The sequence below is a fragment of the Terrapene carolina genome, unplaced genomic scaffold (assembly GCF_002925995.2).
Source record: "Terrapene carolina triunguis isolate 2854851 unplaced genomic scaffold, T_m_triunguis-2.0 Scaffold66, whole genome shotgun sequence".
NCBI classification, from domain to species: Eukaryota; Metazoa; Chordata; order Testudines; family Emydidae; genus Terrapene; species Terrapene triunguis.
The window spans coordinates 88707975-88852153 of NW_020664417.1; the positions used below are offsets into that span (position 1 = coordinate 88707975).

Genomic DNA, 144179 nt, shown 5'->3' on the forward strand with positions numbered 1-144179 from the left:
AGAATTATCAGACACATATTTTAACATGATTTGTTGGGGAAGAGTCAATATGGTTTTTGTAAAGGGAAATCATGCCTCACCAGTCTACTAGAATTCTATGATGGGGTCCACAAGCATGTGGACAAGGGTGAGCCAGTGGATATAGTGTACTTAGATTTTCAGAAAGCCTTTGACAAGGTCCCTCACCAAAGGCTCTTAAGCAAAGTAAGCTGTCATGGGATAAGAGGGAAGGTTCTCTCATGGATCAGTAACTGGTTAAAAGACAGAAAACAAAGGGTAGGAATAAAAGGTTCGTTTTCAGAATAGAGAGAGGTAAATAGCAGTATTCCCCCTGGAATCTGAACTGGGACCAATGTGGTTCAATATATTCATAAATGATCTGGAAAAAGGGCTAAATAGTGAGATGGCAAAGTTTGTAGATGATACAAAATTACTCCAGAAAATTAAGTCCAAAGCAGACTGCAAAGAGTTACAAAGGAATCTCTTAAAACTGGGTGACTGGGCAACCAAATGGCAGATGAAATTCAATGCTGAAAAATGCAAAATAATGCACATTGGAAAACATAATCCCAACTATACATACAAAATGATGAGATCTAACTTAGCTGTTACCACTCAAGAAAGATTTTGGAGTCATTGTGGATAGTTCTCTGAAAACATCCACTCAATGTGCAATAGCAGTCAAAAAAGGTAGCAGAATGTTAGGAACCATTAGGAAAGGGATAGATATTAAGACAGAAAATATAATGCCGCTATATATATCCATGGAACGCCCACACCTTGAATACCGTATGCAATTCTGGATGCCCCATCTCAGAAAAGATATATTAGAAATGGAAACGGTACAGAGAAGAGCAACAAAAATTATTAAGGATATGGAAGTGCTCTCATATGAGAAGAGATTAATAAGACTGGGAATATTCAGCTCAGAAAAGAGATGACTAAGGGAGGATATGATAGAGGCCTATAAAATCATGAATGATGTGGAGAACATGGAAATGTTATTTGCCCCCTTCACATAATACAAGAACCTGGGATCACCCAATGAAATTAATAGGCATCTGGTTTAAAACAAACAAAAGGAAGTACTTCTTCACACAACGCACAATCAATCTGTGGAACTCGTTGCCAAGGAATGTTGTGAGGGCCAAAACTATAACTGGATTAAAAAAAGTATTAGATAAGTTTATGGAGGATAGGTCTAGCAATGGCTATAAGGCAAGATGGTCAGGGATGCAACCCCATACTCTGAGTGTCCCTAGGCCTCTGGGATGCTGGGACTGGATTACGGTGGATGGATCACTTGATGATTGCCCTATTCTGTTCACTTCTTTTGAAGCATCTGGCACTGGCCACTGTCAGAAGACAGGATACCGGTCTAAATAGACCATTGGCCTGACCCAGTATGGTTGTTCTTATGTTCTTAGAACCACTGGGTCCTCCTTAGCCCCTTCCTGAGAGTTATGCCCCATGAGGGTTGATCTGCTCTCTAGTTAGATGACCAACTGGTGGCATGTAGACTGAGAAGTTGATAGGTGATAGAAACAAGGGTGTAAGTTAAATGCTGGTGAGAAGGGTAAGTTACAAGGGGAGTCTGCTTTAGCAGTCGTTTACTCCCCTGCATGGGTGTGCAGTTCAACTCTCAATCCAGCCCTTAGGTTTTTAAGGCATCTATCACCATGCTACCTAAACACTGCTGTGGCATCCCATCTTCATAGAATCATAGAAGATTAGGGTTGGAAGAGACCTCAGGAGGTCATCTAGTCCAACCCCCTGCTCAAAGCAGGACCAACCCCAACTAAGTCATCCCAGCCAGGGCTTTGTCAAGCCTGATCTTAAAAACCTCCAAGGATGGAGATTCCACCATCTCCCTAGGTAAAGCATTCCAGTGCTTCACCACCCTCCTAGTGAAATAGTGTTTCTTAATATCCAACCTAGACCTCCTGCATTGCAACTTGAGACCATTGCTCCTTGTTCTGTCGTCTGCCACTACTGAGAACAGCCTAGCTCTATCCTCTTTGGAACCCCACTTCAGGTAGTTGAAGGCTGCTATCAAATCCCCCCCCACCTTCTCTTCTGCAGGCTAAATAAGCCCAGTTCCCTCAGCCTCTCCTCATAAGTCATGTGTCCCAGCCCCCTGATCATTTTTGTTGCCCTCCGCTGGACTCTCTCCAATTTGTTCACATCCTTTCTGTAGTGGGTGGCCCAAAACTGGATGCAATACTCCAGATGTGGCCTCACCAGTGCCGAATAGAGGGGAATAATCACTTCCCTTGATCTGCTGGCAATGCTCCTACTAATGCAGCCCAATATGCTCTTAGCCTTCTTGGCAACAAAGGCACACTGTTGACTCATATCCAGCTTCTCATCCACTGTAATCCCCAGGTCTTTTTCTGCAGAACTGCCGCTTAGCCAGTCGGTCCCCAGCCTGTAGCAGTACATGGGATTCTTCTGTCCTTAGTGCAGGACTCTGCACTTGTCCTTGTTGAACCTCATCAGATTTCTTTTGGCCCAATCCTCCAATTTGTTTAGGTCACTCTGGACCCTATCCCTACCCTCCAGCATATCTGCCTCTCCCACAAGCTTAGTGTCATTCGCAAGCTTGTTGAGGGTGCAATCCATCCCATCATCCAGATCATTAATGAAGATGTTGAACAAAACCGGCCCCAGGACCGACCCCTGGGGCACTCCGCTGGATACCAGCTGCCAACTAGACATCAAGCCGTTGATCACTACCCATTGAGCCCGACGATCTAGCCAGCTTTCTATCCATCTTATAGTCCATTCATCCAATCCATCCTTCTTTAACTTGCTGGCAAGAATACTGTGGGAGACCGTATCAAAAGCTTTGCTTAAGTCAAGATATATCATAGAATATCAGGGCTGGAAGGGACCTCAGGAGGTCATCTAGTCCAAGCCCCTGCTCAGAGCAGGACCAATCCCCAGACAGATTTTTGCCCCAGATCCCTAAGTGGTCCCCTCAAGGATTGAACTCACAACCCTGGATTTAGCAGGCCAATGCTCAAACCACTGAGCTATCCACTGCTTTCCCCATATTCACAGAGCCAGTTATCTCATCATAGAAGGCAATCAGGTTGGTCAGGCATGACTTGCCCTTGGTGAATCCATGTTGACTATTCCTGATCACCTTCGTCTCCTCCAAGTGCTTCAAAATTGATTCCTTGAGGACCTGCTCCATGATCTTTCCAGGGACTGAGGTGAGGCTGACTGGCCTGTAGTTCCCCAGATTCTCCTTCTTTCCTTTTTTAAAGATGGGCACGATATTTGCCTTTTTCCAATCGTCCAGGACCTCCCCCAATCGCCATGAGTTTTCAAAGATAATGGCCAATGGCCCTGCAATCACATCAGCCAACTCCCTCAACACCCTCGGATGCATTGCATCCGGCCCCATGGCCTTGTGCATGTCCAGCTTTTCTAAATAGTCCTTAACTTGTTCTTTCACCACTGAGGGCTGCTTACCTCCTCCCCATACTGTGCTGCCCAGTGCAGCAGTCTGGGAGCTGACCTTGTCTGTGAAGACAGAGGCATAAAAAACATTGAGTACTTCAGCTTTTTCCACATCATCTGTCACTAGGTTACCTCCCCCATTCAGTATGGGTCCCACCCTTTCCCTGTCCTTCTTGTTGCTAACATACCTGTAGAAACCTTCTTATTACCCTTCACATCCCTTGCTAGCTGCAACTCCAATTGTACTTTGGCCTTCCTGATTATACCCTTGCATGCACACGCAATATTTTTATACTCCTCCCTAGTCATCTGTCCAAGTTTCCACTTCTTGTAAGCTTCCTTTTTGTGTTTAAGCTCACCGAAGATTTCTCTGTTAAGCCAAGCTGGTCACTTGCCATATTTGCTATTCTTTCTGAACATCAGGATGGTTTGTTCCTGCGCCCTCAATAAGGCTTCATTAAAATACAGCCAGCTCTCCTGGACTCCTTTCCATCTCATATTAGCCTCCCAGGGGATCAGTTCCCTGAGGCAGTCAAAGTCTGTTTTTCCGAAGTCCAGGGTCCGTATTCTGTTGCTCTCCTTTCTTCCTTGTGTCAGGATCCTGAACTCCACAATCTCATGGTCATGGCTGCCCAGGTTGCCACCCACTTCTACTTCCCCTACCAATTCTTCCTCCCCTTTGCCATTGCATAACTTATACTCTCATTTATATCACCTCCCAGTGTAGCCCTGTGAATGTGTTGGGAAGCAGTGGGTGAGCTGTGAGTGCAGTTGTGTCTAAGCTATGTTGTGTGTACAGTTGTGTTTGTATGAGGACAGACCCTGCCTGGCTACACCCTCAATCCCAGCTGGGAGAAGCTCCTTAAGTTACACCGTCTGCTACTCAACTCGTTTCAGGATGGATTCCTGAGATTCAGCACTTCTTCCTGCTATGGGGCTGATTTGACAACAATGCCAAGTGTCAGGGCCTGGTCAATAGCATGCTTATCAGCCACTTAGCATTCTATTCAATGGAAAATGTATTTCCCCCTAATAAAAGACGCTCTCCTTCTTGGTGGCTATTTATGGTAACCCACTAGTGCCCTGATGCTACATGGAGAAGTTTGGAGTATGATCCCATGTTCTTACAGAGCTCCTTGCAGGATGGGGACCCAAAGTGGCTCCCAGGGGGGAAAAATGTACTTCTAGAGATCACAACTAAGAAACGTGAGGGGTTACAGCTTCCTGATTGAAAACTACAGCTAGGACCAGATTGCTAAGACCACAACTAGCTGCAGATGTAAAAAACACTGAAATCTCTGAGTTTGCAGCCTGGGATGAATAAGGCCCTGACATCTTGGATCAGTAGTTTTAAAAAGTGCCCAGCCTGAAGGAGGATAGCTTTCAGTCGGCATCTGTGAGATGTCTAGGTTCACCTTGTTTATAGCCTTCTTGCCTGCGTGGTTTGCAGCCACTCTCAACCATTCCCATTCCCTCCACCCCCCGCTGAGTTTCTCTCTGCCTTTGAGCAAACACAAAATGCTGCTTTTCCTTGCAAACCCAGGGTTGGGGACTCAGCCTCCTTCTTAGCATCTTGTGTCAATCTATTTTGAAGTTTAGACGACACCTTAAACTGCGTGGTCATCATCCTTTGATCATGAGTTTCCAAGGTTAGAAATAGGGACCCTGGAAAGCAATCGTGCACCTCTTTCCCAAGAGAGAACTATTGAAAAATAAAGTACAGGAAAATATTTGCTTTCAGCAATTTATGCTTAATAAAAAGCTAACCTCACACCTTGACCTTTCATGTTTGCATTACATAGCCCCAGCAAACACTCACCCCAAAGACTGCTCTGGCACAGTGGGGATGAGTCCCACACATTTTCCTTTCTGTCACTCTATTTCAAACCCACAAAAGTTAACAGTGAAAATGATCAGTTTTCTAACCTCACCCTCTGCCCAGCCCTTCCTTCAGACCCCAGGCAGCAGCAGGAAACTCATGGCTGCTATCTTCGCATTCTAGAAGTCACTCCCCAGCAGCAAGTTGCATGTTCAGGTGAGAATCATCAGAGAGAAGATACAGGTGGCATCAATCCTCCTTGCATTGCAGTTAAAACAGTACAGCTGGTTAGGCGTAGCTGTTCCCTGCTCAGTGGCCACCACATCCTTCCAGGAGGGCAAAACTCTCAACCTTTATTACAGCTACTCTCCTGTTTTGGTATGGTCCAAGTGTTCATAGTTACACATTCAAGTGCACATGCATAACTTACGCTTCCAGTTACTTGCAATTGTACATACCCAGTTATGGAAACTATCAGACAGTTCTAGGGTGACCAGATGTCCTGATTTTATAGGGACAGTCCCGATTTTGGGGTCTTTTTCTTATATAGGCTCCTATTACCCCCCACTCCCATCCTGATTTTTCACATTTGCTGTCTGGTCACCCTAGACAGTTCCCTACTATGCTGTTTGCTTTTTGTTAGATTATTTGGGGTATGTGATAGGCTGGCCCTCAGTTACTGGAGTTTATTCCCTTCTTTACTGTTAACACTGAAATGTCCAGAGCATAGTCAAGGGCTTAAAAAAAATAAATAAATAAAAAGCCTGTGGAATCCTCAGTTGGAGCCCACAGCTCCCTTCTAAATTGATCAGCTTGAATGTTTTAACTATTGATAGTGGATGAACAACTAACCAACCATTTCTTTTAATCTAGCAAGGAAGATGCATGAGCAGGGATATTTGGCAGTACATACTGATTTTTAGTTATAAAACCAATGGGCCACATCACCCCTAACATAATACCACTGCCTTGAGTGGAGTTACACTGCCCATGACTGGCTCACTGTGGCCCCAGTATTGTGAAGAACTCCACTGAGCTTAAAGTTACTCACAGACATAAGTGTTTGCAGGCTCAGGGCCCTGTGTAAATATGTCCACATTTCCAGAGTAACCCCCAGGTCCATTCGGTTCCCCTCCTTTAAAGCTTTTTAAAACCTTTCTTCTAGAAGTGGGGCTAGGGAGGAATTGCAGGGATGACTGGGGAAATAAATTAAGCCTCTTGGTCAATTATTAGTTTCTCCTGATTTGCAAATTTGATTGGGGCCAGGGAGGGATATACAGGTGAGACTGTAGATGCTGCTTAGATTATAAGGGACAGGTAGAAATAAGAAGAGCTGTAAGATAGCTGACAGAAATAGAGGCTGGCTAGGGTAGAGAGATGTATACAGCACAGAGATTCTTTGAGTGTGTTCCCTTTAAGAAGCAATGGGCATATAAAACACCCAGGAAAGTTTGGCTAGAAAAGGTGGTACTATTACATAGCAATTAATGCTGGTATTTTTCAGTAACTAGGAGGGAGCCAGGGAGGAGGAGGAGGAGGATGGGGGGAAGATTCAGCAACAGGAAGTATTTGATTGAAGGGTGAATTCTTGGTGGTAAATCACTGACATTTGGGGAAAGGGAGTTGATAGCTGAGACGAGAGAGAACTGACAGGTCTGAGGAGTAGATTGGCTGCTTCTGGAAGATTCTTTCTGTTTGCTCCCCAAAAGGTCTTCTACTGAAGCAAGAGTGAGGAGAACACATAGGCAACAGCCAGAGAGAAAACTTTGGCTGATAGAATCCCTCCTTCAAAATCTATTCCTAAAACAGCCCCCAAATCCAGGAAAGGGAGATGAACAGAAGGCTTCATGAAATCTACTTGGGCCTTGGCTTGGCCAATCTAATTAGTGGGTGGCACTCTGATACTCCAATGATAGGTGCTGGTATAAAACTCTGACAGAAAGTCAGAGGGGATGGTTACAGATGCAAATAATCTTGAAATCTGATGTGTATGTGCTGGCTCCATGAATTCTCTTCATAGTAAAATAGTCTGAGGTTAGGGGATGATGGATTAACCTGGCAGGGGAGAAATGTGTTCCTAAATACACAGGTAGAATACTGTGAATGAGGGGGAAATGCATGGCAACGTTCAGAGACGTCTGGGCTGGTGCAAAGGCATTTTATAGTGGAGTGTATTTTTTAGAGCTTTCCGAAACCCCTCAGGTTCCTTTAGCTTCCAAGGCAAAATGTCAAAATAGGTCCCACATGGAAGTGGTGAAATCCAACTTCAAAATGGAGGTGGCAGTAAACATAGGAACTGCCAGACTGGGGCAGACCAATGGTCCATCTAGCCCAGTATCCTGTCTCCAACAGTGGCCAGTACTAGCACTTTAGGGGGAGTGGACAGAACAGGGCAGTTGGAGTGATCCAGCTATCTTTTCCTCCTGGCTTCTGGCAGTCAGAGGTTTAGGGTTGTCCCAAGCACAGAGTTGCATCCCTGACCATCTTGGCTACTAGCCATTGATGGATCTATCCTCCATAAACTGATGTAATTCTGTTTTGAACCATTATACTTTTGGCAATCACAGCTTCCCATGGAAAGGAGTTCCACAGGTTAATTGTATGCTGTGTGAAAAAGTACTTCCTCTTGTTTGTATTAAAATTAATAGGCAGAAGATTTATCAGGTGACTCTTTTTTCTGTATTATGGGAAAGGGTAAATAACTCTTCTTTATTCACTTTTTCCTCACCATTTATGATTTTATAGATGGCTCATATCCTCCCTTAGCCATCTTTTTTGTAAGCTGAACAGTCCTAATCTTTTTAGTCTCTCCTCGTAGGGAAGCTGTTCCATTCCGTTGATCATGTTTGTTGCCCTTCTCTGAACCTTTTCCAGTTCCACTGTATTCTTTTTGAGCTGTGGCAACCAGAACTGGACACAGTATTCATGGTGCGGGTGTACCATGGATTTACATTATGATATGTTCTGTCTTATTTTCTATCCCTTTCCTAAAAGTTCTGTTGTACTAATTTAGATGAGATAAATGGACCAAAGGTGTTAACATAACCCAATCACTGTCCAACATTAAACAGAGTTAAACAATCTCCTGGGTTGGTTATACAGAGACTTTAGTCTTAGTACCATGGCAAACACAACATTAAAAATCCCTTAAATCTTTAATAAAAGATAAAGACAAGGAAAAACACTTACAGAATTTGAAATGTAAAGTATTAAATAAGGCTTTCATTTTAACATTGTTCCTTGTTCCTTTTCCCTTTATGTGGAAAGTCTTTAGAAGGAAACACCCCCCTTGTTTGACAGTCTCTTAGATGGTTAGAACTGTCCTTTTGGAGGGAAAGATAAGTTAGCTGAGATGGGCTGGAGCTGTTGTTGTTCAAGTCCAATCCCCTTTCATCCCAGTTGGTGCTTGGGATTCAGCTAGAGCTGGTAGATGTGTGATGTCATCCAGGTCCCTCTATCTGGCCCGGTCTGGTCAGGGCATCCATCAGGACAGTGCAGGTGGCAGCTATGAGGGTGATGCTTGCTTCAGTAGCTTCCGTGTGTCCTTCCTCTCCATCTGTTCCTTCTTTAAGGACCCACAAAAGGAATCGTGGGCAAAACAGCCCATCTCATCATTATTTTCTCCACCAATTTGTTCTAATATTTAACATATCATTTTTGGTTCATTAATTTCCAGTTCCACGTCTTCTGTTTTTACCAAGCACGACTTCAACATAGTCCTGGAATTAGATCAGCGTGGCCTTTTTGTTTGGACTAATTTAGTTTCTCTTTCTGGTTCTTTTGCACCTGTTTATAACACTCATTATTGAAAGCAACTTGACTTACTTTCTATTAACATTTGTATTATAGATTATTGTAACATTTTATGAACTTTCATATGCTTTTTACAACTGATCTTAAAATTAGGGTAAATTTGTAGACCCTGTTATTACAACTGTTCCTAACATTGTTAGCCTTTTTGACTGCTGCTGTGCATTGAGCTGAAATTTTCAGAGAATAATCCACAGTGATTCTAAGATCTTTCTTGGGTGGTAACAGCTAATTTACCATTTTAACAGCTAATGTATCATTTTATATGTATAGCTGGGATACTTTTTTTCAATGCGTATTACTTTGCACTTATCAATGTTGAATGTCATCTGCCATTTTGTTGCCCAGTCACCCAGTTTTGTGAGAACCCTTTGTAACTCTTCACAGTCTGCTTTGGACTTAAATATGTTGATAATTTTGTATCATCCGCAAACTTTGCCACTTTTGTTCACTCTGTTTTCCAGCTCATTAATGAATATATTGAAGAACACGGGTCCCAGTTCAGATCCTTGCGGGACCCCACCATTTACCTCTCTCCATTGTGGAAAACTTACTAGTTATTCTATCTTTTAACCAGTTACTCAACTATGAGAGGACTGTCCCTGTTATCCCATGACTACTTAGTTTCTTTAAGAGCCTTTGGTGTGAGGGATCTTGTCGAAGTCCAAGTACACTATATCCACTGGATCACCTTTATCCACATACTTGTTGACACCCCTCAAATAATTCTAATTGACTGGTGATGAATGACTTTTCTTTACAAAACCTGAGTAGTCTCCCCCAACAAATCATGTTTATCTGTGTCTCAATTCTGTTCTTTACTATAGTTTCCACCTGTTTGCCTGGTACTGGCCTATAATTGCCAGGATTGCCTCTGAAGCCCTTTTTAAAAAATTGGCATTGCATTAGTACCTTCCAGTCATCAGGTATTGGGGCTTGTTTCAGCAATTGGTCACATACTACAGTTAATAGTTCTGCAATTTCATATTTGAGTTCCTTCAGAACTCTTGGAGCAATCAGAATGACTCATGCCCTGTCCTGTGGAATCCTGTGCAAAACTCGAGTCAGGAGTGGTAGTGGAGGGAAGGCATAGGTCAGAGGATCTAACCATGGACGGAGAGCATTGCCATGTGAGTGGTGACCCAGGACTCCTCTGGAATAGTATATGTTGCACTTCTTGTTTGTTTGGGAGACTAACAGGTCCCTGATGGGGGTCCCACATAGAGCAAAAATAGTGTTTACCACAGATTCGTGAAATTTCCACTCATGATCAGCTGCAAAGTGTCTGCTGAGAGACTCTGCTAGCACATTTTGGGTTCTTGGGAGGTAGACAGCTGACAGGTTAATCTGGTTGCCAATGCACCAGTTTCTCAGACTGACCACTTCTGCACCCAGGAGGCAGATCCCGCTCCTCCCTGTTTGTTAACGTAAAAGGTTATTATGATGTTGTCTGACATTAGGAGGGCACGGTGACCATGAATGAACAGGAGAAAGGTTTTGCAAGCTCTACAAACACTAGAACATTGATGCAGCCTAGACTCTCGAGATGTCCAAGTGCCTTGTGCTGTATAGTTGTCCAAGTGAGCTCCCCACCTGGGATGCATCAGTAATGATTGGCCTGTCTACTGCGGGGGCAAGGAAGGAAACACTGACAAAAACCTGACAGGGGTTCTTCCACCATGACAGTGACAATATCACTTTGGTGGGAACAGTCACTATGGTGCCCACGGACTGTTGGTTTGGCGAATATACAGTTTGAAGCCATATTTCTGGGAACAAAGGTATAGTCTTGCAAAAGGTGTGACGTAAGGGCACGAGGCCAGATGGCCTAAGCAAGAGAGAGCAAGAGGTCTGAGAAGCTTTCTGGGGTTGGTTATGATCTGATCTATGATAACATTCACAGTCTGAAACCAGTCTCTTGGCAAATAAGCCCTTGCTGTGATGGAATTTAAGGATGCTCTGTTGAAGTCCAAAGTCTGTGTAGGGGTGAGAACAGATGTTTTGGTGTTTACTCTGACCCTCAGAGGAGTTTAGCATTGTCAAAGTTGACACATGGGCCTCTTGGCATGACCTGGTGACAAGGATTAAATCGTCAACGTAGGGGGAAGACTGTGAAACCACAGAGTTTGATAGAAGCAGTTATGACAGAGAACACCTTGGTAAAGACCCTGGGGGTGGCAGCAATGCGGAAAGGGTGTAATGAAAGGGGTCAGAGCAGACTATAAATCTGAGACAATGTTGGAGAGTGGTGTGAATGCCCACATGAAAGTAAGCGTCCTTCATGTCGAAAGCTGTCTTTTTCCAGGGACGGAAATATAGATGTCAACATGACAATGCAAAACTTGAGTTTGCAAATAAAGCAGTTGAGATGGTAAAGGATGAGAAGGGGTCTCCAATCACCCTTCTTGGAGACTAGGTAATATGTTGAGTAAAAAAACCCTCCCTTGGGACCAAAGAGGAACCCGCTCTATCACTCCTTGATGTCAGAGAGATTCCACTTCTTGTTAGAAAATGTTTTCGTGAGAGTGGCTCCCAAGAAGGGGTGGGGAAGAGGTTTTTCTAATGTCCCTGAACATTTCACAATCACAATCACCATCTTGATCAAGTGGTTGCTGGTATATTTCTACTGCTATACTCTTCTTGTTCAAGCATGGAATTTCGATGGTACAATTTGATTCACTTAAGATTTTTACTATATTTGACTCTATGCTTTCTTTCATATAGTGCCACTCCCCCACCAGCAAGATCTACTCTGTCATTCCTATATATTTTGTACCCTAGTATTAACCATGTCCCATTGATTGTCATCATTCCACCAAGTTTCCGTGATTCCTATTATATCAATATCCTCATTTAATACCAGGCACTCAAGTTCACCCATCTTAGTATTTAGACTTCTAGCATTTGTATACAAGCACTTATACAATTTGTCCTTATTTTGCTGTCTGCCTTCATGTGATGTAATTAAATGGGACTTTTTTTTCATTTGACTGTTTCTCTTCCATTCCTTCCTGTACTTTATCAACTTCTGTCGTCCCCTCTTCACTAGGATATAGAGGATCCCTCTTAATAGAGCCTCCCCTATGGGATATGTCCGATCCAACCATGTGCTCTTCCGCACCTGTCGTCTTTCCTGCAGTGGTTAGTTTACAAACTCCTCTATGATCTTTTTAATTTTACATGTCAGCACTCTGGTTCTGTTTTGGTTTAGGTGGAGCCCATCCTTTCTGTATAGGCTCCTCCTTTCCCTAAAGGTTCCCCAGTTCCTTATAAACCTAAAACCCTCCTGCCTACGCCATTGTCTTACCCATGCATTGAGACCCTACAGTTCTGCCTGTCTAACAGGCCCTGTGTGTGGAACTGGAAGTGTTTCAGAGAATGCGACCATGGAGGTCCTGGACTTCAATCTCTTACCTAGCAGCCTAAATCTACTGATCTTCCTTCAGAAAAATCAAATGAAAAAGCAAAGCAAGGGGTTATTAAAGAAATGAAGAAAAAAAATGTATATGGTGCAGGGAGCAACTGAAGTGGGTCTAGTGTTTCCAAGGGTTTTATAGTATTAACTCAAGTCCACCGTGAAGAACAGTGCCATTGTGTCCCTCTCTTTTGTGGGGTGTGGGGAAAGAAACTGCTGTTTTGTAAGCAGGAGGCTCTCAATCTTTATGGCCACTGAAATCTTTAATATTACTACCAGAACCGATAACTGTGACTCAGTGGCATAGCCAGGATGTGACACTTGGGTGGGCAATGACAGAGGGTGACGGTAAGAGCGATTGGGGCAGCCTCTCCACTCCTCCAGCCCCTTGGGAGGGGGGTGATAGACGCTTTGACCAGGGGCCCTGGAAAAACTGGAGGGCCCTGGAAAAATGCGCATCTATGCGCTCCCACCTGCCTGGCGCTCAGGGCTTGCCCCACTCTGCGTGCACCCCGACCCCCCACCCTCCCTGGCAGGCGGAGTTGGGCAAGCGCTGGGGGCGGGAGCAGAGCCGGGAATGGGTTAGTGGGACTACCGTAGATAAGTGGGTGGGCCACAGCCCACTCAGGCCCACACTTGGCTACGCCCCTGCTGTGACTGGTGTGGACATTAGTCCAGAAGATCCTACAGCTGCATGTAATGATAATGATGCCTCTTTTTGCTTTTCAACAGTAATTCTCCATGCGTTTCACAATCTTTTAAGCATTTATCCTCACAACACCCCCTATGAGATAGAGAAGCATTACATCCCTATTTTACAGATGAACTGAGGCACAACGACTTCCCCAACATCGTGAAGGAGGGCTGTGGCAGAGCAGGGACATGAACTCCTATTTCCCAGATCCTAAGCCAGTTCCCTAACCACTACCATTCTTTCCTGCTGTATGACAATCACTGAGCATCTAATCACCTAGACAGCATTCAAACACATGACTTAGCCTTCTGAATCAACCACTTAAATGTTTCATCTGCTAGCACAGGCAAACAGCATTTTGGGCTGTATAAGTAGGAGCACTGCCAGCAGGTCGAGGGACGCAATCGTTCCCCTCTATTCGGCATTGGTGAGGCCTCATCTGGAGTACTGTGTCCAGTTTTGGGCCCCACACTACAAGAAGGATGTGGAAAAATTGGAAAGAGTCCAGCGGAGGGCAACAAAAATGATTAGGGGGCTGGAGCATATGATTTATGAGGAGAGGCTGAGGGAAAGGGATTGTTTAAGTCTGCAGAAGAGAAGAATGAGGGGGGAATTTGATAGCTGCTTTCAACTACCTGAAAGGGGGTTCCAAAGAGGATGGATCTAGACAGTTCTCAATGGTACCAGATGACAGAACAAGGAGTAATGGTCTCAAGTTGCAGTGGGGGAGGTTTAGGTTGGATATTAGGAAATACTTTTTCCACTAGGAAGGTAGTGAAGCACTGAAATGGATTACCTAGGGAAGTGGTTGAATCTCCTTCCTTAGAGGTTTTTAAGGTCAGGCTTGACAAAGCCCTGGCTGGGATGATTTAGTTGGGGATTGGGTCCTGCTTTGAGCAGGGGGTTGGACTAGATGACCTCCTGAGGTCCCTTCCAACCCTGATATTCTATGATTCAACTGATCCAATGTTGATCATAATTTGTTCTTGTCTATGCTTACAGTTAAATTGCATTCATTGCCAAGTCAGCCGGCCTGACAACATTATTTCCTAGTGTAGTCAAGGCCTTAGAAGTTCCAACTTCCCAATGAAATATCTGGAACTTTAGTTGTGATTTGAAACGACAGCTTCTAAATACTTGTACCACAGAGAAAAATAAAAGTCTCCCAAGCTGCAAACCACTGCAAGATAAATTATCAAGATTCAGTATTAACTGCTTTCCAAGCGGTGCTTGCACATGTCAAGATATGTATTTGCCACAGTTGTAAATTAGCTATTGTCAGATCTGGTCAGTAGCTAGACTGAAGATTTTTAATTTCTTTAATACTTCGAAAAGCACCTGAAACAGGCGAAAGCAGGCTAAGCGAACACCATTCAGAGCAGGAGAAACAATTCGGATTCAGTATTTTATCAAAAACTCTTATGTAGTACCCATGAAAATACAACTTTAAACGACACACCCTTCCCTCCTTCCTGACTCGCTCAGCACTTCATTGCCCGACCTTGTAGTCTTGTGTTCAATGCTGGATCAATGGTCCATTCACCCTGCTTGAGATGCAGCCATAGCAAGTAAAGCGCCCATCAGACACGTGAACTCCATTTCTATCCGACAGAAATGAAGTGGTTGGACAGACTTTGTTTAAGCACAAGCAATTCACTGCTTTCAGACTAGCCTTGCAGAATCACTTTATCAGAGGGTAGCCCAAATAAATCTGTTAGTCTTTAAGGTGCCACCAGACTCCTTGCTGTTTTTGTAGAATCACTTTAAAAACCCTCATACTTTTGCTCCACAGTAGTGCTCTTCTAAACCATTTCAACTGCAATGCATTCTGGGTACCTACCCTACAGGTTGTGGCACAACTCCCAGAAGCAGTGGGTCTGGAACATCTGAAAAGGCCACAGATGCACTGTGGGATGATAGTAGGACAACTAACTGAGCTATTTCAGCAACTCCACTGGTACTAAAACTATTCAGACTGAAGTGGTTCTTAGACCTGTTGAAAGCAAGTCTCATCCCATTGGTTTCTGAATGCATGTAGACTGTTTGGAATCCTTTTGTACGTGGGGATGGCGTTTTTACAGGCATTCTAGGGGCAGGATGGTGCTTAGAATGGTAAACTTTTCGAGTTCAGACCAGGCTCAAGAGCCATAGGTTGAGCAATACATTTTACAGTGATCGCTTGCACAAATCTAATTGCTTTGGATCCTGCCTTCAGCCAGGATTTCTCCTGTCACAGCAAACTGTAAACAGCCTCTTTTGTTGACACCGAAATGTAAAAATGATATCAGTCCACTAGGAAAGGAAAATATCTCAGCATTTTAATTAGAATAAGTACAAGCCATAAAGCTTGTTCCATTTAATGTAAATTCCAAGTAGTTATCAAATTGTTAAATGCATTCAATTATGTACAGACACATCTTTGCTAAAATTCATGTTCATTATCAAATATTAATAAGTTACCAGAAGTTGACACTAATTAAAAAATAACCCCAGTAAAAATGTAGAACACAATATTTTAGTTTGAATATAAAGGTGTATGAGAAATGTTTTGTACAGCTGCAGTCTTGTTAATTCTCCTCTTTGGTCCTCTGTTTTCTTGCAACTTAATTCAATGCATAGTTAAACTGGTTTGCAAACTTCTCATGCTTCTTCTGGTCCATTCGATTCATTGCTTTCACCACCCGTTTCATGGCCCCTCTGTAAAAAAAAAAGCAAGAGGTGGATGAAAACAAGTTAACAGCTAAGTTGATTCTATATGTAGAGTCATGGGAAATGTTTATTAATGTTAGCAAAAAAATGGAGTGAGGTATGATTAATCACTAATCAGGCCTCTGAGCACTGCATTGATGAGGCAGAACAAATCTGTCATGTTAACTAAATTAGCTGCAACAATACAAATATAGTTTAAATTCAACAGTGGCTTTTATTAATAGGAGTAAACAAATTAAAGTCTTTCAGTTTAATGGTTGTACATTCTACCCTCATTACAGCACCATCCTTGGTAGACAAACATTTGAAGTGGGATTTTTCAGAAGCATTTAAATCGCTTAGGGGCACAAGTCTCATTGGTTTTCAATCACACTTGTGCTCCAACGGCACTTCTGCAAAATCTCACCTTTGAAATCCCAGAGAGTGCTCTTAGAAAGGGGAGAGACTATGCAATGCAGAATCAAGAAGTTTTATTGCAAAGACATTTCTTAAGAGTAGTTTTTCTTATGAAAAGAACATTACAATACCAAAACTCAAAACTAGGTGAATATCTTATTTAGAGATGCCTTTTAAAGGGCTTGCTGTTCAATTAAAAAGACACACTTTATTGCAACCTTCCTTTCAAAGGTTCCCCAAATGTTTTACTACTATATAAAGGAAAGGAATCTCTTTATCCCTTCCCCATCCCACTTCTAAGATGGAATATGGCAGCTATTTAACTCATACAAACACTACAATACCTTAGAAAGAAAGTGGAGGATAATACCTTGCAAATAAACGGTTACCTATTGTGACATTATGCCCCATATTCTTCATAGAAATATTGTTATGATATGAATATGGCATAACTAAGATATGTTTTATGCAAGATGGGTCATGTGAGGTATCATTGGAAAGGTTATGATTTACTGAATGTGATTATCCAATCTGTATGCATGTATTATTTCTGGTATCTGAAGTTAGAAATATTGACTATGTAATAATTACAACTTTGTTTTCACCTGGGGAACACCCGCCAGACAGTATGCAAACAGCCTGGATGGGCCATGAGGAAGGACAATAGGACTTTGAAGATACTACTCTCCCTCCTTCCTGAGACGTTTCCTGGGCTGCTGCTTTGACACTGCAGGGTCAGGTGATCATGTCACCTGGTACTGGACATCATTTTGGACTTCTGATATTTTGCCACTGAAAGGGGGTGGGGGTCAAGCTAGGAAACAAAGCATTCCCACCATATGTAAATCCTATTTAAGGCTGGGGAGTGAGTTAATCTTGGTTCTTCTCCACTGCCTCCCTGCCCGAGAAGGAAGGAAGGAAAGGAAAACACCTGAAGAAACAAAGGAACTAAACTTGGGGGGTGGGGGCTGAGCCCGATCTGGGAACGGTGTCTGACCCATGAAGGATATACCTGGAGTTTTAAGCTGCAAGCAAGAGCTGTCTGTCCCCAAAGAAATTCTGCAACCTGCTTAAAACAACATTTAGGGTGAGAACCTATTATTTGTAGCCAGTATTCTTTAGCGTATCAAGCTTAGTTTGCATGTTTTGTTTTATTTGCTCAGTAATCTGCTTTGTTCTGTTTGCTATCCCTTATAATCACTTAAAATGTATCTTTTATAGTTAATAAACTTGTTTTTTGTTTATTCTAAAATCCAGTTTGTGCAATTCATAACGAGGCGGGGGGGGGGAGGAGCGCAAAAAGCTGTGCATATCTTCCTACACATTGAGGGAGGGAGCGAATTTCATGAGCTTACGCTGTATAGATCTCTATACTGCGCCAGACAATATAATTTTGGGTTTACACTCCAGAGGGTGTGTGCACCAGAGTGCTGGGCAATTCCCTGAGCAGAGTCCTCCTACACAGAGCTGATTGCAAACTCTGTGTGATTCTACAGCTGAGCGTGTCCCCACCTGTGTGTGTACGTGCACGCAGGACAGGGTGAGGGAACCCAGACTGGTGGAATGGGCAGGCTCAGTGGGACCCCAATACATCAGGTGGCACCCCGGAAGGGGGGTCCAGCCCATCACACCTACCTTTCTGTAACTGTTCTTCTTTGAGATGTGTTGCACGTGTCCATTTCAGAGTGTGTGTGTGCGCGCGTGCGCACACCTCGTGCACAGTTGTTGGAGAACTTTTTCCCTCAGTGGCACCAGTTGAGGCAGCTCTGTTGCCACACACCACTGTGTGCTGGTATGAGAGGACAGAGCTGCCCCGATCCCCTCAGTTCCTTCATACTGGATAAACTCCAATAGCGAGAGGAAGGAGGGTCGTGGAATGGACATGTGTAACATCTCAAAAAACAACAGTTACAGAAAGGTGGGTAACAGTTTTTTCTTCTTTGAGTGCTTGTTTGTGTCCATTCCACTATAGGTGACAAACAGGCAGATAAACATGGAGGTGGGGTCAGAGTCTACCTGAACAGCAATTGTAGGACAACCCATCCAAAACTATCCTTGCACTGATGGGAAATGGCATAATGAGAAGCAAAAGTGTGCACTGATGGCCAAATTGATGCTTTACAAATGTCTGTAATCAACACTTGCTCCAAGAAAGCTGCTGAAGTTGCCTGCGCTCTAGTGCAACGTGTCAATACCCTATCTGTTGGGGTTATATTAGCCTATTAGTAGCATAAATGAATACATGAAGAGATACAGGATGAGATTCTCTGAGTGGAAATTGGTTGGCCCTTAGCTCTGTCCACAGTTGCAACAAACAACTGCATGGAGGACCTTAAGGACTTAATGTGCTCCAGGAAGAAAGCTAAAGCCTTTCTTATATCCAACAAATGAAGTTTCTCCTTATCTCTATGAGCATGGAGTTTTGGGAAGAACATCGGCAAGTAGATTGCCTGGTTAACATAATGGAATGGCCACTGATATGGGCCTGGGGCCCATCCTTGACTGGACCATTGCCCCTTAAGGGAAGGCCAGTGTTGCAACTGTTGCGTGACCCATGGTCCCCAAGTCTCTGATGGAAGGTATGCCCTCTGTCTTGGATGGGGCACAGACGAATGCAGCTCTGAGTTTGAAAAGAAAGAATCCAAAATGTCTGACAACAGTGGGAGAGGGAGGCAGAACCAGATAGGACTTGGGGATAAATAGCCCAAACCTGGAGATGGCAGTACTGGGGATATCATTGGAGGCTTGCCTTTCGATTGCACTGGCCTTTACGGAAGCTTGGCGGATAACGGTACTGTGGGTCCCTGAAGCAGTGAGGTAGGCGTTGTAGGCATCATTACTGGTTGTAAACCTTTTTGCACTTCCAGGGATACTGATATCAAGAGGCTAAGCAGGTCCCTTGCAGATGGTTGGGAGTGGCAATGCCTGATGGCTCTGCCACAGAGACCCTCAGGGGCACCCTCAACAGACCTCATACAGGCTCCAGAGGCAGTGATCCCTTTTTAGCTGAAGAATACTCCAGCGAGTGACTCTTGCCAAAATGTCTCGTAGAAGCTCTGCCTCTATTTGGCTTTGGCACGGACACACCCAAGTAAGATACCGAGCCTAAAGAAGGGACGAAGGAGCTGCAGACATCTCCAGTGCACTCCATACCGAAACTGATGTACTTGGGGTGCTCTCCACGTGAGATGAGTCTGATGGAGGGTGAAGTGTTGCATCCATGAGTAAACATTTGAGGCTCGCTATTTTCTTTGAACGGGGCTTAAATCCCTTACAAATGTGACATTTGTCACTTATGTGGAATTCTCCCAAACATTCGTCACTGACTGGCGTAGGTTTAGCGCAAGTCCTGCAGGACTTAAAATCTGGTGAGAGTGACATTGTTCTGGTACCGATCCCAGTACCAAAAGATGAAAAACAGTTCCAAAAAAGACCGAAGACTAAAATATATTGCTAAAACTAACTTCAACTTAACTAATTCCTAACAACAACAACAAATATGTATATGTATGATAGGAGTGAGGGAAGCACTTATGACAAGTCTGAGATTGCTCCAACAACCATCAATGGAAGTAAGAAGGAACTGAGCAGGTTGGGGGCAGCTCCACCCTCTTCTACCAGCCCGCAGTGGTGTGTGGGGACAAAGGGTGCTCGGGCCACCCTGACAGGTACTTCTGAGGGAAAAGAGTTCTCTGACAACTGTGCACGTGGCATGCACACCCACCCACTGTGAATGGACATGTGCAAGCACTCAAAGAAGCGTATCTAGCAGGGTAAATTCATGTAGGCAGGATGAATAGTTGTCCACAACTCAAGCTAGCCAGGACTGTACAGCTAACACTCCTATACTTGCAAGAAGTAGAATGGGATCTTTAATGCCTGCTGGTGGCCAGGACCAATGTTTCATGCCTGGAGTGGTGCCTGCTGAGCACGAGCAGTCTCCTTCTCCCCCACTCTCTCCTGTTTCTAGTTAAATCTCTGTTCTTTTTAAAATAAACCTACTTTTATTTTATCAGATGTCCTCAAGTGCTGTGCAGTTTACAGAAGCGATGGCGTAAGGTAAAACTGGTAAACCAAGGACACTGCACCTCTGGGTACAGAGGACCTGGGATTTCTGTGAGTAGCCAGTGTCAGGGGCTGGATATCACAGGGGAATGATTCAAAGGGACTCAGGGAATGGCACACACCTATTGTTGATATGCAAGGCGAAGTTAGGGCTGGCAAAGCCCAGAGAAGAGTGCTTGAGCGAATGAAAGGCTGGTGGTATCAGGGAGCTGATACTCAGCTACAAGAAAGACTTCCTCACTCCGGAGACAGGAGGTAACAAGGTGATTTGCAGTCCTGGGTGCCTTGAGAACCATCACAGTCACATACTGCGGGCTAGGATACCTACTCTCTCCAGACTGTATTTCTATCTCAAAGCCATGACTAGGGCTCCTAGTGCTACGGTAATACAAATAATAACGACAGGTGAGGGTGGCTGCAGGATGTCTTGTAGAACCAGGGCCTGGTCTCCAAGGTGCTCATTGAACTCAATGACTAGAGGGCACCCAACATCTTGCAGGGTCACATCTTAGTGTTAGTCTGTTCTATCTGGGTTTTTATACCCAAACTATCTCCATGGTAGCTGAGCACCAGGAGACGCACTTTAATTGCCCCTGTATAACTCTAACTGCTTCACTCTGAAAACCATTTTGAAACCTCTGAAAACAGAAGAAACTTCTTAATACTGCTTTTAAATGGACAGGGTAAAGCTCTTCTCAGCAGCAGTTGTAATAGACGTCAATATTCTGAAATAAACACCTTGAAAGTAGTGTCCCTTTAACAAAAACTCTACCAGCAAAGTTAACAAGGATTGTAGCTCTGTTCTTGCCAGAATAAGAAAAATGTGATCATGGTTTTGCACTTCAAATATTATCTAATTGGTAGGAGAAAAGTGAGTCTTTAGCACTGCACAGCGGCCTTGACACTTTCATGTCATGTAGGTTTTACATTAGCACCACTGGGTTGTGCGATACTGTAAATGAAATGAGATCCCACTCTGATGATCTGTGTGCAATTTCACTTAACTTTATTGGCAGACTAGAGCCTGGGTTTATCACCTGTACATTTCAAGTAATTTGGGGTTGTTATAAAGAGCCAAGGTTATCATCTTGTTTAGTGCTGCAAACCATGAAACCTATTAAAACATGACAGGTTTGATTCCCCACGCCTCGCACACAAACACACTCAAAATCATTAGCACGAAGCACAGTAAACTAAAAACAGCTTTTTGAATTTATTTTGTAAAGGCTGATGTGAAATTCTGATTAGTAAAACTTCATGGCTTATTGACTTCTCTGACGAAGACCTGATAATATGAGAATTTCACAGAAAATGTGCCATTTTTTGACCAAAAGCCAGAAAAGCAATGTGGAATTTTTTTTTAAGTTATAATACCCACTGCATCAAACAAGGGAAAATGCAGAATTTTAAAACAAATGCTATCCCTTGGATGGTGTTTAACTAACACAGTCTGATGCTCTGGACACAATAGTCCAGCATCAGTGGTTTTTTAGTACTTTGCCTCTTGAATTGATAATTTGGTTACTCTGTTTCACTTGCGTTGGTCACACCACTCAGTGTCTGAAAGTTTCTAGGCACATCAGCTGCTACCCTGTTTGAAGCATGCTGAAGTTTCTCTATCCAAGTTCTTATATGGTACCCATCATCACAGTATGAGAGTGCCTCACAAGAGAATAATCTCTGTAAAAAGAAAAAGGTCTAATTTCCTCCTTAACAAGACTAAAACTAAGTAAACAGATCTGTAAGTCAGGATGATGGGATGCCGCCTTCCATTGGAAGTCTATGACAGCAGAGACCCTCCCTTGTCTGTGGGCATGTCTTCACTGTAGTGATGGTTCAAGTTACTGACATTCAAGTTAACTTCCCTCGAGTTAGCCTTGAGTGAGAGCAGTAGATGCAGGCAGTAAGTGAAGGTGATAATATACAAATGACCAATCTTAATCTTTAAATATATATGCGCACACATCCATGCAAACATTACTTATTTTGGGACCCCTGACTAATTTGCCCTCTTTAAAGAGAAATGTGCCCGCCCATACTCTCTTGACCAGACAGTTTCCTGTGCAGTTGGCAAAAGTGGCCCTGGCAGCACCAGAGGGCAGCAGTGACTGCCTGAATGCAGTAGGTTGGAGGAAACGGGAGGGGAATGGAAACAGTATTGTGAATCTCCACCCAGGCCTCTCTCTCAGCAGGGCATGCAAACTCTCCAACTCTCACTTCTTTGGAAGAGGTAGAGAGACACGGCAGATTCCCCTCCTAGAAGCACTAACAAAGGCCCATAGGGGGATTACAGGAATTTGGGCAGGGGACAGAGGCTCAGCTTCACTGCTTGCTGGTTGGCACTGAACTCTCCAGCTGTGTGCTACTCTCCTGCACCAGCTTTTCACCTGGTTTGCACGGCAGAGGTGCTTCTCCCCAAGTCCCTGAACAGGAGGCCGGGATGAGAACAGTAGCAGCCCAGGTCACAATGCTTCAGCTCCCTTCATGTTGCTTGTGCTGCTACTAACACAAGAAGATGGGACTTGGGCTATAAAAGTGAAGAAAGATTTTTGGGGGAGGAAGTTTGGGTGAGAATGCAGAAACTAGCTATAAGTTTCAAAAACAAACCGGCCACAGAGTAATATTTTTAAAAGGTGAAGTTTAGGGGGGAAATTCAGCCAAGTCTTAACCTGTGAAAAGTGACCCTGTAAAAGAATATCAACGGGTTCCATGTTTTGCTGGTGATTTTCAGATCCCAGCTGTCCAACTGAAAGGTTTTTGCCAGCCCTGCAAACACAACCTGTGATCTGAAAGTCAATCTGAGTACTCTCTGTGACCTGTATCAGCACCACTAATAACAATTCTATAACTGACATTCAGCCTTCGATTCTGTGGATACATGAAACAGAGTAGGCTCCAGCTCCTTCTCCCATAGCTGCAATGGCTTATTAGGGCTAACAAGAATAAACTCTAGTACATTTATTTTTGTCAGGGACGTAAGCAGCTATAACTCTGAATACATGCTAGGGGCAGATCTGTTGAGAAATGCTCTATTTTTACCAAGTACTTTTCAGACTATAATGACATTTCAATTACAATGGAGAGGTACTGAGCCTGATGAATACTAGTGCGTAAGAACTAACAGAGGCTACTTGTAGTTTTACCCTGTGTGCCTGAATGGCCAGCATGTCTCTTGTCAGCTAGTAGTTTAGGGGAGAAGATCAGTAACCGACCTTTCCTCCCAGCCTTGGCTGCTTTGGACCAAATTCTTATTTATTGTGTGACACAGGCACAGGTTTAAGTTTACTGCATAGATCTGTACAGCTTTAATTATCTTTAATTGCTTATTTTACTAACCGGTTTACTGCACATTTAGTGGACCCCAATGCCTAATTCTTTACTGAGGTAAAAAAGAGCAACAGCAAAGCAGTGTGGCAGCCTGCCATAAGAAACAAAGGAGGGAGGACAGAGTGTGACACACTTTTTTCCCCTCCTTGATAAGACTAGTAGAGAAACTGAAGACCATTTGTGACACATTTCCTTTAGTCTTTTACTTCCCTTTATACTCTATAGCTTGACTTTCTTCTCTATCACTGTTCAACTTCACCATTTACCCTAGTCTATTGACCACTTTGTGCAGCCTGGGACGGCTAATAGGTGTGCAGCTACCACCCTCCTTCTTACCACCCTGCACAACCCTTCCCAGCTGAACTACTGCTCTGAGAAGGAACGAAGTCTAGGAAAATACAAACCTGGTTGTATGCTCTAGGATCTGCTTTGTCCCAGATCACAAATGTTTAACTGGGAGGTGTTGTACCTTTGTCCAGCTAAGGTATAGCTGGGGTCAAAGTCCAACTCTAAGGTCAAGAAAGTAATGGGGATGGTAACATGGGAGGCAAGAGAGAAGACATGGCCTTCTGGAAACCTAGCAAGTGGTCAGAGGTCGGGGGAGATCAACCCAGTAACCAGCACCAAGATTCCACTGCAGGCAAAAGCAAAACAGCTCGAACATAGGCCCTTTTATTGGTCAATGCTGTTCACCCTGAGCACACCTCTAAATTGTTCGTACGAAGAGGGACATCCCTTATTTTTAGATTTACATTACATCTAAACTACTGAATTATAAAGAAATATTGGGCCACTTACTATAGAGTTACATCACAAATTCTGGATTATGAAACTGAGGCTACAGAAATGTATCCCATGTCATTTGAAACGCTCTCTCTCAAATCCTATACATCTTGCACAGACACAAGCCATTTAACAAGTACATTCTAGAGAGGAAGCAAAATGCCACACAGCAGGAGGCTCAAGGAAAGCAAGCAGAAGACTTATAAATGGCCTTTATACAGTTTTATAAATGCCAGTGGTGAAGTGTTCCCTGAGGAATAACCCTGTTCATTAGCTTATTGTTGCCCCAGGCGCCCACTCTCTGGCAGACAGAAGGCACCGCTTTTCTGCGGCGAGCTGTGAGGGCTTCTTGCTGCTTGTTCCAGTGGAAACAGCTACTAAAATCAAAATTTTAAAAAAGGCAATGAAGTGGGGGTTGGGGGTTTCAAATAAGGTAAGTATCTTACTTATTGAAGACTTTCTTCTCCAGCCGTGAACGAGACGTATTAGCCTCCTGTTTCAAGTCTGTCAGATTTGGATATTTCCTCTTCTTCCCTTTGTTCTTCCCTCCTTTTCCTTTCCCACTGTATCTAGAGGATCCAAGATCTACTCCAGTAGCTGCTTCAACCTCTCTCATGAATTCTGGGTCTTGCCACTCTGTTTAAAGAGGAAAAAAAAAACATTTTAAAGATCAGACAATCCCATCTAAAACTTGGGAATTTCCAGTGGTATTAGGGCCTGTTCACAAGGAGGGAAGAACCACGTTGCTGTAAGGATTTTAGACTGAAAACTAAGTTATATAGCCTAATGGGTGCAAGAGGACTAATCTACAGCACAGATCTCTGGGAAGAAATCCTGGCCAAGATGATTGGGCATACCTCCTAATATCAACTGCGGTAGCTAGTACAGTTCTTGATGCAAGGCGTAAGTCAACTTCTTGTAAAAGAGCAACAGCAGAATCCCAAGGAATGCACTTCACACGGGAGAAGTAGCTTAAACACTGAGGTTATTATTATTTAATCTAACAAGAAGCTGCCAGTCTGAGCTCACAAGTTTATCATGTAAAGTAAATTTTGGAAAAATGAATTAAAAAAAAATTGTGCCCAGGATATTTCATGTTTGGAGAAGAGTGGTTGCTTAGATATGCAATAGCATTTCCATAGTCAGGAATTAAGATTGCTTCAAAATGCGTAGCTAATTTCGGACAGACCAGATAGCACACTCTAAAGAAAAGGAATATGATCTTGTTCCCATCCTCTCAATATTGAATCTGGAAAAGCCTTCACTTCTGAAATATCCCACCATTTCAAATTTAAATTGTCTAAATCCAACTTTCTTCTTCCTACAACAGCACTAGAGTTAATTTAGCACTGTCAAAAACTTCTGTTGATATTTTAATTAAAGCCTTAAAATTTTCAGAACTAGAATAACCATTAACACTACTACTACTACTACTACTAAGTGCCACAATAGGAAAAGGCCTAAGTAACCTAGATTGTAAATAAACTCTTAGGGAAAGGGACTGTCATTACTTTTTGGTACAGAGTCTAGATTAATGGGGCCCCCATCCTGGACTGGGGCAATAGGTGTAATTAATAGAATAATAACGTAATATAAACAGGTAGGATTATGGTGTTGGTCAGGGCAAAAGGGACATAGTCTACATTTGAAAATAATTCAAATTCATGGGAAAATTAATCTTAAAATAGAAAAATCAAGTTATGGATTGGAAACAAACAAGTGCAAGTATAATTTTGAAAAGCAGCACACTGACTAACATGCTAGAATCCTGGAACGCCAGAGTTCTAGTTCTCACTCTGCCAATAACTTGTCAAGTAGTCTTGGGCTTGTCACCTAACCTTTCTTGATCAATATCTCCATCTGTGAATAGCAATAGCACAAGGGTGGCATTAGGTTTACTTAACATTTGTACAGAGCTTTGAAAAAAATCAAAGGTGCTAACTATTATTAATAAAGAAGCCTATAATTTCATTTGTATACCTTAAGTGGTCATGAACTATGACAAAAATATAGGTTATGCTGTTTCAGGTAGGTCAGAGGTAACATATTTCCCATAGCAGCGTTAAAATACAGCTCAGGAGTATTAACACATCTATGCAGGGAAAGGATAGATCTAACCTATCAATTTTATGCACACAAAAACAGAGCGAGATTAAAATTATGCACAAACAAAAGGATGAAGAAAGCAGAGGTAGGAACGAACTGAGAAAGGGAAGTATAAAGGCAGAAAATAGAATCCACACAGTTGATAGATCAGAAGACTTCACAGAGTTTATTTTTTGAAGTGAAGGAATACAGAGGAGCACAATTCAGATACAGGAACGATTAATCCAAGATTAAGGAAAACTGTCTAAACAGTTTATCTCCCAGTAATAAGAAGGCGTCACAGTTTAGGAACCCAGTGAATGGAGCAATTGTTTAAACACAACGAAAAAATGCCGGCATCCAGTAGAGATGAAATGAGCATTTGAGTAAAATGAAGGAGCAATTTAAAAGCCTTTGAGAAAAATCAATAGAATGCCAGGGAAGAGCAGCCTTTTTGAGCATTGATGGGCCCCTAAAGCTCTTCATACATTGTTACTGAGTTTAGCAGCAGGGAAAAGAAAATTACACAGTTTGCAAGGGTAGGCGGGAATCAATACTGTAGTTAGTAAAGAGATGCTATTTCACATCTGACTGGCCAGCGGCCTGCCTTCACCAGCTTGTCCTGATACCTGTTTGTTAACAAGTCACTAAGGGCTGAAAAACCAGATACTCTTCAGGGTTGACACAAAAAATAGGCACTTAATTTGCTCCTGTGTGCGAACTATTGGAAAAGGATGAACACTGCAGATTAGGGGGTCAGTGTAATCCCTCATGATTCATTGTTTCAGGGCCAAAGAGCTTAAAGCACCGTTTTGTGAACATATGGCTAGAATCTAATACTTTAAACTAAGTATTAATTTAATAATGTTCAAGCCTCACTTTTTTTTAAAAAGATCTCCGTAGTGACCGTACTGCCAAGACACACACTGGTCATTATCATATGAACTAATTACTTTTTCATAATTGTTTTTCCATTCAGTCACATGGGGATAAAAATTAATCTACCTTCCAGTAGAGTGAAGAACACAAGAAACCAGTGATCCGAGCTAGCCTAAAGTTTCTGATAAGCAGAGACTTCTTGGGAGTACCCATTACAAATTCATGCACTTGAAATCAGAAGCAGCAAACATTAATTAGATCTAGATACATTTAAATAAAAGGAACTAGATTAGTTCCCTCAGGAAGTCTTTACATTCTGGCATGTATTAGAAATTACTAGTAAAAGGACCAATTTTGTACTTAAGAGTAAAATAAAAACAGTTTAATTTGGCAAGGGAATGAAAGTGTTTATTACTTTAGAACAGTAATGGCACCTTTCCTTGGCCCCAAAAAACTAACATCTTATTTACTGTCATCTTTACAAACCTGCCACTCATTGCTTAAACACCCTGTTCTTTCAGCTTTACAAGCCTAGTTAGGAAATGGACAGGTTACTGGAGAAGGTGGAATAGGTGCATGCTATTCCTCTCTCCCCCACAAACTGTTGTTGTACATAACTGAAACACCCAACACTCAGCGTCTTTGTGCAGTGAATGAACTACACTCTTGACCATGATTGATCCTCATTTTGCAGTGTGTGGTCACTAATGTGTGGAATCACAGTGCCAACTGTAAGAACAAAGTATGTGTAGTAGGTGGGTTATTTTAGTCTCTAAACTACCTTGTGTTGTGAACATGTGCACAATCCTCACAGCTACACTGATCTGCTTGGTAATGCTGTTACAAGTCACTTGCAGGAAAGACATGACTTTTTAAACACTGGTTAAAACAATACATCATATCTTAATTTAAAAGTCCTTAGCTATAGACAAAAATTAATGAACCAAATACTAAGACCAATGAGCAAATATTCTCAACAACAGTTAATACACAGACATTAGGAAACTTTCTTTAAATTAAATGAATGGAAGTTTTGGCCAGGAAACTAAGTGACATAGTTTCTTTAGCTTCCCACTAGACAGGCAGAGAATGGTGGGCAGAAGGGAGCTCAGTTTGACATTTCAGCTTAAAAATGGCATTCACTAGGGCAGCAAAGTAATGTCAAAACTGGTGTGGGACTAAAGCACACATCTTTCTGGGCCAGAGGTGAGCGTGTTACCAACAGCACCACACTGACACACTAATAAAAATAAGTATTATGTCTAGCCTAGAGGAATGTCAATTTCACAGAAAAAAAAATCAATAGTTTTCAGTTTGAGTGATTTTTTTTACACCAGAGCATTAGGGCTAGTCTACACTTGAAACGCTACAGCTGTGCCACTGTAGTACTTTAGCATAGACATTACCTGTGCCAATGAGAGGGGTTCTCCCACTGGCATAGTTAATTCACCTCCCCAAGAGGCAGTATCTAAGTCGACAGAACAATTCTTCCATCGACCTACCGCTGCCTACATCGGGGTTAGGTTGGCTTAATTAAGTCGCTCAGGAGTGTGAATTTTTCAACACCCCTGAGCAATGTAGCTGGGTTGACTTAACTTTTGAGTACAGGCCTGGCCTTAGGTTCTGTTTCTAGTTTGAAACTAGCCTCTCGAGAGTAACTACTAACATAACTTCCTTTCTCGGTCTGTAGATTTTGCCAGAATTAAAATAAGAAAAGTCAAAACTTAAAAAAAAAAATAACCACGCTCTTGCTATACACAAATCCAGGCTATTGGTTTATACTTAAATGCACCTTTATGCTGGTTAGCAATTTTTGGATAGTAGGTCATGATGGCCAACTACTGTTGTTTATGCTTTGAAAAGAGATTTCCAGGGGAGGCTAGTGGCTGAACTAATAATAGCTAACAATCAAGGAATCACTGGATTCCAGACTCACTTCAAATAAGATGCCAACATATCAGGAATACATATGAACAAGGCACACAATCTTTTCCAGTTTCAGAAGTGCTATTTCTGGTACTGTACTACTAAGCAGAAACAGAAGCATAACTATACTAGAGGTGAATTCCTTGCAAACTTTCCTCCTGGGGAGGGTAAATAAAAATGTGAAGTCGGGAGGAAAATACCAAATTCCTACACTAAGGCAATGAAAACACAGAACCAGTATTTATGATACCACAGTAGTGTAGATGCTATAGAGATATCACCACCTCATCACCACGATACATACATGTAGCACCTGCTACAGATCAGTATTGCTTCCAATTGAAACGTTAGCTGGCTTTAGTCAGAAATATAGGAACAGCTGCCATCAAACATTTTCCAGGAAAATGGTGTAACTGTATTTAAAATGTGAGCTCCTCAAGAGGGTTGCACCTTATCTGTATAGAAAGTGTCTAGTCCATTGTGAGTGCTACTAGGTATAAGCAATAAACAAATATCATCACATACAGAGTGAGAAGAGGAACATTAAAAATATTTATTTTAGAGTAGGCACCATACAATAACAATACAATGAAATGAATTTATTTAGTTATGTATTTCATACAAAAAACTACATTAAAATAATATTGTGGTTGCAAAGTCAAGCACTCAATGAAATGCCAAACTGAAGTTGCCCTTGCAACAATATTTCAGCCCCCTTGCACGTGTGGCTTTCATATACACTACACGGGACTTCAGTGAAGGAGGAAGAAATAGGATCCTTCTCCCTTAGGTAAGAGCCCAGTGCCTTAAACACAAGAGAACAGCCTCTCTCCTCTTACAACTTTCTGCCTCATTCACTGTCCATTGTGTGCACTAAATGAGGCAGGGATCCGGTAGGAAAAAAGTATGTAATCATGTAATAGAAGACTCATGATGCATACGTGTAAGAGGGCTGAGTTAGGGTTCTATGGAAAACTGTAATTCTGGCATTACTTAACGTCTGAGGGCAAGTCTACATGACAGCACTATATCGGTGCAGCTGCACCAATGCAGCTGCACCGCTATTGCGTATCTGGTGAAGACGCGCTATGCTGACGGGAGAGCGCTCTCCCGTCGGCATAATTACTTCACTTCTGAGGGGGGCAGAAGCTATGTCAGCAGGAAAGCGTCTCCCGTCAACATAGCGTCGGTGTGGACAGCGCTTAAGTCGATGTAATCTGTGTCGCTCAGGGGGGCATCTTTTTCAAGCAAGTTACATCAATTTAAGCGGTAGTGTAGACCATCCCTGAATGTGACTTTGTAACCTTAAAATTCTTTCAACATAGCTTTTTGTATGTAATTTCCTAACTTTTTTTGAAGTACAAATGGAAAACCATAAATTCCATAATGTTGACCCATGGGCCAGGACCTTTAGACCCATGGTATTATCTCTTGTGCTAAAAACGAGTGGAACAAAAGTAGGCTGTTACTCTCTGTGTGGCCCTTTCATTGATTTAGGGAGGAACACATGACATGCTTTCACCAGTATTTGCTAAGCAGCAGAGAAATGTTAGGAATTGGGACTGTTGAGTTCTATTCTTGGTTTTGGAGGACAGAATGTTCTAGTGGTTACCAACAGCACAGCCATGCACACATATTTGGCACATTCACTCTGAAAGGCAGTGTGGTTTAGTGGATGAGATTCAGATTTGCCATATTAGAGACCTGGGTTCTATTCCCAGATCTGCCAGCAATGACCTTGTGCAGCCTCTCAGTTGCTGGTCCCCTGATAGAGAAGTACGAGTCCTGGCTCAATAATAAGGCTTGTGAAATGCACAAACAGAATTAACAACAATCAGTAGACAAAGCTGAGACAAGAACTCCTGATCTCCTCTTGGCTCTGAACCCAGCATACCTTCCCCAGGGACAAACGAAAAGCTGCTGCCACTGCTGTATCTCCTCCATAGATCTAGATGCCCATCTCCCATGTAGGTGGTTCATTGGGGAGTTCTGAGGGGCTGGAATATTCTTAGCAAAGATAGCATGGTCAGAGAGCTTATAAAACTCTGAGCATTTGCAAATGGTGCTGGAAGCTTATAATTCTGCTGAATCTAGGTGGATTTTTATGGGGACAGCAAAGGGCACCTTTTTGACTCCAGGACAATCCGGGTGTCAAATTTCTGCTCCAAACCCAGGTGGGAAAGCTCTCTAAAGCTCTTTAAAAGATGTGGTTGGGAAAAAAATGTTAACCTTGACAAAACTATCTATTTTTTCCATAACCTCTTTCTGGGAAATGACTGAACCACTTTTGCTGAAACTTTCCAAAAAAAGTTCAGTTTGAGACCGAACAAACAGGAAATTTCAGCCCAAATGATTAAAGTTTGGCAATGTTATAAACAACTGAAATCAGCTGGATTAAGGCAAACTAGGGCCCAAGGAACATGGTTTTAGCCTTACTTGTGATGCCTGACTACTACCCAAGAGCCATCTGCTGAGGGTGTCGGGAGTCCCTCGTCTGTCCCTTTTTAGGCAGACTTGCCCTTCCCTTCCCCCAGTTCATCCCTCTGTCTTCAGGCAGGTTGAAGTCTGACTCAAAGGATATAAGTTTCAAGATTTTCTTCATATCTATGAGGCTAGAGACTTATTTTTCTAAATGAAGGAGAGCAACCTCTAAAGAGTGCTATCTACGCCTGCTCTGGAGCAGTATTGTGGGCATTTCTTGTGCAGGTAAGTGGTGAACAAGTCTATTGTTGGTGTTCCCCATCATCGGAACATGTCGAGGAGAATCACCGAATCCATCTCCCATTCACGGTTGTGTAGAAACTTGTGGCTGAAACTGTCTGTTTTCATGTTGTGCACTCCTGGTAGGTAGGCTGCTGATATTGTAACACTGTGGGAAATGCACCCCAAGTGCCCCCACAGTTTTACGGCTTCCGCACAAAGGGAGGGTGATCTGGTGCCCCCCTGACGATTTATGCAGTACACGCACGCTATGTTGTCCATCATGACCTTCGTGTGTGTGTATCTGATCAGTGGAAGGAAGTGAGAACGTGTTCCTAACCACTGTGAATTCGAGAAGGTTGATGTGAAGACACACTTTGGAGGGTGACCATTTGTTCTGTACTGTGAGGTGTTTGAGAAGCGCACCCCACCCTATGAGGGATGCGTCAGTGGTGAGGAGAAGTGACAGAGGAAGGTGTGCAAATGGGATCCCCGTGCTGACATCGGCCAGTTCAAGGATTGGTTTATCTTGGTGGGTAGCAATAGTGGTTTGTCCAGGCTGTCTTTATTCAGTTTGTAAACCGAGGTGAACCATGACTGGAGGCATTTTATAAGAAGTCTAGCATGAGCTATCACAAATGTGCCCGTGGCCCTGTGCCCTAGAAGATGAAGACAATGTCTGAACGATATTTGAGGGCTGGTTTGCAATGTCTCCATGAGAGTGGAGAGACTGAGGAATCTGTGTTCTGTAAGGAGCTCTCGCACTCTGACAGAGTCGAGATCAGCTCCTATGAATTCTAATATCTGTCAATTTTTGTATGTTGATTTGTAGGCCCAGGCTTGTGAATAAATCCATAGTCGTACGGGTAACCCGCTGAGTTTCGTCAAGAGAGCCTGCCCTGAGAAGACAATCGTCCAAGTAAGGATAGATCATGATCTAGGTGGGCTGCCACTATAGAGAGGACTTTGAGGAATACTCTGGGAGCCGATGAGAGGCCAAAGGGGAGTACTCTGTGTGGGTAGTGGTCCTGCTTTAGGGTAAATCTGAGATATTGTCTGTGGGATGGCAGGATTAAAATATTGAAATAAGCATCCTCGAGGTTGACGGCTGAAAACTAATCTCCCTGTTCCGATGCTGGAAAAAATCATTGCTAAAGTGACCATCTTGAATTTTTGAGGCTTGAGGAATTTGTTGAGTGCTCTGCAGTCTGGTATGGGTCTCCAACCTCCCTTTTTCTTGGGTAACAGGAAGTAATGAAAGTAAAAACCGTTGCTGTGTAGATGTTGAGGTACTGGTTCTATGGCTCCTACACTGAGGAGGTGGTCTATCTCTTGTTGTAACAGGCTCTCGTGAGAAGGGTCCCTAAAGAGGGATGGGGAAGGGAGTCGGGGGAAATGAGGAGAAATCGATTGAGTACCCGTCGCGAATATTCTCTAGCACCCATTTATCAGATATTATCCATTCCCAGGTGCTGCGGAACAGAGCAAGGAGACATGCATAGGAATGCGAATGCTCAGACAGCATTAGATGGTGTTGAAGGGAGTGGTCTGATGGCACCCAGCTAAACCCATCAAAACCGATGTTTTGAGGTGGATGGTTGGGAAGTAGGTTGTGGGCCCAATGGTTTGCGCATTTTGAGAACATCGATTTCTTCCTTTGTGGCTCATAGAAGTGTTGGGTTGAGTAGTGTGCCAAGCAAGATCTGAATGAAGGCTGAGGACTGTATTTTCTCTTCTGCCCAGATGTGTAAATTCTTAGCGACCAAAGAGTAGCCCTGGAATCTTTAAGTGTATGGAAGGAAGGATCCATCTTTTCTGCGAACAATTTTGTGCCCTTGAAGGGAAAGTCCTCCATGGTTGTCTGCACTTCCTTGGGGAAGCCCGATAAGTGTAGCCAAGAGGCTCGCTGCATCACAATGGCAGTGGAGATGGAACATACCGCCGTATCAGCTATGTCGAGCACTGATTAAAGTGTCATCTTGGCTACCAGTTCTCCTTTGTTGAAGATGGCTCTCAATAGATCTCTGTGAGATTCTGGAAGCTGTTCAATAAAGGAATTGAGTTTTGAGTAGTTGATTTTTTAGTATTTTGCCATTAAGGCCTGGTAATTTGTGATGTGGAATTGAAGCGTGGCGGAAGAATAAGCTTTTCTCCCAAATAGGTTGAGGTGTTTCCAAACCCTATTATAGGGGGTGGATTTCTGATGTTGTCGACCTCTGGAGTTTACCACATCCTCAATGATCGAATTAGGGGGTGGATGGGAGAAAATAAATTCTGTGTCCTTCACTGGTACATAATATTTCTTATCGGCCTGCTTACAGGTTGGCTGGGCCAATGCAGGTGTCTGCCATATAGTTTTGGCTGGGTCCAAGAGAGCCTTGTTGATGGGAAGAGCTACTCTTGAGGAGGAAGAGAAGTGCAGAATGTCCAGCAATTTATGGTGTGATTTTGTAACCTCCTGTAGTGGTAACTGCAGTGTGTCTGCCACTCTCTGAGCTAGGTCTTGAAAAAGTTTAAAGTCATCCGCTAATGATGGTGGAGGAGACATCACTGCCTCATCTGGTGAGGAAGATGAGATGTTAGTCTGAGGCATAACCTCTTCCTCAGTGTTGACCTCCTGTTCCTCCCTCATCTCTTCAGGAGGCTCTGGATACAAAGGCAGAGAGCGGGTGCCTCATAGGTTCTTGGTGGGCCATACTAGAACTTCGGGAGGCATGATGTCTATATGCCTGCCACGGATCCCAGTAAGGCCATTGATATGGTGGGAAGGTTCCCAGTGGTTGGTACCATGCTTGACCATACCAGGGAGGCTGAGGGTCAGATTGACGGTATGGCGAGGGAGGTCCAGATTGGTAATGGGCACAATAAGGTACTGAAAGGAGCGATGGGAGACTACCTCCTCCTGCTCATTATCTGACTCCCCACTGGAGACGGGGGCTGCACAGCCTGATGCCAAAGGGGAATCTGGAGCTCAAGGCAAACTTGGTACCAGGGCTCCGGTACTGAGTAGAGGAGACTCAGGTACATGAGACGCTGTGAGGTCTCTCGAGTATCTGAAGTCTTGTGGTGCCATAGATACCGGTACCGGTGGTGGTGGTTAATGCCGGGACAACTGTATTGATGGAGTTGGTCATGTAGTTTGGTTAAACGCTCCAACCGTGTTTGACATACGTTGACAGTACTGACGTCATCGTCTGCACCGATGGAATCTTCCCCAAGGCAAGGTCTTTGCCTCACCCAGTCAGTATTGATGTTTCTTTGCCTGTGGCCATCAGGTCCTTAGGCAATCCAACGTGCTCATTGGGACGGCTTCAGTGCCATCAGTACCAATGATACTGAACAAGTTGGTGATCTTTTTAGGCTGGTTCAGGGTTCGCTCTGAGGACTCTCTTTTTAGAAGCCTTGTGTGAATGGCTGATTGTTGCCTTTTTAGGCTCACTTCCTTTGGATATAGAGGGCTGTGGTGAATCTTGATGTGGGTCTTAAGGCGGTTGGAGAGCTGCTTCCATTAGAAGGCGGTTAAAGCCTCAGCTCTCTGTCCTTTTGGGACCAAGGTTTCAACTGTGGCATAAACCACACTTCTGGGGAACATGGTTCTCCAGGAGGCAATGCTCCACACAATGCAAATGTCCGTCCATCACCAGGATGGCTTCTTTGCAGTTGAGACACCTCTCAAAGCCTGGTGAACTGGGCATACCCTGTACTGGGATGGTCCACGGACAAGGGAAAGAGGAAGAGGTGAGTAAAAATTGAAATTAAAATTAAAAACATTCTTTTAAAAAAATTTTTAAAGGAACAAAAGGAAAAACTCAAAGCAAACTAAGTAATAGTCAGAAAAGAAACTAAAAGGAATGATGAACAAGTATTTAGAGAGTTAACAATCTGATAGACAGCTAAAAGTTCTGTCTCTGGCCATGGGCAGTTGAGAAGGAACTGAAGAGGGTTTGCCCACGCAATGCTGGCTAGACTTGTGGCAGAGCACAAGGAGGGGGACAGCTCATGTGCGGGCCGAACTGGCATTGCTACCAAGTTCTCTGATCAGCAGCGCAGGGACGCAAAAACACCTACAGTGGAGCACCCATAGGGACACAACTTGAGGAAGAATTAGTTATTTTTGGGTGCCCAATTTGTGACACCCTCCAGGGACCTGATTTTCAGGTGGCAGGTGCTCAGCACTTTCTGTTTCAAGTTGGGCAGCCAAAAATCACAGTTGCTTTTGACAGTCTTGGGCCAATGTTTCTATAACCCAAAGAACTGACACACCCAAAACCTAACTTTTAACCTTGTTTTCTAGCATCAACTCATTACTTAGCTAACACGATGGCCTGATAACAGTTTTGTTGTTCAGTGAATTATGGTCACACTGATCATATCTTAATATTGCATAGTTTTCTTCCAAATCCTTGTCTGTTACAGTATCAAGTTATGACTACAAAGCAAGATTACTTCAGTGAATGGATATAGTAAAAAAGCACCCTCCGTATCTATGCTTATGTTCAGAGTGAATCTCTCAGCTCCCTCAAACACTTTATGACACCTTTCCAATTAATCTCTCACACAAACCTGGCTGTTCTGCCTGCTTCTCAAACCTCTTCTTTTCTTCTCTCATTTTGTCCTCTGGATTAACAGGATTCCCAGATTCATCCCGAGGGATTATCTTCCCATGGAAAGGGCACTGAGGGAAGAAAAAAATGACACGAGTTAGAGAATAAACATTTCCATGTAATCTCATGTTGCTAGTAGTCAATTCTTGGAATTAAATGATACACTTTGTACTGGCATATTGGACCGGATTATGAGCACCTCTTATGAGGTGCTGAGAGCCCTAAATTGCCACTGAAACCATAAACAGACTTAAGTAGGAGTTAAAGGCACTCACAGCCTCACAGGATTGAGCCCTTAATGAAATGAACTCCGAGTATAACGGCAATAAATAAAAGGCCTTTTTACAGATAGAATGCTGCCCTGTCATCTCTGGAACCAGGGTTTTCATTCTGCATTTGTATTTTTAAAGCTAAATCCCTTAACATGTAGGAATTCCATTTTAAGTATTTCAATATTCCCTTTAATAATGGCAAACACAGTAAGAACTGTAATAGTCAAGCAAAATGTTTAATGTTAAGGAAACATTGTTCAAATTTATCCAATAATTTAAGTTTTGTAAAATTATGCTTTTATAAAAAAACCTAATCTCTCATAAAAGCCCATCTCTTTGCTGTCCCCTCAACCATAAGGATTATAATGTTTTGAAAAAGCCACTAATGTCAAACACACTTCTGCACTGAATGAGGAGAAGGAAGAACCACCCAGCAAACAATTACTGGGCACTGTTTCCTTGTCAGATGCTCAGATACTACAGTAATGAGCATGGTATAAATACCTAGTTAAGTGAAATTATGATATTAAGTGCACACCTTAACCCTATCCTGTCTTTCACATAGTCTCCCGTCAGGCATCGGAGCTCGACATCTATGTTTCACCGGTTCAAACTTGCCAGAAAAAGTTATGCATCTACTTTTCAACATTTCGGCTACTTCTTTGTTTTCCACCTCTTCCTCCATTTCATTGGGTGCCCAAAATCGATGTTGAGAAGAAAATCTGGCAAAATAAAGAACACAGATATACCTTTTCGCCCATAAACGAAGTTTTGTACTTACTGTGAACGGATACAACCCCACGGGAATCAGCTGGGTAAGAACTGGGCTCAGTAGGCAGAAGAGCACTTAAAAAACACATGCATATTAGTCTTTAACAACAATTTCTCTCAGAAAAAAATTAAGCTTCTTACAAGCTGGTAGGCTGTTAAAATTTTCCCTCCTGGTAGACACAGAGATATATTAATGAATTATAATAATCTAGGGCTCTACAACTAGTGATAACTGCAATATTGTGTAGACATGCTTAAAATGTTCTGGAAGCTTGACTGACTGGTGTCCTTCATTTCCAAACAACTTGTCTTCCCCAATTTCCCATTTAATATTATCACCTTACACCCAGTGGCGGATTAGCCACTAGGCCACTGGGGCACACCCGCACCCTGACCCTGCTCCCTGGCAGGAGCGCTGGGGGGACGAGGGGGACTGCAGGCGGAAGGGGTGGGGAGGGGCCCCCTTGCTCTGGCTCACGGCCCCATAAACCCCTAATCCGCCTCTGCCCACCATTGTAATTACAGTTGCGAATTGGCTTTAGAAGTCAAAGTGGGCCAAAAACTGCTTAAAATAAATAATGCCATGGTCAACACTAACCTTATCTCGATAACCTTACTGTGTAGCAGATGAGGTAAAATAAAGTAAGACAAACAGTTAAGCTACTGTTCAGTGTATGCTCTCATGCTTGTTTGTTTTGCTCTTTATTAGCAGCAAAGGAGCAGGGGTTGGAGTGACTGCAGTATACTGTAGACTAGGGAATAGAGCCAACTATCAACTGAACTTTGTAGCAATTTTTCTTCTAGGTTCAATAGCTAACTCTTCGTTTTGACACTGCTATCAGCTAACAAGTATTTACAGGAAGTTTCTCGAGGAAATTAAAAGCAATATACTGAAAACTTATTTTAAAACTAGAGAGATCTCATGAAAAATAGTCATTGTATGAAAAGCAGAACTATTTCCAGGCCAAAAAAACCCCAACAACCCCTACCCCAAAACCCCTTTATTACCCTGGAGCAAAGGCAGTAAACATCTATTACTTAAGGAGGGGGAGGACCTACGTGTTGAATGATGTTCTATTCTCAAAAACCACAAAATATTAGAAAGTCTGGAAAAGCAGTTTTAAGGCAATGTCTTAAAAAGACAGAAATATGCAGTTCAGTTAGGGTGACCAGATAGCAATTGTGAGAAATCGGGTCAGAAGGTGGGGGGTAATAGGAGCCCATATAAAAAAAAGTCCCAAATATTGGGACTGTCCCTATAAAATCGGGACATCTGGTCACCCTAAGTTCAGTGATCCCAAAGAACCTTCACTCTGCTCACAACTCCCACATCCATCACACCTTGCATACAAGATGGAAATATTTGAATGAAGGAGGTCTTGATAAGGAATTTATGTACATATTGGGCAGCCAAGGACTTTTTACATCCACTTTATTTGTGCATTTGTAGTCACCTCCACGTGGTTCTCTCCTTCCCAATCACTCCCATAACTGGCCTCTGAGTGGCTCTGTCTCCCTCCATCCTATTCCTCCCACTCATGTGGTTCCCTGTCTGTCACTCCCCAGCAATGAAGCCCTCTTCACTTGGTAGACTCCATATAGTCTAATATATGAGGAAGTCACTTTTATTAACAACTAAGGTCTCAACTCAGAAAGACACTTATGCAAGTCCTTAAGTTTCACTGAAGTCAATGTGCTTAAGTGTTTTGAACTGGGCCCCAAATGAGTCCTCCCTAACAAACATTAGAACAAATTTGGAGGACTTGAAGTTGATCTCATACCAGCTTTCAACTTCGCTGGTTACAGTGGAGTTACTCCCTAATTACACTAGCATAAGTGAGATTAGAATTAAGCTCAGCGTTTCTAGGCTAAAAATTATTTTACAGTTGTGGTGAAACTTAATTTTTAAATCTTCCTATCTTATCAACTCCTCATAAAAGTTGCCTCATATGTTTCAGAAACATTCTATCGAGGCATATAACAATTGGATTCGTTTAATTGTGGCAATATTAGGGGGATGAATCCAAATCAGTTTTACAATGCAAGACTAGCTTCAACATTCACTGTAGTAAGACTTGGAGGAGAGGAAGGTGATCAGGAACGGTCAACATGGATTCACCAAGGGCAAGTCATGCCTGACCAACCTGATTGCCTTCTATGATGAGATAACTGGCTCTGTGGATATGGGGAAAGCGGTGGACGTGATATATCTTGACTTTAGCAAAGCTTTTGATACAGTCTCCCACAGTATTCTTGCCAGCAAGTTAAAGAAGTATGGATTGGATGAATGGACTATAAGGTGGATAGAAAGCTGGCTAGATCATCGGGCTCAACGGGTAGTGATCAACAGCTAGATGTCTAGTTGGCAGCCGGTATCAAGCGGAGTGTCCCATGGGTCGGTTCTGGGGTCGGTTTTGTTCAACATCTTCATTAATGATCTGGATGATGGGATGGATTGCACCCTCAGCAAGTTCGCAGCTGACACTAAACTGGGGGGAGAGGTAGATATGCTGGAGGGTATAGGGTCCAGGCTGATCTAGACAAATTGGAGGATTGGGCCAAAAGAAATCTGATGAGGTTTAACAAGGACAAGTGCATAGTCCTGCATTTAGGACGGAAGAATCCCATGTACTGCTACAGGCAGGGGACCGACTGGCTAAGCGGCAGTTCTACAGAAAAGGACCTGGGGATTACAGTGGACGAGAAGCTGGATATGAGTCAACAGCATGCCCTTGTTGCCAAGAAGGCTAATGGCATATTGGGCTGCATTAGTAGGAGCACTGCCAGCAGATCAAGGGAAGTGATTATTCCCTTCTATTTGGCACTGGTGAGGCCACATCTGGAGTACTGCGTCCAGTTTTGGGCTCCCCACTACAGAAAGGATGTGGACAAATTGGAGAGAGTCCAGTGGAGGGCAACAAAACTGATCAGGGGGCTGGGGCATATGACTTACAAGGAGAGGCTGAGGGAACTGGGCTTATTTAGTCTGCAGAACAGAAGGGCGGGGCGGGGGGGGATTTGATAGCAGCCTTCAACTACCTGAAGTGAGGTTCCAAAGAGGATGGAGCTAGGCTGTTCTCAGTGGTCGCAGGTGACAGAACAAGGAGCAATGGTCTCAAGATGCAGTGTGCGAGGTCTAGTTTGGATATTAGGAAACACTATTTCACTAGGAGGGTGGTGAAGCATGAATGGGTTACCTAGGGAAGTGGTGGAAGCTCCATCCTTAGAGGTTTTTAAGGCCCAGCTTGACAAAGCCCTGGCTGGGATAATTTAGTTGAGGTTGGTCCTGCTTTGAGCAGGGGGTTGGACTAGATGACCTCCTGAGCTGTCTTCGAACCCTAATCTTCTATGATTCTATGCATCTCGTAATTTACGACAAAAATGTCTTTATACTCTCACTGTTAAAAAACCATTCCAAGAAAAGACCCTTTACAATATATAAATAAATATTTTAGTGAGACTCTTGAAAAATAAAGTATTTTTTAGTTTTACAAATGATGTAGTGGGGCTGTAAAGTGATGGATAATAAAAGACAGTAAGTTTGATTCATTCTGCTGTGCTTGATTTTTTTTTTTTAAATTCCCTAAAATAGGACTGACTTCAAGCTCTGTATCAACCGTTTTATAAAGACACAATGAAGTGACAGGATCCCTAAAAAAAGCATACTAATATTTTAGATTGCTACACACAAAGTAGCCTTACATAAACTTGCAGTAAAATTCTAATGCCCCCTGGTGGTCTGATTTTTTTCTAAAATTATCAAATATTTGTATTCATGCTAGAGTGAAGAGGTAATCATGATATGCATATGGTCCAACTTTCCCTATACGAGAGACAGCCTCATTTGATATTTTAACTTGACCCCTCCAAAAACAAAATCTGTATCCAGTATTTTTCAATGTAACAAAACTGTTGTCTTCCTCTTTGTAGCTTTCCTTAAGATGCCTGGTACGTTTTAGGGAGTTGAGCTTAAATAACGGACTGACGTCTGCATAGCCATAAGCACTTCCATTTACTATGCCCTTATAAACCATTTTCCCCCTCAACTCTTTCACAACTATATTTGCAGGCAAGTGAGAAAAGAACAAAGGAATGTTGAAAACTAGGGGTATTTTGTTTAGATGCATGTTCCCTATGCAGTAAATGAAGGTGGTGGATTTCTAATTTTTTTTTTTTTTTTTTGGTTGTGTATAACTTTGTAGGATAGAAGTCCTTTAATGGACCACCTGGATGCTCAATTCCAATTGACCATCATCTCTGCAAATGCTTGGCTACATGAATAATTAATATTAGGAGAATCTTTTCCATCTTCTCTCTTTAGCAAACTCACCTCAGTGCAAAGGGGGCAGCCACCTGGCTATGTCCACTCCCATCCTATTTTGTAGTTGTGCTCTTTACTTCCCTTTTTTTTTTTTAATAGCAAATCTCTCCTCACTGCCTGCAGCCCCTTCTGCCCCCACTTCTCAAGATTACTTGGCAGTTTTGGTTCTGTCTGCCTGTGTTTCTGCTACCCTTCCAATTTTGATGTTGCCAGCAAGTTTGATCATAGTTAGATTTATATGACAAACTAAACATATTAGAAGAACTAGGCCTCAGTCTAACAAAACATTTAAGCATGTTAATAGTCCCATTGACTTCACTGGGATTGCTCATTTGCATGAAATTTAGCACACATTTACTCAAGTGCTTTTGTTGGATTGCAGCCGTCATTTCCTGTGCAACAACCCAAGCAAGCAGAGGAATCTAAAGGGAACTCTGCTTGAAAATGGATGCATGTGACTAGTGAAATTTTCTAAGGCAGTGGGGATCACCAGTGGAATGAAAGCAGCCACATGGACCACCTGTTGTTCTGTTCGTAACTGTTGTTCTTCAAGATGTGTTGTTCACATCCATTCCAATCAGGTGTGCACGTGCGCCCGTGCACGGTAGTCAGAAGATTTTTCCCCTAGCAGCATCCGTTGGATCGGCCTGGGCACCCCCTGGAGTCGCGCCTTCATGGCGCTGAATATAAAGCCCCGTCGACCCACCACCCCCTCAGTTCCTTCTTGCCAGCTACTCCGACAGAGGGGTAGGAAGGTGGGTATTGGAATGGACATGAACAACACATCTCGAAGAACAACAGTGACGAGAAGGTGAGTAACTGTTTTTTCTTCGAGTGCTTGTTCATGTCAATTCCAATCAGGTGACTTACAAGCCAAGGTTAGCTGGTGGGGTCAGAGTCTTCCACTGATTGGAGCACTGCTCGTCCGAAGGCCGCATCATCTCTGGCCTGCTAGGTAATCGCATAGTGCGTGGCAAAAGTATGGAGGACCACGTTGCTGCTCTACAGATTTCCTGAGTGGGAACCTGAGCCAGGAACACTGTTGACGAAGCCTGCGCCCTGGTGGAGTGCACAGTGATTGGAGGAGTGGGAATCCCTGCCAGGTTGTAGCACTCATGAATACAGGACGCTATCCATGATGAAATGCGTTGTGATGACACCAGCAGACCTTTCATTCTGTCCGCCACTGCTACAAATAACTGGACCGATTTTCTGAATGGTTTCATTCTCTCGATGTAAAAGGCTAGTGCCCTGCAGATATCCAGAGAGTGGAGTCTCTGTTCCCTGCTGCTGGAATGAGGCTTAGGGTAGAACACCGGGAGAAAAATGTCCTGGTTAATGTGAAACTGCGATGCAACCTTTGGGGGGAAAGCAGGAGGAGACCTGAGCTGAATCTTGTCCTTATAAAACAGGGTGTAGGGAGGCTCTGACCTTAGGGCCCTGAGCTCAGACACCCTTCTGGCCAAGGTTATCGCTACCAGGAATGCCACCTTGTAAGAGAAGTAGAGCAGGGAGCATGTCGCCAACGGTTCAAATGGTGTCCCATGAGCCTAAAGAGGACCAGGCTGAGGTTCCCAGGTGGGAATAGGCTGACAGATGTGAGGGTACAGTCTGTCGAGTCCTTTTAAAAATCGGCTGACCATAGGGTTAGCAAACACCGAGTGGACCCCCGCGCCCGGATGGAAGGTCGATATGGTGGCTAAGTGCACTCTTATTGAAGATGACGAAAGCCCCTGCTGGTTCAGATGGAGAGGTAGTCCAGAATGAGTGGCAATGAGGCTAGCGTCAGGGACGAATGGTGCTGCGCCGACCAGATTGAACATCTCTTCCACTTGGCAAGGTAGGTGGCTCTCGTAGAGGGTTTCCCGCTGCCAAGGAGGACTTGTCTAACCTGGTCTGAACCGGAAAGCTCCATCGGGTTCAACGACGGAGCTTCCACGCCGTGAGGTGAAGCAACTCAAGCTTCGGATGTTGAAGATCATCTTGATCTTGTGTCATAAGGTCCGGGAAGAGTGGAAGAGTGACCATGGCCTCCACGGACATGTCTAGGAGAGATGTGTACCAGTGCTGACGGGGTCAAGCTGGTGCTATCAATATGACCTGAGCTCGTTCCCTCCAGATCTTTCAGAGTAAGCTGTGGTATGGGTGGAAATGCGTAAAGGAGATGGCCTCCCCATGGAAGGAGGAACGCGTCTGCTCTGGAGCCTAGGCTGTGATTCTGGAAGGAGCAGAACTGCTGGCACTTCCTGTTGTGTCACACAGCGAATAGGTCTATCTGGGGAAAGCCTCACCTCTGGAAGATTGAGAATGCAACGTCCGGGCGAAGGGACCATTCATTGGCGTGAAACAACCTGCTGAGGTGGTCCCCCAGCTCTTTCTGTACCCAGGGGAGGTACGATGCTTGCAGGTGTATTGAATGTTCCACACAGAAGTCCCACAGCATGAGGGCTTTTTGGCACAGGGGAGAGGCGCATGCGCCCCCGTTTGCTGATATAGAACATTGCTGTTGTATTGTCCGTCATAACTGATACACAATGTCCCGTTAAGCGTGTATGAAAGGTCTGGCATGCTAGGCGCACAGCTCTCAGCTCTCTGATGTTGATGTGGAGAGCCAGGTCTGCCTGACACCAGAGACCTTGGGTCCTGCGGTCTCCCAGATGAGCTCCCCAGCCTAAGCCTTCTGCGCCCATCACTAGCGAGAGAGACGGCTGCGGACTGGTAAAGGGGACCCCTGAGCACACCTCCTGAGGGTCGAGCCACCAGATGAGGGAGTCGATGACCGGGCGAGGCAGGGTCACGAACCTGTCCAAGCTGTCCCGGGCTGGGCGATATACACTGACGCGAGCCACGACTGAAGAGGTTGAAGCCTGAGTCCATGTAGGTACAGGCAGCCATGTGTCCGAGAAGCTTCAGGCAGTTTCTTCCTGTGGTGGTGGGAAACTGTCTGATGCCTCGAATGATATCTGTCAGGGCCTGAAACCTTGCTTCTGGCAGGTATGCCTCGGCTTGGGTCAAGTCCAGTACTGCCCCTATAAACTTTATCCTCTGGATGGGGGACAGAGTCGATTTTGCTTCGTTTAGAAGAAAACCCAGGTTGTCGAAAATGGCTCTGATGAATCTGACCTGAGCTTCCACTTGGGTCCTGGAGCGGCCCTAGGTCAGCCAGTCGTTGAGGTACGGAAACACCTGTACCTGGTGCCTGCGCAAGAACGCGGCGATATGGGCATGACGACTGCCATGCACTTGGTGAAGACTCGAGGTGCTGCTGACAGGCCAAATGGAAGGACTTTAAGCTGGTAGTGGGTATCATTCACCACAAACCTTAGGTACTTCCTGTGGGGCTGAATGATTGCGATATGGAAATACGCGTCCTTCAAGTCGAGGGAGGCATACAGCCTGCTGGATCCAGTGATGGGATGATTGAGGCCAAAGAGACCATGCGGAACTTGAGTTTCTTCATGAACTTGTTGAGTTCTCACAGGTCCAAGATGGGCCTGAGGCCACCTTTGACTTTCAGTATAAGGAAATGCCAGGAGTAAAAGCCCTCGCCCCTGTGCTCCTGAGGAACCTCCTCCACTGCCCCTAGAGATAGGAGCGACTGCACCTCCTGGATAAGGAGCTGCTCGTGAAAAGGATCCCTGAAGAGGGATGGGGAAGGGGGATGGAAGGGCGGGAGGGCACAGAATTGGATGGAGTATCCTCTCTCTACTGTCCGGAGCACCCAACAGTCTGAGGTGATACAGGACCATGCACGGTAGAAAGGGGATAGTTGGGACGAGAAGGTACGGTGGGGTGGATCCAGCTGGGGATCTGGTGCGCTGTCCTTAAACACACCTTCAAAAGGCCTGTTTCGGCCAAAAGGGTGGTTTAGATTGGCCAGAGCCCTGGCCTGAGGATGGGCCTTCTGCTGTTCCTGTTCCTCCTCCATGAACTGTCCTGATGGTTCTGCGGCTGGTAGAACCATGGAGGAGGTTGCAGCCTAAATGTTTATGCTGTGTAGCGGGAGTGTGGAGGCCCAACAATTTGAGAGTAGCTCTCAAATCCTTTAGGCTATGCAGCCTTTTATCCATCTTTTCGGAAAATAGAGCCAAACCCTCGAAGGGGCGGTCCTGAATAGTTTGTTGGACCTCATATGGAAAGCCCAAGACTTGAAGCCAGGAGCCCCTCCTCATAGCTATGCCTGTGGCCATGACATGAGTAGCCGCATCCGCTGAATCCAGTGCGGCTTGTAGCGAAGCTCTGGAAATGAGTTTCCCTTCCTCCACAACAGCCGAAAACTCGGCGCGGGAGTCCTGCGGCAACAGCTTCACAAATTTAGCCATTGCCCCAAATGTGTTGAAGCAGTACCTGCTGACAATGGCCTTCTGATTTGAAATGCAGAGCTGTAAGCATCCAGTGGAGTAGACCTTTCTCCCATAACGGTCAAGTCTTTTCACCTCCCAATTCTTCGGGGAGAGTTCCTGGAAGCCCTGACGCTCGCATTGGTTGGCAGCATCAACCACGAGAGAGTCAGGTGTGGGATGCGTGTATAAATGCTCATAACCCTTGGACGGTACAAAGTAGCATCTTTCATTGTGCTTAGCCATGGGGGCAACAAGGCTCGGGTCTGCCACAGAGTTTGTGGTATCAGAGATGATCTTTATGAGGGGCAGGACAATACGTGCAGGACCGGAGGGGGGTGAGGATGTCCACCATTGGATCTGCATCCTCCACTACCTCCTCCACCTGAACGTCCAGGCCCTGGGCAACCCTCCGCAACAAGTGCTGCAGAACCCTGCAGGCAGGGGCTGTCCTCCAAGGCTGGGGCTGTTGCCATGCCCGCCAACGCCTCATCTGGCAAGGATGAGGAAGAGATCCCCTTGAGGGGTGGCTGGTCCCTTTCTTCCGCACCCAAGGGGTCCCGCGGCACCTGGGTTTCTTGGGCTGGTGCTGACCCAGATGGTGTCGCACCCCTCAGTGTAGGGGCTGCATACACAGACGCAGGCGCAGCCGGTGCCAAAAGTGCCATCTGCGCCAATGCCATCCTCGACGTTGGAATCAATGTTGCTGCTGCTACTGGAGTCCCCCCCCGGGCCCAGCTGCGCCAGAGGCGTTGAGATGGTAGCGCAGGGTGGTAATGGGCCTATCCCCGACCCTGTCGGTACCGGCGGTGCTAGTGGGGGTACAAACAAGGCCACAGCCACCGATGTCACCCTGGAACGAGACCCTTGGCTGTGACCTTGGCTTTGATGAAAAGCCCAGGGAGTCCAAAAGGGCCATTGCACCGTGGGCTGCCATTGGGCGGGCCACGGTGATGGGTATGGGTGCCGGTCCCAAGTTGACGTGGACCGTCTGCTCCTACTCCTCCGGGACCAATAGGAGCCCAAATCCGATTCTGAGGTGTCTGAAAACGATGACCACGGGGAAGAGGTACTTCTAGGAACCGAGCTTTCACGCCGAGGGCTTGGGGATCGGCATGGCTGCTGGGTGTACTCCAGTGCCAAGGAGTGGCACACTGGGGTCAGAGATCAGCAGGCCATCATAGCAGGCTTTCCCCTTGAAGGAGCCCAGGGAACAACCGGTGCCGGCGACCTGTCCCGTCTGGGAGGAGAGAACGGTGCCGTGAGGTGAAGCAGTTCTTGGACCGCCTCAAACACCTCTGGTGTCAAAGGGAGGTGCAGCTCACAGCTCAGCCTCGGCGAGCGTGGAGGGTCCAGACTCAACCGCCCTTCCACACAGGCAGGAGTCGGCATGACCATCACTGGTGGAGCAGCACTAGTGTGGCCCAACTCTGGTCTCACAGCGGCAGGCTCCATAGGCCTAGCAGGGGGAGAGCGACCGCTCTCCAGCCTCTTCTTTTGTGGCACCAGCGATTGTGAACGATGTCAGTGTGCGGCATGTGAGCCGCGAGTGGAGCCGGGATGGTGCAGTGAGTCCTTATCCTTACCCAACACCGGTGCTCGTGCTGATGGTGCCGGAGCACTCCGCATAGAGGAGGTGGTACTCGGTGCAGGGTCCATTGACCCAGGGTTGGACTGGGGGCGGAGCACTGCCTCCATCAACAGGACCTTCAGGCGCTGCTCTCTATCTTTTAAAGTCCTGGGCCGAAAGGTGTTACAAATGGCACAACGATCCTTCTGATGGCCCTCTCCCAAACACCTTCGACACGAGGTGTGAGGATCGCTTCTGGGCATACACTTGCCACAGGCTTCGCAGGCTTTGAAGCCCAGAGACCCCGGCATGCCCCGGTGTCAGGAAAGCGTAAAAGAGGATTCCTCCCCCCCCCCCAAAAAAGGAAACTTATCTAACACTAACAAACTAACTATTAACGAACAATGGAAAACTAATGGAGAACAATGTAAGAAACTGCTAAATGTGCTTGTCAAGACAAGAGCACAGGGAAGTTCCAGCTAACCATCACTGGCGGTAAGAAGGAACTGAGGGGGTGGCGGGTCGACAGGGCTCTATATTGAGCGCCATGAAGGTGTAACTCCGGGGGGCGCCCAGGCTGACCCGACGGATGCTGCTAGGGGAAAAATCTTCCAGCTACCGTGCATGTGCGCGCGCACACACCTGGTTGGAATCGACATGAACAAGCACTCGAAAAAGAACTCTATAGTTCACAGTTTAAGAACCAATGCACTAAGAGACAATCGGTCCTCAATCCAGGTAAATAATTGAGGTATTAATAGGAGCGCCACATACAGAGGGAGGAAAGAATATATTGAATTTAAGGGTTCTTATAACAGTTTAATGGGCTATTGTCATTGGGCTAAACATTGAGGATACTTCTTTGTAGAGTCCACTCTAGTAACCTCCTTGAGAAAAGATTAATGTACATCAGCTCCTGACTAAATTAAACACCCATTAAAAATTAGCTTCCTGATAATCACAATCTCATAGAATCATAAAATTGCAGGACTGGAAGGGACCTCGAGAGGTCTCCTAGTCCCCTGCACTCAAAGCAAGACTAAGGGTTGGTCTACACTGGGGGTGGGGGGGGAAATCGATCTAAGATATGCAACTTTAGCTACGAGAATAGCGTAGCTGAAGTCGACGTATCTTAGATCGATTTACCTCGGGTCCTCACGGCGCGGGATCTACCGCCGCGGCTCTCCCGTCGACTCCACTTCCGCCTCTCGCTCCGGTGGAGTTCCGGAGTCGACGGGAGCGCGTTCGGGGATCGATTTATCACGTCTAGACAAGACGCGATAAATCGATCCCTGATAGATCGATTACTACCCAATCCGGCGGGTAGTGAAGACGTACCCTAAGTATTATCTAGACCAGTGGTTCTCAACCTATTTACCATTGTGAGCCGCATATGAGCTCTCTGTGTGTTATGTGGGATGTATCCACACAATATATATATATATATATATATATCACACTACTTGTATGGCCCTGAGGAGGTCACATGGGCCGCAGCTACATGCTGATTGGGCCGCAAGTGGCCTGTGGGTTGAGAACCACTGAGCTAGACCATCCCTTACAGGTGTTTATTGAACCTGCTCTTAAAAAATCTCCAGTGACGGAGATTCCACAACCTCCCCAGGCAATTTATTCCAGTGCTTAACCACCGTAACAGTTAGGAAGTTTTTCCTAAAGTCCAACCTAAACCACTCTTGCTGCAATTTAAACCCATTGCTTTTTGTCCTATCCTCACTGGTTAAAGAGAACAATTTTACTCCCTCTTCCTTGTAACAACCTTTTATGTACTTGAAAACTGTTATGTCCCCTCTCAGTCTTCTCTTTTCCACACTAAACAAACCCATTTTTTTCCAATGTTCCCTCATAGGTCATGTTTTCTACACCTTTAATCATTTTTGTTGCTCTTTTCCGGAATTTCTCCAATTTGTCCACATCCTTCCTGAAATGTGGCACCCAAACTGGACACAATACTCCAGTTGAGGCTGTATCAATACAGAGTAGAGTGGACACAACACTCCTGCTAATACATCCCAGAATTATGCCTTTTTTTGCAACAATGTTACACTGTTGACTCATTTAGCCTGTGATACACTGACCCCCAGATCCCTTTCCGCAGTACTCCTTCTTAGGCAGTCACTTCCCATTCTGTACGTGTGCAATTGATTTTTCCTTCCTAAGTGGAGTACTTTATATTTGTCCTTATTGAATTTCATCCTATTTATTTCAGACCATTTCTCCAGTTTGTCCAGATCATTTTGAATTTTAATCCAACCCCTCCTAGCTTGGTATTGTCCACAAAATTTATAAGTGTACGCTCTATGCCATTGTCTAAATAACTGATGAAGATATTGAACAGAACCGGACCCAGAACTGATCTCTGAGGGACCCCACTTGATATGTCCTTCCAGCTTGACCATGAACCACTGATTATTACTCTCTGGGAACAGTTTTCCAACCAGTTATGCACCCACCTTATAGTAGCTCCATCTAGGTTGTATTTCCCTAGTTTGTTTTGAGAAGGTCATGCGAGATAGTACCAAAAGCCATACTAAAGTCAAGATATACCACCTATATCTCCCTGTAGAAACTCTCAAAATAGTGTTATTAGCAAGTTATAATGTGAAACAGCTGAAGGCTGAAGATTTTCTATCTCTGATTTAAAAAACGATAAGTCTACACAAAAGCTGCATATATCCCCTCCTTTATTTTTCAACGCATCTTGTGAGGTATTTATTTCTACCACAGATAAAGTCAAAGGATCTGGCAATGTCTATCCTAATTTTTTCAGCAAGTATATTCTACCCAGGTGTCAATGGTATAATGTGTGTGCAACTTACTTAAATTAGCTTTGGTTAGATTGGCATATCTGTAGTTATAGGCTATAAGGGTTAGAAGTGTGCCCTTTATTTTATTGGGAAGCATAAAAATAAAAACAGTACAGGCACTAGGCAGACAGGCAGTGAAATATGCTTTTGATTTCACTTCTGACTTGAATAACTCATTTCCAATGTAAAATAAAGCCTTTCCACTCTTTGGGCAGTCTCAGAGACAAATACTTCTTACGGCTTTACTGAAAACCTTTACCATTCTATAGACTTTAAAGAATTCACCTCATAGGATGGGATGGACTTGGGAGGCAGTGTGTTAAAGCATCATGCTGTGTCAAATTTCACTCCCTATAGTGACTGCTCATTGCCTCTCAATAACACAAAGTCTGTGCAGTGTTTTACATGATTTGGGGCACAGAAACACTGCCACTACTATTGCTATTTTCTGCAAATGTTACCTCTGTGAGCTAAATCAAATCGGGTGAATCGTAACAAAAGACAATAAGAAATCAATTACCACTGAGTTTCTGTCCAAGAAGGCATTAGAAATCAACGAGTTAGGGAAGAATAGCAGAACATGAAGTTTGCTGTTCTTCTGGAAAGTGCAGTATGAACGAGAAAATGTGTTAGCACCATCATCTGTAATGTAAGGCAGAACAAAAGACCCTGTGCCAGGGAAACTGATGTTCCACATTTCTGCACAAATGTGGAAAAGTTGATGATGATATTCCCCCAGGCTTCATGCTGCTGCAGCATTCATGGTTTGTTTGTACAGCATTATTACTACAGATATCCACACAAAGCTAATTGTGATTAAGCTGTTTTGCTTTGGTAAGAAAGCAAACTCAAAGTAATACCAGCGAGGCCATGAGAGTTTACCTTTTTGATTAGCAACACAAACATACTTCCAATCTTTTACTTGTTTTAACCCAGTGTGGGACTTACAGGCCCTACAGTTTTGTGGTGCTTCAGTGCCAATTTCTGCAGCAGATACTGATTCATTCTTTGGCAGGGAAATGGAAATCTCCTGCTTGTTTGGAGAGAGCAGATGTATACCCATGAGCTACAACGTGAGCAAAAAGTGGAAGAAGTCTTTGAATGCCAGGTTATTAATAAAAATGCCAGGGCTATGAATAGGCTTTAAGATTGTCAGAAACAAATCTCTGAGGTGCAGGTGTAAACTGTCCTAGTGTTGCTGGTCCTGCCACAAAGCTAGCACCACTTTGTGTACAAGAAAGCACAGCACCTTCCCAAACAAGTAAGAACAATGGTTGTATTGTTAAGGCACTCAGCTGGGGCCCAGGTGATCTGGGTGCAGTTCTCAGCTCGCAGATGTCTTGTGTGACCTTGGGCAAACGACTTGATCTCTGTGCCTCAGTTCTCCATCTATAAAAATGGGAATAATAATCCTTCCTGTCTTCTACCATTGGTCGGTCTTATTTATTTAGATTGCACACTCTTCGGGGCAGGGTCTGTCTCGTACTGTGTTTGTACAGCAGCTAGCACATGGGGCCCCTATCTCAACTGGACTAGGTGCTACCATAAATACAGATATGCTTTGAAAGACTAAAATACTTAATTCAAATCCTATCCTCTCAAAATCCATATAATTGTAAGTTAGAGTTACTAAGAATGTTTATGGATCACTTATTGTAAAGGAAAGGAGAAAAGTAATTATTACAAGAAGCAGTAGGGTTCATCCCCCTGCACAATCTTTCAGCCTAAACTAATCTTTTTGTTTCTTAAAAGAAAAATCAGACTGTATTTACTTGAGAATTTTGCCAGCAGTTGGCTGGTCCTGTCCCCAGTAGTAAAGATCTAATCCAAAGGGTATTATAGGAGCTTTAGCTCTTTCTTCTTCTAGTTTTCCTGTCTCACTGTCAAGCTCTCCTGAAGCTGCTGGCTCGGGATTTGCAGACGCACTGGAGAAAGATAATAAAAAGTCAATAGAGAACAATAATGATCACAACTATTTCCCTGCTTTTTCTAACCTTTTGCACCAACACTCACGTTATCTAAGATCCACTAGGACTTCTACTATCTACTTTACTTGGTTTGTTCTTTAGGATATAGAGTGTGATGCTGTCATACAAGCAGAGCACAATATATAGTTAAACTTATCAGAACACTCAGCTCACGCTGCTTAAAAAAATGTTTCTCCAGTCTTGTGGGAACCTAAAGGTCTATATGTGATGTAATAATGGATCATAGATGGCGTAGTACAACAGAAGCCACAGTGAGGGTGGTATTGCAAACCTAATTCAGAACCGTCTTGCTTCTGTAGATTTATGTTCATGTTTGTACTGTCATTACATAGATTGCAACATCCTTATTTTGTGTGCACAGCATTCCATCTCCCAGACTTGCACCATTGGGGTTTTCAGCGACACCACCAATTCAACCTTTCCCTTAGCAGAAGTTTTGTGTTACAGACGGACAAAAGTGTATAAAGAAAAGAGGAAGGTAAGGTTGTCAGCTGTTCTCAAACACAGTACTCCAAAGTATATTGGTATAAAGGGGTTTTTACCAGGGGCATCATTAGCAAGTAAAGGGATGGCCTTCCACTATTTGACTAAAGAATGCCACACTACTAGTTATGCAATGTTAGATAACAATTCACTAAACCCAAAATATGAAGTTGCAGAGCCTAAGCACTTCAGTAGCCCAAATTATGATGGTCTCACTAACTTATAGTATTAAAACACACAAATGTGTCTTTTTTTCAATTTAGAAATCTAAATTTTTAAGTTTAGTTTGTTATTGCCTTATTGATTAAACCCTCCAGAAAACTAATGGAGTACAGCACTTTGCCTTTGCAAGGTTGCGCTTCAGCTTCTGCTAGCTTTTTACACTGTACAAGTGTCATTTTGGGAGATGCCAGTCCATTAGCAGGTTACTCCAGTCACAGGGAATACTAGGGTCCACCCTCACAGATTTGCAAGCATGGCATATCAATCTACCACTACACTAAAACCTCAGAGTTATGAACATCACAGTTATGAATTGACTGGTCAACCACACACCTCATTTGGAACCGGAAGTACGCACTCAGGCAGCAGTAGAGACAAAAAAATAAATAAAAAAATAAAAAAGCAAATACAATACAGTACTGTGTTAAACATAAACTACTAAAAAAATAAAGGGAAAGTTTAAAAATAAAGATTTGACAAGGTAAGGAAACTGTTTCTATCTTGTTTCATTTAAATTAAGATAGTTTAAAGCAGCATTTGTCTTCTGCATAGTAAAGTTTCATAGCTGTAGCAAGTCAATGTTCAGCTGTAAACTTTTGAAAGAACAACCAAAACATTTTGTTCAGAGTTATTAACAACCTCCATTCCCAAGGTGTTTGTAACTTTGAGATTCTACTGTAATTCATAGTCAGGACTGAAATTTCAGCAAGCTCTGAATAGCATTGACAAACGATAGTTCTTTGAAATCAGTATGACAGGCCTCAAAAGCTGGCATTTATGACATAGTAAGTCACTAGGAAATCCAAGGCTTTTGAAACTATTTATTTGCTAACCTAGTATTAGGATTTGCAAACCAAAACATTCCCCCAGCAAACAGAACCATTTTTTTTGGATGGGATCCCCATGATAAGTTCTTAGTAATAGATTTTCTAAAGAATCTATAAAAAATGATTAGCAAAACCTACATTTCTAATCATGCATGTGTTAAGACTGGGTATAAAAAATATTATTTTAAATATAAATAAATAATATTTTATAGCCTAATCCAGTGGTTCTCAAACTTTTGTATGGTGACCCCTTTCATACAGCAAGCCTATGAGTATGACCCCCCCCCCTTATAAATTAAAAACATATTTTAAAATACTTAACACTATTATAAATGCTGGAGGTGAAGCAGGGTTTGGGGTGGAGGGTGACAGCTCGTGACCTCCCAAGTAATAACCTTGAGACCCCCTGAGGGGTCACAAACCCCAGTTTGAGAACCCCTGGCCTAATCTCTTCTAGCCTGCCCCGTTTCTGGGTGTATTTTCTGGGAGTGCTTTTGTAGCTAACAGAGCCAAGGAACATCATAGTGATATTTCTAGAACAAATAAAATGATCATGACCTGGTGTTTAGGGATGGTAACTTAGGTAGCTTATCTCGGATAAGCTTCAACGTTGCAGCGGCACAGGTTGGATCAAGTTCCTCTTCATTCCTTTCTGACTGGGAGCTCAGCAAAGCTGGCCTCACGACCATTCCTTTTGCTAATGCTTTCGGAGATGATTGGGGCTCCAACCCTGAAAAAACAACAACAACAAAAAAAAACCCAGCATGTTTAGAAGGGGAAAAATAATGCCTATAAAAAGAAAAGTCTTACAACTACACCACAGTGTTTGGTAAGGCTAGCAAAGCAGTGGATAGACTGTGGCTACATCACTGACTATTTTTTGTTGCAATGGCATCAACCAGCATGTTACTGATACAAGCCAGTAGATACAGTACTATTTCTACTATGGGGAAATTATTATTATTTTAGTACAAACAAGTATTATTACCCTATCAACTGTAAAACCTCATTATGACATTGTATTATTCCACCAGGAAAGAAAAGTTAAACAACAAAAAGATGTCCAAATTGCTACATTGTTTTTTGACATGACTGTTGCTGGTAATATTCTCACATCAGCCCTCTCAGGGTCCATACCATACTCACTGCTAATCCAAGGCAGAGTAGTATGTGAAAGGAACTATGAATATTATATCCATGAGTGATCCTAAAGATAAATTCCTTATCTAATACAGAAATGCAAAAAAATAAAGTTGCAGAGCAGCAGAAGAAAGAAAACAGACTTAATAGCCATAGACTCCCCTGTGCTGTGGTTGCTTTGGTGTAACATTCCCTGTGCAAAGCAGACCTAAACTTGGCACAACCAGGCACAGGGCGATAACTCTAATGTAGGGATATTCATTGGTGGTATAGAGCTGACATAGCAGGTCCAACAACAACCTCCACCTTACCACCACCACAGATAGTTAGGGAGCATGGCTAGTGAGAAAGCTGTGTGGCAAGGCTTTTCCTCCAACCTGGTGATGCCTGCAGAAGCACAGGGCATGTCCACCGAAGCAGCATCCTTATGACAATCTGACATGATTGAGGAACAAACCCACTGCAAGAGCTTCAGCATCAAAAGCTCAGCTACTGCAGTGATGGGGGCAATATAATTGTTTTACATAGGCAGACAGACAGTTAAGATTAGTGAAAGTTAGATTAGATTAGGCAAATCAAAAGCATCGACCTCTACCTGCTGAACTAAAACAGCAGCTCCATTAGCAGATAGTAGTAATAGGCTCTGATTCTCCAGGAGGGCCAGCCAGTAGAGGGAGACCTGATGACATGCACTTATCCAATAGTTTACATTTTCACTTTTCAAACAAATAAAGTAAGCATCTTTATAAGAGACACGAACCCAAGTACAAACTGTAAGACAAAACAACAAAAACTATTGTTCCATGGGAAGGAAAGTTTGAGCAAGCTATTGCAGCCTTCATCTGGAAAACAACCCAGTTTGCTTGAAGTCTTTCCTACCATCTATCCCACCCTTCATTTCTTAACTGGCAGCACTGAACATATAGCATGCTCACCTATTACTTCCATTTCTTAACTTGAGCACTGAGCAGGTGACTGTGTTTGACACACTGTCTAAAAAAATCCTATGTAAAAATTCATTCTAATTGGCTTTGATATGAGCACTGCAAAATTTATTGGAAACCAGCTAGATAAGGGAAATGATAATTACGGGTAATGGGATGAAACTGAGCAGAGGAAAATATAGGCTAAAGGTTGGAATCTTAACAGGGAGGTCTATTAGACTGTAGAACAGCCTCTCAAGGAACATTGTGGAGATCATCACTGAAGTGTTTTTAAAAAAAATGGTTACTCACCTTCTCATAACTGTTGTTCTTCGAGATGTGTTGTTCATGTCCATTCCAATCAGGTAGGTGCACGCGCACGTGCACAGTAGCTGGAAGATTTTTCCCCTAGCAGCAACCATAGGGTCGGGCTGGGCACCCCCTGGAGTCGCACCTCCATGGCACCTAATACGGAGCCCTGCCGATCCGCCACCCCATCAGTTCCTTCTTGCCCGCCACTCCAACAGAGGGGTAGGAGGGTGGATATCGGAATGGACATGAACACCACATCTCGAAGAACAACAGTTATGAGAAGTTGAGTAACCATTTTTTCTTCTTTGAGTGCTTGTTCATGTTGATTCCAATCAGGTGACTCACAAGCCCAAGTTCAGGAGGTGGGGTCGGAGTCATCCATTGATTGGAGCACTGTTCGTCTAAAGGCCGCATCGTCTCTGGACTGTTGGGTAATCACATAGTGCGCGAAGAAAGTGTGTATGGAGGACCATGTCGCTGCTCTGCAGATTTCCTGAGTAGCGATCTGCGCCAGGAATGCTGTTGATGAAGCCTGCGCCCTGGTGGAGTGCACAGTGATCAGGGGTACGGGAACTCCCGCCAGGTTGTAGCACTCATGGATGCAGAATGTGATCCATGACAAAATGCGTTGTGACAACACGGGTAGGCCTTTCATTCTGTCTGCCACAGCCAAGAATAGCTGGACTGATTTTCTGAACGGCTTCGTCCTCTCGAAGTAGAAAGCTAGCGCCCTGCGGACATCTAGTGAGTGCGGCTTAGGGTAAAACACCAGGAGAAAGATGTCATGGTTAATGTGAAACTGCGATGCAACCTTCGGGAGGAAAGCAGAATAAGGTCTGAGCTGCACTTTGTCCTTATAGAACACTATATAAGGGGTCTCTGAGGTTAGGGCCTTGAGTTCAGACACCCTCCTGGCCGAGGTTATCACCATCTGAGGGAGATTGGCCTCTCTCTGACCTCTTTTTCTTCTGAGCCGGCAATTGGGACCGGTGCCCAAGGCTGGAATGTCCCCGAGAGGCTCGATGCCGGTGCCAAGCTTCCTTGCTAGCATCTTTCTTTGGCACCGGATCCTTCAAAGACAGCGCTGGAGGGCTTCGTGGCAAAGACAAGGTGCTGAGAGCAGGGTCCCCGGGGCCTGGGTCCAACTGAGGTCAGAAAGCTGCCTCCATAAGGAGAATTTTGAGATGCTGCTCCCTCTCCTTAATGGTTCTTGGTCGGAAATCCCAACAGATCTTGCAGCAGTCTTTCTGGTGACCCTCACTCAGGCACCATAAGCAGGTGGTGTGGGGGTCACTTTTTGGCATGCACTTCACGCAAATCTGACAAGTCTCAAAGTCCGGGGATCATGGCATGCCCCGGTAACAAATGGGGTGTGTGTGAAATGGGGGGCGGGAACCACCGATAAACTTCTAAAGAACTAACTACTGGAAACTAGCTATGTACAGTGTACAGCTAAAGCACTGCTAATCCACTTGTCGAAGCAAGAGAAGAGCAAGGGGAAGTCCCAGTTACCATCACTGGCAGCAAGAAGGAACTAAGGGGGTGGTGGGTCGTCAGGGCTCTATATTGGGTGCCATGAAGGCACGACTCCAGGTGGTGCCCAGGCCAAACCAACAGTTGCTGCTTTGGGGAAAAAAATCTTCCAGCTACTGTGAATGTGCACACACCTGATTGGAACTGACATGAACAAGCACTCGAAGAAGAAAAAGCGGTTACTAACATTCCGTATCTTTTGTTCTTCGAGATATGTTGATCATGTCCATTCCAATGTAGGTTTGTGCACCACCACTGGAAAGTTTTTACGTCAGTGGTATCTGTCAGGTCGGCTCCGGTGGCCCCTGGAGTTGCGCCCTCATAGTGACAGTACATAGGGACCTGCTGCACCCTCAGTTCCTTCTTGCCTGCTAACTCTGACAGAGGAGTAGGAGTTCGGGTTGTGGAATGGACATGAACAACACATCTCGAAGAACAACAGCTATGGAAGGTTAGTAACCATTTTTTCTTCTTTGAGTGCTTGCTCATGTCCATTCCAATGTAGGTGACTCCCAAGCAGATGGAGGAGGAGGGATCAGAGTTCAATGACAAGCAGACTGTAGCACTGCTCTGCCGAATCCAGCATCGTTGCTGGCCTGCTGAGTGAGGGCATAGTGAGTTGCAAAACTGGGCTGAAGACCATGTTGCCACTCTACGGATATCCTTGATGGGAACCTGTGCCACAAATGCAGCTGAAGACACTTGTGCCCTTCTGGAATGTGCCATCAGGGCCGGAGCAGGGACTTTCGCCAGGTTGTAGCACACACGGATACAAGAAGTGATCCACGAAGAAATTTTCTGGGTTGAGATTGGGAGACCTTTCCTCCTGTCTGCCACTGCCATGAAAAGCTGAGTAGTCTTCCTAAATGATTTAGTTCTTTCTATGTAGAAGGCCAGCACCCACCTGACATCTGGTGAATGAAGTCTCTGTTACTACCTGTTGGCATGTGGTTTTGGGTAGAAAACCAGGAGGAAAATGTCCTGGTTACTGTGGAATTGCAACACCACCTTTCAGAGGAAGGCTGGGTGAGGGCACATTTGGACCTTATCCTTAAAGGAGACCGTGTATGGAGGTTCTGAAGTAAGGGCCCTAATCTTCGAGACCCTTATGGCCGAAGTGATGGCCACCAGAAAGGCTACCTTCCATGACAAGTAGAGTAGAGATCACATTGCTAAGGTCTTGAATGGGGAACCACCTATGTCAGGAAGCTCTCTGCCTGTGGGAATTCTGCATATACCACTTAATCCACCTCGCCTCCTATCTCCCTGGGGGACAGAACAAGTTAGCGGATTGCCTCCACTGGTCTTTCTCCAATCACGAATGGTCCATCCGCCCGGATATCGTAAAGAACGTTTTCCAGAGGTGGGGAACTCCCCTGATACACCGGTTTTGCAACCAGACACAACTGAAAGCGTCTTCAGTTCTGTTCCTTTCTGAATCACAGCCTGGGCTCATTCACGGATGCGTTTTTCCTTTCCTGGAGAGACCATCTTTACTACGCATTCCCCCCTTTCCTCTCATACACAAGGTCCTGCTGAAGGTCAGAGAGGAAGTCACAAACCTGATCCTGATAGCCCCGGCCTGGCCTCGCCAAGCACTGGTTTACCACCCTTCTGGATCTTTTGGTGGAAACGCCAATCAGCCTACTTCTGTTTCTGGATCTCATCTCTGAGGATCACGGATGCTTACATCATCCGAACCTCAAGTCCCTCCATCTTATGCCCTGGGAGCTCCAGGGCTGAACCCCTTGGAGTTAGCATGCTCAAGTCTGGTTCAAGAAGTTCTTTTAGAGAACAGAAAACCATCCACTAGGGCCACATACCTGGGAAAATGGAAAAGTGGATCTGGACAGCGCAGAAAGGGGTCTCGCCCACGTGATCATCAGTTCCGTGTATTCTGAACTACTTGCTACACCTGAAGCAACAAGGGCTATTGGTATCCTCAATTATAATCCACCTGGCGGTGATTTTGACTTTCCACCAGTGGGTGAACAGCAGATACATCTTTGCAAACTCGCTTTGTAGTTGCGTTCTCAAGGGGCTGTACACAAGAGTCCCGGGTAACCAAGGCATGCCCTGGTGCCAGGGAAGTGGTAACCCCAATAACAAAGGTTCTAATCTAACTACTACTAAATAACATTGAATTGTAAATTCTAACTACTATAATTAACTATATACAGGAAAAGGCAAAGTTCACCAAGGAGAGTACTTGCATGAACACAGGATGAGCAGAAGTTCCAGCGACTGTCTCAGGCAATAAGAAAGAACTAAGGGGAAGGTAGAACGGCAGGGCCCTATATACTGGCGCTATGAGGGTGCAACTCTAGTAGGCATCAGAGCCAACCTAACGTATACCACTGAGGGAAATACTTTCCAGTGGCGGTGCTCGGAGTGAGCACACACCTACACTGAAATGGACTTGAGCAAGCACTCGAAGAAGAACAGCGCTTAACATTACACTGAAAGAAACTATGCAGGAGTAGAAGGGTTTACAGAAGAGGATGGACTAGAATTTCCCATCTCTAACTTCTATCATAATCAGCTGTAGTGATTTAAGGAAGTTTGCCAACAAACAGGTGCACTGCAACAAAGCACAACCAAACCAATCCCATTATAAAAGATGGCCTGGTCTACACCTAAAATTTCTAGATACATTGCTCAGGGATGTGAAAAATTTCATGCCCGGTGCAACAGTTACATTGACCTAACCTCCAATGTAGACCCAGCTACATCAATGGAAGAATTCTTCCATCGAGCTAGCTACTGCTTCTTGCGGGGATTTACTACAGCAATGGAAAAAACCCTTCATCAACTGTAATAAGTGTCTACACTACAGTGGCATAGCTACTGCACTAAAGGTGTGCCTCTGCGATGCTTGTAGTGTAGACATACTCCCCAGTTATACGGGTACTTTACTTCCCCAAGTCTTAACTGCTCTAGCTAAACTTCCTTCACAATATACAACTAGTCATAATATACAAACCCTTTGATATGAACAAGATTAGCCCAGAAGAATTTATGATGTCTTGAATGTAGGACAGAACAATTTTTGACAAGATTAAAAAAAAAAAACAGGTTGGAATGGGGATAAAAATACCTTTTTGGAAAGCACCATTTAAAGTCACAGCTATGATATTTGCATTATATTCCAGTCATTGCTAATATTCAAAAAAAGTTTAGCAGTTCTATACTCGAGGGGGGGGAAAAGACCCATTAAAAAAAAAAAAAAAGTTCAAATTTTGTTCCAAAACTTCCTACACTGTATATGCAAAGCATAATCACTCACTTATCACATTGAGTTAGACCGGCGCACGCACACACACACGCGCGCCAAGAGAGATAAATGAACAATGTGACATTTAGATATATACAATCACAACCAAAAGATCAATACAGGAATTCTGAAGGGTTGCAAGAACAAAATATTTTTTCATTGATTTGTTATTTTAAACCATTAAAAGAAAGATGGCTAAACATGTGAAAGGTAAATACATTATTACAGCATTAACAAATACTGTTATAGTGTACACATTTTAACATTTGTTTATAAAATTAGTTTTGGTGACAAGATAAAGAAAGAATCCCCCAAAGCAGATAGATGAAACTTCTATATTTGTGTTATAAATACAAGACACTGAATGTGATTTTAAAAGTAAAATTCCTCTATAGACTTCAACTATTCCCTGTATTTTATCTAGCAGAAGTACAGTACCTGGGTTCAAATTTGTTCCAATATCTGCTTTTAGAAAGAATCATAAAAATGTCCAAATACCCCTTTTTGTTTAAATTGACCAAATGGCACCTATTTGCCTGAAGCAATAAAGTAGACAGTGTTCAAGAGATAAATCGATAGTAGGAAATAGAGAGGCTGGGGTTTCAACTGAAAGTTAGGCTGCTGAATGCTGACATTATTGATTTTAGCTAGTTCAGCTGGCCTTGTAATTAAAATGTAAATTTGAGAAAGAGATTATGTCCTGACAGAAATGGTGGGATTAGGAGGAGATAAAAGCCCCTCAGTCAAAATTCAGAGAAAGAAATGAGAAAGAAAGAGTACAGGTTTCCTCAGCTGTGTGGATTTAGACTAAATCTAACTACTTCAGATTCACCTACATTTAATTGAAAAAACGGAGATAGAATATAAACAAGTATTATGGACTGCAACTTTCCTGGAGCAATATAATATTTAATTTCTGTTTCACATTTTAAGGAGTCCTACCGAAGCCAAGTATGTGTAATTTATATTAATACACACACACACACACACACACACACACACACACACACACACACACACAAGCAAAACTCTCATGGAAATTTACCAGGTTGGGTATAATATTTACTCACTCACCCGTTACCACCATGATCATGAAAAAACTAAAGATATTTTTACTCACCAAATACAGTAAGCTGGGTGAAGAGAATTTTGCAAGGCAAGTTCTATATGAACACACAGAAGTACTCCCACACAGAGCTTGAACCTGTGCCCACAAAAACAAACGGCAAAGCTTCCATTGTCTTCAGTGGTTCAGAATCCAGCCTATAATATCTATGTATGCATATACACAGTGTGTGTAAACAAATTATGATATGTGATAATGTATTATAAAGGTTTCATTATTTGCGAGGGTTCCATTACTCATGAGGGATGAAACCTTGACTGAATTATGCAGATCATCCCCAACAGGTGCTACAATCTTTTCATATCACATGGCATCATGTATTTTTGAAATTCATTTCAGAAGTGTTTTAGAGTCTGCTTTATTTTAAACCACTTTACTGGAATCCTCTCTCCTATCCTTCCACCTCTAAAGGCAGGCTCCCTGGGTAACATGACTTCAGCTATACAGACCTCCGAAGTAAAGAAAAAGCTAAATGGTTTTAAAAGTTTCTAAAAATGACTGAAAAGAGCTTTTTAAAAAAATATCTAAAATGGTTTAACAGTATCTTGGAGCCTTCCAGGGCTCCAAGTATTGTACGCTACACTGGGAAGCTCAGAATCTTCCATTTCTGATGGCACCCATTTCTAGTTCTGTAGGTGTATGAGGTATCTCACAAAACCAGCCAAACAAAAAAAACCCCAAAGCAGCTGTTTGAAGTGCTAGGAGGTTTGAAATGTTAGATATAATTCTGGCAAATGTAGATGTTTTAACTGAGTGTAAGTGAGGTAATCATAAGCATGATAAAAACAATGCATCACATGGACATACGCAGAGCTTCCTGAAGAAAGGTTGAAAGAATCTTTTATAATGAAAAGTGTTAGGCAACCTAAATATAAAGGTCACTACCAACTCCCCCTATAATGCACACATGTTCACTAACAAATTTTCATTAAAGTTGTTATAACTGCACATTAAAAATCCTAAGCTATAAAAAACATAATTAATAGCTAAGGTCATTAACTACAAAAATTAAATTACATTACACATCTTATGTGGTTTGTCAAAACAATTACAGACATGCTAACAATTATAACCTTAATGCTCATTATAACCTTATCTCTGCCCCATTTTTAATCTAGTCTAGGACAAGAGCACTCCGATGACTTCACACACTATATCCCCCTGAACCTGCAACTTTTACTAAATTTACCACGACTGCTCTGTGACAAATTTGCCACCCTACTAATGTGCATGTGAACAGTCCCCTTGTAAAATTAATCCTGTGGACAAACCTACAAGATGCTGATTGTGTTGTGCAGTGTTCAGCACCTTCAGTGGGAGATGAATGTAGTCACCAACTTGAGGAAGGGCCTACAGATTTCAGAAGGACCTTACTTACAAGAAGGACCCATGCATGGAAGTGTGCAAGGATTTTCATAATCTACTCCTTCGTATATATGAGAAAGAAACAATGTTAACATTTTGCTGGAAGTAGAAAAATTTTAATCACGTTTTTCTGTAAATGTGCAAATATTTAATTTATATTAAATTCTTAGGTATATTTTATAATGACTTAAAATATATTGAATTATTTTTCTTTATGGGTTGCTGTAAAAGGGATATTTTTGTCTGAATATGATTTTTTAACGTTAATGTAATGTAGCAATTTTACTTTTAAATTAACAGCTAAAATATTTCTAATAATTGCATGCACTGAGGAAAAACTGTTTAAATTTTTTGTATATAGTGGATCAAAGTCAAAGTTGTGATTTGAATATTGACTATCACCTCTAGGTAGATTTCTGATAAACCATTTATTAAGGGCAGTATTATTTTAATTATGTAGTCAGTAACCTTCACTATTCATTTCCTCAATTTTGAAGATTTTTTTAAATAGCAACCTTAATCTTAATTTAACAAAAGTCTTTACTCTATACTTCCTTTTTAAAAAAAGAAAAAATATGCTTGTTTAATCAGAGGTATTATATCTTCTGAATGAAGATAATGAATTGTGTGTTAATACTGTTGTCTTCTGATGGGGGGGGGGGGGAGAAAGAGGCTCCTAAATTCTGCAGGGTACAGAAAGCAGGGGGTAATGCTGTTTCTTACTCCCTTTTCAATAACTGCTCTGGGTTTTTCCCTATAGAAGTCAATAACTGCCTGTAAATTCTCCATGTAACCTAATGGACTAATTGGTCTAGTGCTAATGTTGCAGCTCTATCATGCTCTTGGTTCTGAATTTAATTTCTGAGAATGGGACTATGAATTCTAATGTTTTTCTGTTTGTTTACTTTGGTCTTCTCCAAGTTTCTGAAGAATGACTGCACATAACCTGAGGGGCACTTCGACATCCCCTGTGCAGCTCCTAGTCCTGAGGTACACAGAGCAGGATCATTGAGCCTGGGAAGGAGGGTTTTGAATTCTGCAATGCAGCTACACTCAACTGAAGAAAAATAAGACTTAGAATTTATGAAGTCCAGATCCCAAGAATGAAACTCAAGATCCACAACATATTAGACCTACGATATTAGCTAAACAAACCTATTGAGTTACATGGAGAATGTACAATCCCTTAGTGACTGAGTCCCTGATTCAGGAAAGCATCCCTACTGGAAGTTAGCTAAAGCATGTGCTTTCTTGAATCTGAGCCTGAAAAAGGAAGTGTAAAAATTTTTTTGAGAGATTCCTGGAAAAAAAAATAAAAATCAAAGAATTTGTCTGAAGTCTTTGCAAAGAGCTATCTGAAATCCAAAGAATCTGAATGAGAAACAATTCCTAGACTTCTAAGAATCCCCAAAGGCCTAATTCTGTCCCCCATATTATTAATCAATCATCTCTACAAAGCCACTAGAGGGGCTGACAAGACAACATGGACTGAAGTGCTAGCATTATGGAGACGACATCCAGCTCTACATCTGCTGTGTGTTATAAGCAAGCAGCACAACCCAAATATCTTTGTTGCCTAGCCAAAATCAGCATTTAGCTAAAGCTGAACCCAGGCAGGTCTGAGGTAATGCTGGTGAGAAAAAGAAAAGAGCTTTAAGGATCTTGTTTTTTCTATAAAATTCCACACTATCAAGAGCATCTGCCTCCATATATTGAAACTGGTCAGCAGCCTTGGGATAGGGTTCAGAGTGAGCTAGACATATTGGAGGACTGGACCAAAAGAAATCTGATGAGGTTCAACAAGGACAAGTGCAGAATCCTGCACTTAGGATGGAAGAATCTCATGCACTGCTACAGCCTAGGGACCGACTGGCTAAGCGGCAGTTCTGCAGAAAAAGACCTGGGGACTACAGTGGACGAGAAGCTGGATATGAATCAACAGCGTGCCGTTGTTGCCAAGAAGCTAACGGCATATTGAGCTGCATTAGTAGGAGCATTGCCAGTATATCGAGGGAAGTGATTATTCCCCTCTATTCGGCTCTGGTGAGGCCACATCTGGAGTACTGCATTCAGTTTTGGGGCCCCCACTACAGAAAGGATGTGGATAAATTGGAGAGAGTCCAGCGAATGGCAACGGAAACGATTAGGGGGTTGGGGCACGTGACTTATGAGGAGAGGCTGAGGGAACTGGGGTTATTTAGTCTGCAGAAGAGAAGAGTGAGGGGGGATTTGATAGCAGCCTTCAACTACCTGAAGGGAGTTCCAAAGAGGATGGAGCTCGGCTGTTCTCCGTGGTGGCAGATGACAGAACAAGGAGCAATGGTCTCAAGTTGCAGTGGGGGAGGTCTAGGTTGGATATTATGAAAAACTATTTCACTAGGAGGGTGGTGAAACACTGGAATGGGTTACCTAGGGAGGTGGTGGAATCTCCATCCTTAGAGGTTTTTAAGGCCCAGCTTGACAAAGCCCTGGCTGGGATGATTTAGTTGGGGTTGCTCCTGCTTTGAGCAGGTGGTTGAAGTAGATGACCTCCTGAGGTCTCTTCCAACCCTAATCTTCTATGATCATTTTGGGCTCTTCAAAGTTACTGAATAGTTACCAAAGTTATAGCATAAAAATACTCATTTCCATATGCAACTGCTCAGAAGACTGTGCCCCCCATTTTATCACCCACACTGATCTATACATTCATGACCTTCAGCCTTGGTCAAAACTCCTCAATGTCGAGGCACAAAGCCACATCATGAAAAGCAACCAGTTGTTATGAGATACAGCATCCCATTGACAACAAAGGTCACTAGTCACCTCACTCCAGTACTCACCTCTTTGATCTGACAACTACTTAAGCACAGTCCAGTTCAAGGTCATTGTCATGACAGTCTAACTCCTCCATGGGATTGGTTCTAGCCACATTTTGCCTCCTCTCCCCTCCCCTCTCCAACTGTGACCTATTATAGCAGTTCCACTTTACTGGAACAATGAAACCGTCAACCAACAAGGGGAAATTAATGAGTGCAGAACTTTCACGGCAGCAGGACTTAGACAATGGAACTCATTTCCACAAGAGATAAGAATCAATAACCACAGACCTCACCACTTTTAAAACTAAATGTAAACCATCAAAAAAAATTTTAACTAAGTCCTTCACACACACGCACACCAAGAGAAACCCCGGTAAACTAATCAAAACATTTTTCTTACCAGCAGGTAAGAAACAAGGGGTTGCTCAAATGCTGCAGTGAGAAAAGCTTGAGACAAAGTGGGTTGTTTGTTTCTCATGGTTTCCAAGAAGACCTTGCTCCATCATTCACATTTTTGACAGAGCAAGGGAAAAATGGGATTTGAGCTGAAGAGAGCTAATGGATGCTTGCTAGCTTTAGTATGAAGATGCCTTGGTTAACATCTTGAAACAGAGGAAGAGGTTTTTTTCCATGTTGTGATAGATATGAGAGCCTTGGTTCTGCACAGAGTTCTGTTATAAACAGCGAAATAACACTTGATAAAGATGGATATTTCTAGATCAGCTGAATCCGGTGGAGGTCTCCATGAAGAAAGAGACCAATGTGTAATAGTAAACGTAAAAGAGAACATTTCTTTGCAGCTTAGACTAAATGGTTTCCATTTCAGTTCATGAATGATTTTACTTGTGCTGTATTTTCTTGCCATGTTTTGCCATAAATCTTTTATACTAATACTACTAACAACGTTTACAGTTGGAATTTGGTTTAGATAGAAGATAAAAGCACAGAAGTGTTTCTATAAGCAATAATTACTAATATGATCTTGCTTTCTGGCTCTCTTCAACTCACTCTGCATCTAAAAGGGAGATGGGCATGAAGAACTAGAAAAGACTTGGCATGCCAAACGTACAAATTTAGTTGGATAATATGTATAGGAGACTGACTAAAGGTTAAAGCTATTGCTTCCACAGTACCACAAAGGAAGCACTGTGCTTGCGTTAACCATATTCTAGATTGTGAACATATCACCACCCAGGTATTAAAAGGAAAGACTAATGTTGACACCATCGTTGTGGGTTAGCATGCAATGCAATGAATCATTACTTACTGATTCTATTTAATTTTTTTTAGAAATACTGGAAAATTGACAATCATACAGTCGCACAAGGGAAGCAAGTCTTTAAAACTAGACTGGACAAAAAAAAACTAGTAAGGCATACTCTTAACTTTACCAGTTTTGGTGAGCGAGTTTGGTGGTTTCAGCTGAGAGACGAAGAACTAAACGAGCATGAAGACTGAACTACCATTGCACCCCTAAAGGTGGTACCTCCACAAAAGGATTGAGCCACATTGTCAGGATAGCGTGGCAAAGCTTGTTCTATTACCATGCATGTTGTTCCTGTTGTGTGGATAATGGACTTCAGTCTCCAGGACTACATATCTAGTATATTTCATGATCATTCACTAAAACGTTTTTTTAAAAATGTTGAGACTGCTTGCTCTTATATAATATATAAAATAATCTGAGTGCATCAGAAGAATTATAAATTTACTTTTGCATATTTTTTATTCCCTTCCTATTTTTGCCTGGAATGACTCGCAGTTCTATTATACTGTCACAGTGTTTTTTATTACTGTAACTATCAACTGCACATCTTGGTAGGCACAGGCCAAAGGGCCAGATTTTTAGAAAAATTGTGCATACAAGTTGCACTTGCAAAAATACATTTGCTATTATGCAGAGATTAGGGTCCACCACGCACAACTGCAAATACAATTTTCTGAAGACAGTCTGAAGTGTATGACCTGTTATTAATCTTTTAATATTTACAAATGCAATCATCCATTACTTATTGGTATTCACTATATGAACTCTTACTGTCAGGTGAAAAGGATTTTTGTTTTTTTAATTAAATGCTATAACAGGAAGTTTCGTTTTTTAAATACTGACGGGGGAGTGCATTGGAGCCACTGGTGGGAAGCTCTTCTTATCCTTCCATGCACTGGGAAGACTGAACTTAAATACTAAAGAGCAGTTTCTGTGTTTGAGAACTATTCTGTATTTTTGCACACTTTACTGTTGAGATAGTCTTAAAGATTCACGCGTCATTGATGTCAATAAAGGGTTCCCAGCGATTCCAAAGCACTTGCATAATGATAGAAAAGTAACTCTTTCTGTTGATGTACTCTGTAGCAAAGTGCTCTGGTGCTAAAACAGCGATATGCATGCCATCTATCACCCCACTGCTGCAAAATCATCCACTATGTCCTGCACATTGCCCAGAGTCTCAGTCCTGCGTAGCAGAAGGCAATTAAAGGCCCTGCACACTTGCATGACAATGGCTACTGCACTGGATTTCCTAACTCCAAAATGATTCCCGATTGACTAGTAGCAATCTGGAGTTGCAAGTTTCTATGATGCAATCTCCACTCACTTCACTGTCAGTGCAGTTCTCATTTTGGTGTACCTGCGCTGGAGGGCTAGGGCAAGTTATGCGCACAGATCCACCAATGTGGCCTTGCACATCCGAAAGTTCTGCAGCCACTGCTCATCAACCCAAACTTGCATGACAATATGAGACCACCAGTCAGTGCTTGTTTCTCGGGCCCAGAACCAGCGCTCCATTGTCTGCAGCTGCTCCATGAACACCACCAACAACCTTGAATTGTTTCTTTCTATGTCCCATAACAATCTAGCCTCCTAGGAATCGCCTTGTTCAATGCGGGTCCTCTTGTGGCTCTACAAATACTGCAGGATCAGGCTCCCTGTGCTTGCAACGCTCATAATAATAGTGCAGAGCTGTGCAGGCTCCATGCTTCTGTCAGAGGTGGCAGACAGAGAGGAGAGCCAGGTGATTTTATGGCATTTTGAAAAGAAAAGAAAAAAAAAAAGGCACAAAATATTTTGGGCTGAAGACAAAATTATGGGATGGAGAACACTGAATTATGGAAAGTTGGCCCCATGCTCCCAGTCACCCCTGCATGACTTGTTTCGTCCCCATCAGGCACTGCAAGAACTTCCCAAAAGACCCTGCACTAGAAGGTGGTGAGTTGCACAGTGGGATACCTACCCACTGTGTACTGCATTTGCTTTCTGCATCAATACAAGCACTCCTGGTAAAGACGTGCGCCGCCGACGCAAGGAACCAAGTGTGCACACACACACACGCGGTTTAATAACTGCAGTGACTGTATGCTGATGTAACCTAGGTCAACATAATTTTGTACCATAGACATGGCCTTAGTCTATCCCAGTAACATCACATTATGCAAGCTAGGAGACCAGATTTGTTTTTAAATGAATAGAGCCTCAACTTTTACTGTGTTAGCAACATTCCAGCAGTATTACAGTCGTTGGAAGAAAAAATATAAGTCAATAGCAGTGATATTATATTTTCAATGCAAAGTATCAAAATCAATTCTAATAAAGTTATACTGGTAATTTTCTGTATTAATTCCTTTTCATCTGAACTTGTCTGTCTTTTCTAGATGAACTAACAATCTGGGGTGTCTTATACAAGTATCTGACATTTTTCTTTTAATAACAGTGCATTTAGAATGACTGTGATACTGCAAAATGGTTGGCCCCTTGTCCCACTACAGACATCAGGTGCAAGTGTAAATAGGGATTATACAAATGGGAGGTCGTTAAAAGTCTGGTAATGCTAATTTGGCATGACACCCCTAATGGGATATATCTTCACACTTCAGTTACCTAATCACCTAAATTCTTTTAACAAATTTACATTTCATCTTACACATGGAGATTCAAATTGACTTGTCTATTTCTCCCCCCATCCTACAGTTCCATGATAAAACTCAGCTCCTTATCTTGGCCATTAAATATTATTGTAACTTTTTGGGGTTGCAACATTTATATCTATATATCTCTCCAAAATAAATTTCCCCTTGGCACAAACTTTTTAGATCTCAGTGGAACAACAAATATAGATTTGCAACCAAAAATGGTATTGGAAGTTGCAATTCATTTCACTGGTAAATACTTTCATTTCTCTTTGGGAAAATGAAAGGGAATTAACTGACTTTCTGATATGACATTTAGATTACCATTGTATAAATTTCAGTGGTTGTGTATTACATCTTTGTTTTATTACATTACATAAAATGTTAATTTGAGGAGCTGTTCGACTTTCATTGTTTATTCAGGTGCAGAATAGAGGGGGGGAAAACCTTTAAATTATTCAGACTTTTTGTAGAACAGCAAGAGCGTATTTAAAATTGAAAGTGTAATATGCTGTAGTTAAGAGATTCCAAACACATTAGACTTCTGAACTGAGATGTAAAATTCCATTGTTTCCTATATGCAAAGCATTTCACATGAATTAAAAACAAAGCTACCAAAATAACACTTCAGCTGTATAAAACTGGGATAATTCAACTGATTTCAATAGTTTACCAGGGACGATTTTAACCCTTTTGTATCTGGAAAAAACAAATGTCTATATTTAGTTAAATATTTAACCCTTCAACACAGTTGAGTCTCCTGCTTCACATCACACATCTTTCCTATGCACATGATTTATTCTTTTAGGCCCAGATTTTTAAAGGTATTTAGGCACTGATTTGCTCAGCATTGCAACACCTAACTGATTTGGGAGCCTTTGTCTTATTTTCAAAAGTGATTTAGGCACTTAAGAGTTTAAATCCTATCAACTGTTAATGAGATTTTGGCTCCTAAGTGCCTAAATCTCTTTTGAAAATGAGACATAGGTGTTGCAATGCTGAGCACAGCAATGCCTAAATACAGTACCTTTAAAAATCTGGGCCATACTAAATTGGCCCTTTAGTGCATATAAATTGGTTTTGATCAGGCCTTTTCTGATTTAGTAAAAGTGAACCATGTCACTGGGAGAGTTAACTTTTAGAAATCTTTTGATTAAAAATATAAGCCCAACAAGATTTGAACTCAGTGGAGCAAATGCAGTTTTCAGTTACACTGGTGTAAATCCAGAGTAATTCCTCTGAAGTCAATGACATTACTCCATAGTTACACTATGGAAACAGAGCAGAGTTTGGCCCAGTAAGTTACAAATGCACTTAAGTATATGTTTTCATCCATCCCCATGTGCTTAAGAGCTTTTCTGAATAAGGATTCTTTCTTGAATTGAGGCCTTAAAACAGTAATTTTTTCCACCAGAGAAGGAGCCCATATTCTCTCAGGAACACAACAGAAATAATAATTGCTAGCAACAAACTTTTAAAAGAAATCAAATAAAGGTCTATGAAGTTCATACTAAGCATGTCCCCTAGCTTCTACCCAGATATATATACACATACAAAATATCATTGTCAGATTTGGGGAGGAAGGGGGAATTGGCATTTTGGTTCTTCAGTTAAAAAAAAAGTAGAAGAATGTATCTTTTTATTAGCTACATTATTTATAGAAATAGGGAACTGATTATTCTATTCCATACAAGTTCTCATCAATGCAGTATCTGAGCACCTTCCACTAAGTGCATTAAACTATGTGACTAACATCTGTCATGTGTGGTTTGTTCATTCTCTCATCCTCTTCCCATAGGGAGAATTGTGTGTGCAACTGTTTTGTTTCAATATGGCATTGTTTTGTGGGGTTCAATGAACACATTGCTGTGTGTTTATGATAGAGGAGGCCAGGCTGAAGTCATGCGCTTTGCACTTGGAATGGAAGGTGGTGAGGATTAAACTGACCTTTTATATGTTATGCTAAGAATCTTCAGGCTGCTGTTAAACCACACATGGAAGCCAAGTTCCAGTGCTTGGTACAGTCAAGGCAAAATACACCAGACTCCCCATCATCCCTAGTGCAAATCCTCTCCTTCAAGTCCATTCTCAAGACCCACTAGTACTGCAATGCCTACTCAGAATGAACCAATATTTATATAACTAAGTTGAGAGGCAGTTGGGGCAAGTGATTATTTACTCATTGATGTAATTACATTAACATTTATAAAAATTGATATCATATATATATAAATATTGTAAATATTTGATTGTCTCCCTTTTGCCCACCCTTCATATATTGCTGGTTTTAGGATTGTGAGCTCTCCAAGGTAGGGTCTGCATCTTCATATATGTTTACCTAGCACAATGGGGATCTCATCCTGTTTGAGGCCTCACTTGGTTTTGAGGCACTAGCATGACTCGATATTTTGAGGTTTCCTTGAGCTGACTTTGTTAACTTTACTGCAGACCTCCCACACACTGTCTACATGGTATGAGACAGTCAAAAGTACAAGGTCACTCTAATTGCCACTTTCTCGATTTATATATGCACACCTAAATTCCCTCTAAGTTGCGCGGCTACCCAGCAGTCTACCAAGTGCCCCTCCCCACCACTGTTCCTGCCCTCTGCCTTGGAGCCCCTGGCCAGCTGCTCCCAGAAGCCTCCTGCTTGCTGTGAAGAGCGGGGGGCGCTGAGGTCAGGGTGTCCCCCTGTACCCCATCTCCACAGATCTGCGGGGGGACACGACAGGGCTGAGTGGGATGTGGGAAGGAGCTTGCTGGCGGCTGCTGCTGTGTCTGAATAAGCAGGCTTCAGACTGGTGAATGCCAATCTACTTAAAGGGGCAGCACATGTCTCTGTTACACACACACACACACTCTTTCAAGCTCCCCTACACATACTTGTATTATTGTTGTTGTTACTTTTTGATACTTCCTGCAATAAATATATATTCTCTGTAACTGTATTCTTTCAAAGTATTGTTATTTTAGTTTTTTGACTGGTCTATGCATGTCATCATTTTTATTTCTCTCTTATGCTTAAATTTAATTCTTTGAGTAGTGAGTTCTAAAATGCCTAACCTATCCTGGCTGGACTAAATATCCCTATGGTAACTTTTTAAAAATATATATTTATATCTAGGGTTTTTTTCTACTGGTGGCGCACAGCCGCACATTACCTCGATATTGGTGCACATACCAAAATTCATTCTGCACATGGATGGAAAAATTTAAAGGGAACATTAATGCACACACCTTAATATTACGAAAGAGAGAGATTTGGCTTTCTACATTAAAAAGCTGCAGACTGACTTCCATACAGCTCAAATTACACAGAAGTTTTAAAAAATGACATGAAGAAGAGTGTTAAAAAAACCACTCACACAACACGGTCTAAGATAACATAGCACCATTTTTAGTCAGCCTCACAATCCGCAGCAACGTGAGGCGGGAACAAAAAACTTATTACACTGTCAAGGATTTTTAACTTTTACTTGATGGCAGCAATCCCCTCTATACCAAAAGCTTCTGATGCTCAAAATGCACAATGTTACAGAAAAGTAAAACTCCAGTCACTTACGAAGCATTACCTGGGAAGGACAAGGACTAATGTACTGGAATTTAACTGTTTTAGATCAACTTTTTCCAATAATTAACCTGTCAACTTTATAGGTATGCTTTACAAATACTCATTTATTTCAAAAAGCTTTAGAATGTGTTTGGAAAAGAGGGATGCAAAATTTAAATGAAGCAGACAAGAACAAGATTATATTTTGTTTGTCATTTAGGATTCCTTTAGTGACACTACAACAACGTACTGAGAGGTTGAGCTCCACTTAACCTTTTGTTACAATGACACCCACATTGGAGAGAGAGGCTAGGTTGTGGGCCACATTTAACCACCCTCAGCGTGGTAAGTGGCTGTGTGCCTGCAGATGCTATAATTGCAGCGAGCAGCACAAAATCCTATCCTGTTTCACCAAAACATCCTCAGTATTTCTAAGCCATGGTTGTTTACAATTATACTCTCCTACCACCCTATTCTGAGTAAATAAATATCTTTTTTTAGCACACATGCACACACACACACATAGAGCAGCTTCTGTCTCTAAATTATAGTGGAACATGGCTGAATGAAATAAGCTCCTGGTCTCAGTTGCTTCTCCTCCTAGAAAGTATTTGTTTATCTAGAGCCAATCGCTGCTCCCCTATCTATGTAATGACTTCCTCACAGCAGTCAGAGAGATTACCCACACCACTGATCACTTTATTACTTCATAATAGCTGTTTATTTACTTTACTGCAGCAGTAACATGCAGGGATAAAGCTTTTCACAGCTGGGCAAACTTACCATATTCCTTACGCAGGTGGTCTGGAATGTGGGGCTCATAACCTTCCTTCTCAGGGACCTCCACAAATTCATCTTCATCATCTTCATTGTCGGAGACTTTCATCTACAGGAAAAAAATACAGAAAATGAGACTATTTTTTCTCCCCTCCATATTGAAAATATTAGCAGACAGCAAGACAGCCCACTACTGAGGCTCTTCTGAGCCAAAAGTATTTCCCTAATTATGTATTTAATCATCATCTAAGATTAGACCCCTTGTTTTACATTTCATCTCTAAAGCCATCTTCAATCCCTAAGAGATATCTTCTTTAAAGGTTTTCTTATCCATTAGAAGACACACAGTTGGTGAAGTGTGAGAAAGTGTGAAACTATAAAATACAAAAAAAAATGTTAAAACAACATTAAGATCTTGACTTAATGAGCAAGTGATAGAGAGCCTGATCACTGCCTATCCTAGTTTTGTTGGTTCAGCTCATTCAGCACGTTATGTAAGATCACCCACTGTGTACGCTTCCCCAACACATACAACAGGCCAAATAGGATGAGCAAAGGATGGGCTGGCAGCCTCAACTCTGATAAAATCAAAGACATTCAAACTTGCCTTAATGTCATGCCATTTTACTTTCCTTCTCCTCCTCTGCAGAGTTGGAGTCTATTCTGGGACTTATTGAGGCATGTTGCCTGGATGGATGGAGGGATATTTTTACATAGTCCCCAGAGACCCTGGATCTTAAAATAAGATAATTATTACAGTATACCCAATTTGTCTGAAGAGGGCATCCACATTCACAATGGTTTCCCCAGTTTAGAGAATACTGTCCAGACAATTTTAAAAGAGACATGCTGAAACTAATACAACCCTAATAAATCAAGCCATTCTGAAAAGCCAACAGGTGTGTTGTTTGCATCACTTTGTTTTGGGGATATATGATTGCATTAAGAATGCAGCCAACATTAGGAACAATTCTTTTTAGTAGGCCAAGGGCCTTCACTGCATATCAGTCTGAGAACCCAAACTGCGGTGAAGTCTGCAGTAGATATGGGAGACTGGGATACAAGACTGTGGCTCGATTAAGTGGGATTCAATTAAAAGGGATTCTACTGTATTTACTTTTTGACAGCAGCTTTAAAAGAAAAAAATACTTGCAATACATAAATATCTTATCTGATTTGAAAGACCCTAAACAATTACATCATTAGGTTGCAAACCTTACTATGTGGAATCTAAGGAACTGAAATTATTGGGATTTTTAAAATATATGCCTGTATAGCCCATATTATACATAGAATGGAATATTTATGAGTAGTTGAAAAATAAAAATTCAGTTCCTATCAATCAAAGCAACTAACTCATATTAGAGGCTATCAGCTTCCTAAATTTTATTTCAGCTAATTTTTTGCCATGAGTATGCCAATGAGACTCTACAACCTTCCTCCAATGCCTCTTTCTTTCACATACATCTAGCAATACATTTCCCCTCAACAATTATTATCTGGGCAAAAACCATTTGCCTCTTCTTCAATGAGAATTTGTATAGCTAACTTATAAAATCCCCAAATTCTGGTAGTCTCTTAAAAAGACAGCAATGCTGCCAATCACTAGTATTTTATTTATCTTGCCCAATTTGGGGAGATTTTAAGAGATTTACATGTCACAGAATACAGGAGTTATTGTAGTTTTGCCACATGCTTTTATGCGTTTGGGAAACAATGCAAAGGATCCATTAAACGAACAGTCTCACAATCACAGTTATTCAAATTCCCTGAAGTAAACAAAAGCAACAGAGAAATAGGTGATTAGATCACCTATGATAATTTTTTTCCACCATGGATTATTGCTTTTAATTTCCTTCCCACTGCATTTACCTCTCTCATGCAGGTACTAGTTGTAGAAAGCACAGGAGGAAGAAGCAATTTCCCCCTGCAGCAGAATTTTACCAATGTAATTCACTAATCTAATCGTGTGTCACAGCTGCACACTTGAGTTCCTCTAAATTAAACTGAGATTCTGAAGCCAAAAAAACCTGGAAACCAAACCTTAGTCTACTGAGTATATTAAAAATCAACAAACTTAGCAAAACTTTGCATCAGCATTGCTTATAAGCGACACTGAAGCTCATTTCTAACAGAAAACGTTCAGTTGCTGTTGACACTGCAATTTACCCTTCAGTAAGTGAAATTTAGAGGACGATTTCTTTGTTTCTTAATTGACTCTTTCCACAGAACACTGTAGTCCTAAGTTTTAAAAAGTACTAAAGGACAGTAGATTTATCAAGTGCATCATAACCAAACAGTACCTTTCTTCCCCTAATTATTTTTTGGGTTCAATATTAATTCCCAGAAACTCGTTTGAAACCAGCCCTGAAGTCAACAATACGTAGCTACAACCATGGACGTCCCGTTGGCCACACCATCACTACCTCTAATCAGCAGACAGAGAGTTGCCATGTTTTAGGCATGCTGGAGGGCTCTGAGTTTTAAATTACTTTTCACTTCCCACTGCAATTATTCCTCCTCATCTTAAGGAAAGAAGCAGTTCATCCCTGCCTGGTGTGGCCAAGACAGACACATGCTGCATCTGACCTCTCATGGCCCAGACTGGAAGTCAAACTAGGGTTCCAACACAGAAAGGGCCAAGTGCTCTACAGCCAAACACACTAGCAGACTGGGGTAGCCAATTACCAAAGAGGCACATCAATTTTTAAATTTCAAGCTTTTAGAAGACCTTTCAGCTGGCCTTTAGAAAGACAAATATTGTAGGGTTTTGCTTTCAGCACAACATGAGCAGTTGGGAGACTGAAAAGGAACTAGTTTGTTAGCAGTGTGGCTTCAAAGTTCTATTTTTTCCCCTTTTCTACTTGTTAAAGGCAATTTAGGAGATGGGAGCAAATTAGTTCTCTTCTGGCTAGTTAGAGCTGCCTGTTTGTCCTGTTAGAGATAAGATTGTGTCAGACTTTCTACTCTCAGTTCCTATTTCTAAGTCAGCTATAAAACAAATTACACCAAACTAAAGCTTGTTATGGATGGACTCAGTCTAGAATTTGTTTGTGCAAAATGTGAAAAATCAAAAATAAAACTTAGTTAAGGCTGATAATCTAGCCTAAATCCACTACATTGTGTCTAGGATATTGGAGACGTTTTAGTTCAAATACTTACATACATTATATATATTGCAAAACCTGGGCAAGACTTCAGGACACAGAACTTGTCTTAAAACAAACAAAACAAGGGAAATTTAAACTTATTTCCTCTATATTGCTTGAGAAACTTATCTATGAAGAGGTTTCACCAAACAACCTGCATATCACACATGGCTGACTTAAAAACTGAACCAGGAGCAACATCCTTATATACCTGGATGATCTCAAAAACTTCGAGGCACACAAAAAGCCCTGCTGTGAAAAGGCATAATCAGATGCAAATTCACTTTGTTTAGGTACAATCCATGAACTGCGCATTTAGGTACTATAGGAAACATTAATCATAGGAAACTGTAATTTTTGTTATCAGTCTAACACTAATCAAAAGGGAAACCTGTCACTACCGCTGACCTGTGAAACGTCCCAATTATACTCTTTGGAAATGACAGGAGCACTTAACTTCCTCACTGAGTAAATGACGACGATCAATCAAGTTTGAATAACAATGAGCCACGGAGCTGAAAATTATTTTTTGTATAGAATCTACCCAGGAATTTATGAAAGGTGAAAAGCAACCCAAGGTTTTAGGGGCATTATGGCTTTCAGCTAGTGCAGTGCATATCAAACACTAAACAGAATTTATGTGTTTTAATTTTCTAAAAGGTAGATGTGGACTTGGTGCTACAATGCATAACATATAATGCCAGATTTTAAATATGAGGGTCATTTTCATAAAATATTATGCTTATTGTCTGCACCCTTGAATTTCACTGGGGACTTTTATTAAATTTAGTTTTCCTGTAAAAATATTTAACTGCTTAGCTAACTATTAGGAATTAAGCCTCCTTTTCCCTCTTAACAGACGTAACATGGTTTATTTTTATATCATTTTAAACAAGCAGCTCTATCTTCCTTTTGGTTCTCAAATATGTTGCGAGGTTAATCGTAGTTAGAAATTCAAAAGTTGTGAGGTACTATTGACTAGTTACTTCTTAACACGTCAGCGGAATGAAGAAAATTAATTACATCTATATCATTCCCTTCATGCAATTTTGTTCCCCTTCCATTCCACTACAATTGACTCAGTCAGATGAGAACTCCCCAGCAACATTACTTTAGTCAGAGAAGTCACTGATATAAATTCCATTTCCCCAGCACCTGCTAAGAGCATTTATTCCATACAGCCCTTTTGTTGCTCTCAGACTGAACAGCATAAACGCTTTATGAAATGTGAGCCATCCTAATGTTGCTTCTCTACTTTTTTTGTAATAAGAAATGTAAATTTTGGCAACCAGTTTTAAATTGGATTAATTTCTTAACAACAGCCGCCTCAAACTACCAATTAGCTCACAAGGATATACATTTAAATTAACATTTTAAATGGTGCAATTCACTGAAATATGTGCCTTTGGAATTCATGGCAGATAAATTTAGACACTTTAAAAAAATTCAAAACATAATGTATATGAATCAACAAAACTGATAAATTACCAAGTGTTGAGGCATGCAGATCAGAAATCTGTGTGCTACTTCTTGTGCTCCTCAATATCTGAACAGAAATATAATATAAGCTCAGGTGATGGATACTGGAATATAAAGCTTTTCCCTTCTAGGCCACAGAATTAAATCCCCACTAAGGTCAGCAGTCACCAAAAGTGGTTACCAGACAACAGGTAAAATATTTGTGTTCTCAGTCTAGTTAGCAGTTGAGAAGAGACCACTTCACAAAAGCCATCATCACAACTGGCATCCTTGTTGGCAGTATCAACTTAGTAGCCAGATCTGAACGGTAATGGAGAGTAAACTACCTTCTCTTATACTACAGGATAGTCCCTCAAAAATAGAAAGCAACAGAGGTTGCTTTTTACAGATTCAGACTAACACGGCTACCCCTCTGATCCTCAAACATAGAGTTAACTGTCACTGCTCATCATATACATATTCTGTGGATAAATGAATTATTTCAAATGAATATTGTCAATCCATCTTTTTAAATTAATTTAAATTTAAATTTAAAATAAAAGATATCCACCCAACTGATAAAGTAGCATTTTTCTAAAATGACAGAATTCCTGAATAGACCCTCCCTTCCAGAATAGTGTTGGTTTTAGTGAAGCCAACTTCCAAATTCATAGGCCACAGTGAAACATTTCCTACTGTATCTGTTCAGAATGTTAGGAATGGGATAGAAAAATGGATGTCTTGTCAATTCTACTGCATGTTCAATGGCAGTAGGTTAAAGCAGTGCTGACTTCTGTAGTTAGTTAGCTAAGTGTACTTAGTCCTTCTCTAGCAGGGAAAAAAAATAATCAGATGCTTCCTTCCTGAGGCCTCTCTTAAAAAATAAGAGCCCAAAACAAGATATAGTGTGCTGGCAGAAATCTAATCACGACTCCACTCTACTTTTGAGCCTATGCCCTACCGTACATCCAATGAGTTAATGTATCTTATTATAATCACCCATCCAGTTACATGCATTGCTCATTTATCCTAAATGCTAGCAAACCACACAAATACAAAAAAACCTGCAACAAAATACTTTGCAAGATATAAAGCCTTTGGTCCTTTTCTCAGTTTTATATTGATTCCTACATTAAGAGGATTTAGAAAATGGAGTCTCCACATTCATAGTTAAACAAGCAATATAATATCTAAAATATATAATGCAATCAGTTTATAAAACTAAATGTATAGGAGTTACTAATTATTTTAGAAAGGAAAGAGAAAAAAAGACAACACGTAAAGAAGCTGTATCTACTTACTCGCTAAAACACTGCTTGCAAACTACAGCTGGGACCATTAAATAAATTTTGTATGGTCTAATTAACTTGGTTTGCAATCTCAATTACTTCTCATCCTAGAAATCACTTGTGCTCTGTTTTATGTGTCTCTGTTTCCCTTTTTAAAAAAAAAATGATGTAAGGCATCCTCAGACAAGTGAACTCTAAACTTCATTTGTCTTTCAGCAGGCTTGATGGCTATGCATTTAAAAACCCATTCTATCTTATAAACTAAAAATTAAATGTACTCAGCTGTGATGGTCGTCATTGCATCTGCTATTTATATGCTAATACTCTCACTGGAAGATCTTGCAAATTATTCCACCATGCCAATATCTCATGTGCATCTAACTCACAGCCAACTACACATTTTTTCTAGAGGTCAGAAGATTTTGGCCAAGGAACTATAATACTTATCACAGTGGAACACGTTTGAAGGTGCAACTTAAAGGAACACATTTTGTATACAGCCACAAGAACAACACAAAATATAATTAAGTAATTGTAAATGAGGGACAGGGATGTTTTGTGTCACAAATACGCAATCATTGGTAACAAAGTAAAAAAACCTTTTTTAAATAACTGACAATGAAACATAATCCTCAAAACATATTTTATTGGGAAAGTCTTTTTTAACTTCATTTCTATCCCCATCCTTTTGTATCCTCTAAAACATGTCGAAACAGAAATATCAATGCTGAAATTTTGTCATATTTCAAAATCATGTTTGATTTTTCTCTGTAGTGCTAGATAAATATAGGCTGTTAGAAAAGCTACATTTCTGAGGGGGGAAAACACACTAAGGTTTGAATACAAATTCAAATGACTGCAAATTGTATCTGAAGCCTAGCCAAACACTGCATTTTGTGCTTATCAGCAAAAGCATCCCTTCTCATTCCTTTTCCATTTGTATTTGCTCAATAGTAAGTAGGCAAATCTGGGCAACTTGATACAAGATTGTTTGGGAATGCCCTTTTCATACTTTTTCGAATTGCTCAAGAGTTGGAAATGGATGTTTAAGGGGATACACTTCAGACCAAGCAGTAAAGCAAAAGGTACAGTGTTGGCGAGTCTTCACATTAAATTGTTAATGTACATCGCAACACAAGTGACTCCATTACAATGTGGTTTTTCTTTCTCTCTCTCTGACGAAGTACAGTAGTCTAAGTGTTTTTCTATCTTATATCCTAGTGATGCATGATTCAGATGAATTAAGCATACATCATTTTCAGATGTTGTACTAGATTATTCATTTACTGTGCAATGTAGGTCAGCAAATGCAGGCGATCAGGAATGTTGGTGGGTGTAACAAAATAGTTATTTTAGGAAAATGCTGTACACGGACAGAGTTCAGTATGTCTTGGGCAGGAGTCATGGAAGTAGTCACTTTTTGAACACTTAATGCTTTAAATGTTGTACATTAGAAAAAAATGGCCAAATTATCACTTGTGTAATCTGAATTTTTCATAAAACTCACATTCAATGGAGTGTGTAATAGTTTCTTACTTAGAGCAACCTAACATCTCAGAATCTAATTAAAAACAGTTACTAATCTTTCAGTAACAGTTGTTCTTCGAGATGTGTTCCACACACCCATTCCAATGTAGGTGTGTGCATGCCCCGAGCACAGTTGCCGGAAATGTTTCCCTCAATGGTATCCGTCGGGTCAGCTCTGGTGCAGGGCGTCCATAGTGCCTGTATAAAGGGCCTCGCCAACCCTGTGCCCCCTCAGTTCCTTCTTTCCAGCCAACTACCATAAGAGGGGTAGGAGGGCGGATTTTGGAATGGACACATGCAACACATCTGTAATAAATGAAGGGGGTGGGGGTGGCTCCCTTTTATGGACACCCAGCCAGCCAGCACCTATAAAATCCCTCTTAGTAGCTGTTCTCTAATTGCTCTACCTGTAAAGGGTTAAAAAGTCTCATTGCTATGCATAGGTAAAAAGAAGTGAGTGGGCACCTGACCAAAAGAGCCAATGGGAAGGCTAGAACTTTTTAAAATTGAAACAAGACTCCCCTTTTGTCTGTCTGTGGTTGTTCTCCTGGGGGAGAGGCGGAGACAGCAGTTATGCTGTGAGAAGCTTGGGCAAGGTATGAAAAAACCATCAGTATCATACCTAGAAACTACTCATTTAAAACCCCAAATATGTAAGTAGATCAGGAAATGTCTAGGAAGACACAATTAGGTTTACTCCTTTTATTTCTTTATGGCTTATGGATTCCTCTGTGCTAACCCCAGGTGCTTTTGTTTTGCTTGTAACCTTTAAAATGGACCTCAAAAAAGTTATTCTTGGTGCTTAATCCTTGTAGTAGCTTTTTTAAAAAAATCTAGCAATAGCTTAAGTTCTCAGATGTATTTTCTTTTTATTTATTAATTAAATTTACCTTTTTTAAGAACTGAATTGGATTTGTGTGTCTTAAGAGGTTTGTGCACATGTTGTTTAATTAGCTGGTGGCAAAAGCTGATTTCCTTTTTCTTTCTCAGCTCTTCCCCGGGGGAGGGGGTGAAAGGGCTTGAGGGTACCCCACAGGAAGGTATTCCCAAGTGCGCCTTCCTGGGCACTTAAAGGGGTTCTGCACTTGGGTGGTGGCAGCATCTACCAGTCCAAGGTCAGCGAAAAGCTGTAACCTTGCGAGTTTAATACAAGCCTGGAGTGGCCGGTGTTAATTTTTAGTATTCTTGCGGGCCCCCACCTTCTGCACTTGAAGTGTCAGAGTGGGGAATTAGCCTTGACAACATCTCGTAGAACAACCATTACGGAAAGGTTACTAACCATTTTTTCTTCGTCGAGTACTTGCACATGTCCATTCCAATGTAGGTGACTCCCAAGCAGTTGTATAGGTGGTGTGCTCAGAATTCACTGACATGCTGACTGCAACACAGCTTGGCCAAATCCAGCATTGTCCCTGGCTGCTGAGTGATGGCATAGTGAAAAGAAAATATGTGCACCAACAACCAAGTTGCTGCTCTACAAATGTCCTGAATAGGAACCTGTGCTAGAATTGTCACTGAAGAAACTTGTGTCCTTATGGAACCAACAGGCAGGATAGGCAGGGGTGGAACACCCGCCAGTTCATAACACATGCGGATACATGACGTGATCCACGATGAAATTCTCTGAGCCGAGATCGGGAGACCTTTCATCCTGTCTGCAACTACTATAAACAGCTGGGTGTATTTTGGTCTGGTCCTTTCTATGTAGAAAGCTAGTACATAACTAACATTTGAGTGAAGTCTCTGCTTCTCCCCGTTTGCATGAGGCTTCACGGTAGGAAGATAGCTTAATTGATATGAAACTAGGAGACTACCTTTGGAAGGAAAGCCAGGTTAGGATGCAACTGAACCTTATCTTTAAAGAACACGGTGTATGGCGGCTCCGAAGTGAGGACACGGAGCTCCGAGACCCTTCTGGCCAAAGTAATGGCAACTAAGAAGGTATAACAGGGAGCATGTTACCAGCGGCTCGAACGGGGGCGGGGGAGGGAAAGAGGGCTGTAAGCCTTGATAAGACCAGGTTGATATCCCAGGGAGACAGGTTCTCGCTCCTGGGGTACAACTTCTCTAGGCCCTTAAGGAAATGGATAGATGTATCATTTGAAAAAATGGATCAGCCGTCTACCCAAGGACGAAAAGCCGAGATGGAAGCCAGGTGAACTTTAACTGATGAAATAGATAGGCCCTGCTGTTTCAAGTACAGCAGGTACTCTAGAATGAATGGCAGCGACGATCGCGTAGGCAAGACACACCGCTGGGATGACCATAGATTCTAGGACTGGAAGGGACCTCGAGAGGTCATCGAGTCCAGTCCCCTGCCCGCATGGCAGGACCAAATACTATCTAGACCATCCCTGATAGACATTTATCTAACCAGATGGAGAACCGCTTCCATTTTGCAAGATATGTGGCCCTGGTGGAGGACTTTCTTCTTCCTAACAGAATCTCACAGACCTGCTTTGAGCAGGCTAGTTCTCTGGGGTTCACCCACTGAGCTTCTAGGCACACAGGTGGAAGGAGCTGAGATTCGGGTGAGCTTCTAGGCTTTCCAGTATCATGCAGCACTGGTTAAGTAGCCCTGTTTGTTTTAGCAACACTGGACCTAATTTTCAAGGCCCCAAAGTCTTTTTAAAAAGTTGATATAAGGTTTTTAATATTTATTCTCATTCCTTTGTTATTCAGAGGAAACTTAGCTCTGCAGACTGAGAAAAAGGAAAAAAAACCTTACCGCGTTATATCCGAATTCGTGTTATATCGGGTCGCGTTATATCGGGGTAGAGATGTAATAACTATTTTACTTTGGTGTTCCTATATATACACACTTATTTAAAGTATTAGTTTTTAATGATAACTTCTCTTACTGCTATTAAAAGCCTGCATAATTTTCTCTTTTTAATTTCTGTAAATATGCACGTGGCTAATTATCAATACTGATCTCTGTAAATACATTTTATGCACATTATCATCCTACCTTTCAGGGAGAACTTTATTTAAAATAACAGCAATAGCATACCAAAGAAGTGGGGAGGAAATCACATATACTACCTTTGGAGCACACTACTCAATATTAAGGAAGGAATCCAGAGAGATGACACCTTAGCCCTGGTAAACTTAAATACTTAAGGGTTAACTCAGTGGCAGAGAGAACCTACTTTACTTTACACTCTATTAAAAAGATCCACCAAATTGCATTGTGTGGCTGGCTGATGAGACAGGAATCAGAGGTCATCACAGTTGCAACTTGTAAGAATTCATTATTAGATTTGCATGACAAGATTTTTTTTAAAATAAACTTAACAGCAGGCAGACAGAATTATATCCAATACAAGGCATAATATATACTCATAACAATATCCAGATCTGAACGAGAAAAATATGAAACTACCCAAATAAGACTAGAAAAGGAAGCCCTGTTTAGAGGACTACACAGTTTTACATCACTTTTATTTTTAAGTATCAGTTATGCCAAGAGAAAAATGGTCTTTTTGAAAACTGATGAAGAAAAAATATGAAGACCTTGGATATATAAATCCAAAGGTTAAAACTGAGGGGGAAAGGAATTCATGTTTTTATATAGGAACTATCTACTGTTAAAGATTTTTTTCTGTTTCCGGTTTTGGAATTACAGAGGACCTGGGTAGGTATTCTGTCTATTATATATTTGTCCAAAAAAATATAATATAATGCATATTTTACATTATATTTATTTAATCCAAACCACACAATATGTTAATGACGCAGATAACTTGTTAGAGGATGAAACATTTTATTTATAATTCTATTTATATTGTGTGCCTATTAAATATTTCTTAATTTCCATTAAAATTTTCAAGACACATACTATCCCACAGAATACAAAAATTAAAAGCCTGCCCATCCAACCCACATCTCAGGAAAAGCCTACATAAATATAGAGGCCTTCAGACAAACATCAGAGCTTTCTCTCTTGTGCTAAGGGGAGGGGAAGGAATCCCAAAACCTTCCAATGAAAATGTCCTGCCCAGGGACTGCATTTTGTACTACTGAATTTCATCCCATTTCTTGTACTCCAGTCTACAAGGTTATCCAGATCTTCCTGTGTAGTGTTCCAATCCTCCTCTGTATTGGTGATGCCTCCCAAGTTCGTAGAATCAACAAATTTAATCAGCACACCTCTAAAACAGGACTAGTAGAAGACAATATGTGGCTGGGAAGAATTTACTGGTGGGGATTGTTAGAGGAGCCTTGTCAAGGATACTCCAAGAGGGACCTCTTATCTGCTATTTCCTTCATTATTTGTTCCATTTGACCTTAATAAGTGTCTCTCTCTCTCACACACACACACACACACACACACACACACACACACACACACACACACACCTACCTCTAAGTGGAGGGGGGAAATACAGAAATTACTGAGTGAAGTTCTATGGCTGCGTGATGCAGGATGTCAGACTAGAGTATCACAGTGGTTCCTTTCAGGCATTAAAATCTACTAAACCTGTATGATTTTAGAAGAGAATTCCGCTGTCTAGGGAAAGAGCCACAAGGCCCTTTTGGTTACCTTATTAGAGGTCATGTTCTCAGTTGTCAGAGGAGATGCACTATTTTAAAAGGCTTTTCCCAGATGGCAAAGGGTTTAACAGTTTGATACCTTTGGAGAGATGCAGAAGTCCTGTTGTCAACTTTGCTAAAGACATTGCAGTATATAAGGAGTGGAAATGTCTATCTGACAAAGAGTTGTCAAAATTATTTTGTGTCCTCCAGAGCACCACCCCTTATCATTTTTGACCAGCGACATCTACAAGATGCCATAAATGGAAAATACTTCACCCTGTCTATTCTTTTTCTGCATAATGACAACAACATAAGGTGGATGCTTTGCTGGGATTAGCATAAGGCACTTAGATAAATATTCCAAATGCCTTAATTTTATTTTCCCATGGTACAGAGTATGTCCCCAAAGTACTGTAGCATAGATAAGACTTTACATTGTTGTAAGGCCAAACTAGACAACACAAAATGAAAATTGGAAGCAGCAATCAGTTTTTCCCTCAGTTATTTTTGTATCATATACACTAATTTCTTCTACATCAGGGGAACATGTTTCCAAATGGTAGTCGCCAACACACTTGACACAGGGTGTTAAGGGCAGTGAACTTGAAAAGAAAAGCAGACTTTAACAAATTGAAAGAACAGATAGGTAAGGTTCCATTGGAAGAAAACCTAAAGGGGGGGAAAAAGGAGTTCAAGAGAGCTGGCATTTCTCAAAGAGCCAATTTTGAAGGCACAACAGCAAACTATCCTGACACAGAAGAAAGATAGGAAGAATAGCGAGAGGCCAATATGGCTCCATCAGGAGTACTTTAATTACCTGAAAATCAAAAAGAGAAAAACATGTACAAATTGCTAAGGATGAGTACAAAAGAATAGGGCAAGGATACTGGGACAAAATCAGAAAGGCTAAGGCACAAAATGAGTTACATCTGGCAAGGAAAGAAAAAGCAATAAGAAGAGGTTCTATAAATACAGTAACTCCTCACTTAAAGTCGTCCCGCTTAACGTTGTTACGTTGCTGATCAATTAGGGAACATGCTCATTTAAAGTTGTGCTATGCTCCATTCTTATGTTGTTTGGCTGCCTGCTTTCTCCACAGCTGGCAGCCTCCCTATGCCCCCCCTCCCCCCAGTGCCTCTTGCCGCTGGCAGACCCCGCGGATCAGCGCCTTCCCCCTCCTCCCCCTGCCTCCTGCCCGCGGCAATCAGCTGGCTTGCGGCGTTTTGGAGGCAGGAGGGAGGGGGGAGGAGCGAGGGCTCAGCGCGCCTCTCCCCACCCTCCCCTACCTCCTGAATGCAGCAATCAGCTGGCTTGCAGCGTTTAGAAGGGAGGGGAGGGGAGGGAGGAGGACGCAGCGTGCAAAGTAAAGGGGGAGGAGGTGGGGGGGGAGAAGAGGCAGGTCAATGGTGGGGGTTTGGGGGAAAGGGAGGAGTGGGAAGGCTGAGGGTTGAGCCCCCCGCCCCTGGTGCTTGCAGAGTAGGGGAAGCTGCCCTGGAACCTAACCCCCTCATTTAATTAATTCTTATGGGGAAATTGGATTCTCTTAACATCATTTCACGTAGTCACATTTTTCAGGAACATAACTACAAAGTTAAATGAGGAGTTACCGTACATTAAGATCGAGAGAAAAAGACAAAGGACGGTCTAGGTCTACTACATAGCAGGGAAGAAGAGCTAATAGAAGACATCAAGAAGGATTAATGGTTATTTTACTTTAACTGTGACCAGATGCTTAAAACAATTAATAGTTACAACAAGGGGGAAGGAACACAGCTCAGAACAGGGAAATAACAGGTTACAGAATATTTAGCTTAGTTAGATGTAGTCAAATTGGCAGAGCCTGATGAAATTCATCCTAGGTTACTTAAGGAACTAACTGAAGCAATCTCGGAACCCTGAGCAATTATCTTCAAGAACTCTGTGGATGGGTCAGACCGCAGAGGTCTGGAGAAGGGCAAGCATAGTAGAACCTCCAAGTTATGAACACCAGAGTTATGAACTGACCAGTCAACCATACATCTCATTTGGAACCAGAAGTACACAATCAAGCAGCAGCAGAGACAAAAAACAAAACAAAAACAAAAAATACAGTACAATACTGTGTTAAATGTAAACTACTAAAAAAATTAAGGGGAAGTTTATAAAAAAAAGATTTAACAAGGTAAGGAAACTGTTTCTGTGCATGTTTCATTTAAATTAAGATGGTTAAAAGCAGCATTTTTCTTCTTCATGGTAAAGTTTCAAAGCTGTATTATGTCAATGTTCAGTTGTAAACATTTGAAAAAACAACCATAACATTTTGTTCATTGTTACGTACAACCTCCATTCCCCAGACGTTCCTAACTCTGAGGTTCTACTGTACCTATGTTTAAAAGGGGGAACAAAGAGGACTCAGGGAATTATAGACCAATCAACCTAACTTCAATACCTGGAAAGATACTGGAACAAATTATTAAGCAATCAATCTGTAAGCACCAAGAGGATAATGGGGTTATTAAGGAATAGCTAGCATACACTTGTCAAGAACAAATCATGCCAATTCAACCTAATTTCCTTTTTTGATAGGGTTACTGGCTAACTGGCTTAGTGGCAGTAGAAGTGTTATATTTTTATTTTAGTAAGTTTCATATGACACGCAGCATACTAAGGAAATGTTGTCTTTATTGTGTAGAGGTGCAGGCTGCCCTGGGGCTACAGCGGGGAGACAGAACTCCCCCCCAGCTCTCTCCCCCCAAAGCAGCACCTGGGCTGGAGGGAAGAAGCGTCTCTCCCCGCCGTGGCAGCTCCAGGGCGGGCTGGGTTGCCTCTCCCCAGGCCGTGGCAGGTGCTGGCTGGGCTGGGTAGAGGGCAGGGTGCCTCTCCCCCGGCCGTGGCAGGTCTGTCCACAGTCCGGAACGCCAGTGATGGTCCGTGGCTTTGGGCCATTATAAACCCAGTACTGTCCGGGGGGGCGGGGAGGGGGTGAGGTCCCTCTCCCCACCGCAGCAGGTCCGGCAGCTTAGAGGGAACTTAGGTTACAAGTCACAAGTAATTTTGAGGACAGAAGTAGAATTCAAAATGACCTTGTAATGTAAGAGGAAGGAAAAATTCAAATGCACAACTACAAAATAGGGACTAACTGGCTAGGCAGTAGTACTGCAGAAAAGGACGTGGGAGTTATTAGTGGATCATACATAGAATAACAGCGAACAATGTGATGCAGTTTCAAAAAAGGCTATCATTCTGAGGTGTATTAACAGGGATGATCAGGTTGCAGATTTGAAAATGTTCAATATAGGAACGTTAGACAGAAAAGCTGCAGACGTTGCTTGGAACTTAGTTTAATGGCCCAGCACTCTATCCAGAGATTCATGTTAGCCAACTGGTAACACAGGCCAATACAGCTGGATATCCATTAACTAAATCCTTTACATGAAAGCAGGACTGCCCTTCATTCTGTCTGTAAATACAATAAACAATGGAGATGAAGACCTGAAAGTTTAGTTCATTCCAGATAAAATGCTAAAGCTCTTCTAACACCCAGAGCATGCAATATCTCCTCCCCTTATTACCACGAAGCTTTGGGATGAAAGTTGGTAAGAAAATTGCTTTGTTAACATGAAAAGTGGAGACCCCCTTCGTAAGAAAACTTGCATAAGGACGAAGGTAGACTTTGTCCACGTAGAAACCATATAAGGAGGATCTGATATGAGAGTCCTCAACTTCCCGACTTTCCTGGCTGTTGTAACGGCTACTAAAAATGCCATCTTCATTGATAGGTGCAACAGCATATTGCTAGAGGCTCAATGAGGAGGACCCATCAGCTTTGTTAAGACTAGATTCAGGCTCCAGGCTGGAATAGAGTTCTGTACCTGCAGAAACAGTTCTGTCCAAACCCTTTAAAAATCTTACAGCCACTGGGCCGGAAAAAGAACTCTAGTTTCCCATCATCTGGGAGCTTGTCTTTGAACTCTGAAACTGTATCCCACAGGGTGAAATCATAGTGCCCCAGCAAAACTTGCTGGTTTGCAATACAAAGCTGTAACCTGCCTGTGGAACAAAGCTTCCTCCTAAATAAGTCCAGCTTCTCAATTTCTTTATTCTTTGGGGTTGATGTATGGTAACCCTCACCCCTCTCTCTGTGGCTGCTGACCCCCTGGGGTCGAATGCTCGAACCCCTGAGAGGGACCATAGTATCTCATCTCCACTCTTTTTGCAGTCATTGGCAAGGAAACGGGGTCTGCCAAAGAATCTTGGTAGGCTACAAAATAGCATCATTAGTAAGCAGAGGAATTCTAGCCTGGGCCATAGACGCCAAGATGACCATCAGCTTGTGGATGTCCAGGGCCATAGCCATCCTCCTCAATAACTTGTGATGCATCTTATCGTCAGAAAGCAGAAAACAGGTTCTGCCACAATTGCCTCATCAGAGGATGAGGAAGAGGATACCAATGGTACCAGGGTCTGGCCCAGTTCCCTCTCCTCTCCGATACTTGTGAGAGGGGTCCTGAATCTTCAGTGATGGGCTCAGTACCAATGCTAGGGTGTTTGCAGTGTCAATGCTCCTGACAACCAGCAGATTAAGCCAGCTGATGTTGATGTGGGGATGCTCTCGATTAAGAGGGGAACCCCATATGTTTCAAATGGGCCACTGGTACAGCCCTGGTCCACAATTGTGCAAGGCCTAAGAGTTCTTTCAGTAAGCCCCTTGTTGATACAGAGGCTAAAACCAGGCAGGCAGATGGTATATTCCTGGTGATCAGCTTGGCTGGGGGACACAGGATTTCACTTCAGAGTTTGATGAAGAATCCTCTTCTTGCGACCATGGTGGGGCCATACCCGTCAGTATCAGGAAGGAAATGTCAGACTCTGAAGAAAGGGGAGCCAGGGAGATCATCTGTGGCTTTGCCCTAGACGGTACCTTCTTAAATGATATCATGATAGCCCAATCAGCTGGACCTGCCTGGTGGGGAGGTGAAGCCGATAAAGTTAATATCTTGGGCACCAGTGCCAAGCAAGACTCCTGAACTGCCAGTGACGGTGGTACCCAGAGGTTCAACACTTCTTTTCCAGCCTCATATGTCTCAGACGTAGACAGTACCAGGAAAGCACTCTGTAGTACCGGGATGTGAGGTGATCCCGAAGATGGTACTTCAGGAGGCCCATTGAGACTAGCTGTGGTGGGGTCTGGAGTCACTGAACTCCTCTGCTTAGAGGTGTGCTCTGAGGAGTGCCTCCTCTTTGAGCTTCCACCTGAGTCCGCTCAACCTCTTTGCTTCCTCTGATGGTCCTGGGACCGAGTCTGATTTACAGTGCCTCTTCTTTAGTACCAGTGATGCTGATCTACCTCTCAGTACTGGTAATGCTGGAGATGCTCGGTACCTGGACCAAGGTAGATGGTTCAGACAGAGGACACAGCACTGATTCCAGCAGCAGATATTTCAATCTGGCTGTCCTGGATTTTTTTTTGGAACTGGGCTTAAAGCCCTTACAAATACTACATTTAACACTCATTGAAGCATCCTCCAAGCACTTAAGGCAGCTGGGATGAGGGTCACTGTTAGGCATTGCCTTCCACAAGAGTGGAAGGGCTTGAAACCCAGAGAACATGGCATATCTCCGGTACCAGGGCCAGTACCAAGGCTGGATGCCAGATGCACACACTATACTAACTAAATACTAAACTACACTAACTATACAGACTATAATGGGCACTATTTACACACTTGACTAAAGGTTTGCGGAAGCAAGGAAAGGGAGCTCCAATAACAGTCACAGGCGGTAGGAAGGGGCTGAGTACAGTTGGGGGCAACTGCACCCTTTATACCTACGTGCTGTGTGTGAGGCACCAGAGGGCACTTGTCAGAGTTTGTCTCCTTAGCGGTACCATTCAGCGTGGCACAACTGTGCACTGGTACACACACATCCCAACACTGGAATGGATATGTGCAATCACTCAAAGAAGAACTGGGCATGAAGAAAAGAAGGCTGAGTGGGTCTTCTGTTAAGGGGGGTTACGAAAAGGACGGTGATTAGCTGTTCTACACATCCAGTGCAGGTAGGACAAGAAGTAATCAGCTCAACCTGCAGCAAGGAAGATTTAGGTTACATATTAGGAAAAATTTTCTAACTATAAGGATCGTTAAGTACTGGAATAGGTTACCAAGGAAGATTGTGGGATCCCCAACTTTGGAGGTTTTTATGAACAGGTATACTTGGTCCTTCCTCAGCATAGCAGGATGGACTAGGTGACCTCTCAAAGCCCCGGCCAGCCCTGCATTTCTATGATTCTATCTCATCTACACTGCAATAAAGAGTTATGCTGAAATCTACAATGTAGTAATCCCCAACCCACATCCAAACAGTAGAAATTACTAAAGAGTTAGAACTTTATTCAAAAGTAAGATTATTTGAGGAACAGTGTCTTAATGAAACAATTAAAAAGCATTTAGACTGGTTAAACGTGAATGTTTAACAAGACAAAATAAAACACATGTTCTAGAATTGCTGAACACACAACCTCATGGGAGGTAAGGGTGTTCAGTCTTTAACAAGCAATTAGAAGACTTTTGGCATAACTCCACCTATCCAATTTTATTGCAGCAAACTCAAATCACCCCAAAAGCTTGCCAATTGTATGGGTTTACCAAATTCTCTCTGTCATTCAAATCTACATTATTCTGCTGCATTAAAACACAGCCAGTTTATTAATATTAGTGCATTCTAAATGCCTTGGTCATCTGTTATTTTTAAGTGATTTACCATCAATAGTCCCCTCTTCCCCTTATTGCAGGCTCCACCACAACATATTGTAAACAAACCAGATGTAGTTGTGTTCCCTCTTTCACAAATAAAATCATAGTCCAGTCAACTATTTCAGGGTAAAAATCATAACAGCACAAACAACTGCTTAGTCCATTTTAGGAAGACATTTTAAGACAAGCCAAAACACAGTTTTAAATTAAGCTCTAAACTAAAAAAAAAACACACACAAGGGGATGCAGAAGAAAACAAATATTTTGGCCTGTACAGCATACATAATGGAGGTAGAGTAACGGCAAATTTCCTGGCTCTTGTTTCAAACACTCATTTTAGTCTAGTTTGACATATGTACATTTCTTACATTTTGAAATATAATTATAGATACATGTGAAAAAAATTAAGACGTCATCAGAACATGCTATGCTGTTCAATAGAGATGTTATTAAAATGTTAAGTATTATCATTAGTCTCTATGGAAATGCTGTAGATGTGCATCATACTTGTGCATGATTTTTAAGATGCAATATATATGGATTTTTCTTTTATAACTTTTAAAAATGCAAAGCAATTCAGGTATAAACATCTGCAAAATCTGGCATTTTAAGAAAAAATATCTTAAAAATCCAAACATCTGTTTTAAAATAAATAAATAAAGGAACAAAAGACATGCATACCAACAAGATAAAAATAAAAACAAATTATTCCCTGTTTGGAAATATTTTAGCAAAGTTCCAGCCATAAGCAATTTATGCTTAAAACAGCATTAAACCTCTAAAAATAGGTGTTTCTATTATAAATACCAATCTCAGCCAATAACTAGAACTGTGACACTACAATAATTCACCTAAATAGAGCGGAGAACTAACTTATTACAGTAGATCTGACATAGTACTGCTGTAATAAGTTTACATGAAAACATGTACACACTAAGACATGACCTGCTCTAGATAAAGGAAGTGCAAAAGAAAATGTCCAGCATGCAGTATGCACTCCCTCTACTGGGCACTGAGATTATTCTGAACAGTCTTAACAAAAAGAGAGAAAATAATGCAACATGTTCTGTCATGCAAGTGCTTTCCTCTTACCCCCTCCCTCATTTCAATCATAATTTAGATTCTCACACAGAGTGCTTTAAAACTCTCATATACACTTTCAAAATATGACACTCTTCTTAAGGGATGTAAACATCTAACTCAGTCCCAGAATAATCGCTGATGATATGAATTTAACTATGGTGTAAGCACACAAGGACTTTCACTAACAGAAGAGTACCAATGGTAATCCTTGTGTTTGGTTATCCTTGACTAATGTGGTCAGGCTGCCCATCCTTCAACCCCCAATTTAAACAATAGAAGTTCTTACAGAATGAGAAATATGACGATGGCTATTTAATGTCTGCCAGAGGGGCTTGAATCTGGACAGCCAGGATATACGGCTAATGCAATAATATTTATAAAGGCAACACCAAGGGGGGCAGACGGCTGGCTCTGGACAGTCAAAGGATACAGGCAACATTTGTAGTTCTTTTCCTTCTCCTCCCATGGCTCTAGCTGAAGGTAGGGACAGAAGGTAAATCTGTGCAAATAACTATAACCATAGGGACCAGCACTTAAAGAACTTTCCCAACCCTCTCACCAGGTTTCCAGCTACAGAGCTTAAAAAAAACACCACCACATTTTCTCAAACACGCACCCTGAGCAGTATGAAACTGCATGACGACTGGAGGTAGGAGGGAGGCTAGGGAGCAGAAAGCAAATAGGAAAACAGATGAAAAACAGAAAGATCAGAGATGGCATACGTATATATAAGTAGGGCCCTACCAAATTCACGGTCAATTTTGGTCAATTTCATGGTCACAGGATTTTAAAAATCGTAATGTTAATGATTTCAGATATTTAAATCTGAAATTTCACAGAGTTGTAATTATAGGGATCCTGACCCAAAAAGTAGGGGGGGTTGCGGTACTGCTACCCTTATTTCTGCGCTGCTACTGGCAGCGGCACGGCTTCAGAGCTGGGCAATTGGAGAGCAGTGACTGCTGACCGGAAGCCCAGCTCTAAAGGCAGAGCCACCGCCAGCAGCAGCGCAGAAGTAAGGGTGGCATGGTATGGTATTGCCACCTTTACTTCTGCGCTGCTGCCTGCAGAACTGAGCCCTCAGTCAGCAACTGCCACTCTCCAGCTGCCCAGCTCTGAAAGCAGCAGCGCAGAGGCAAGGGTGGCATGGTATGGTATTGCCACCCTTACTTCTGTGCTGCTGCTGGCGGGGCGCTGCCTTCAGTGCTGGGCGCCTGGCCAACAGCCACCGCTCTCTGGCCGCCCAGCTCTGAAGGCAGCGCAAAATAAACTTGCAACCCCCCCTACAACTCCCTTTTGGGACAGGACCCCCAATTTCAGAAATGCTGGTCTCCCCCATGAAATCTATACAGTATAGGGTAAAAGCACACAAAAGACCAGATTTCATGGGGGAAGCTCAATTTCACAGTCCGTGACACATTTTTCATGGCCATGAATATGGTAAGGTCCTATATATGAGAAAGAACTGAAAAAACAAAAGGGTGGCAACTGTGGACTGGTTCAAGGGGATAGCAGGGAGAAAGCAGAGATGCCCATTGATTGCAAGGAAGATACAATAGTGCCACCCCACACTTTCAAAAATGACAAGGCAGGGCCCAACAAATCATGAAATTAGCTTTAAAAAATGTGAGATTTAAAAATAATAAACACTGGATTCTTTTTATTTGCCTTCTGGGTTCTGAGCCTTTAGGATGCATTTTGGACTTGCAACCAGGAGGGCTAAAAACTTGCCTAAAAAAATGAAAGCTGATTACTTAAGTAATCACTTGCCTCCGGGAGCTGGGGCTTTAAGAAAAAACACCAAGTATCATCAGATTCAAGATAAAAATCACAAGAGTTTGCAACACTGGAGATACCACACAAAATATATAAAGGCTGATAACTACTACTCTAGATGCTATGTTCACCAAGAGTAGAAAAAAATATTTAAAAAGATAATTCTTCAAAGAATCAGGAAGGCTAGTACCAACTCCCTCATTCAAACAGTTAAGGATCAATTCCATTAACATCTTGACCATAGATCTAGCAAAGTACACCTATATCCCTAGCAAAGGGATACTCGTAAATTCCTTCCAAGTGCAGACTACAAAGAAGTATGAGTGACTGCTCTCATCTTTTATGCAAAGGCGTGGATAGCTAAGACTACAAACCCATTTTGATATGAGGAGCCAGGCTGCAATGCTTGATAGAGCCTCCATTCTTGCTGGTCTATTAAAGAATAGAGTAACTGCATAAAAATAGTGCTAATCCTCCGATGTTGCCACTGCAGCAGTCATGGATGCAAATTTTGTAAGTCCCTAACCTTCTGTTTTACATTTTGCCACTTTGGTGTTGCCACTAAAATAAAATATGCTCTCCCTGAAAGATACAGACATGACTTTAATAGGGAGTCTTGACAACACTTAAGGAGATGAGCAGATATGCAAACAATTCTCCTGTACCTAGTGTGATAATCTTCATCTAGCACAATTTACTTTGCAGATTGCAATTGCTCCCTGGTACATAACAATGACTTGATATCAATTGTCATAACATACAGCTTATGTCAGATCTACAGCAGACGGAAACTTACAAGTGATCTTTTCCACAGTAACCATGCTATTTAGTTCATTTCTTCTCTCCAGTTCTTGCATGGTCTCTCCTCCCTCTTATTTCTGCACAGGGTGCATATCTACACCCCCTGCTATGCCATTCTGCAGACTCAGTGTGCTAGCAGTTATATGTAAAATCTGCTAATGTCCTGATCTTTGCAGTGATGCTCAGCGATCAGAATATCAGTACATTTCTCTTATCTCCAGGCATACAGAGGACACCACCAAAAGACAGCAAGACTTTGTTATAGTAAGAACTAAGGCTCCAACTTTACAAAGATTTACACATGGGCTGATGTTCATGACCTTGAGTAGTGCCAATGGAAGTACTCACAGCGTATGAAGTTAAGTATGGGCGTAAGTCCTCGCAAGATCAGGGCACAACATTCTTTTTTGATAGGCCTTGCTGCTTGCTGGACCATTGGACTTGGATTTTTAATTGTTGTCAATTTCCGTCTAAAAGTAAGTTTCAACTAAACAATCCACCACATGAAGAGAAACCAAAGGCTTTTTATGAAAATGCTTCTGCAGCTCATTATGCTCCTCATTCACAGCTTAAATTTAAGAAGCTCAGCACTAGTTAAGAAAAAGTTTGGGCATTTCGCCATGAAAGAAATGGAAGAATTACTGTTCATTTATTTTCCAATATCTCTTAACAGGTTCCACACTTCAAATTCTATTAAGTTGTCAAATAATATTGTGTTCAAAATAAGCGAATTATTAAATATTTCCCTTTTCCTAGCTGTATGCTCTGCAAGGTTTGACTCGGACACCAAACAATGGTGAACAAGAATGGTAACAGCACTATTTTCCACTACTCATAGAATGAAGGCTTGAATGTCTTTCAAATCTTACAAAAAAGGCAGTAACCAATATTCTGGGCAGAGGGCCAGCATGTGCAGCCTTTCCCATAAAAATGACAACAGGGATGGCAGCAACTATGCTGATTCCTCCATAGCTGGTTATGTGCACATCCCATTGAAGGGAAAGCAGTGGTAAGAGAGTCTTCTGGAATATTACCGTTCATTCAGTGTTGGCGTTTGTAGCTGGAGTAGTATACATAGCCAGGACCCTTCTGTACCAGGGAGATGTGCTGAGACCGAGAAATTCAAAAATCCCAATCTGGCCTTGTCTATACAGCCAAACAGAGCTTAACAACAGTTGATGAACTTCACTGTGGCTGAATCAGACTAACAATTTAGTCTAGCCTGCCGTGACAGATAGAAACTGTATTATAACCCAGTTAAAAGCCATGTTTTACTCCTGGACACACTGACCTAAAATAATTAGTTTTTTAAAAATATAGTTTGGCCATTTATACCTAACAAGCACTATTTGACCACAAACAAGTTTAAAAATTCTTAGTAAACTCTGTTGTTTTAGATGTATAGATGGGGTCACTGACTTATTCTGTGGCCTTGGACAAATCATCTAATCTCTCTGCCTCAGTTTCCTCACATAGTAAAATAGTAGTTAGTTCTAACTGACTTCTTCTGTGGCATAGTAAAATGAGGATATTAAAACTTACTCGTCTCACAAAATTTTCACTGGGAATAACCTTTGTGAAACACTCTGAGCATTAAAGCACCATGTGATAGACTTGGAAGCCTCTCATAATAATTAGCTGTTACCCAACCTCTGTAGAATGTAAGCACTGTAAATCAGGAACCACGTCTTTTTTTCTGACTTGTGAGGTGTTGGCATAGTTTTGCATGTTTCAAAATAATAAAATGGTAATAACAATATGTATGTCTTCCTTCATTAACACTAAACGCCAACATAGAAGAGAACAAAGGACAGAATACAAACTGTACATGAAGAAACTGGGACTAAAGAGAATTCTAAAATTTTACTACCTCACTGTATAAAAAAAATTAAAACAACTAGTGTTAATGTCCTATCTAATAATGAAGGCCCTGACTCTGCAAACATTTATGCATGTGCTTAATTTGGCTCATGAAGTAGTCATATTGAAGTCAAATGGATTACTCAAATATATAGAGTTAAGCACATGCTTAAGTGTTTGCGAGAATTAGGGCCTACAAGGAGATGTTTAGACAGCATTATATTTTTCTGTGTGCAAGTCAAGTGTTTGATAGTCTACTCAAAAAAATGTTTAATTTAAAATACTCACCACTTTTCTTTTCCTCTCTTTATAGTCAATGTTCATTTCCTTATGTTTCTCCATAGCAGTCTCTAATTTATTCTTAAAATCAATGACACATCTTAGACAATCATCATTTATTCCTGCTCTGGTGAACAACTACAAAGCAAGAGATATACATTCTTATTATTTCTGCTACACACATCCTCAAGAAAAAAATTCTTAGTTTTTGTCCATTTGTAACATGACATGCAATAAAGCAGTTTGCTCCTATAATAAGCAATCACTGGTGATCCCAATTCTCTCCTTTTACCTGCACTTCTTTCAAAAACTTTTTTTTAACTGGGGGAGTAAGAGTTGATAGCAGCAGCTAGAGTCAACCAAGGAGTAGGCAGATGCACTGTAAGGTGAGTGCACCTCACCCAGGGCCGGCGCTTCCATTTAGGCGACCTAGGCGGTCACCTAGGGCACCAGGATTTGGGGGGGCGGCAATTCAGCGGCGGGGGGTCCTTCCGTGCTCCGGGTCTTCGGCGGCAATTCTGCAGCGGGTCCTTCACTCGCTCCGGGACCCGCTGCCAAAGTGCCCCGAAGACCGGGAGCGCGGAAGGACCCCCCCGCCGCAGAATTGCCGACGACGACCGGGAGCGCGGAAGGACCCCCGCCTAGGGCGCCAAAAACCCTGGCACCGCTCCTGACCTCACCATACAAAATTGCTATCCCCTGCAATGGACACTTGAGCAGAGACTACCAATTGTGCTGAATGAATAAGTGATTTTCTAATGTCGACTTATCTCATAAAGACATATTCATTTTCACTTTAAACCTACCATATAGGCCATATTTAAACGGACATCTCCAAAAATGAAAAACTCGTGCACTGTGCTAGGTAGCTTAAGCAATGTTGAATGCACTCAAATATAAGTGATGCAACACTGACAGTTTCTAACTCAGATTTATATTTAGCCAATTATTACCACCCTCCCCACCTCACAATGTAACAATAACAATTATTTTTTCTCAGTTTAATTTGCTTTGTTTAGTTTTCTTCAGACTTTATCCTCACACACTTTTATTGCTTGTTGTTGTTTTTGCCATACGTACAGACCAAAGATTCAACACATAAGTGCACGAGTCTTTAGTTTGCACCCAGACGCTGAGTTTGGTGCAGTCACACCATCTTTAGGCTTTTGTAACTTTTTGCAAGATGGTCTCTATGTGGGTCCCCAAATTATGCGGTTTCATAATGAGTGTTAGCATTTTATGGAAGACAAGCTGAAAGCAAGCAAAAGAGGGGAAAGAGCTTTTTTTATTTTTCTTGGCAGAAGTCATCTCACCTGAATCCAAGACTGCACAGATGGCAAGAATTTATTTCTGATGAGTTTGTGCGCATCTATGATATTGTTTATTATGGCAGTATTGTCTTCATTCTCACGCACCTTCACATCTGTTGAAAAGGGAGGAAAAATACACAAGCATGATGTCTTTAGCATTGTCAATAAGAACCTACAATAAATAAGTGGAGATGGCACAACATGAAACTTTGGAACATAATTGATCTCTTCAGAGATGAGTCACAAGATTACTATGTTCAGCGTTAATGCTAAAAATACTTAACCCAAAGACCAAAGAGAAAGAAGGGAAAATGCTTTCATTATGCTGCATAACTCTGAAAAAGGGATGCTAAACCAACACAGCTTAGCCATTACCATATGAATCAAGGATATAATTGTAATACAATAGTGACTAGAGGTTCCAATCAGGGCTCTGGACCCTACTGTGCTAGGTACAGTACACACATAATGAAAAGTTGGTCCCTACCCCAAACAACAACTCTAGGAGCCTGATTTTCAAAACAGCAGGAATGCAGTTCCTGTGCAAAAAATGCAACTGCCTGTTAAGCTTTCACAATTCCTACACATGTATGCAGAAATGGCCAGTTATATATCTTACCAGCCATTTACATGTGAAATTGTAGTTAACTGTATGCACATGTACAGTTAACTGTAAGGCACCAGACTTTTTAAAAGTCAAGCCTGGCTTTTCTACAAATAACTCAACCTCTTGAAATGATATTAAGAATCATATTTTAAAATCCTTGCTACCAGCACTCTATTCACTATTTTATGATAAGTCTTTACAAAGTGTTGAGAGTTTGATTGCCATATTAAAAAATGTTTCCCCACTATAACTCAAGCATATTATTGTAGGGTCATGACGGAGGTCACTAATTTTAAAGAGGTAAGTGCTGAAAGCATTGAAACACAGCCTTCCTCTCTCCTTCCAAATAAAGTTATATACATCCTGCAAACAGAATGCAAGCAATTCAGGACAGGAAACCTGTCTTATTCTAGGTGCTGTAATACATTAACAATGCCATATACTAAATCTTAACCAAAATGGTTGATTAGTAAAATCTATAAATCACGTCCAATACAATCTGCATTGAAGGAGGGTTACGAGATGAGTGGCCAGACGTAGCAGGGGATCTGCTAGAGAGGGCTGAAATATAAAATATTAAGTTTTGTAGTTAATGGCTCACAACTTCACATACAGACGTTCTCAAGCTGTTTGTGTGGTACAGTACTAGGTACCTGTGGAGATTTCAAGGTTGAGAGTGTATTTATGAGAACCAAGCCCATGGTTCCTAACAAAGGTTTCATAGTCATCATAATCGGTGGCAGCAGAAGCAATTATTTCAGCTTCTGAACGTTCCCCTCTGTCTATTTCCTTTTGCTCAGGCAGCCCCAACTCTTCGTTCAGGTCCCTGTTTCTACCAACTATTAGACATGGGGAAACAGAAGGAAGGTCCTTGCTGCAACAAGGCTGTTCATCATCCATGTGTCCAAGCAAAGATGGCTGGCGATCTGCTATCTGCATGGATAAGGAGGAAGTAGGTTTGTCCTCATTAGCAGTCCTCTCCGTGACAGGGTCTAACTCTGCATCATTCACAGTGAAGTCAAATGGATCTGGCATCAAAAGCCGGAAACAATTCTCCATCTCTGTCAGTGTGTCTTGGATTTCCTGGGACATTTCTGTCAGGAGAGAATTGTTTTAGAATATTGCTCCAGGCGATACAAAATGTCTACAGCTCAGAAGTGGAACAAACTCGCTTTCTCATTCCCCACTATGAGAAATCAGTACAATGCAAGTATACCTGCCAAAGGGGCAATTCATTTATCTTTAAATCAGTAACATATTCCTATGCACATGGGTCCTCATGCCTGCCTTTCTCCCCTCCAAATGCCCCCCAGATCAAACTGATATTATTCTCTGGTCTCAAGAGGTACAAAATAGAAACAACTCTCTTTCCTATCCCCCGAAAATCTGAAAATCTCAGAGCACTTATCAAAGATGGCCTTTTAATTGTTTTATAAAATATGAAGTAGAGCAGATGGATTGGTAAGGTTATTCCCAGCAATGTCACTGGGTAAGAATCCTACAGTCCTGGAAGTTATGCTGTTATAGCTGGTTACTGATGCATCTATGAGTAACAACCCAGACACATTTCAGCTGAAAATGACTTAAGGAAACTTAAGACTCAGTTTTAAATTCCAGGTCCACGCATAACTGTTCATAGCGCACAGCCACACAAGTATTCATAATGCACAAGCAAAAAGTATTTGTAAGTGAAGCCAACACTTAAAAACTGTACGGTAAGAGTCTCCACACCACACACACACACTCACCCTCATTCTTCAGTTTTGTAGAAATTAGCTCTAAAACCTTTGCTTAAAGAAACAGCTTTCCAGTATGCACAGATATCCATGGAACTTTTGCTGGACCTCCTATACCATGTACAGGATTCCTACAGTGGTATTTAGCAATGCCTTTTGAAACACAGATACTCTACATGAAACACCTTTTTGATGCCCTGATTCAGAAGATACTTAACTCACATGACTAACTTTAAGCATGTGAATACAGCCATTGATTTCAACAGGACTCTTCACATGCTCAAATTTACACATATATCTAAGTTCTTTACTGAATCAGGGCCCGAGACATTTAATTACCTTCTTTTGTATCACCCTGCGTTCTACCTGAACTCCTGGCACTACACATCACTTGTTTATTTTACCCTACATTACGTCTACATATGCACTACTTTCCTCGTCCACCTCTACAGCCCATTCCCACGTGGATAGCTGCTTTCTTGGAGGCTGTATTTTATATAGCAGAATTCCTTAATAAACTTTAAAGTTTTCAGAACATCTCACCTTCCATTTCTTTTTCAGCTCTTTTTGCTTTCTCTTTGTAAATGTTATCTAATCGTTTCTGCTTCTCCTCCTCCCTTCTCCTTTCAGCCAGAGTTCTGACATTTACGTCTTGAAAATCCACCTGAGGAGGAATTGAAGAAAAGTGTTATATTCATTGTAAGAAATACAGAAACACTCCCAAGATTCCTATCTTTGATTAAATGTCCTCTAACATCATTAATCAGTGGGTCTCTCTACAGTACTTCCTTTTATTGCCCCTTCTCCCAAAAACAATAACTATGGTAACTTTTTTTATTAGTGAAAAATGAGATCATAGGAAGCAGAAACCTGAACATTCTCTCTGCTGTCCAAGGCCAAAGAAAGGAATCTATCTTGATGCACCCTTTATAATTTTGGGAAGCCCTCACTTGCAGTAGGGGGGTGGGAGAGCTGTCACATATGAACTAGATAGAGAATATGCAAAACTAATGCTAGGTTGACCCATATAACTCAAGAATTTTAGAGTAAAAGCCAAAACTGCTACTTGCACACACTGTTCCCAAGAACTTTGCATGCAAGCAAACCAACCAGTCCAGGAGCAAGCCATATCCCCTGCAACATGCAGTGAGTTAAATCACTGAATTTTGGCTTTTACACTAAATTTCCTGGCTTTGGTGGATTTTTATCAAAAATCTTTTTTTTTTATTTTACTCCTTTATTTCTTATTTTTGAAGTACAGAACACAATTTAAGTCATGCACCTTACAGTAGCTCCAACTACTGTTTTGATTTTATTAATTTTAAATGTTAGGTTAATTTGCTCATGAAAAGGCCTGAAAATTTAAATTTTTTTCCTTCCAAAAATTATATTCTGATGTACAAATCTATGAGCTAGCACTAAGAAAAAGCTGGCTTTTGGTTGCTTTAGACCTTATAATTTAGTTACATGAGACATCTCATCCTGCAAGTTACTGAGTACCATCAACTAACTTCCATTAACTTCAATGAGAGAGACAAGATAGGTGAGGTAATTTCTTTTATTGGACCAACTTTTATTGGTGAGAGAGACAAGCTTTCATGCCACACAGAGCTCTTCTACAATGCATTAACTTCAATGCTAGTTTATACTGTAAAGTGCTATGCAACGAATACTTAGGAACTATTATTCTAATGGAATTAGCAATCCCTCCCCAGATGCTAAATTCATAGTCTGAACATCCAGATGAAATTTTCTTTGGTCATAATGGTTGTACATGAAACAAACCATATTTCAAAATAAAATGATGTTTCTGAGATTTTGTTTTGCTGTGACGTAAAAACCACACAAGGTCCTTAAGATCATGTGCTTTAAATCACCGCCCTTTTTCACATGACTGTAATTATAGTAGGAGAGCAAAATCTGACACACATAATAAATGCCTGTACCATTTGGAGATCAAACTATAAGTGTGCAGCGAACAAGCATCCCCTTTTGCTTCCTCCAAGAACCTCTCCTCTACAACATGCACCTGTACTTCAGTAGCCAGGGATCAGGAAAAATCAGGTCTGTTCCTAGTCCTGGATTTCACACACTATTGTCCAGTCATGTGTGTTTCTCATTCACTCTCTATGCAACCATTGGCACATTACTTAAGCCCCAATTCAGCAAAGCACTTACACATTTGTTTGACTTTAAGCACAGATTTAAATTCTAACTAAGTCAATGGGAGTTAATCACAAACCACAGGGCTTTGAGTCTAAGTACATGCACATAGTATTTTGCTCTATCAAGGCCCTAATCTTCTTAAGTATCAAATACTAGTTTACCCCAGAGGAATGAAGTGAGACTTAACTAATATTTGTAAACTTCTTGAAGCCAAGTGGTGGGGTAGGCAATATTCCAATTTTACAAAGTAACTGACACACAGAGGGACTTGCAATACAGTAAATTTAAGGGGGGCAATTGCATCTATATCTACAGACAGACAAAGGTAGTTGCATGAATACATCTGATTTTGATTCCCCTCATCAATCTTAATGGTGTTACAAATCACATTTCCTTTTTGGAAATATTTCTTTCCCCACATTGTGTGTGCGGCTCTTTCAGTGAACAATTAAAATTGTATACAGTGATGTCAGACATACAAAGTAAAGAAATGGAAATAAAACCCAGAAAGTTTCCTCTGATCTTTAGTTATAATAAGTGCATCTAACATTAGTAGGTAACATTTCATTTAAATAGGATTTCAGACTTGTGAAAAGTTTGCACAGTGAGCTAGTGGCACAGTCAGAATTAGAACCCAAGACTCCCCACATCCCAATCCTGTGTTCTCATTGTGACACCTCTCATGGAGCAGTTTCATCCTTACATAGGCCAGTGGTGCCCAACCTTTTTATACAGGAGGGCCACATAACCCTAACACAACCTTGTGTGGGCCAAACAGATTCTACATATCTTAATAAGAATTAAAGTCACCTGTATTGATTTATAGATAGGTTGTTTCTATGTACGGTATTGTCTATTTACACACTTGTGTAAATTAAAATGATGTAAACGTGATGACAAAACGCTAAGGAATCAGCCATTAGTATATTGTGTTGAAGAAGGCTGCAGGCCTTATAAAATGCTCTGGTGGGCACCTGCGGGCCATAGGTTGGCCACTCCTGACATAGGGAAAGAGCATCTAAAAAGCTAAAATAGAATTACTCTGTGTTAGCTCAGTGGGTTTGAGAATTTATGTTGGGTGTCCTTGTTTAGATCAGAGTTAGCTACTTGAGTAATTGTTCTGCCTCTATTGGTCTCAGCAGTAGATGCCTTTTCCTTCCTGCTAGTCAGAACAACATACCAGAATTTGAGGTGGAGGAGCACACAGTCCTACTCCGTTCAGGCCTGCTTAAATGATATATTTAAAAAGAATGAAAGGGGGGGAAAAAAAAAAGCTATTCCACAACAGAAAAATGTTTACTTCAATCTTGGGAACAACATAGTGTATAACTATCAGCCCAGTGATGTAGGAGTTGGGCTCTGTTGTATTAATTTAGATAGAATAGATGGTCCAAAAAGTGTCAACAGAACCCAATCATTGTCTAACATTAAACAGTGTTAAACAAGGTTTGGGGTTTGGTACAGAGAACTCAGCCTCCTTCATACCAGGAAAAAAGTTGACATGTGAAATGTAAAGTATGAAATATGGCTTTCATTTTAACAACATCCCTAGTTCCCTTTGCTGGAAATAGTTTTTAGAAGGAGAACTCTCTTGTTTGACATTCCCTTAAGAGGGTATCCCAGGAGGTAAGAACTATCCTTTTAGAAAAAAGAGAAGTTAGTTCAGATGGGCTGTAGCTGTTATTAAAGTTTGAGCCCATTTTATCCCAGGTGTTGTTTGGGATTCATCTAGAGCCGGTAGAGGTAGAAATGTTATCTGGGTCCCTTTCTCTGCATCGGTCTGATCAGGACATCTCTCAGAATTAGGATGACAAAGGCCCAGGATCCCAGGAAATGGTTGGGATGGCAACCATGATGGTGAAGCTCGCTTCAGTAGCAACCCCCGGCCCTCCATTCTTCTATATTCCTCCTCCCCAAAAAAGTCTTTTTCTTTAAGGACTCAAAAAGGGAGTGATGGGGGGAATAGCCCATCCCCTCATTATTTTGTCCACTAACTAGGCCTAATATCCTACACCAATTTTGATTCATTGAAATTCCAGTTCCTCAACTTCTGTTTTTACCAAGCATGATTTCATCATAGTTCTTGAACCATAGCAATAGGCCCCTTTGTTTAGACTAATTTAGTCTGTCTCCTTTTGGCCCCTTCCTCTCCACGCCCATCAACATCTGTTATTGTAGGTTATTGTGACATCTTATGCATGTTCACACACTTTTTACAGTTAAGCTCACAGAGTAAATGTGTAGGCCCAGTTATAATCGCTTTCATAGCACACAGGAAACCGCACGCTCAGCTCTTAATTCTACTCATGCCCTTCTCAAAGTGAAAAGGGTTGAGGGTACTGTGCTACTTAATCTGAATAGCAGTCTTGTATCACTCAAATGCACTAACAGAGATGCAACACAACACCTCATTACACAGTTATGGATATAAATGCAAAAATCTTTGTACATCTAGTTTTAATTGAATCCCACTTTGTCAATAAGGATATCTTATCTTAAGCCTTTTGGGTAAATAAGCAAGTGATTACATTACTAATGGGCAGAGCAGAGGTGGGGATCTGTGGCCTTCAGAACATGCTCTTCCACTGTGTCCACCTCTTTCCCCCCCCCCCACCACCACCACTTTGAAATGTTTCTGATCAGAAAAAGTTACACGTTGCATTAGGTTTATTAACCAGTACAGTTCCCGACAGTATCAATAGGTTTAAAAATACTCAGCTACATGGGAGTGGAGATGTGTGGAAATCAATGCTTGTGGGGCAGCAAAATGAAGCAATGTAACTTCTATATCCAATTAATGAAGTTACCTATATATCAGTGATTTGGTTAATATTGCTCTGTTAAAGCTTCAGATTCTAAATCAGCTGCCTATAGAGACAGAAAATCTTTGGTTATGGCTATAGCTTGCAAGCTGCCTCCAAGCAGGGTCCTTAATTTCCTTTGTTATATGTACAGCTCTAAGCAAATTGTTGCTGCTTAAATAAGCTGTGAAGAAAATTGTAAGTTTTGATTGGGGGGACAGCAGCAAGATATTTATACATTTGGAATTCCTTCAACACCTGGAAGAACAGACAGACCATACTGCAAGGTCTATAAGGTCAATACGTTGGCTCTACTAGACCAAACAAAGGGTAGGGTGCCAAAAAGGGGAGAAAACATTTCAGAATCCAATGCCCTTGAGTAAGGGCCTGATCCAAAGCTCATTAAAGTCAACGGGTTTTGCATCAAACCCTAATCCCTTCCCAATAGACCCCTTTTGTTTAAATCATTGAATGTCAGCTAATTGCAAATGTCAAGTATTATGCAAGTGAAGAAGTGGTCTGCTAGGTACTTAATTAGGATGCAAGTTACTTACGGTTGCATAAGTCAAAACACCACTTTGGAACAAACTGGAAGCCAGTGAAGACTACATGCATAATATGCTCCTAGTGAGACAACTTGCAAAACTATTAGGCAGGCACATACTGTGCTATTGCACTGATCCACTAATAAGGTGACAGACGTAGGTAACTGCAGCAAGAAATGCATCTGAAAAGAAAACTTTAGACCAACACATTGAAAAAGTGTTCCTGGTCAGTGCTGTCATCAGCGCATAGACATGCAGCTGGTGGTCCACTTGGACCATCCCCCCACCCCTGGGTTGGGGGCACGTGGTACAAGCAGTAGCTATGCTTCCCTCATGCATACAAGGGAGTCAAAGTGACTTCAGCCAACCATTTTTGTAACCGTTTACAAGCATTATTAGCTTAGTATTGCTCAGGTTGAGGAGCAGTCAGATAGCCCCAACCACTGTTAAGCATAAGAATTTCACAGTAGATCAGACCAGCGACCCATCTGATCTAGTATCCTGTCTCCAATAGTAGCAAATGCCAGCTGTTTTAGAGAATGCTATAAGAAATGTTGCAGTATGTAGTTATGGGATTATGTACCTACAAGGAAAGTCTCCTCCCAATCCCCTACAACTAAAGGATGTCTTAAACCTTAACAACAGCAGTTTAAACACATGCACACAATATATATACACATATGAAAACTATATATAGAGAGAGTTTTTATTTTATTTTATTTTTTTATATATATATAAAAAATTAAATATTTACTATTCTGAATCTAGCTATTCCTGAGACAAGGAGGGTGAGGTAATACTGTTTATTGGACCAACTTCTGTTGGCGAAGAAGAAACTTTCTTCAGTCCTTGTCCTGCAGGTTTCCTTTGAGGACACCTTCAAAAGATGAGCCTGGGAACTCAAATTAATAACTTCGCTACACACTAACTATCATGGAATAAAGACACTGGATTTATGATTTATTACAATAATCTGTAACCTCCTTTTTTGTCCTATGACTGCAGAGGTGTTAACGGGCCATTTCACTTTGAATGGTCCCTTACAATGTGTGTTAACTACTTATGCTAACAATCTGTTACACCTTGTATTTAGCTGTGACACACTGAGTACCCTTCCCAGACCTGAGGAAGAGCTCTGTGTAGCTCAAGAGCTTGCCTCTTTCACCAACAGAAGTTAGTCCAATAAAAGATACAACCTCACCCACCTTGTCTAACATCCTGGAATCAATGTGGCTACAACAACACTGCAAACCTAGATATTCTTGTAATTCAGATAAAGCATCCAATTCTTTTACAGTCCTGCTAAGCTGTTAGCCAGAATGAATATCTTGTGACAGTGAGTCCACAGGCCAGTTATGCACTATGTGACAATATTTCCTTTTATCAATCTTGCACTCTTTTCAATGTGACTGAACATCTCTTTGTTGCTGTACTGTGAGAGCCTTGAACAGGGTAAATCTGTCTCCAGAGTTTATGCATGCCCCCAGTCATTGTCATTGCCTCAGTCATTCTCATTGACCCTCTCAGAACGTCCTCTAATTTTATTCTACCAGTTTTTAAACATAGTGACTAGGATCTAACAGTATTCAAAGTGAGGGCATGCCCTGATTTATAAAATGGGCATTAAAATATTTTAATTGTTCTCGATCCCATTCCTTACATATCCTAAAATTCTCTTTGCTTCTTTTACTATTACTGAACATTGAGCAGAGGTTTTTGTTAGCGCTGATGCAATCCTTAGATTAGTATAGAGAAGATATTGATTAGAAGTAGGAGGTAGTATTACAATTGTATACACTACAGCATGAGTGAGACCATTACTAGAATTGTGTGTTCAGTGCTGGTACCTATGCAAACTGGAAAGAAAACTACAAAAAATAATTCAAGGTCTGGAAAACCTGCTTTATAGCAAGACTCAAGAAACCCAATCTATTTAGTTTATCCAAGAGAAGGTTAACAGGCATCTTGATCACGGTCTACAAATATGGAACAGAAGTATTAGTAGAAGTCTCTAATTTAACACAAAGGCATAAGATCCAATGTCAGGAAATTAAAACTAGACAGATTCAGATTAGAAATAACAGTGTTAATTAACAGTCAAGGCAATCAGCCATTGCAGCTACTTATCTTCAGATGTTGTGGAATCTGTCACTTAAAGTCTTCAACTCAAGATAGGATGTATTTTCTAAAAGGTATGGGCTTGGTGGAGTAAAGTTCTATGGCCTGTTATACAGTAGGTCAGATTATTAGATGATCATAATGGTCTTTCTCTGTCTTGATAATCTAGGAGCTGTCCACAGTGGTGTCTAGTATTTTTCCTAAAACGATAGTTATTTTAGAACCCCAAGAGATGTATGCGTAGTTCAAATTTCCTCCAATGTCACTTTGCATTCATCTGCCATTATGTTACCTATTCACTAGCTCGGGTATGTCCCTCTGAAGTTCCTCAGCCTTTTTTAATTGTAACTAACCAAGAGTTTTGTTTCATCTCCAAATTCTCATGTCACTATTCATCCTCTTTTACAAATTATTAAACACCGGTCCTAGTACGTCACTACATGCCATCCCATTATTAGCCTTTTGCTCTAATGAAGGTTGACCAATTGTGTTCTTAACTATCTGGTGTCTGATCCATGATAGTACTTAAGTTCTCCCTCTCCCCACCCTGCGACTACTTAGTCCCTTAGTAGATCTAAAGGCAGAAAGTTGAATTTGTCTTGCTTCAGACTGAAATTAAGGTTGAATTTTGAACAGTAAGGGTATTTAACCACTGGAACAATTTACAAAGGGATGTGGTGGATTTTCTATCACTATCAAATTTTAAAATGAAGATTAGATGTTTTTCTAAGAGATATACTTTAGTTCAAACAGGAATTAATTCAGGGAAGTACTATGGCCTGTGTGATACAGGAGGTCAGACTAGTTGATCACAATGGTCCTTTCTAACCTTATAATTTATTAATCTAACCACATGTGAGCACTGGCTTTACACCAGCTGGCTTCAGCTGAGATGGAAAGAGCCAAACATCATCCATGTATTGAAACACCAGATTATACATCCCCTCTAGCCCACCTAATAAGTCACGTACCCATTGAACAGGAAGGTTATTAAAGAAATAGAATCTTGAAGAACCCCAAGAGATCATGTGGCACTGAATGAGTTCCTTTATTAATGAGATCCAACAGGATAGTGGCTAAAGAGTGAACATTGATATTCCAGCATCAATAGAGAAAGGGTATATTTAACGCTCTGATTAGTAGCATATGAAGTAGTATATAAACTTTGCAAGGCGAACAGGAAAAAAACCAAGAAATACAAAATATATTATAGTATCTCATTTCTTGTTACTGCCTTTGATTTACACCTCTAGAAAAATAAAATCTGTGTTGAAATGAGCTTTAGACATTGTAACACAAGGAAAGACCTATCCAAATAGGAAATTTACACTCTAATCTGAAGCAGTAAAATAAGGCAAATTGTAGAAAGAGTTTACAGGTTGTACTAAATAAAAAAAAAAAAAAAAAAAGTCCTAAGCAGTATGGAAAGGACTTAGGTTGCAGGGGGGGAAAAAAACAGGTATGTAAATTTCAACAAAGTGAGCAAGAAAAACCAGTATTCGACACATTTGTCAGAAAGAAAGAAAGCAAGCAAGCTCAACATTGTTTCCAGCATATATCCCTTAATATTATCTTACAGTGGAGAAATCAACATCTGCCAGAAATCAGCCTTATCTTTCTAAGCCAGAACCTAATGAGTAGACGTGGAGAATTAAACATGCAGAAGTAAACAGGCAAAATACCTTCTTGTTCTGTTTTAAGAAATGGTATCCTAGGGAAAGTTTCTTGTAAGCTTCTCCATATTTTTCATGCCAAGCTTGTACAGATTTAATGGCTGTTTTTTTCAGTTTTTGTGCTACTTCTTTTGGTGCGGGAAGAGGCTGCTCATGGTCTGTTTCAATTGTGAGCTCCAAGAATTCTTGAAAATTTGAAATAATTAACGTCCTAAACTGATGTGACCGGGTGAAGAGCTCATCCACAATTTGAAAAGCTGAGAAGCGTATCTCTGCATGTTCTTGATTCAGCTGTGTCATCAGTAGATGATACGCATGACTAATATGTTCATCTGAAGACCTTTTAAAAAGTAACAAATATCATCAAAACAAGTACAACCACCAGCAAGTGAGTTTTTTGTCCTTTTATGGATTAAAAATATTTTTTAACAGGAAAAAAAGGAAGCTTTCTGTTTTGACATGAGATTAAAAGATATTTAACCCGCAAAAAATCATCCCCAAAAAACTCACTAGGAGTCTTTTAACAAGTTTTGGAGGAAACCCACCATCACCCATTATTCCATGAGTTTCCCTAATTTTCAAGGCAACAATCAATTCCAAAGTGTTGCTTAAAGCAAAAAGAAGAGTCTGGAAGAGGCCAGACTAACGGGTCACTGTGACCTGTTTTTTATATGAAATAGTGTAAGATGATAAAATGCTAGAAAACAGCCCTATGCCAGTATGTTCCTCAACTAAAGAATTTAACGACACTTCATACTTGCAGATTTTCTTTAACTCTTTCATTTTCTCTGGATTCAGTTGAGGCTCTCCTGAGGTTGTGAGGTCCTCGACCAGCTGAGAGAGCTTTTGGTCCATCTGCGGAAACTCGTAAGACAAAGATAAATAAGATCACATTTTATTTGCCTGGCATTAATATTTTGACTAGGTATTTTTATATATATTTAACGTTTGCCAGACCAGCATATTTGGTATTCCACTACATTACCTGAACTAGTGCTTATACCCTCATCTTGACATGACCAGTTTTAAGAATTTTATTAAGATGATGTTAAAATAAAAAGAAAACGATACAGAGTTTAAGCATAGAAGTTTCTGGTTATCATAGATTGGGAGCAAATACGCTTGCCAAAACCAACCACAAAGAACCTGTGTGACAAGTGGCATAATTTTATGCCTTGGCAAAAGATGAGCGGGGAAGTTGTCTTTTCAGAGGGGCAATGAAAGCGATTAAGACTCTACCCACATTGACATGACCAGCTCAACAGCATTCCTGACACGATCCCAGTAAGTGTATTGGGGCATGCACAGCATTATTCATAAGGTACCTGTTCTTTAGGTGGAAGGGGAAAAGGCACCTTGAGCAGGCAGGTGGATATACACAAATTTCAAAGATTTAGAAACTGCTGAACTTGAATTAACATGCAAACTAGAGACCATCAATTTAGGCTTAAATAGAGACTGGGAATGGCTGAGCCATTACACACATTGAATCTATTTCCCCATGTTAAGTATCCTCACACCTTCTTGTCAAACTGTCTGAAATGGGCCATCTTGATTATCACTACAAAAGTTTTTTTTCTCCTGCTGATAATTGCTCATCTTAATTAATTAGACTCTTAGAGTCAGTAGGGCAACTCCCACCTTTTCATGTTCTCTGTATGTATATGTGTATATATATATATATATATATATAGCTCCTCACTATATGTCCCATTCTACGCAGCCGATGTGCTCAAATACATTTGTTAGTCTCTAAGGTGCTACAAGGACTCCTGTTCTTTTTGTGGATACAGACCAACACGGCTGCTCCTCTGAAACCTGGAATTTTAAGGAAACTGATTAAGTGACTGATCCACTTTTAACAGCACTGCTTTGCTTCTCAGGCCTCTTCGCCCCGGGGCTGAGGGAGACAGGGCCAGCCACAGTATCCCGCAGCGACGGAGGAAGCCAGCTCCACACAAGAGACCCACCCCACACACACAGGTGCTGGAACTAGGGGCGCTGGGGCTGCCGCACCCCCGGGCTTGACGTGGTTTCCAGCATACACCGAGTTTACAGTTCGGTTCAACGGCTCTGGGCACCCCCAGGATACAAACCAGCCCCTCCTAACCCCCCCGTGAGCCCCGCCCCTCAGCCGCCCGGCCAGCGACGCGCCACATACCGGCGCTCCAGCCGACGCTCCCCGCGGACCGGAAACGGGGCGGTGTCCGCGCCCCCCCGACCTCGCTTTCACAAAGCCAAACGCCTGCCGCTGCAGGATGACGTTTCATAACCGTCACTCGGGTGCGCCTAGTCTCCGCACGAGATGGGCCTGGGGGAGGAGTCTGAAGGAGCCGCGAGCTCGCGGCACGGCGCTGCCGGGAGAGAGCGTGGGAGCGCGCGGGCCGGAACGGGGTGCAGAGACCCCAACCCTGCGGGGAGCCGGTGCGGCGGCGAGTGTACGGGGGACAGAGCCACCCGCGGGCCAAGGGCCCAGAGACGCGGGGGCGAGGGGTGTAGGGGGCACATGTAGCTGCCCGCGGGCCAAGGGCCCGAGATGCTGGGACAGGGAGTATAGGGCACATGTAGCTGCCCGTGGGCCAAGGGCCCAGAGATGCTACTGCTCAGGGTGGTGAGAGTATGGGGCAGGGAGGGGCCATGACCGCAGAGATGGCAAAGCTGACTGCGGCGACCCTCAGTAAACGCGAGATGCGCCAGGGTTTTGAGACACCCTGGTGTCAGAGGAGGCCAGGTCCAAAAGTAATTACAAGAGGATATTTCAGAGGCCTTGCTGGGATTTTGGGCCCTGTGAGTGTCTTCAGCAGAGACTAAATTCATTCAAGGGGGAAATTCTGCTGGGGTCAGAGGATGAATTTCTTTGCAACTGGGATCAGATAGGGGGATTTTCTTGCACAACTTCAGGTTGAAAAACTTCAAGGTCTCTGGAGTTACAGAAAAGAAATTAAAATCATTAATCCTTCTGGTGTTTGATACCCTTCCACCATATGGGACTCCAGTCTCAGTTACTCCCATTCCATAGTCCATACAGTTCAATAGATCTTTAAATCACTCTGCATTAATTTACAATCTGCTGCCTACAATCTGCATATTGTGACTAACACATTATCTTCTGTGATGTTCGTTGCTGTGATTCATTTAGCTCCACCATTAATTTAATTTAGACGACAACAATATTAAATACTGAATGTGGGGACCTAGCACAGTAATTTTTATGTTAAACATTTGTTGAATAATGTTAGACATACAGCAATGTAAACTAGTCTGACTCTGGTGCAAACCCCAGCCCCTTAAGGAAGCTAATGCAGAGGAGTTGAAGCCAAGAGGAGAAAAAAAGTGCCTGTTCACAGTTCTGTACCCAGCCCAACCCCATCTCACTTTTGCATTGTAAGGTGAATTTTCTTGCACAGACTGCAATGAAAAGATGTGGCCTGTAGGGCTGCTGCATGTCCAGTAAATTGAAAGGCAGTCTCAAATGGGCCTTTAGAGCTGTTATCAACTGTCAAGTTAGAGATGGGAATAAACAATGAGATTCAATCTAGTCAATCTCCCTGCCACTTCAGGGCTGTTCCCTACCATACATTTTGTAGTGCTTAGTCCAGTCTGTCATTCTGTGATGCAAATAATGGGGCTTCTGTTACTTCCATTGGGAAACTGTTCCACAGTTCAGGAGACTTTTATGCCTCAATTTGAAGACTGTTGGGATTATAGGATTTTTGTGATGAAAGGGTTGTTGCTGTGTGGCCTTTGGAGACTAGTACAGTTTACATATAAAGTGAGTTATGTATCCTGATCAAAGAAAGAAAAGGATAGTTTATAAAAAGTAGTTTTCAGATTTTTCACATTAAAGTCTGCATTTAACTGCCCTTATACAGTGCCTTTCAGCTGAAGAGCTAAAAAGACCTTATGACCATTACTATAAGCCTCTCAACCCACAGAGAGTTTGATATCCCCATTTAATCAAATAATGAAAATGAAGTATAGAGAGGCTATGCAGTAGTTTTCAAACTTTTTGCATTGATGACCTCTCACAAGCAAGCCTCTGACTGTGACCCCCCCTTATAAATTAAAAACGGTGGGAGTAATTTAATGGGGGCTCGGGGATGTCAGCCCCATGGAGCTGACAGCTCACAACCCCTTTGTAACCACCTTGTGGCCCCCTGAGGGGTTACTACCCCCAGTTTGAGAACTGCTGGGCTAATGGGTCTAAGCATACATAAGTCCAACGCAAGTCAATGGGAGCTGTTGAGACAGCAGTTTTATCACTTCTGAAAATCAGGTCTTTAATGAGTGACCTGTCTAAAGGTTGCACCAGGTGATTAGTGGCAGAGTGGGCATGAAAAGCAGAATGTTTGACTCCCAGGTCTAAGCACTAGGGTCTGAACTTTATAGAGCCATTCACTCACCCACTGTGATCTGTTATTTTCTGCATTGCTTGTTTGTAAATTTACAAAGGTTTGATCCACTGGACCGAGTACAGGCCTGGGGAAAATGAATTCTTAGATTCTGATCCTGGCTGTGGCACGAGCTTGTGTGGAATAAAGCCAGTCATTTAACCTTTCTTGCATCTGAAGTGAGGTTCTTACCCACGAAAGCTTATGCTCCCAATACTTCTGTTCGTCTTAAAGGTGCCACAGGACCCTCTGTTGCTTTTTACAGATTCAGACTAACTCGGCTACCCCTCTGAGGGTGTTAGCTGTTAGACTCCAGGGCAGCTGGATAGCTCATACTGTATGTGGCTATTAAATCGTACAAACATTCCAAAAAAACCACACATGCCCAGGATTGGGTTATTAAGGGTGTCTGGGGAGTACATCTGCCTACACCCTAACAGAACTTGACTGATTTACTTTTCTTCTCTCCTGTCTCATTCCACACATGTTCCATAATCTTGCCTTTCCCCCTTATTTGTTACACAGATTGTCACCATTAGTTACAATTAGTAGGTGGTCAGGCAGTTGCACCTCTCCAAGTTACAGTACATATTGAGGATATAGCACACATTTCTCTCTTGTATAAGTGAAAGACATTAATTCTACTACCACTGTTGACCAAATTACTTAATGGCTAGTAGTCAGTTAAAGATTAATTCATTTATATTAAGAAAAAAAAATTAAACCTGCAATTTATGCCCATAACACTCACTGCATTTCCCCAGGTTCCTGTCATTGTTACCTTTGATTTGCCCTCTTAAAGAACATCCAGAAGCACTTACTAAGACAAAAAAATGGAAGGGATGTAAACTCATGCTTCAGAGTATACACCAATCTCTAACTGAGGAAGTTAAAAAAAAAACCTTTCCGTATGGACAGATTATTCCATAACTGTTTCTTGAACCTTCCTCTGAAGCAGCTGATACTAGCCAGTATCAGACAGCATACTGGACTACATGAGCCGGCAGTATGGTAAAAAATGGCTATTTTTATGTTTCCTTAATTTGTGCACCACCCACCTGTTACAGCTTGTCCATATGCAGATTAGAAGTTCCTTAGATAGGGACCATCTTTTTTACTCTGTGTACATACAGCACCCTGCACAATGACTCCTCAGTGCTGGGGGGGGGGGGGGGGAGAGCGCTAGGCACTTCTGTAATGCAAATAACAAGTACGAACAACTACTTAAAGAGATGAATGGGAGATGTGTGATATAACTAGAGCCCTACCAAATTCATGGCCGTGAAAAACACGTCAGGGACTGTGAAATCTGGTCCTGTGTGTGCTGTTACCTGGCTGGAGAGCAGTGGATGCTGGCTGACCACCCAGCTCTGAAGGCCTCGCTGCAGCCAGCAGCAGCGCAGAAGTAAAGGTGGCAATATCATGGCACCCTTATTTCTGCACTGCTGCTGGCGATGGCACTGCCTTCAGAGCTGGGCTCCCAGCCAGCAGGTGCAGAGCTTCTTGCAGCCAGGATAGGTTCCTAGAGGTGGGAGTGGTCCCTGCAGAAGAAGAGGAAGTCCCATCCCTCACCAGCCTGGCCAGGACCAGCAGTGGAGCCCCGCATACGGTAGGAGCCCTCGGCCAGGGTGCTCCTGGCCCTGCCCCTCCCTGGCTCTGGGCCCAGCACTCAGGGGTTAAAGGGGCCTTGGGCTGTGTGTGTGTGTGTGTGACCACAGAAACCTCCCCCTTGCCCCCCCACAAACACGGCACCCTGGGCAGTCATCTATGTTGCCCACCCTTAAGGCCAGCCCTTCCCCCCCAAAAGTGAGGACCCCCCCCCCCCAATCCCATGCCAAACTCACTTCTGTGCTGCTGCTGGTGGTGGTGCTACCTTCAGAGTTGGGTGCCTGGTCAGCAGCCGCTACTCTCCAGCTGCCCAACTCTGAGGGCAGCACAGTCGCCAGCAACAGTGCAGAAGTAAGGGTGGCAATACCACAAGCCCCCTACAATAGCCTTGCACCACCACTACCCCCATCGCCCCCTTTTGGGTTGGGATCCACACTGCAAAATTTCAGATTTAAGTATCTGAAACTGAAATTTACTATTTTTAAAATCCTATGACCGTGAAGTTGACCAAAATCAACCGTGAATTTGATAGGGCCCTAGTTATAACTAAAGAAAAGCAGTGGTATCTGCTTATAGATTCCAAGGCCAGAAGGGACCGTTGTGATCATCTGGTTTGACCTCCTATATAACACAGGTCCTAGAACTTCCCCAAAATAATTCCTTTTGAACTAGAGGTAAAGCATGCAATCATGATTTAAAAGTTGCCAGTGAAGGAGAATCTACCTTGACACTTCATAAATTATTCCAATGGTTAATTACCCTCACTTAAAATTTACACCTTATTTCTCAACTGAATTTGCCTAGCTTCAACTTTCAGTCATTGGAACTTATCATCTCTTTGTCTGGTAAATTGAAGAGCCTGTTATCAAATGTTTGTCCCCTGTTACGAGAGAACTGAATTTGATCTCATTCACAGCTATCTTGTGCACTTAGTCCCCATAAGCTGGAAGTGAGGACATCACAGCATCTGGAAAATCTGGCCTTGCTTAGGCAGACAAAAACAACTACACCGTTGCAGTGTGTTACTAGCAAGGACAGATTCATGAGAAGGGGGAGGGATGTGAATTCTGGGTGCCTGTGTTTGTAAATTTCTTACTGGAAGCTGCTTGTCTTATAAGTAGAAAATATGAGTTTTTATGCTGTTGTTAGGGGTATCCCAGCCTATTAGTTGTTGTTATGAATGCTGTGTTTTGAGTTACATATAAAAGAGTTTAGTTAGAGTGTGCTCTGGAGGAGAGACGTTTGAGAGGATTTCTACAAGCCAGGAAACTGGCATCAGACTCCCCAACAGCTAGAAGAAAGGCTGGCCACCAGAACTTTGCTGCTGACTCTATTGATGCCACCTTAGACTTTGGGTAACTATATTTGGGGTGCTAGACTATTGCTAGTTTTGATGTGTGCTTTGTACTCAATAAAATAAGGATTTTTGAGTGAAAGCATTCTGGCATTCTCATTTATCAGACAGAGGTGCTGTGTCCCCCTCTGATTTATTTCCTGACACCGCCTGGAAAACAGAGATTAGTTACCACAGCTTTGAGTTCAGATAGCCACGGGAAACACCCCCTGTAGGTACTGTGATCAATTCATCCCTTAACTTCTCTTTTTAAACATAAATAGAGTCTCTTGCTATAAGCCACGTTTTCTAGTCCTTTCATCATTCTCATGGCTTGTGCATACCGGAAGTGGACACAGTATTCCATCAGCAGTCACACCGGTACCAAATACAGAGGTAAATAACCTCTCTACTCCTACCCAAGATTCCCATCTTTATACATCCAAGGACTGCCTTAGCCATGTTGGCCACAGCGTTGCACATGTTCAGCTGATTATCCACCATGACTCCCAATTTTTTTTTCAGTGTTGCTGCTTCCCAGCATAGAGTCCCCCATCCTGGAAGTATGGCCTACATATTTGTTCCTAGGTGTATAGATTTACATGTACCATATTAAAACACATAGTGTTTGCTTGCACCCAGATTACCAAGCGATCCACATCACTCTGTATCAGTGACCTGTCCTCTTCATTATTTGCCACTCCCCCAATCTTTGGCTCATCTGCAAACTTTCTCAAGGATCATTTTATGTTTTCTTCCAGATTATTGATAAAAATGTTAAATAGAGTAGAGCCCCAAACGAATACCTATGGGTCCACACTAGAAACACACCCCATTTACAACTACATTTTGAGACCTCTCAGTTAGCCAGTTTTTAATCCATTTAATATGTGCCATATTAATTTTATGTTTGCAGTGTTTGTATAGCTGTATTGGTCCCACGATATAATAGAGACAAGGTAGGGTAGGTAGTATCTTTTGCTGGACCAACTACTGTTGGTGGAAGGGACAAGCTTTTGAGTTTCACAGAGATCTTCCTGAGGTCTGGAGAAGGTAACCAGAGTGTCCAAACTAAATACAAGGTGGAACAGATAGTTAAGCACAAGGGGTTCACACATGTTGTGGGAGACCACTTAAAATGAAGTGGGCAGTTAATAAGACTGCAGTCGTAGGACAATGAAGGGTTAACATTCTGTCACCCATGGTCAAACACTGTTCACAAATCACTCATTCCATATCTCACCACTCAGTCCTCGCCTTCAAAGGAAACCTGCACACACCTTCAAAAGACAAGCCTGGAAGTTTAAATTTATAACTCTGCTGGACACTAAAAACCATGGACTTAACAGAGACAATGGTTTTATGGCTCATTACAACAATTTGTAACAAAGCCTACTGCCTGCTAACCCTCCTATGCCTGCAGAGTTATTAAGTGCAACACGCGCAAACCCTTTATGCTTAACTATCTGTCTCACCTGGTATTTAGCCGGGCATTCTGGTTACCACAGAGGAAGAGCTCTGTGAAGCTCAAAGCTTGTCCCTTCCACCAACAGAAGTTGGGTCAATAAAAGATATTACTTACGCTACCTTGTCTTTCTCATGTTAATTTATATCATTCTCGTTTTTAAATCAAAATGTCATGCAGTACCAAGTCAAATGCCTTACAGAAGTCTAATTCTATTGCCAGGATCTATAAACCCATATTGCTTGGCATTAATTATATTACCCTCCTTTATTCTTTATTAATTGAGTCCTGTATCAGCCACTCCATTATCTTGCCTGGGATTCATATATTCATAGATTTCTAGGACTGGACGGGACCTCGAGAGGTCATCGAGTCCAATTCCCTGCCCTCATGTCAGGACCAAATACTGTCTAGACCATCTCTGATAGACATTTATCTAACCTATTCTTAAATATCTCCAGAGATGGAGATTCTACAACCTCCCTAGGCAATTTATTCCAGTGTTTAACCACCCTGACAGTTAGGAACTTTTTCCTAATGTCCAACCTAAACCTCCCTTGCTGCAGTTCAAACCCATTGCTTCTTGTTCTATCCTTAGAGGCTAAGATGAACAAGTTTTCTCCCTCCTCCTTATGACACCCTTTTAGATACCTGAAAACTGCTATCATGTCCCCTCTCAGTCTTCTCTTTTCCAAACTAAACAAACCCAATTCTTTCAGCCTTCCTTCATAGGTCATGTTCTCTAGACCTTTAATCATTCTTGTTGCTCTTCTCTGGACCCTCTCCAATTTCTCCATATCTTTCTTGAAATGCGGTGCCCAGAACCGGACACAATACTCCAGTTGAGGCCTAACCAGCGCAGAGTAGAGCGGAAGAATGACTTCTCGTGTCTTGGTCACAACACACCTGTTAAAGGATTGATGTCCTACAGGATCAAGCTCCTGTGTCTACAATTATATTTATCTATTTTATGCATGCTAGTACTAGGGCAACCGAGAAGAACTGGAAAATCCATATAAATACTTATTGAAAAATGATTTTGGTAACAACTGAACAATGTTGAAATATTTTCCACACAGTATTTTAACCGTGTTTTAATCTCCATAATTCGAATTTACATTTCCTTTCCATATAAATAGATTGCTTTTGCAGTATTGAAAGTGCTGCAAGTTAAAAGTGTTAGCTGAATATTTTGTGGATTTTTCACACCATCTTTCAAATTAGCTACTTTTTATAAGGTAGCAAGGGGCTCCATGATTTTGCCTCAATGATTTTCAGATCAAATGTGCTCAGTTTACAAGTAAGAAGATTTTTTTCTAATTGCCAGCTCAGCAGATACAGCCTGGCCTCTGAAAGTCAAGCTGCATCCTTTCCTTTCACACTTCACAGATCATCAAAGGAATACTGGCCAAGTGATGTCATTGACATCTGGGCAACCCCAAGACCTCCAATGGGGTTGCAAAGGTGTAAGTGGTTAGTAAACAATTCTGTGGATGGTGCACAAGATGGACAAGAACCCAACTCCTTCACAAAGAAGGTCTTCAAGGCCAACAAAATTAAAAACTAGCAAAAAAAAATTCTTTTTCTCCAAACAAAATCAGCAGAAGTTACTTGGATTAGAGTCATTTTTCAGAGTAGAGTTGCTCTTTTGGTGTGAAAACTATAGTAATTCAAACTAGTATCTGCACCACAAGAACCACAATCACAGTTGGCCTCCTTGGTATTTCTCTCAGTAGACAAACAGGCCACAGAAACTGAGGCCAAGATTTTCAAGCTTGTCATTTTGGGTGCTTTAATTTTTAGGTGCCCAATTTGCGATGCTTTAAACGTGCTCAATTTTCAGAAAATTCTGAGCACCTACTCACTGAAATTGAGACATCTGAAATCGCTAGTCACTTGTGAAAATTTTATCTTAAATTACTCTTGTTCCTTGAAGATGTTCTTACTAGGCCAGGGTTGAGCCACATTGTCACAGCAGCATAAGTGAGTTTACACTGCTGCTGCCTGTACTGTTTTTGGAGAAATAGAGCTCCCTGCCCAGCACCCTTCCCAAGTAATAAATTCTCTCTTTCTCTCTCTCTCTCTCTCATATACACACAGAGCAAAATGAATATATTAATTAAATTACTGCAGATGGTTCTGTTATTCCTGATTTGACATATGAAACCGGTGACATCTTGCTTTGCATAATATTTCTCCTTTCCATTCATTGCCACCCCACACCCAGTAGATTTCCATATGGAATGTATACTAAATGCTGCAGAATTAATCTCAATTAGTTTAATCTTTCAAGATTTCCCTTCTTGTTTTACACATCTTTTCTTAATTTGATTGAGGATACCTTAACAACTGCTTCCTATAAGTTTATTGCTGGAGAATTAACATTGGTTTTGCTATCCATAAACAATATTTCAAACTGAGCTGCAAGCAGCATCGTTAACATCTAAAAAGGCACCAATTTCCTGTCTGTGCATGAAGTTAAAAAAAATCCCCACAAAGAGCCATAAGGTTTTGCAAATCTTCAGTCAATGAATAAATGTTCAGTTGAGTAACTCATTCACGGTAGTCCCTTGGGCAAATCCCAGCTACAGCAGAGTCATTTAAAAAAACACCTACATAAGTAAGAAAAATCAAGAGGGGTGAGTGCCTGCCAGTCAAATATTTTCATACTTCCTTCGTCTGCACAGGCCTGATAAAAGGCTGAAAAGCAACCAACACTCCTGCATAATTTTCTTTGCTACAAAGGTCACAGCTACTAAGTATCTGTATTCATTTTGCATTAATATGTCCATTTAACATGCTCTTGGTACTTTAACACAACCTGGAATCAAGCACTATCAGATTGATATGCTGAGGCAAGGATGAACACTACTCCCCCAAGCATACAAAGTCTCAGTTTTGTTGGGTAACTACTAATAGTGGTGCAATTCTGCTACTTCATGTTTGTTGTTGTGCTGTGAGATCAGCAGTGTCCAGAAAACAGACAGACCAGCACAATCACATTCTTCAATCTCCTCTCCTAAGCAAACTGTTGGTTTGGTGTTGGCACAGTGACACTCCACAGTATCACAGAGGATCCATGAGGGTACTGCCCTGTCAGGAATCTACGTATGATGATCTGTACCATCCATTGGTGGTGAGGAGTATTTGCATAGGAATATATTGTGGGTACATGTCAACACTGCGAAGTATAGTGGGGCCCATTGGTAAGTAAGAGGTTGAGAGGAAGTGCAGGGGATCTTGGGATGGGGAGGGAGAGAGAGAGAGAGAGTTTAAAGAAAAAAGAAGGAAGGAGAGAGCTTGGAGAAGATTCAAGTGAAGGTAAGATGCCTTGATGGGAGAAGAAATTTTTGAGTCTTTAGGTTCTCTCTCTTTCATATTCTTCTATTCTGAGTTAAGTCAAAGATTAGTACTGGACAACTGTTCATTGGGTTAGAGAGCTCTTGTGGGATCTTTTACTGTATCCCCCTTTCTCTTGACTGAATATAGGCAGAAAAACAGGATGCCCAACCCCCAAACAATGGAATGGAATTTTTGCCATTGACTTCAGAGTATTGGACCATTCTGAACTTTCAAAAGAATTACATTCAAAATAAACAGTATGTTTGAAGATCAAAATAGCAACCAATGATGTCAAAATAAAAATGGACTTTTAGACATTCCTTTCATTCATAAAGATTAGTTTGGTGAGATTTTGTTTGTTTGTTTAGAAATGGAGCCAGATTATTAACAGTCCAGTTCTACCTAACAGATTTCTCCCCCTTTGGGTTCACACATGATTCTTTACAAAGCTAAGTCAAGTTTTGATAAAAGAAAAGGGACCTTTCGGGGTCCCTTCCAGTTCTATGAGATAGGTATATCTCCATATATATTTAAAAGAGAAGATGCATGCTTAATAAATTGTCAGTACTTGGAGAAACTAATTATATATATATATATATATAAACTTCGAGATGGCCAACATCTCATCTTCCCTTGTGCTTGATTTTAGCTGACCATGTGCACTCAAATTGATTAAGTGATGTGGAACACTTATTGGAGATGAGCTATTCAGTATTTACATTTCAATTGATCTTCAATTGATCTCTTGGAATGTTTGATAAGCAGCAAAACACAAGAGGTATTCAGATAGAAAAACTTTACTTGCATTCTCTCATCAGTACGACATCAGCAGTGTAATCAGACTGTGTAAAGTTCAGTATTCTAAACGTTTAATGCTGCAACTCGTATTGATAAACTTGATGACAATGGGTTAAAAATTGATAGATTGGTAGCCCTGTGCCTTAAAGATTAACAGCAATAATAAACTAGTGTTGGAAAACTTGTCAATTTGCACTGCTTGTAATTGCTCTGTATAATGGACTCCACCAAATTTTTAAATATAAAATAAACATTTTCTTCTATCACTGAACAAGGAACTTTATTAGAATAAGGAAAATGGTATTATCTGTAATGATACAATGTCTGTGGTTCACAGCTGAGTTCTTGTCTGGCCCAGGCCCTCAGGCCGGACTTCCTACTACAGATTTAATGAAACAATACATATTCTCTGCATTATTTAGTTTATTAGACATTTATAAAACATGTACCTGTGTCAGCTTGCAAGAGTTGTGCTGATGCACAATTATCTTTGATCAAGAAAGCTGCGCTGCAACAGACAGATCTTGAAAGGATCATTTCAAACTTTTATGTGGTATTAAAATTTATGGGAGGGTCAATAAAGAGAAAAATCCAAGTAGGAGACAGTTCCACTATTTGATTAAGTGATTAATTGTCTAAGCAATTTTCTCAGCTTAAAAAAACGTGTTATAACATGCTAGCCAAAAGTCAATCCTGCTGAACTTTTTTTGAAATCACTTTATCAGCTTAATGATATGAAATTAAAAAGGAGGGCTTTCTTTCCTGCCAAAATGGAAATGGTGCAAAGCACAGGAAATCTTCCCTGCAGATGATCTAGAGTTGCGGTAACGGTTTCAGAGGTTAAAGATACAAGTTGGATCTCTTCTGAAACATGATAAATACTGGTATTAAGTTGTCACTGAGTTTTTGCCAGCTGGGTTACAAAGAAAATACTGACCTTCTCTATGGGATGAATAGATTCTTAACCATAGGTTTGATTCTAGCAAAAGAATGGCAGTTATTTGAAAGCTCAAAACTACCCCATAAGGAATAAGTGCTATATTAAAACAGATATTCTCAAGCAGAAACATCGTCTGTTCATTAACCCATCAATATATTTGGCAACCTGTTCTGATTGATGTGAAATGCATGGGCTGTGACAACTGTTCGCTCTGTCACAACAGTTTATACTTTTACATATGTGAAGATGAAGGAATCTGGGTCTGCACAATCTAGTTAAATAAGTAAATACCTGTAAACTAGTTGGAATAGTAATGGGATATACACCTATACTCAAAACCACCTTCACCAAGCAGGTACCAGAGAAGTAGATCACATAATAGAATGGACCATCCAAATACCCCATGAAAACTGCTTCAACACAGAAATAAAACCCGTTCCAACCACACACCACTCCATACTGCAACCCATTGGGGTATCGTCAAACAACTACAACCCGTTCTTGATGGGGACCCCAACCTGAAAGAAATCTTTCCTGAACCTCCTCTTCTGGCCTTCAAACAACCCTCCACCTCTCCAAGCCCATTATCAGGAGCAAGTTCCTCATAGACCAGGACACATCAACTCAAAGTGGCACCAGACCCTGCCAGAACAACAGATGGAAAACTTCCAGACAGATCTCCACTGCTACAAGGAACAACACCCCCCACAACATGTCTTTCAAGATCCAGGGATTCTACACATGCCTATCACCATATGTGATGTACTTCATCCAGTGAACTAAATGCCCATGCAACAACTATGTGGGTGAAACCAGACAATCACTACACTCTCTAATTAACTCACAGAGGAAAATGATAAAGGACAAAAACACCCTATTACTTGTGGGTGAACACTTTTGACAAGCGATCACTCTATATTTCACCTATCAGTCCTCATCCTCAAAGAAAACCTGCACAACACTTTCAAAAGACAAGCCTGAGAGCTTATATTCATAACTTTCCTAGACACTAAAAATCATGGACTGAACAGAGACTGGATGTATGGTTTATTACAAAAATCTATAACCCACTAATCACACCCCACACACATTTCCCCGCCTTTCCTTTTCCCCCTATGACTGGAGGAGGTGTTAATGGGCCACTTCACCTTGAATGATCCCTTGAAATATGTGTTAACTACTTATGCTCAACAATCTGATCCACCTAGTAATTATCTGTGACACTCTGAGTACATTTCCAAGACCTGAAGAAGAGCTCTGTCTAAGGCCTTGTCTACACTGGCAAATTTCTGCGCAGTAAAGCAGCTTTCTGCAGTGTAACTTCCGAGGTGTACACACTGCCAAGTCACCGCAGAAACTGAACAGTTGCAGTGCTCTAAAAAAACCACCTTGACAAGACTTCTGCGCTGGGACTACAGCACCGTGGTGCCAGTGTAGACACCCTGGTCGATTACAGCGCTGCAATTGGCTTCCGGGAAGTGTCCCACAATGCCTGTTCTCACCTTTCTGGTCATCGATTTGAGCTCTACTGCCCTGCCCTCAGGTGACCAACTGTGAGCCCCACCTCTTAAATTCCTTGGGAATTTTGAAAGTCCCCTTCCTGTTTGCTCGGTGACGCGTGCAGTGGTCTCAGCGCATCTTTCCAAGTGACCATGCCTGCTTCATGCACCAGGCGATTCCCCACTTGGAGCAATGCCAAACTGCTGGACCTCATCAGCATTTGGGGAGAGGAGGCTGTCCAGTCCCAGCTGCGCTCCAGCCGTAGGAATTATGATACCTATGGACAGATTTCACGATGCATTACAGAAAGGGGCCATGACTGGGACACATTGCAGTGCAGGGTCAAAGTGAAGGAGCTGCGGAACGCCTACCACAAGGCACGGGAGGCAAACCGCTGCTCCGGTGCTGTGCCCACGAGCTGGCGGTTCTACAAAGAGCTGGATGTGATACTCGGCGGTGACTCCACCTCGACTGCAAAGGCCACTGTGGATACTTCGGTGGGTCGCATGCCAGTCGAGAGTGGACCGAGCCAGGAGGAGGTAATCTTGGACAAGGATGTGGAGAACCCAGAGGCAGAGGACAACTCGGAGGTCAGAGATGCATGCAACCAGGAGCTTTACTCTACCCTGGAGGAGGCTAGCCAATCACAGCTGTCGGAGCTTGGTGAAGTGCAAACAGGAGAGGAGGCACTTGGTAAGTGGCTTTGATTTTGGGAATCGCTGAAGTGAGTTGTTGGGGGCAGGAGGGTTGCAGAAAGCAGGCTTGTGTCTGTATGATGCACGTACCACCACATGCCTAGTCTGAGCAGCAGAACAGGGTGTTGATTGACTCCCTCACTTCACAGGAATCTCCTTCAGAGATCTCCATGAAATGCTCATAGAGATACTAAGCAATCCGCTGCCACAGGTTCTTTGGCAGAGCTGCTTTGTTTCTTGCCCCACTAAGGGTAACTTTCCCGCGCCCCTCTGCCGTCACTGGAGAGGAGGGAGAGGACCATTTCTGCACACAGGTGAGTTGCATAAGGGCCAGGGCAGAAGCCACAGTCTTGGAGAAGACCCTCCCTTGATTCCCTGCTCACCCTCAGCAGCGAGACATCTTCCATAATGAACACAGCCTGTAGAAAATGTGGCGACAGTAATGATTATAAGGCCCCCCCCTAGAGTGCTGACTCTCCCCAAGAGCCACATGCCCAGTGTACAGTATGGACCTGGAACACTGATTTCCCCTGCCCCTGCAGTTACTCACCATTTTGTGGGTCTTGTGGCTCATGTGTGCTTGCCTGGGGTCAGCCAGTTAATGACAGGTATGTGAATAGTGGCTGTGTTTTAAATCACCGTATCAGTGATCTGTGTGTTGCAAACAATACCGTTTCTATAAAATGTTGCATTTTGGCTTCACAGATATGACCTATGCATGTGTTGCCAAAGTATTATTGAACTGCATCAAATCTATGATCCATTTTGAAATGCTCTCTCCCAATTTGCAGCACAGAGTAGTTGGGAGGAGATTGCAGTGACTTACAGAAGGTCATGCAAGGAGCAAGTGGCGGAGTGAGGGAATTTAGGTGTTCTGACCCCTAGTCCCTAGCTACAGTGCCTCTCAGCAATGTTCCTTTACCCACAAATTGAGATTACCAATCCTACTCCTGCAACCAGCATAATCTTAATTTGAACTAATTTTTGGATAAAAGCAGTAAATAGCCTCTCTCCTCTTCAAAGGGGTAAAGCATCAATACTTTTCCCCAGTACGCAGGGCCTTGCATCAGTAATTCAGCATCTAGACATTCAGAAGTTCTTGGGGACTGAGATCTAGAAGACTACCTCAGTTAATAGGACCCCAAAGGATAAAGATTTCTAAGGTTTTCTATTCCCAAGAGCAGGATCAACCTTTCTGCAAGAAAAAAGATATTAAGATATCAAAAGACAAAACTACCTTTTTTGCACCACCCAATTACTTTCATCAATGCAAAAAAAGAGATTATCCATGCATTTTTAAAGTAAATATCAGAGGTGAGATATTTCGAGCAGAACATCCTACTTTGTGATCAAACAGTGTTCTGGGGATGTGCACATGTCTGACTGGGAATGACTATGCAATAGCATCTGACAAAGGGATCAGTCCTGCAAGGCACTGAGTACTCAACATAAGATGATATAGTTTGAATACCAGGAAACACCCTTCTATGCTAAACAAGAAAATGGCAGAGCTTTTAGATTAGTTGAAAGCAAGACAAGGTAAATGTATGGCGGTAGTGTAGGAACTTCATGGTTGATACAGGGGGATGATCTAGATAATGACAAAAAAACAACAACCCCAAACCGTCTCACACCTTAAAGTTATAGAAAAGGTTCTATCTTTGGGTCTGCCACCAGTTTCTTACATGGTCTTGGGTAAGTCACTGATACCCTGTGAGCCAGAGATACCCTATCTGGACAAATGAGTATAATTAATAGTTACTTACCTCACAACGGTTTGGGGAAGATAAAGTACTTTGGAAAATCAGAGGGAAGGCACTATACTCAGAGCCCTTGACTTCCCTCCCCCTCCTCCAGAAAAAATATTCATAATTAGCTATAGCCACTGTGATATAGCATGGCCAAAGGGCAGCAGGAGAGTGATCAATGGGAGATATGTAAGCCCCAGGATGAAGAGAGCCTTATTCCCTGTAGAGGGAAGAGAGGCTGCTACAGATTAATTAGAACACCTAAAGCCAGTCACCTGATAAAACCCCCCTGCTTCAATCAGACAGTGGGAGGAGTTGAAGCAGAGTGGTTTTGGAGCAGAGAGCAGTTTGGAGGAAAGCAGTTTGAAAGAGTTGAAGCAGAGTGGTTTGGTGTAGGAGTGGAGAGCAGTTTGGAGAAGTGCTGTGGCGGGCCAGAAGACCAAGACCCTAGGTAAAGGGAAACCCGGCTTGTGCAGAGCAGAGGGACTCTACAGGCACAAGGGGTTGGGAGAAACTTGGCCCAAGCGGAGAGAGGGCAGGAAGCTCCACAAGCTGAAGGGCCGGAGAGGGAAGTAGCCCAGGGGAAGGAATCACTAGTTCAAGTGGTTCGCTGCTATCCTTAGGGCCCCTGGGCTGGGACCCAGAGTAGAGGGCGGGCCCGGGTCCCTCCCTCTCCACTCCCCTTTTCTGGGATACTAGTGGGACAGTTGATACCCCAGTTCAGGGGTGAGAAATGGCACCCTGAACCCCCCCAAGAGGAGAAAGCATGGGACCCCTCATAATAGTGCCAGCAATTTGCCACAGCACAAATTATATTTCTCTCTCCAAGGAAAGAAGCACATTGTATTTTTACAAATCACATTTAATACTATCTATTTTCTATACATCTGTGGATTCATTGAGGAAGACTGAATAAAACCTAGAACATCTCCACAAATCTTATTGAGGTGACATCCTCGAGTGTATTTTTCATAGTAATTTCTTGCTATGTAATGTTTCAAACTGGATTATTTGAGCGGTGCTTCATGATGTTAACCAGCAGATGGCACTATAGGAAAACCAGTGGCATGTGTAGTAAGAGACTATTTCTTTTACAAAAAATTGCAATTGGTATTGTATTTTCTCCCTTCAGTACATTCTCATAGTTCCCCATCCTGTTAATGACTTACATGCACCCTCACAGGAGGAGAGACCTAAGAAGTTAAGAAAAATGGCATTAGAAACTAACTAGAATTTCATCATGCTGAATCAGGCTAAGTTTCCATGTTTTATTTTATTCTGTTTCCTTTAGGAAAATTTATCCACATTACCTGAACATTTCTGTTTGTGGAGTAATAAGGCTCACAGATCTGTTACAATGAGTACAGCAGTCTGCTCGCAGCGTGGGAGCAGAACCAGACCTGCCAGCCCCGGGCAGAAGGGGAATGCCCTGCCTCTTGAAATTCCCTCCTTAGGGTTGCCAGGTGTCGTTTTCGAACGGAATGCCCAGTCGAAAAGGGAAACTGGCAGCGTCTGGTCAGCAGTTACCTGCAATAACCGGCCTCCACCACAAGGGGGTGGGAAGAGGAGCAGCTGCTTAGCTGCTTTTCCCACCCCCCAGCCTGGCGGAGAGAACTGGCTGGCTCCCGCACCGCTCCAAAGTAGGTACCGATGCTGCCCGAGGGGGGAGGGGAAACCTGTCTGCCCCCCCCCACTGTGCCCCGATTTACTCTGCCCCTCGCTCCAGGGACCCCGATGCCCTGCTGTGCCTCAATTTCCCCACCTGGCCCCTCACTCCAAGGATGGACCCCCCACACACCCTGCTGTGGCCCAATTTCCCCACCCCGGCCCCTCGCTCCAGGGACTGACCCCTGCTGTGCCCTGATTGGGCAGATGGGCAGGCTCCACGTCAGCTCCTCCCAGCCTGGCTCTGCAGGCGGCAGGTGAGCCCCAGGGAATGGGAGAGCGAGTGTGTGTGTGTGGGGGGGGTGGACAGGTGGGGCAGAGGGCACAGTCTCAGAGAAAAAGGTGGGGCATGGGGTGGGGCCGCGGGGAAGGGGTGTTCGGTTTTCAGGGATTAGAAAGTTGGCAACCCTACCTCCAGTTGATATAACTTCCACAACCAGGATAATTCAAACCTACTTTCCCAAATTACAGATTATGCTAAATATAACTTTGAGATAAAAACAAATTTGTCCTACTGCAGAGCATGGTAAATTCCAAGTGGATGTCAGTTTCTCTCTCCATTTCTGGAAGAACTGCTTGTCTCCCAGGGGGACTGGATCTGGGGATCTTATTAGAAAGGACATTTTTGGAAAAGCTCAGATACATTTTCCTTTTCTTCTTTCTGCGGATGTCCACAGATCCATTACCATGGAATTTTCATAGCCGTGTGCCTCCAGGATGGGAAGCAAATTCATCCTTTAAATAGGTTGTAATAAATGAAGGGGGGGTGTAACTCCCTTTTATGGACACCCAGCCAGTCAGTTGGCTATGGAATCCCTCTTGGTGGTGGTGATCTACTTGCTTTACCTGTAAAGGGTTAACAAGCCACAGATAAAAGGAAAGAAGTGGGCACCTCACCAAAAGAGCCAATGGGAGGGCTAGAACTTTTTAAAATTGGGAAAAACTTCCCTTGGTCTGTGTTGTTGTTCTTCTCCGGGAAAGAGGGGAACAGGGACCAGTTATGCTGTGAGAAGCTTTAAGCCAGGTATGAAAAACCATCAGATCATACCTAAATATTGCTTATCTGGAACCCCAGAAATGAAAGTAAATTAGGGAATGTCTAGGAAGACACGATTAGGGTTATTTCTTTTATTTTTTTTATTGGCTTGTGGACTCCTCTGTGCTTTTGTTTTGCTTGTAACCTCTAAGCTGAACCTCAAGAGAGCTATCTTGATGCTTAATTTTTGTAATTGTTTCTTTTAAGATCTAGCAAAAAGCTTAATTTCCAAATGTATTTCCTTTCTTTTTGGGTTTAATAAAATTTACCTTTTTTAAGAATTGGATTGGATTTGTGTGTCCCTAAGAGGGACATATGTTGTTTAATTAACTGCTGGCAACAGCTGATTTCCTTTGTTTTTTTCTCAGCTCTTCTGGGGAAGGGGGGTGAAAGGGCTTGAGGATACCCCACAGGAAGGAATTCCCAAGTGTTCCTTCCTGGGTTTTCAAAAGGGGGGGGGTTGCAGTTGGGTGATGGCAACATCTACCCATCCAAGGTCAGAGAGAAGCTGTGACCTTGGGAGTTTAATACCAGCCTGGAATGGCCAGTATTAAATTTTTAAAATCTTTGCAAGCCCCCACCTTCTGCACTTGAAGTGCCAGAGTGGTGAATCAGCCTTGACATAGGTAAATTCAAAGTGAGGTAGATTGTATATAGAATCTCTCTTCTATCAAGTGTAAAGAAGACTTGTGGAAGAAAGGAAAGGAAGGAAGAAAAGAAAGGAAATGGCATTGGCTAAGACTGGATGACCAATATGCAGAACTTGGTGACCTAACAGCCTTCTATAAGATCTCAATGCTGGAGACATGACTATGCCCTGAAATTGTCAGTGCTCCTAAGAACTAGACTCTGATGCTTATCTGAAGGAGAAATATTTCTTGAAATTATTAAGGGATTGAATGCTATGACAAGAGTGAGGACTACCTATGTGACAAGAGATTTTGCCACAGTTGCCTGAAAAGCCTTATATCACTTTAAATTGAAGGTTTGCAGAAAGACCTCAGAAGGGGTTTAAATTTTGGAAAAATTACAACTTGCTTAATTGGACATAAAAAGGGTGGTGGTAGTGTCAGGACCCTTTGGCATGCTTAGACTAGTAATTAGTTTTAAGAATAGGGTTTTAATTAAATAGAAATTAATAGTAATTTAAATTAAGAAAATCCTGTAATGGTGGCTATAGGGTGATGCAGTGAAAGACTCCATAGGTACACATAGAGGCCCATAAGAATGTATAGGGATGATGCAATCAGGAGATGGTATTGTATCATCCTCCTGTGGGGAATGACTCAGCGAAAGCCTATAGAGATACATTGTAGCCCATAGGAATACATGGGACTTTAGGTAGGGTTCATCCAAAGGTCAGCTGAAGTAGCTAAGGTTCATCCAAAGGTCGGCTAAGGAAAACCCCACAGGAATACATGGGAGCCAATAGGGATATATAGAGATAATGCAATCAGGAGGTAGGATTGCACCATTACCGGGTGATACAATAGAGGCACGGGGTTGCATCAGCAAAGTCCCACAAAGATACATTGTAGCCCCATAGAAGTCACGGAGGAGGAGGAGCTACCTATCAAGGGCAGAGCTAAGAAAAGTTGGAAGCTGATTGGCTGAGCTTGGGAGAACAAATAGTATGTTAGACCGACAGCCGACAGGCCAAACCCTGTACTGGGATCAGGGATCTAGAAGAGAGGAGAAGATACAAGGCACCTACAAGGAAGAAAACGCTTGCGCAGAAGAAGCCACCTGAGAAACATCAGCGGAACCCTGCAAAGCAGAAAGCAGCCCACCCAGGGTTCCGAGGTTGCCCCGGGCAATGGACGCTTCTGTTACCCAACCAACAGGAGGCCACCGCAGCAGCTACCAAGCAGGCTTCTGTCTCTGCCACCACACAGTGCTTTTTACCCCAGAAGCGGCGGCAGCAGCTACTCAACGGCCATTCACCGACAGACGATAACGCTCCCGAATTAGACAGAGCAGAAGGACGTTTTGAGATGGTCTCTGAGGGAATTGAAAGAAGCTTTTTGTAAGTGTAATTTCCTTTTGCTTAATGTCCTAAAGCATATGGGTTTCGATTGTAAATAAAGCTGAGTGCGTGAGGTCTGACTGTGATCTTCCTCTACCCATCTAGAAACCGCCTGGCCAGCACTTCCTGGATGTTTAGTTTTAAGTATTTAGTATTGAAGGATTAATTGATATATTGTTATAATGCTTAATTGTTAAATTGTTATAAGGTATAGAGTATTAAGTGAATGATTACATTGCTATATTGTTATGTTATAATGAGAACTGATAGTGTTATTGTAGTGTTGTGTCTTTATTTGCTGTACTGCTTCACTCCTGTAACTGTAACCTTTATTGTATTTGTTCCTACTTATATCTCTCTCTATTCTTTTACTGTAACCACTCATTCCTAAATAAATATTATTTTTGTTTTCGAAGATTTACTGCTTACTTGTCTATTCTTGACCAGAGGGCTGTATCAGTGTCCTTTCACGAGAAAGCAAGCTAGTGCAGCTTTCCCTGGCAATTCCTTTAGGGCAGTACACAAACTTGGTTACCAGTTTAGATAGTTAAAAAGAAAAGGTTTAAAATTAAAGGCATTATTTTAGATCACATAATTGGTTTAATATAATTCAATTCAAATATTTCGGTAATACCTGTCTGAATTCAAAATACAACATTGGGTTTCATTGGAGAGAGCTCCCAATTTCAAATAAAATAACCTCAGCTGATTCGTGAAAGTAGTCATCAGGAGGTCTAATCTGCAACACCTCCTGCAGGGGTTCAATCTGGGTAGTGCTGTAAGGGGCAGAATGAGGTTCTATGACCTTATGGGGTTGAAATAAGGACGGTGCCCTAAGGAAGCATTTGATATTTGGATTTGGACAAATGTCCTTTTCTTGAACCTGCTGAGAATATATACTGTGGAGACTTGACCTTTTTGCTTGGACACACTTACACACCCACAATAAAGATCTCCTGAAGGAAAGGTTATATTTCACTTGTTTTAACATGATTATGGACTATGCACCAGCCAGTAGACTAAGTCCTGTTTGTTGACTTCTCTTTTGGGGTCCAGGGGAGCAATGTTCACTTCATCCAAGTATTCGTTTTAAATCTGTCTGGGCCAATGGATGATTGGTCTTGCAATAGCAGACCTCCTCTGTGAAAGAGACATATCTGAAGATCCAGTGCTAGGTTAATCAGGCCTGAGAGCCATTGCTTCTTCAGTCAGCAAGGCATAAACACTATCACTGCCAATCTCTCACTCCTATCTTTTGTATGATCCTAGGGAGCAGTGGAAACGGTGGGATGACATATAGCAGAGACCTTGCCCAGCTTTGCAAGAGGTCATTCACCATCTCACATCCCAGGTCCTGACACAGCGAGAGGCTGCAGGGCACTTTATTTAGTGTTTCCAGATGCAAAATGTTTCAGTCACCAGACTATCAAATTGATTTAGGATGAGCAAAATATTTCTAGGTGCAGCAACCACTCTGCTAAACCCACTTCTGCCATGTAAGTCTTGGTGTTCAGCTCCCGCTTGGTGGAGAGTGCACACAGATAGGAAATTTTGCTCTGCCCAGAACAGGATAATTTATCTCAGGAGTAGGGCTGATCACATTTTTTCCAGTTATTATGAAAACTTCATCAGACATGGTGATTGTCATGACCAGAAAAATTACTCACTTCTTGTAACTGCTGTTCTTCAAGATGTGTTGCATATGTCCATTAGACTAGGTGTGTGCATGTCTTGTGCACCAGTGCTGGAGAGTTTTCCCTAGCGGTACCCATGGGGTGGCCAGACCTCTGCCCTCGCATCCCTGATGCTCCAAGCCAAGGGTATAATGGGCAGAGCCCACCCGATCCATCCTTCACTTTCTTTGTACTGGAATCTTAGATGATAGACTCCAGTGCACTGGGGAAGGAGGCTGGGTCATGTAATGGGCATATATAACTCATCTTGAAGAACAACAGTTATGAGAAGCAAATAACCGTTTCTTCTTCTTAAAGTGATTTCATACATCCATTACGCTAGGTAAGTCCCAAGCTGTTTTCGATGGAGTGGGTCTAGGAGTCTCATTGGAAGAGAGACTGTAGGACCACTTTCCCCACATTTGCATCTTCCCTTCATGCAGTAGTAATTGTGTAATGTGTAGCAAATGTGTGGATGGAAGACTATATTGCTGCTCTGCAGCTGTCCACAATAGGGATGTTTCCCACAAACACCATGAAGGCTGAGTGTGCTATGGCTGAATGCGCAGACAGCTTCGTTGGGGTCATGATGCCCTTGGTCTTGTAGCACATGACAATGCAACTGGTGATCTATTTGGAAAGCCATCGCACTGTGGCAGGAGGTTCTCTCATTTGTTCTGTATAGGAGTCAAACAGTTGGGAAGAAACCCCAAAGGGTTTTTTGTTCCATCCAGGAAAAAGCCAGGGCTCGGCAAACATCCTAAGTATGCAGCTTACCAGAGTGGCTAACCTCTGCGCTGAGGAGTACTGTATTGAGGACTTTGAGGAAGTTGAAACCATCCTATTCTTAGGCTTTGGAGGCCGAGGGTGCTCCCAGTGCTTTTGCTTCTTTGAGGATTGCCCCAATGAGAGGAGATATTCTTCTGCTTCTGTCTGCAGGTAAGCTTGGGGGAGAACTCCCAGAAGGAGTAGTTGAGGAGCTCCCTCAATCCAACTGAGCCAGTTCTGATGCCAGTTAAAGATTTGCCTCCATGAGGATGTATCTGAGATGCTCTTCTATTTGCTTGTTTGTTCTAGTCTTGAAGCCCTGGAAGATCGGATACCTGTCCCTGATGTGACCCTCAATCACACACTTCTACAGCAAGAGTGAGACTCCCTCATGGGCATCTCTTTGTGACACTGGGAGCATGGCTTGAAACCAGGAACCTTGACATAGATTCCACCAGTACCAGGCAGAGCCTGAAGTCCACTGACTCTTGACAAGAAAAGAAAGAAAAAGGGGTCCAAGGGACCAAAACTAGTACCACTAACTACAAGAAAGCTAACAACTAGCTATAAAGGCACATTCACAAGAGGAATGATCTCACACACAGTATACTTTGACCACTGGCAATGGATGGTAAGAAGGAACTGAAGAATGGGTGGGATGGCTCTGCCTTTTATGCCCTCAGCTTGGAGCATGAGGGTCACCAGGGTGAAGGCATGGCTGCCCCTACGAGTATGGCTAGGGAAAACTCTGTGGTACCAGTGCATGAGATGTGCACACACTTAGTGTAATGGACATATGCAAAGAACACGTTTGTTATCCACAGAGGGAACAATGCTCTGAGATCGTGGGTGGATGATGTGGTCTCTTTCTGGTCCCCATTCCTTTAACTGAATCAGGAAGATCCCTTAAAAAAAAAAAGCCCTCTGATTTTCTGCATTCACCAGTTGTGGGAATGGAGATTATACAACCAGAACTAGATCTCTGCCAACAGATAATACAGAGATGCAGAGGGATTACCCAGAATTAGTGGCTCATATGAATGCCAGATCGTGGAAGCATGCATAGATGAGATCAGAATTCCCATCAGGCTCCAGAAAGATTTATATGTTTGTTTCTGACACACCACTTGTTTTCCATTATGTCCATCTTCATCTCTGTTAACATTCTTCTGAAATGAGACTTTATACCCGATACTATTCATCCTCATCCCAGGCCTATGATTGAGTTTGTTGGTACCATGTGTCTGTGTTTATCCTGAATCCAAGATACTCCAGAAACCATAGCACTGTCTATGCTTCATCTTCCTCCCATACAGAAACCGGATAAAAAAATTACCCAGGAGGAGAAGTGAATTTCCTTCTTCCCTAAGGCCAATGCTATTGCTACCTTGATCCTGGAGAAGGAAGATATAAGATCAAATGGTAATGACTGAAGTTTGGAAAAGAAAAACGCTGGCATGAATGGTAAAATAGGTATGCTTTGAAGACAAGTTTCCTATAGGAAAAAATGGTTACTAACCTTTCTGCAACTTGTTCTTTGTCAGATCGTAGAATGTTTGGATGCAGGATATGATCCATGATGAAATTCTCTGGGATGAGACGGGAAGATCTTTCATCCTGTCTGCAAGGGCTATGAATAGCTGAGTAATTTTCGGAAACGGCTTAGTCCTTTCTATGTAGAAGGCCAGTGCACATCTGATGTCTAGCAAGTGGAGCCTCTGCTCTTCCTTGTTGGTATGTAGTTTCGGATAGAAAACCGGCAGGAAGATATTCTGGTGACTATGGAACTATGAAACCATCTTTGGAAGGAAATCTGGATGAGGACACAATTGGACCTTGTGCTTGAAAAATACTGTCTATGGTGGTTCTGAAGTGAGGGCCCAGATCTCTGAGACCCTTCTGACAGAAGTAATGGCCACTAAGAAGATCAGGACAGGTAGAGCAGAGAGCACGTTACCAGCAGCTCAAATGGGGGTCCTGTCAGTTTTGATAATGCCAGGTTGAAGTCCCAGGGAGGAATTGGTTGACATACCTGAGGGTACAATCTCTCAAGACTATTAAGAAACTGATTACAGATGCTGTTTGAAAACATGGAACAGCCATTCACCTATGAGATTGTGACCAGCTAAACCCTAATAGATGACATGGTTAGACCTTGTTGCTTCAAATGTAGTAAGTAGTCCAGAATGAATGGTATTGATGATTGCGTAAGTGAGACACCCTTCTGTGTAGACAAGATCAAGAACCTCTTCCACTTTGCCAGGTAATTAGCTCTGGTTGACAGCCTCCTGCTCCCTAGTAGGACCTCATGGACCTGCCCTGAGCATGCTAGCTCTGACGGGTTCAGCCATGGAGCTTCAAGGCTGTCAGATGAAGGTACTCAAGGTTCAGGTGATGCAGGCAGCTGAGGTCCTGAGAGATCAGGTCTGGATACACCAAGAGGTCTAGGAGTGTGGCGTACCAATGCTGGCGGGGCCAGGCAGGGGCTATCAGGATGACTCGTGCTCTGTCCCTTCTGATGCTCAGCAAGACCTTGTGTATGAGAGGAAGGAAAGGAAATGCATAGAAAAGATGACCCATCCAAGGGAGGAGGAAGGTGTCTGCAAGAGATCCAGGGCTGTGACCCAGGAGGGAGCAGAGCTGGAGACACTTCCTGTTGTGCTTTGTTGTGAACGGATCTCTCTGGGGAGATCCACGCCTCTGGAAAATGGTGTTCACGACATCTGGACAAATGGACCATTCGTGGTGGTTGGAGAAGGATCTGCTATCTCATTCTCTGATCCCAGCAAACAGGAGGCCTCGAGATGGATTGAGTGGGCTATGCAAAACTCCCACAAGCGAAGTGCTTCCTGCCACAGGTGAGAAGAACGCACTCCTCCCTGCCTGTTGTTATAAAACATCACTGCTACATTATCTGTGAGAACTGACACATTCTTGCTGCCACATGGGGCAGGAATGTTTGGCAAGCCAAGTGAACTTCCCTGAACTCTGACGCTGATGTGCAGTGAGAGCTCTTCCAGAGACCAGAGGCCCTGAGTTTTGAGGAAACCCAAGTGAGCACGCCAGCCCATCACTGAAGCACCTGTAACGAGAGACACTGATGGTTGGGGTCTTGAGAACAGGACTCCCATGCGAACCGCTAGTGGGTCTAGCCAACAGTTGAGGGAGGTGTTCACCAATGGGGAAACTGTGATAACTGTGTCCAAATGGTGTTGTTTTGGTGAGTATATGGATGCCAGCCATGCCAGGAGAGGTCTGAGTCAAAGTTCTGCATGCTGCACCACAGAGGTGCAGGAGGCCAGGTGGCCCAGGAGCTTCAAGCAGTTCCTCACTGTTATGATGGGGTGATCTTTGCGGCTCTCTGTAAGCATCATTATTGCTTGGAACCGTGCTTCTTGGAGGAAGGCCCTGGTTTGGACAGAGTCGAGGATTGCCCCAATAAACTCTATCCTTTGAACCGGGGAGAGGGTAGACTTCTGCACATTTATCAGCAGACCTAAGTCCTGGAATGTTGACTGGATTAACTTTATATCGGACTCCACCTGGTCCTTGGTTCAACTTTTGACCAGCCCCGCCATCAAGGTAAGGGTAGACCTGAACCCCTCATCTCCTCGGGAAGGCTGCAACAACCACATGCACTTTGTGAACACTTGAGCTGCTGACAGGCCAAACGGGAGAACCGCAAATTGGTAGTGCGCATGGTTCATGATGAACTTGAGGAACCTCCTGTGTCCCTGAAAAATCAAGATATGGAAGTAAGCATCCTCCAAATCAAGGGCAAAGTCCACCGAATCCAGGGAGGGGATGATGGAAGTGAAGGAGACCATGCAGAACTTTAGCTTCTTCATGTATCTGTTGAGTTTTCACAGGTCCAGAATCAGTCTGAAACTGCCATTAGGTTTCGGGATTAGGAAATATCAGGAGTAGAACCCTCAGCCCCTTAACTCTGGAAGAACCTCTTCCAGAGCTTCCACCCTTAGAAGAGACTGCCCCTCTTGGGCTAGAACTTGCTCCTGAGAAGGGTCCATGAAGAGGGATGGGGAGGGGAGGTGTCAGGGGGAGAAAATACTGAATTGAAGGGTATATCCCACTGCTATTGTGCTTAGCACCCAGCGGTCTGTTGTAATATGGGCCCACGCCTGTTAGAAATGGGATAAACCGTCTGCAAATATTGGGGACATTAAATCCAATTTCCATCCTGGTACATCGTCCCCAAGCGTCCCATCAAAAGGCCTGCTTGGACACACCAGAGTGTCTGTGGGAAGCAGGCATGGACGTGAACGAAGATTGGGAAGGAGGTGTTCTCCTAAAGCCCCTGCTTCTCTTCCTGTGATCATCCTGCCAGGCAGGTGAGGGGAAGAATTGAGAGGCCAGATTAGGCTTATAATGTTTCCTTGTGGGTGCTGGTGTATAAAGTCCTTAGGACTTCAAGGTAGCCCTGGAATCCTTTAGGCCAATGGTTCTCAACCAGAGGTACGGGACCCCCTTGGAGGGCTGCAACCAGGTTTCAGGGGGTCTGCCAAGCAGGGCTGGCATTAGACTTGCTGAGGCCCAGGGCAGAAGCCAAAGCCACACCGCATAGGGCTGAAGCCCAGGGCCCCGAGCCCTGCTAACCAGGGCTGAAGCCGAAGCCTGAGCAACTTAGCTTCATGGGGCCCCCCTGTGGCGTCGTCTTAATGCTGCCTCCATGAGGATAAATTTCAGTCTAGTGTCTATCTTTTTGGTGTGGGCCTCAAGTCCTTACAGATCTTATAGCTCTCCCGCAGGTGAGCTTCCCCCAGGCACTTCAGGCAGCTGGAATAGGGGTTGCTCACAGGCATAGGCTTGTAGCATGAGGCACAAGGCTTAAAACCTGTAGACAGAGGTATGCCCTGGCAACGGGCAGAGAATAATGCTGCTAAACAGAGTTCCGCTAACCTATCTATTAACAATAACTTTACTACTATGAACAAGAGGTAACTATATATAATAAAGAGAAAAGTCCACTGAGAGTGTATTTGCAGATTGCAAGGACAAAGTAGTTCCAGAGACCGTCATAGGCGGTAAGAAGGAACCGAGGGGGCTGTGGGTCAGCAGGACCATTTATATCGGCACTATGAGCGTGTGACTCCAGGCGGTACCAGAGCCTACCAGATGGATACCACTGAGGGACAATTTTCCAGCAGCTGTGCTCAGGGTGAGCACACAGCTACTTTGGAATGGACATGTGCAAACACTTGAACTAATTTAGAGGTTTCAGACAGGCCCTGCTCTGCTTGTCCCCAGTGGGTTGCAATGCCCCAGTCTAAAATAGATGGATGATTTAAATCACATTGTGGCCCTTTCATTGATTGCTGCAACTGGGAATGGGACAAAGCTGTTGCTGAAATTTCTCAGCTCCAGGACGATAGACAGTGACCTCATTTGATCAAAGCTACAGGTAGCTCTTCTGCTTTGAACATGAGAGCCTGACACCCGTTGAGGGTCTAACCGGGTAGGGTGGTCAGGAGACCTGCAGGTAGCTCGGAGGTAAGAGAAGGCATCTACCGACCCTATGCTTGTTCTAGATCTACAAATTGGTATTTTCTCCTGTTGATTTCTACAGATTGCTACAACTTGCCCTATAACCTGCATTCCTCTATGTGGTGACTGGCAGGAGTCGGGATTGCAAATTGACATTTCTGTTGACTCCAAATAGCCTCGGTTTTCCATAAAGCTTCCCATTTTATCACTAGGATAGCGGGGAACTGATCTGTCTGAGTGTCTGATCCCAAGGACCAAAGCCCCATATACCAGCATGAAATAGATTTGAATCTTATTTTCTTTTCTCCTCTCTTTCCACAGAGAATCCCTTAGACCAGGCGATTTTTAAGTTGAGAGGGACCATATCTGAAATAATGTCTACCCATGTTAGCGACTGTCCACCCATGTTAGCATTGCTTGTGAAAGCATATGTGGCACGTAGGGTGCCAGATGACTGTTTGTATTTATTTTTGTTGGCCTGATACCATCTGAGAGTTTTCATGCCCAAAGGAGGGGGCTGAGACTACACCTACCAAGAGCTGGTTACTTTTAAAGGGCCCGTACAGGACACCACTCTTTACAGATGAAAATCTGTTCCAGTTAGAAACACCAAGGCCTTGACCACTGGGGAGAATAAACTCATTAATCTTCAGTGTGCATCATTCAACATTTAAATCTGGTATCAGTACCCAGGACACTTCAAGCCTTATAAAATGGAAGCCAAAAAAGAAAGAAAGAAAAATGGTGTGTTGAGGCCCCTGATTACGGGCTGATTCTTCCCATATCTGGGCTGCTGTCCTGCTCACAACTCCACAGCCATCCGCTGAGGGTAGGAAGTAGTGATAGGGGTGAGGCATAGCAACATGCCACAAAAGGTGGAAACAACAATCTGGACCTTAGGGCAGGGTCTGGTGACTTTCAGCAGCAGCTGGGAACATCAGCCCAGTATTTTCTTTGAAGTGTGAAAATATAATTAGGAAGGCCAAAAAAGAATTTGAAGCTAGTCAAAGACCCAAAAAGTAATAGCAAATTTTTTTTTTAAGTACATCAGAACCAGGAAGTCTGCTATAGATAAAAGTGGCACCTGAAGGTGCACGTTAGGCCTGAAGACCCCTTCCTGCATTGGCAGCATCCTTGGTGTCTCATCCATGATCCACAGGGAAATGGAGGAGGAGGAAGGCAGTTGAGTTCCATAGTCAGAGAAGCAGCTGCTGGAGTAAGTTATGGGGACCCAG

At 42.4% G+C, this 144179-nt stretch overlaps 1 protein-coding gene across 3 annotated transcripts; it reads right to left on the reverse strand.

Moving 5' to 3' along the window:
* Positions 1 to 15520: 15520 nt before the first annotated feature.
* UVSSA (UV stimulated scaffold protein A) lies at positions 15521 to 114695 on the reverse strand. 3 transcript variants are annotated; one of them, XM_024199057.3, is made up of 14 exons: positions 114616 to 114695; positions 113212 to 113318; positions 112464 to 112794; positions 103695 to 103815; positions 102069 to 102509; positions 100812 to 100921; positions 99508 to 99636; positions 75010 to 75112; positions 54858 to 55029; positions 52552 to 52704; positions 37491 to 37674; positions 36640 to 36751; positions 24933 to 25122; positions 15521 to 15903 (listed from the first exon to the last, which is right to left on the reverse strand). In XM_024199057.3, exons 2-14 carry the CDS (start codon positions 113307 to 113309, stop codon positions 15810 to 15812), a joined length of 2238 nt encoding a protein of 745 aa, XP_024054825.1. In that variant the 5' UTR covers positions 113310 to 113318; positions 114616 to 114695; the 3' UTR covers positions 15521 to 15809. The 3 variants fall into 3 exon arrangements, with proteins under 3 accessions (XP_024054825.1, XP_024054824.1, XP_029766548.1); XM_024199056.3 differs by having other exon boundaries at positions 113212 to 113309; positions 114616 to 114692; XM_029910688.1 differs by lacking the exon at positions 114616 to 114695 and having other exon boundaries at positions 113212 to 113910.
* Between the last annotated feature and the right edge of the window lie 29484 nt (positions 114696 to 144179).

Bases quoted from the DNA above. Each gene is read 5' to 3' on its own strand.
- UVSSA (XM_024199057.3), bottom strand. From the start codon at position 113,309: ATGGACCAAAAGCTCTCTCAGCTGGTCGAGGACCTCACAACCTCAGGA. The intron at 103,816-112,463 runs GTATTTTGCCTG...ATTCCTCCTCAG, and splicing joins TCTTAAAACAGAACAAGAAG to GTGGATTTTCAAGACGTAAA. The intron at 55,030-75,009 runs GTAAGTTTGCCC...TTGTTTTTTCAG, and splicing joins CCACCTGCGTAAGGAATATG to GGTTGGAGCCCCAATCATCT.